Raw genomic sequence first — 144179 nt, 5'->3', positions numbered from 1 at the left:
AATTATTTGCCATTTACAGCAGAATAGGACATCTTCGGTATTATACCAGAGAGTCAGCAGATTACAAAAGGTTGCAGAAAACTGCTGCTAGCAATTAGCACAGCAGCACGCAAGTCCATCCTACAGGAGTGGATTCTGCCTCACCCACCCTCCTTAAAATTATTTAAATGGAAAATCCACCACATTTTTCAGATGGATTGGTTGGAAACAACCTTAAATAAAGACAGATTGGTTTCTAAGTTTTTTGACTCATGGGAGAGTTATGTCTCCATACTACCAATGGATTTCCATAGTCTTATTAAACATTCGAATGGTATGAAACCAGAATTCTATTGGGTGACCCTCCAATACTTCTAGAGAATTAACTCTTCTTTGATAGGATGTCTATTGATTTTGGGTTCTTCTTGGCTCTCCTCGTCTCTAGAGTGGCCCTGAGTGGAATATATCTCCAAGATATCAGCTGGGCTGTGGTGTTTGCGCCTATGTCTCTAAGAGTACTACCGTTTTGTTTGTATGTACCAATGTGTAATTTTGCATTTTTGTCATGTGGAGCTACGGACGCATATATATATATCCACTTATATATCCTTTATTGAATTGTATCACATTTGACTACTGTAAATTGTTGTGATGCTTGAATAAAAGTATGAAAAAAATGGAGACAGTCGCAAAGGTGGTCTTAAAGTTACAACAAAAGGGGCTTCAATGTATGACACACAAAATGTCTTTTAAACAGAGAATATCTTGTTTTTGATGTGGGCAAACTTCACATTATACGGTGCCAAAAATCATGAGATAACAGTATGTAAAGGTAATGGTAATGGTAGATGGCGTTACTTTGATGATGGAAATGCCCAGACCTGTATCAGTTGTAACCTGACATCTCATGAGACAGTTTGAACACCGGCTAGGCTGTTTATGGCAAGATGTCGTGAATTATCAGAGTTCGAACAGGGCATGATAGCGGGTGCCCGACGGAAGGGACATTCCATTTCCAGTTGTGTGGTCAACATTCCTTGATCTACGGTGTCACCCACCATGGACAGCGCAGTGGCTGACTACGGGTGCTAAATAATCGTGATCAGCGGCATCTGGCCAGGATTGTCTGTGGTAACAGACAAGCTTCCATGGGATATGGGAGCAGAAGACCCACCAGAGTCCCCCTGTTAACACTACGACACTGGACACAGTGCTTCACCTGGCCTCGTGACATCACTAATTGGGCCCTGAAGCACTGGCAACATGTGACATGGTCTGATCAGTCACGGTTCCAGTTGTTTTGGGCTGATGTTAGGGCTCAGGTGTGGCTCAGACCCCATGAAGCCAGGGATTCCAATTGTCAACAAGGCACCATGCAGGCTGTTGGTTCCATAATGGTGTGGGGTATGTTCATGTGGCATGGGTTGGGTTCACTGGTCCGCCTGAACACGTCATTGACCAGTAACTGCTACTTTGTATTGCTTGATGAACATTTGCAGCTCTTCATGGACTTCATGTACTCCCATAATGATGGAAATTCCAGCAGGATTCTGCCTTTGAACCGCTATATACCCCTGCCTATACCTTCTAAGATCCTACCTATAAACCTCTAAGCATGACGCTAATTTGCGTACACAGGCATACAGTAAATAAAGACTCCAGACCTAGAATCTGTGGTTCCAAAGCAGTAAGTATTATTCAAGTAAAAGTACAGCCGTTACATGCTATGATCCTCATATAATCTTAGCGCAAAGAGATTATACAGACCCAAGTACAATTATACATACGCAGCGCTCTCTGGTTCAGATGTTAGGAATCAGCAAGAAACCCCTCGTCAATCAGCATTCTGCACAAAGACTAGGAACCCAGGGTCAGACCACACATATTACAATAGAGAAGTTTGTTGCTAATACCATTGGTCCTAAAGGAGAGGGCATATGTTACAAGGCATTTAACAGGTTGATTCAAATAGACACAACCCAGCCTCTAACAACTGGGGGTCTCTGGTTTCCTGCTTCATGCAACATCCTAACAGTTGTTCATATAATGTACATTTTGTTGCTTGAAGTCTCTGCGGTCCATAAGTTGAGAATGCATGATGCGATCTCCACACCGATGGTACCGGAATACTGTTGAAAGAGTACGCATCTGTACAATACCAATCACGGCTTACTTATCATGTATAAAACCTTAGTTACCAAATAATCTTTATTTCACAGCATTTATGCTAAATGAACAAACTTAAATCTTATACTTTAAAGCTTATTAAACCTTTTATGTGAATATGTAATGTGTAAGTATGCGGGGTGTGATGTAAAGACGCTAGTAAACTTGGGGCAGATGCATGCGCATGAAGCTAATAAACAGCGTTTTCATACAGGATCTTATGCATTCGCTAATATGCGACTAGTTAACAGCGCAATTGTGCGTATTAATGTGTTTATGAGAAATGGTGCACTTAAATCTCACTTAAACTAAGTGAACACCTAGCAGTGTGGAATGCTGAGCCTTATAGTTCCGTGACTTGCTCATGCTCCAGCAGCCCCCACCCTTTTCAGGTTCCAAAATACTGGTCTTTGTTCTCCCAGGGCCTGTGTGGATGCAAATTAGCACAGCTACAGGACCCAAACCTCAGATAACACACTTGGCTTTGAAGGTATTTTATTGTAGGAAGCCTGCTAATGTAAGGTGCTACAAACGACCCTCTTGCTGTATTCGAGTAGGGCCACCTGGAGTGAGAGCAGACAGGTGCCTTCTTGAAGAAACGCGTTGGAGAGCCCCAGACACCTACCCATATTGAACCCACCTGCAACTACATCCGCCCCAATCTGTGCACTTGAACGGCAGCAGCGGCGCTTAACCGGACGCTGGTCCCCACTCACACCAGCCCCAGCCTCTGCCAAACGACAGCGCTGCACACGCTCATCACACCACCGTACGCAGCACAGGTTTCACCTGCACTGCATCCACAGACGTGAGCCACTGAAACAGTGTACGTCCCCCACCGCGGCATCATACTAGACTTTGAGAAGAACTGATCCCACACACCAACGGACCTGGGCACCTACTGGTAGGTCAGCACCCATTCTCCTCACCAGTGCGGGATGCCGCAAAGTGTGAGCACCCCTGATCACCTCCAACAGGGCATCCCAGTTCAGAAGTCTGTCGACCATAGGTCCAGCAGGGAAGCATGCAGTAGTCAGGACCGCATGTCAAGGAGCCCCCAGAAAGGGTTGACCCTACTCCCCACACTGTGGATACGCCCTGTCACCCCAAATCACCAACTGGGCAGTGTGTGCTGCCACAAACCATCTAAGAGATATTTATCCTCCAGGAGCACTGTGCCTCCTACTGAGCAACTACCACCCCCTATGTGCACACACAGACACAAATAAACGTATTTGTTTCTTCCACCACTCATCCAGCCTCCAGTATTTCTGTTCTACAACAACACATCCACCACAACACACAGCCATCTGCTCCCCCCAACCTCCCCCCATTTTTTTCCCTCCTCCCTCTCCCCACCAATCCACACACACAACCAAGGAGCGCACGTACCCTCCAATCTTACCATATCTATCCAATAGTAGGATCAGGTACCCCTACTGTACGGTGCAGCACCATCCACACCTGGACCCCCCCTCTCTCTCTCCCCCCTCCCTCCCTTTTTTTGTCCTCACACCTTCCCCCCTCCATCATCCAACCCCCGATATCCCACAACACCACCACCACCCCGAAGCGCATCCCAAACCCAGTATTACCTACTATTATACGCACACCATGGATCTTGGAAGATCATGTGAAAGGTGTGGGGATACGCCAGTCCTATAAAGGCAGTCTTGAAGGGGAATTGAGACTTTACATTATCTGAGGTGTTTTTAAAAATAACATTTCAATAATACATTCTATGCATGTCTAAATATAATACATTAAATGATGGTATTTCCTAGTTCAGGGTTGTAATGCAGTTCTGCATTTACCTCGGTATTCATACTGACCACCATCATAATTTCGTTCTTTCGTTTTACTCTATTTTTACATTTTCCACACTTCAACACAATAGGAACACATCGGACACATATGCCAATTATTATGATGATAATCAGTATAAGGATTAAGAATTTGCCTATACTGGCGATCATTTCCCGGACCCATTCCCCTAGACCTGAGAACCATTTCACTGGGTTCAGCCATGAAACCCATCCTTCTATCTTCTCCCCTACTTCAGCCACTGAAGCGTTATGGTTCTTATGAAACTCCCATTTTAGCTTCAGAATTTCATCCATCTTCCGGTCTATCACCTCCTTGAGGTCGCTGGTATCATTGGTGACATAGGTGCAACATTTTACTCCAAATTGCGTGGCCAACATTATGCAATACCCTTCAGTAACAGCAGTTAAATAATTTAACACTAGCCTGCGTGGCACCAGTTCTTTCTTGTACGCTTGCAATTCTCTCCCTGTATACCTGAATGTGTTATCGCACATCTCGGTGATATTATCTATCAATTTAGCAAGTTCCTGAATATATCTAAAATTTAATGTACCCCGAGCGATCCTGGTGGGATCCAATGCAACTAAAACTTGAAAGCCAGTTATCTCACTGATTAACTGAGTGGCTTTATGTACGTCACCAGGTATCATATTTCTTTTGCCTCTGTGTTCATATTGTGTGTGCAGATATGGTGACGGTGTGTTTTTATGTATACCCAGCATTTCAACATGTGTGAGGGTCATGACTTCTGGGACTACTCTTCGCAGGTAACACAAACCTTCAGAACTTGGGGAGAGCCATTTATACGCTTTTCCTGAATATATCTAAAGTTTAATGTACCCCGAGCGATCCTGGTGGGATCCAATGTGACTAAAACTTGAAAGCCAGTTGTCTCACCAATTAACTGACTGGCTTTGTGCACGTCATCAGGTATCATATTTCATTTGCCTCTGTGTTCATATTGTGTGTGAAGATATGGTGACGGTGTGTTTTTATGTATACCAAGCATTTCAACATGTGTGAGGGTCATAACTTCTGGGACTACTCTTCCCAGGTAACACAAACCTTCGGAACTCGGGGAGAGCCACTTATACGCTTTTCTTCCACATATAAAATATACATTATCAGGGAGAACATAAGGAATGGTATGCATCATTATCATTAAGCACATTTCCCTTGCAAACAATCCTATTTCTGGGTCTTCCATCTGGTACATGCAAGTTTTTGGCTGTATTATTTTAGCACAATAACCATCTGGCACCTTACCAATAATTTCTTTGGTGGAACTCAATGTATACCGATAACTAAAATGTTTCCCACTAGATTTAATTGAGCGTAACAGATCATGGTTTATGGACTCATTATCAGCTCTTTGTGAGAAGTCATCATCTGATTATTCCCTGTCACTTCCCTACTCCCGGGTTTATTGGGGTTGGTTATGTTTAAACACAAAAGTGATCTATCTACTTGGAATTGATATAGTTTGAAATGAGGTGGTTTGGATGAGAGGAATTTTCCATCCAATGTTTTCCCTTTCTGTAATTCTAAAATTTCCGTGATATTCAGCGTAAATGGCACCAACCCTACATTATGCTGTCCCTGTGGCACATGTGAACACACCCAGCAATCAGTTTGATTTAACACTTTGCCTACCATGCTATGATAATCCTCTAAAGGATACCCAACCCAGTACGGGTTATATTTAGGCTGGCACCGTTGGATACAGTTCTCATCAACTAGGGACCCACAAAGCTCACAAATACAGGAATCTTCAGACGATAAACCTCCACACCATCCCCGAGTATCCGGAATGACAGCTCTCTTAACAATAACAGTACTAAGATTGGTCAGACACTCCCCTGATTGGCATTGCACTCCTCCTGACTCCACTCCATCAGCACTGCTATCAGCTCCCATTTCCTCAATCGGTCTCCCATTACAGAAACTGGATATTCCCAAACCGACCAGGATGGTGAACACTCTAAAAAAGAATATGAAAATTAACACAGCAGGCCCGTCCATTGTCACAACAAGACCTGCAAATTTCTCTTAGTTCAGGTATCTCACTACGACCTTTTCAATCCTCCCTGAACAAGCTTGCAAGTGACAGGTCCACGCTATCAGCCTTGTCTCCGACTTGTTTCTCCACCGGTTGATTGACCTTTTTGCAGTGAGTGGAATGGACCCAGGTATCTCTCTCAGCCACCTTCAAAGATGTAGTACTTGTCAGCAGCACCTGGTACGCACCTTCCCACCTATCAGTCAAACAACCTGAACGCAAGAAATTTCTGATCATAACATATTCTCCTGGTTCAACATCATGACAGTTAGTTTCAGGCATATCATGGGACAACAATTTCAGTTTCTGCTGCTGTTGCTTTAACTGCTTACTCATTGATATAAGATACTTTACAGTTACCTCGTTGTTACCCTTCAAGTCTTCCTGTGGACTTATAATCAAATGAGGTTGTCTACCGAACAGTATTTCAAATGGGGACAGATTTAGAGTGGTTCTTATGCTATGTAGGACCAAAGGTAACACTTCTGGCCATCCTAGTCCAGTCTCTACCATGATTTTACTTAACTTATTTTTAATAGTCCCATTCATCCTCTCTACCTTGGCACTGGCTTGCGGTCGGTAGGGGGTGTGAAGTCGGCTATTAATACCCATCAGCTTACACATATTTTGAAAAACATCACCTGTGAAATGAGTACCCCTGTCACTCTCAATGATTTTAGGGATACCGTACCCGCATACAAATTCCTGAACTATTTTCTTGGCAGTAAACGCAGCAGTATTAGTGGCCGCTGGGTAGGCCTCAACCCAACTAGAAAATACATCAGTGCACACTAATACATACTTAAGATTCCTGCAGGGTGGTAATTGAATTAAATCAATTTGTATCACCAGGAAAGGTCCATCAGTCGGTGGAATGTGGGACGGTTCGGTAGGGATCGCTTTCCCTATGTTCTTCCTCAAGCAGGTCAGACAGGACATTGCTATCTTTTCTGCTTGTGAAGAAAAATGTGGTGCACACCAGTATGCTCTCACCAACTTGCACATACCTTGTTTTCCCAGATGAGTAGGACCGTGTGCTGCCTCAGCCAGGCTGGGGTAATATGCCTTGGGGGCTACTGGTTTACCTTGTCTGTCCCTCCAGAGCCCGGAGGACTCTTGCCCACATCCCTTGGACTTCCAAATTGACTTTTCCTGAATTGAACACAAATTTTGCATCTCAATTAATATCAGCATATCAATTGTTTGGGAAGACATAATTTTTTCAGTGGGAGAAAACATTTTTAACCCTGCTGCCCATTCTGCAGCTTCATCGGCTCTGTTGTTGCCCAGTGACACCGGATCATCCTCACATGTATGGGCTTTACATTTAATTACTGCCACCGCTTTGGGCAGTTGGATTGCTTCTAAAAGATGTTTTATGTGTCGGGAATGTGCAACTGGTGTGCCTGCTGCTGTCATAAAATTTCTCAGACGCCATAGAGCCCCAAAATCGTGCACCACCCCGAACGCGTACCTCGAATCAGTGTAAATGTTAGCAGATTTGCCTGCTGCCAGTTCACACGCTCTAGTTAGTGCAACTAACTCTGCCACCTGGGCTGAGTGAGGAGGACCAAGAGGTTTAGCTTCTATGATGTCTGTCATTTACAACAGCATAACCTGTACATAATTCACCTGTGTCTGTTTGTCTATGACAACTCCCATCCATATAAAAAGTCACATCCACATTCTCTAAAGGTGTGTCGTGTATGTCAGGTCAAGCAGTAAAGGTCTGATTCAGATATTCTGTGACGATCCAGTGCAAGAATTCCTCTGTGGAGGACGGTGAGCCGAGGGGTTCGGGTGACTAGGGGAGTGACTAGACTAGGTCTCCTAGTTGCGGCCAAACCCAGGATTGGCTAGACCTGCCCAGAGGCGCGGAGTCTAACCCACTTGGTGGTTTTCTCCAGTGACCCCTCCAATTGGGATTTGGTTTTCAGCTGCACCAAGTGAGCAGGTCGCGGCCCTCTGGACAGGTACCTGGGAATGGCAGAAGACCAGAAACTATAATGAATGCAATATGATGAATGCAATAGCACTGGAGGTGAATGGAATGAATGAACTCTGGAAATGTAACAGAATGCTATAACACAGGCATGGGGTACTATAAATGTAGGTGCTGGTTGCACAGACAAGACGCAAAGAGAAGTCAGGCATACACTAGGAGAGTGCTAAATGCAAGTGCAGATTTGCACTGACAAGACACAGGGCAGATTGACACAGACATGTGCTGGGAGTCCAGCTGTGAGCTAATTAATACCAGCAGGTAATCTGACACCTCAGTGACACAAGGAAGCTGCAATACTAGCAGCACATATACAAAGACACACAGACATAGAAAACAAAACAGTCTGGATACTGGGAGAGAACTACTCTCAGACTATGAATAGCTTGGAAGCTAATACTGGAAACTGGAGAACTGTGAACAGGCTGAAGTAACTCTCTGAAAGATTAGCACAGAGCAACACTGGTATCACTGGAACAGAGAAGAAGAAGTTGAACAGCCACTTCCTGGAGTTCTGGAGGCGGATTTATACCCAGGGGTAGCAATTACTGGAGCACAGCATCAGCTGACTGAAATCATGCTACCATAGGTTAGGAGTACTGTCACATGAGAGGAACTGTCACGGCGGTGCCCATGATGGGAACTCCAATCCCCAGCACACACAGCCGACCATGGAAGCTCGCAAAAAGCACCTAAGGCAGAATACTCAGCCCCACATCCATCACTGCACCAGACGTCTGACCGCAAGGAAGTCAGGGGAAGCCGGCAAGGAGGTGAGAGAGGCCGATCCTAGGCTGAACCCTGACAGTACCCCCTCCTTTTAGGGTGGGCACCGAACACCCATAAAGGCTCAACTGGAACTCCTCAGAAAGACACAAAAAATATATTTGAAAAACAGGAAACTCGAAAATCTTGATTGAAGATACAATAAGAACTTGAAAATTTAGAAGAACAAGGTTCCCAATACCAGATGGATTCTGAGACTAATAATTGGAAGAAATAGTCAACTTGGTCCAAGAAAGGTTGGTCACCAGGAGGCCGTCGATTCTTCTTCTTTTTCCGAGACTTTTTCGAACCACTTGAAGAAGAAGACTTAAGTTGCAAAGTGTCTTTCATGGGAACTACCGAAATTGTTTTTTCATCGTACTCAGGATCATAGTCAGAATCTGTATTATAATTCATCATCCTTATGCCTCCTTGAGTCTTATCCTTCTGGACAGGTTGTTTTTGTACTGGATCTTTTTGAGAAGGACTCAAAGAAATGCATCTGAGCTTAATAGCAGAGGGTGGTACCCCAGAACTTGAGACTTTGTTGAGATGAGTATCCTCGAGAGAACTGTAAGGATAAGTTGGACCAAATTCTTTAATGACTGCCGCAGTAAAGGCTACTAAATCTGACAGCATCGGATCCTTTGAATCATAAATAGGCTCAACCCAGTCCCAAGCTTTACCTCGGAAAGATGAAATTATAAATTTTACTACATTAGTAGGCTTGATTTCAGACCATGGAGAGGATTTCATAATAGCGATGAAATGATCCACCAAAGCATAATACTGTGTTATATCTCCATAAAAAAAAATGGACATAGAAACATCAGATGGATCCTGAGGTATACCTTTAAATGTAGTGGTAGCATCATCTTGTGAACCTCTTAACGGATTGGGCACTAAAACATTTGACTTTGACACAACACTAGAAGATTCTTCCTTGAGTAAATAACCGGAGATCTTTCCTTGGGATACAGATTTTGAAATCCCTTTTTGAGATGTAAAACTTGAGACTTTCCCCTGGACTATGAGACTGATACCCCCTGCCGGGGTACATAACTAGAAACCTCCTCTGGAGGTATAATGCTTGAACCCCCATCTTGGGGAGTAACACTTGGAAACCCTTGTTCTTGGGGTACAAGACTTGAGACCCCCTCCTGGGGTAAGACACTTGAACTCTTCTTCGGAAATGTAATACTCGAAATCCCCCCTTGGGGCATGGCACTAGGAATCCCATCCTGGGGTGAGACACTTGAAGTCCCCTCCAGGGGAATAACACCACACACCCCATCTTGGGATGAGGCACTTGAAATCCCCTCCTGGGGTATCACACTGGAAACACCATCCTGGGGTGGAATACTTGAAATCCCTTTCTGGGGAAGAATATTTAAGGCTCCCTCCTGGGGTGTAACACTAGGAACCCCCTCTTGGAGTATAGCATTAGAGGCCCCTCCTTGGGGTACAACACTTGAAACCCTCTCCTGGGGTATAGAGTCAGGAAACCCCTGTTGAGGTACTTGACTTGATGCCCCTTCCTGGGAAACAAGATTTGAAACCTTCTTTTGGGGTGAGAGACTCAAGGCCCCTCCAGGAGTACAGAACTTGACACTCCCTGTTGGAGTATGGGACCTAAAACCCCCTTCTGGGGAAGCTGACTTGGCTTTTCCTTTCGGGGTATGCAATATGAAACCCCCTTTTGGGATGCAAGAACACAGACTTCCTCCTGGGGTGAGTGGCTCAGAACCCCCTTTTGAGGTATGGAACTTGAGACCCTTTCTTGGGGAGTAACACTTGAAATTACGGCCCGCTCATGGGGCATAACACTCGAAACGAAGGCCTCCCCTTGAGGCATGAAACTCGAAACGAAGGCCCTCTCCTGGGGCGTGAAACTCAAAATGATGGTCTCCTCTTTAGGCGTGTAACTCAAAACGAAGGCCCCCTCCTGGGGCATGAAACTCGAAACGAAGACCCCTCCCTGGGGTGTGAAACTTGAAATGAAAGCCCCCTCCTGGGGTACAACACTTGTAACCCCCTTCTGGGGTGAGAGATTTGAAACCCCCTTCTGGGGCATGAAACTTGAAACGAAAGCCCCCTTCTGGGGCGCAGAACTTGAGACCTCCTCTTGGGGTGCAAGACTTGAGACCCCCTCCTGGGGTGCGAGACTTGGGACCCCCTCCTGGGGTGCGAGACTTGGGACCCCCTCCTGGGGTGCGAGACTTGGGACCCCCTGCTGGGGTGCGAGACTTGGGATAAGGAAGTTGAGACACCTCCTGGGGCTACTGACTGGAGTCCCGTATTGGGAAAAACAGAGGGCCTGATTCAGACCCACTCGCGAGCGGCTGTCCGCTCGCAAGTGGGTCGATGTTATGGACTGAGCATGCGCACGACGGAGGGAGCTCCGTCGTGCGCATGCGCCAGACGCGACGAGCGAAGGAAAGTCCTTCGCTCGTTGTGTCCGATCAAAGGGGGCGTGCTGTCAATGGTGATTGACAGCATGCCCCCTTTGGTGGGCGTGCCGGGGGCGTGCCTCCCTGACGGGGGCGTTCCCACGGGAACGCCTCCCATCAGAAGCCGGCCCACTGACATCACTAGTGATGTCAGTGGGAGTGATTTTGGCTCTGATAGAGCCAAAATCACTCCGGAGCTTGCGGTTGAAAACCTCAACCGCAGGCTCCGGCTCGCAAATTCGATGGTCGCGATGGTCTCGACCATCGCGACCATCACAATGCACGCTCGTATAGCCTGTGGGTGGTGACCCACAGCTATACGAGCGTCCAGGAGGACGCTCCATGAAAATGGAGCCCGGCCCTCATTCAGAGCGTGCGCTCTGCTCAGAGCGTACGGCTCTGAATGAGGGCCAGAATCCGGACTGGGACCGATGGAAATGGAATCCGGGCCGTGACCAGTAGAAATGGAATGAGTAGTGTCCCTGACTTTAGAAGGTTGAAATATCCTCCCAATATTTCTTAGACAAGGGTTGAAGCATCTTGTAGCAGGGCCCCAATCAAAAACTTGAACTTTCTTTTGCTCAGTGAACATCACCTCCTTATCTGTAACTGAAGAAACGGGAATCACTGATGGATGATGGGGAGAACTGAAAGTGCAGATATTGGGAGTCACACACTTGTCACCACTTCTCAGTGGGCGCAGAGTACAGTCCTTAAGAAAGTGATTGTCATAACCACAATATAAACAGAGATGCAGTTCCCGGCGTCGCTGACATTCAACCTCAGTAAGTTTAGGGCGCAGGAAACTTTGATGCTTTACTTTAGTTTGTTTGGAAAAGCTGTTAGTCAAGTCAGGAGTAGCACTAGAAAGCTTGGGAATAACTTGAAAAATTTTAGGACGGAGATTTTGTAGTTGTTCTAGAAGCCAGTAGAAACTCTTGAAAGGTTCAGGGTCACGCATATCAGAAAATTGGGGAACCAGAGGACACTTGAGAGGTTCACTAGCTTGCACAGAAAATGTTTCATCTGTAGGTGTAATTGAAACTTCAGAACAAAACTGTGGAGAATTCACTGGCGGAACTTGTGGTGTGTCTGGGGACAAAGCAGCTAGAACTGAATGAATAACCATCATTTGACTAGAGAGTTCTTGCAGCTGCTGTCTGACGGATTGCAAAGCTGTCTCCTGTGCAGTCACACGAAAGAGTAAATCCTGAAACCCTGCATCACCCTGGAACCCGGCGGCTTGCATATTGGGCTGTTCAAACTGTCACAATCCAGTGCAAGAATTCCTCTGTGGAGGACGGTGAGCCGAGGGGTTCGGGTGACTAGGGGAGTGACTAGACTAGGTCTCCTAGTTGCGGCCAAACCCAGGATTGGCTAGACCTGCCCAGAGGCGCGGAGTCTAACCCACTTGGTGGTTTTCTCCAGTGACCCCTCCAATTGGGATTTGGTTTTCAGCTGCACCAAGTGAGCAGGTCGCGGCCCTCTGGACAGGTACCTGGGAATGGCAGAAGACCGGAAACTATAATGAATGCAATATGATGAATGCAATAGCACTGGAGGTGAATGGAATGAATGAACTCTGGAAATGGAACAGAATGCTATAACACAGGCATGGACTGGAAACAGTTAAATATGCAGAAAAACACAGACATATACTGGGGATTGCAAAGGCAAGAGCAGAGTGGACTCAGGGGATATATGGGAATGCTAGAAATGATTGGAGCCGATTACCAGAGACAAGACACTGGGCAAAGAACACAGACATATACTAAAGATTGCACAGACAAGAGCAGAGTGGACTCAGGGAATATATGGGAATGCTGGAAATGATTGGCAGAGACAAGACACTGAGCAAAGAACACAGACATATATTGGGGTACTATAAATGTAGGTGCTGGCTGCACAGACAAGACGCAAAGAGAAGTCAGGCATACACTAGGAGAGTGCTAAATGCAAGTGCAGATTTGCACTGACAAGACACAGGGCAGATTGACACAGACATGTGCTGGGAGTCCAGCTGTGAGCTAATTAATACCAGCAGGTAATCTGACACCTCAGTGACACAAGGAAGCTGCAATACTAGCAGCACATATACAAAGACACACAGACATAGAAAACAAAACAGTCTGGATACTGGGAGAGAACTACTCTCAGACTATGAATAGCTTGGAAGCTAATACTGGAAACTGGAGAACTGTGAACAGGCTGAAGTAACTCTCTGAAAGATTATCACAGAGCAACACTGGTATCACTGGAACCGAGAAGAAGAAGTTGAACAGCCACTTCCTGGAGTTCTGGAGGTGGATTTATACCCAGGGGTAGCAGATTACTGGAGCACAGCATCAGCTGACTGAAATCATGCTACCATAGGTTAGGAGTACTGTCACATGAGAGGAACTGTCATGGCGGCACCCATGATGGGAACTCCGATCCCCAGCACACACAGCCGACAATGGAAGCTCGCAAAAAGCACCTAAGGCAGAATACTCAGCCCCACATCCATCACTGCACCAGACGTCTGACCGCAAGGAAGTCAGGGGAAACCGGCAAGGAGGTGAGAGAGGCCGATCCTAGGCTGAACCCTGACATATTCCATACAATCGTGCGTATCATGTCCGCTGAACTCACCTCCCGCCAGCAACTCGCCTCCTTCCACCCTTTGTACATCATGTTGTACATATGGTAAATACGTTGCTGGATTCAGCGTGCTGCAATGTTTAACAGTGATGTTTGCGGGTGCGACTAGAGCTAGTTCCCATTTGGTAAACCTAGCCGAAGAGACGTGTCTGGTTTGAGCTGAGTTCAACAGAGCAGATACAGCATGGGGACTGTAGACAATCATATCATGACCCAATACTACGTCCTCACTTTTACTCACCAATAAAGCGGCAGCTGCTACACTTCTCAAACAAGTGGGGAGTGATCTTGCCACAGTGTCCAATTGGGCACTGTAGTATGCTACGGGTCTACTGGCATCACCATGTTTTTGTGTAAGGACACCTGCAGCACAACCATCGGCTTCCATAAAATACAAATCAAAAGGTTTTTCATAATCAGGTATTTCCAATGCAGGAGCTTTTGTCAGACTATCCTTAAGATTAAGAAAAGCCTGCTCTGTTTCCTCTGTGTGTATGACACGATCGGGCTTTGATGAAGAGACTAATTCCTGTAAAGGCAAGGCCAAAATAGAAAAACCTGGGATCCACATTCTACAGTATCCACACATTCCCAAGAAGGTACAAATTTGCTGTTGACTCTGCAGCAGTGTCATGTTCTGTATGGCCTGGATTCTATCATTTGTAAGATGTCGTAACCCCTGGGTTAGGCAGTGTCCCAAATATTTTACTCTGGATTGGCACAGCTGTAGTTTGTCCTTAGCCACCTTGTGTCCTGTATGCGAGAGATGAAGCAACAAAAGTTTAGTATCATTCACGAGTCAGCACATAGCAATAAATCGTCCACATATTGAATTAGAACAGATCCATTGGCAGATTGAAAAGATTGTAAACAGTCGTGCAATGCCTGGGAGAAGATACTGGGGCTGTCTATGAAACCTTGGGGTAACCATGTCCATGTATATTGTACACCTCTGTATGTATATGCAAATAGATACTGACAGGGTGGAGAGGCACAGAGAAGAAAGCAGAACAGAGGTCAATGACAGTGAAATGGGTTGCATTTGGTGGGATCTGCATCAGGATGACAGCTGGATTTGGCACTACAGGGAATTGGCTCTCTACTACCTTATTAACACCTCTAAGGTCTTGTACCAGCCTACAACCCCTCCCACCACTCTTCTTCACCGGGAAGATGGGACTGTTGGCTACACTAGCTGTACGAACTAAAATTCCCTGTTGCAGTAATCGCTCAATTATTGTAAAAACCCTAATTCTGCCTCCTGTTTTCGTGGGTACTGGGGAATTTTTGGAGCTTGCCTACCGCTTTTTAAATTTACCATTACAGGGCTTACGTTTGCCATTAATCCAGTGTCCTGTCCATCCTTAGTCCAAAGAGAATCTGGAATTTGGGACAACATTTCATCTACCTGAGATGGATTTTCATTTAAACTTGTAGAGTGATACATTATCCTTTGGGGAGTGTCCAACATATCCCGCACCTTGTGTGCAACTCTCTCTGGGATATCTAAAAATACACCATCAGGGGTGCAATATATAACACATCCCATCTTACATAGCAAGTCTCTACCCAGCAGGTTAGTAGGAGTCGCAGCAGCCAGAAGGAAAGAATGCCTGGTATGCAATGGCCCAATAGTAACCTCTGTGGACTTTGTTAAAGGATAATGTTCCACTTTACCTGTTACACCCATTGTTGGTACTGTCTCGTTGGTCACCTGTAAATTAATGGGAGATTTTATCACTGACCTGGTCACCCCTGTGTCTACAAGAAAAGGATATTCAGTACCAGCTACATCAACCATCATGACCGGTTCTTCCCTAGTACTTCCCGTTAACCTGACTATCTGTAGACTACAGGTATGACCTGAACCCTAGCGTTGGCTACCATTCTCCAATAAAGCATTTACGGCCACAATTGAAGCTGGTGCCTGCTGGACATTTGCTGGTCTCTGTGCATATCCCTCATGGGGATGTCCAGGTCTTCCCTGATTTGGGGTTCCTACTCTTTTTACTGTACAGTTTCTACTTAAGTGTTCTGTTGGATCAGGTGAAGACACGTGTTGTTGTGAGGTTTGGGCAGTGGGTAAAGGTGGTGGATATGGGTAAGGATAGAGAGGGTAAGGGTATTGTGGGGGATATGAGGTTTGTGAGTAGTATGGGACCTGTGGTTGTATAGGGTTTGTGGAATAGAGCTGTGTTTGTTGTTGCATGGGGTTAGTGAGGGCATATAACTGTTCAGGTGTAAGTGTGTGTGCAGATGCGAGTGTGTCTGTTGGCTGTGATGTTACCGTCATTCCCTCCAGAGCTTGTATACTGACAGCCATTAGTTTTTCGCTCTGGGTCTCTCTCTTCTTTGAGATGTTTTTATCGTGTTCTATGGCAGATTCTATGAGGGTATCTATTGTGACTCCCCTCCAGCCAGGTTGTGAGGTCTGAACCCGAGTCTTTAAATTCTCTTTCAGACCGTCCATGAGTACCGTGACTATCATTCCCCTGTGGTGACTGCTATCTTTAATATCTTCTAACCCAGTGTACTGGATGATAGCCTGCAGAGTCCGGTCACAATAATCTTCTGCAGATTCACTCTCCTTTTGCTTAATGGTGAAAATTTTGTTCCAGTTAACTACTACCGGAAAATATATACCCAAATGAGTTACAATGCGGGAAATGTTACTTTGGTCTGTTAAGGGAACGTCACCATCCAATACACAATCCGTGATAAATTTTGTCGCGTCAGTATTGCATGGTAGACAGGCCCTTAACACCACACGCCAATCTTTATTAGTTGGCTCATGAGAACTACCCAAATTTCTCAAAAATCTTTGACATTTGGCTAGTTCCTTTTTGGGATCGGGGAAATCATTTATGATGGAATTTAGTTCTGCTCTTGTCCAGGGACAATGCATTACTACTTCCCTCGTGGGCATTACACCGTTCGCATCTGCATTTCCATTCGGAACGGTTATTGTCCGAATGGGATGCAGACCGGCAGCGCTGCTACCTTTGACCTTGTTACCTGGCTGGGGGTTTAATCTGCTGCTGCTATGTATGGTATTAACAACTTCCTCTATGGGTGCAGAGGGCGTTAGCACTTCCCTTGTTGTTACTGATGGAGATGGTGGCACCACTCGTGATTGTGGTGATGCAGCATCTATCATTTGCACAGCATGGGAAATGGCAGACATTACAATAGGCTCATCATCCACATCATAAACATTTTCTTTATGGTTGCTTAAGAGAGGGTACAAATTGCTTGTTACATTTTTATGGGTATTTTTGGTAACTGTACTTGCACCTCCATCCACATACGGTGGATTTGGTGAGCGTGAACTGCTGACAATACTCTCCACAACGCTACCTTGCTGCACATGAGCGCCCGTATTGCAATTTAGCGCCGCGGATGTATTGTCTGGCAATGCGCTTGCAACACTAGTTTGCGTTGCTTACACATTTTTAAGCCACGCATTCCCTTCATGCTGCCACAACTTTAAACATTCATAATATTTTACCTTTTTGTCTCGGGAGCGCATCAGACTGATGTGGTCCCAGACATTATCTAATACATCTTTATCAAAACTACCAATTCTGGGAAACGGTCTAACACTCTTCATCATCATTTTAAACCATACATCACAATACCTTGTCGCATAAGTACCGTACTTAGTATGCATAATACGATGGGCCGATCCAAATGGCGCTTCCATTAGCAGCACATCATTGTCTAACACCTATGGAAGTTTAAGTCGGCTACTTCCACGCATCTCTCTACAACAAAGACAACATGTACACCTGCTACTGTGTATAGAACGGTAAGCTGCTTACCGAGCGACTAGCACTTAGCCCTTAAAGGTCATACGGTACCTCTAACTGTAGGGAAAAAGTTACCCCTACCAACAAATACTCACTATTACACACTTTTTCCTGCGCAGAAAAATACACGTTAACCCAGATATTGATAACAATTGAAAAATGTAAACCTCAACGGCTTTATTTAAACACATGGCAGCACAACCGGAAGTACGTATATGCTATTGTGCGACCAGTCACATACACAATAATGCGACTACCACACAACCGTATGACAACTTTTTAGCTGCGTATGCAAAAGTGCATCTTTACTGTGCACAAAACTGCGACTCAGCCGCGTGCTCAATACTGTGGCACCCCTTTAAACGTTAGGTTCTATCAACAAAGGAAAACAAACTTTTTCCTCTCTTGTCCCTGGATTCTAGTCAGCTTCCTTGGCTCACACAAAAATGGGTAGCGATCTCTCAGCACCGAGCGGTTCCAGGTAAACCCTACATGTGGGCACTCCACCCTTTGGTGAGAAATCGATAACCGTAAGTGCCAGGTGAGCGGGTAAGTGACTTCATGATGAGCCCCCAACTAAGGATTCTGCCTTTGAACCTCTATATACCCCTGCCTATACCTTCTAATATCCTACCTATAAACCTCTAAGGATGACGCTAATTTGCGTACGCAGTCATACAGTAAATAAAGACTCCAGATCTAGAATCTGTGGCATCAGCAAGAAACCCCTCATCAATCAGCATTCAGCACAAAGACTAGGAACCCAGGGTCAGAGCACACATATTTATACACCCCAGAAATAAACAACACAATAGAGAAGTTTGTTGCTAATACCATTGGTCCTAAAGGAGAGAGCATATGTTACAAGGAATTTAACAGGTTGATTCAAATAGACACAACCCAGCCTCTAACAACTGGGGGTCTCTGGTTTCCTGCCTCATGCAACATCCTAACAGTTGTTCATATAATGTACATTTTGTTGCTTGAAGTCTCTGCGGTCCATAAGTTGAGAATGCATGATGCGATCTCCACACCGATGGTACCGGAATACTGTTGAAAGAGTATGCATCAGTACAATATCAATCACGGCTTACTTATCATGTATAAAACCTTAGTTACCAAATAATCTTTATTTCACAGCATTTATGCTAAATGAACAAACTTAAATCTTATACTTTAAAGCTTATTAAACCTTTTATGTGAATATGTAATGTGTAAGTATGCGGGGTGTAATGTAAAGACGCTAGTAAACTTGGGGCAGATGCATGCGCATGAAGTTAATAAACAGCGTTTTCATACAGGATCTTATGCATTCGCTAATATGCGACTAGTTAACAGCGCAATTGTGCATATTAATGTGTGTATGAGAAATGGTGCACTTAACTCTCACTTAAACTAAGTGAACACCTAGCAGTGTGGAATGCTGAGCCTTATAGTTCCGTGACTTGCTCATGCCCCAGCAGACCCAACCCTTTTCAGGCTCCAAAATACTGGTCTTTGTTCTCCCAGGGCCTGTGTGGATGCAAATTAGCACAGCTACAAGACCCAAACCTCAGATTACACTCTTGGCTTTGAAGGTATTTTATTGTAGGAAGCCTGCTAATGTAAGGTGCTACAAACGACCCTTTTGCTGTATTCGAGCAGGGCCACCTGGAGCGAGAGCAGACGTTATGTCCATGAAGCTTGTCTTCACAAGCTAGTTGTCACGTGACCATTTGCCCTGTTTAGCTAATGCAATCCAATTTTGACATACTGTACAGCCATTTCTGAAATATATCCTTTAGGGGAATTATAATAATATACACACTTTGTCCAGAGCACCCAAACTACGTAAAGTCATGAAATGGGCTTTTGATGAATCGCCGTAACTTATGGTGACGGTCACAGATGCAATCGCATGATGCTAATAGTAATATCGCCACATGTACTAAAGTGTGAGTTTATCTAAAATGGCGCTTAGGCGGCCATTCGCAAAATGGCATCTTGCGGTCTCATTTTAAACTGATCTTGTCTCAGCCAATTATCCAGCATCGACAATAAGGCACTGTGTCATTGGTCCCAAGTTATTCAGTATCGGTTCAAAGAGCATTCTGGACAGTTCTGATGAATGGAGTGTTCACCATGTTAGCCTGAAATGACCCCAATCGAGCATTATTAGGACATGGTGGAGAGGTCCATTCGCACCAAAGATCCTGCAACTACAAATATCAGGGAGCTGTGGGAAACTATCTAGGTGGCATGGGCCAACATCTCTCCAGAGGGCTTCCATCCACTTGTGGAATCGATGCCATGTCGAGTTGCTGCACTTCGCCACATTAGCTGGAGTCTTACATGATATTAGGAGGTACATTTACTAAAGTGAGAGTTTTTAGAAGTGGAGATGTTGCCCATAGCAACCATTCAGATTCTACATAACATTTAACTAGCACCTTCTAGAAGACTATAGCTAGAATCTGATTGGTTGCAATGGACAACATCTTCAATTCTAAAAACTCTCACTTTAGAAAATTTACCCCTAGGCATCTATACATTGAGTTTGACACTTCAGTGTACAAGTGACTGTTAGGTTAAAGATAAAGAATGCAGGAAATTAATAGGATATAATATATTCATATGCAGGTCAGGAAGAATATACAACAAAATAACTAACAGAATATTAATTGTGAATGATACTGTATAAACCTTTATAGGTTGGCAAGGCAACTGAAAATTAAAATACTGTATAAACCTTTATAGGTTGGCAAGGCAACTGAAAATTAAACCAAGTTTAGAATTACTTCTGCATCAAGTTGACCACATGGACATATTTGTCCTCTAGAATTCATTGTGCTCTCAGTGACTGCGAGCTGACTGGCACTACACCCATGATAATCCATTATACTCTTGTTGCTATATATTATTATAGGTAAGTGGTTAATTAGTTGGAACATAATGTTTTATTTTGTTCAAACAAAAGTTGAATCATTCTTTCTGAAAAGCCCCACTATTATCTCATACCCACAAGACATTCTTACATTCTAGATTAAACAGATGGTATTTATGAGATAAGTGGTAATGCTCTCTTTTGAGAGCAGTGATTAGCTACTTGGTATCCTCCAATGCACACCCCTCTTGTCAAAAGTTTGTCTTATGGAGTACTCCTTATATATCATGACCACACAAGCGTGTAGGGCACCAAAAGTATATGTATTAGCGGAGTAGAGTATAGAATTAATACAATGCTGGGGGTCTGGGCACTGGACGCATAACCTGTTAGCAGAGTAGTGTTGCAATGTAATGCATAGCAGAGTGTGCAACAATAGTGGATAATTGTTTATCCCAAATACTGTAGCTTGGTAAACCATGGTGGTGATACACTTGGCCAGAGTATATGTGATGGTTATATGTTGTACAGTAGTTTGGTGCTGGTGGCGGTTACTCCACACATGATATAGATTAATCAGTTCTTAGGTTTATTGAACATGTAAACACCAGATTGCAAAAAACATGGGGATATAACAGGTACAGTTACAATAAAGTATAAGCAGCCTGGAGACCTTTGGGGTATTGCTGGACATTGTAGTGCGCCAGTCGTCTGGGTGTAATGGATGCTGGTGGATAGTAGTGTTAATGCCCCCTAATACAGCAGTGTAATATAGTGTACTTGTGGCAGCCTAGAATACCGATACTGCTAGTAACTGCAGTAGAGTCTCAAGGTACCATCCACTCGGGATGGAGGCCAGGGAGAAAGATGCGTTAGAGCTTGTGCTTGCTGGCTGCTTTTCGACAGGTTCTAGAGACCACCAGATCATCCTGTCTGTTTGCCTATGGATTCAGGCAGTGCCAGAGTGCAACTCATCCAACAAGATTGACAATGGAGTGACAGATCTTTGCATCAGTGCCGTCACCCTAATGGAACATGCTAGAGAGGCTAGGAGTGAGCCCACATGCCCCCCTGCATGTTAGGGTCTGTACTACATTTCTATATTGATTGTGGTTGCTGCGTACTGCTTACCAAAATGATTAAGGATGGGCCAGCCCAGGAGTACTTATCAAAACGTACATTATACAAAGCAAACAAGGCTTGTATTACACTAATAGACCCATTGCTGGTGGGATTTGCAGACCACCAAAAATATATAAAAAATAAAATAGGGTTAAACAGACTTCCGTTTGAACCAGCTGCTTGGTGAGTCAGCTGGTGACTCATTTATATTTCCTTCTGAGTATGCAGTTGTTGGGCAACCACTATCTATCTGTCTGTCTGTTAGAATAGTGGTGGTCTCCAATAGACTTGCAACCATTGCACGACAATGGCCATCAGATTCCTGCTCAAAGCTCTGCAATTCCTTCAGCTGAGCTACTGTTTTATTTTATTTTTTTCGCTTTTTATGTTTTAGATTTATAATAACATGTGAATGATTACGGTGGTTGTAGATCAGTCTTGTACAGTATATACAAAGCATATATTTGTTATAATTACTGGGGAAGGCCGAAAATAGTTTTATGAGTCCTATTTATCTCTCCATTCCTTTGGTGTAACTCTGCCAAATGGAGATAAGTTCCAGCAAATACCTGTCTGCGTTATCACATAACTCTAGACAGAGGCACAGAACACTGTGCCAGATACCAAAATTATATTTCCATACTTGTCACGAAAGTCTGGTCCGGCTTTGTGATGGGCCTTGAGACAGGTCTCTGAAGGCCACGAGAGGCCGCAGAGAATGCGATTCTCGCCAGAGGGAACATCGCTGCTGCCTTCTCGTATTACCCTTGAAACAAAATCAGAAAACTTTTTCACTAACACTGGGCCTGATTCAGCATGGATTGCAATTGCAACCGCGTAAGCAGATCGGATGATTGTTGCATACTGGGCATGCTTATGCACCACAGGTGATCGCACTGCACGTGCACGACAGACAGGAATCCATCACAGGGTGAGTTACAGGCAGTGAGCATTTGGGGGTTGTGGTTGCAGATATGCAGGCATGCCTATCTGTTTGGACGCCGTAGCAGCTTGAGTACTCACTGTGTGCGATGAAACTTGCAATTTCTGCGACGGGTCAGACCTGCTGTCAATTTGCGCGACGGGCCGATGTGCTTCGATGTTACTGATGTATACTGAGAACTGTAAGGTATTAAGGATGTGAGAAAGCAGTAGTGGGCGTCTCTATGCTGGCTGAATGGTGGCAGACATTAGCATATTTCTGCAGCTGCATTATGTGCAATTACGCAGCTGCGATCCGTGCTGAATCAGGCCCACTGCTCGTTGTTTAGGAAGTAGAATACTTCCTGTTTAACCTGGTCACAGTTGCAGCAGATTTAACCAAAATGAGGTTGGTTATCTAGACCTGAATCCACAGGTTTAAATTATACTTACCTATTTTGTTGGCTAGTTTGGGGGCGGGCCAGGCTGGTGACATAATTAGGCCCTGCCCCTTTCCCCTGGAAAAAATCTGTGATACGCGGGTCCGTGAAGAGGGGGCGGGGCTAAATGACGCAAATCTCCCCATTTAGCCCCACCCCCTCATAGCGGACCCGCAAGTTCCCCATTAAATCTCCCCATCCTGCCCTAGGAAATGGGCAGGATGCGGAAGAACTACCTACACTTCCGGGGGTGCGGGGAGCAACCCAAAAAAACGGGAGCCTCCCACTACTTCCGGGAGTGTAGGCAAGTATGGTTTAAATACCAGTGCTTTTCCCACAACTGTGCCAGTGTAAGTGTAGCATAACTTGATTTATATGTATTGTAGATTACTCATTGTTTCCTGTCATATCCAGACTTCTCCTATTCTGATCTTGGCCTGTTGCTGGAATACATATTGGTTTGCCACCAGCCTTGACCCAGTCTGTCTAATCATATCTGACTGTCTACTGCCAGCCCTGACCCAGTCTGTCTAATTGTATCTGCCTGTCTGCCTCCAACCCTGACCCAGCCTGTCTAATATTGTCTGCATGTTCACAACCAAAATAGAATGATATCTATGGTGTTTAATTTACAAATAAGGTGCAGCTGCCAGCAGGAAAGTGTGAACTCCACAATCTAATATAGGAAAAAAGCAGAGGGGCAACTGGCTCTGCAACGTAAAGGTAAAATTGTCTCCAATGGCTTAAAAATACAGTTTATACAGTTTATTTTTAAGGGGCTGATTAACTACCGTACTCAACTGCATATGCAATAGCGATTACGCACGCAGTTCATCTGCGATAGTATGCCAATTCACTGAGATCGCTATTCCCTCGCAGCACTACACAAGGATGCCCACTTTACTTACCACACATGCGTAATGTTTAGCAAGCCTGCGAAACCTTCGGTACAATCGCGTACCATCGCAGCCTCACGTACACTTGCACAAGCCCTGACCTTACTCAGAAATTGCTAACAACTACACAGGCCTCAGGCTGCGTAGGGTATCGCAGTGAATAATTTATGCATGGCCCTGCAACGGCGATGAAACGCACTGGCACGCCTGTGTTCACCCAACCACCTCCCCCGTCACCACCCACAAACGGCACTTCCTGTCAATCACTCTACGATAGGTCTGCATAGTCACTGCGATTGCAGTCCTGATCGCAATAGCTAGTACGCGCACTGCGATACATACGTAGAACGCAACAATCGTCTGAGTGCGTGCGTATTAGCAACTGCGTTCCTTGCTGAATTAGGCCCTAAGTAGATAGCTAAAAACATAATGGCATTAAATAAACACTCACTGGGGTTGATTCTGAGGTGAAGGCAGACTTTACACTAATGCCACTGCAAAGCCCTTTCCCTGTGTACATCTGAGCGTATGAATGAGCCAGGACTGAGATGCACCTCACAGCATCTTAAGACGCTGCATTACCTTCTGGTGCAACTTTAGAAGCACCATCAAAACTTACAACAACCCTATGGCAGGTGCGGTGTTTACATCTGAGGATGGCCTCCTTCCTATTTGAGCAGCTGTGTGATTTGTATGCAGCCGCTTCACTAATACCCGTGTAAACCTCCTATAAGATGCTACCTCTGTGTGCACTGGATATGCCATCCCCATTACCTCCTAGTCATTGCCCAGGAACTATCCATACACTATACATACAATTATTTGTGCATTTGCTGGAATCTATTCTGCGTCTCTGTGCACAGACAATCGGGAAAACATGCCGGGTGTGACTCAAATGCATGCGCAGTGGAAAAAATATTGTCCATTTAAAGGCATATTGCAGTTGCGTCCACTTCTGAATCATACTTACCTACTCTCCCGATTTGGTCGGGAGCCTCCCGAAAATCGGGTGCTGCTCTCGGCCCCCCAGAGAAGTATCTAAACCTCCCGGCCGCCCACAGACCTCCCTGGTCCCCCCCTGTGAATCACAGACAAACCACCACAGCATGGGGGTCAGATAACGCGATTTGTGCTGATTCGCGTCATCATGACCCTGTTCCCTGCTTGGCAATGACAAAAATCTCGGCATTGTGTAGCGGGGCCAAAATGAAGCGATTCCATGGTCACGCTCCCGCTCCGCCCCTATTGCCATGTAGTATCCCCAGCCATGCCCCCTCTACCACACCACGCCCCTCTGCTTGTCCAACCTGGCTGCCCCCTCCCAATGGAGGCAATGTCGGCACGTATGCCCAATCTATCAGCACAGTCAGATAATGATAATTATAATATTAGTAACAACCTTCCATCTAAACACACATTTAATACTATTCGTACAAGTTATATCAGCAAATGGTCACTGGGAGTGCATAAATACAGAGCAATGTAAAACATTTATCTTTTAGTAGAAGTGCTTTCAAGTAAAAGATCTTGGACAATAAACTCAGGCAGGGAACTACTGTCCCTAATAGGTTTATGAAACTGTCTGCTGTAAATGGGAGCCTCAATTAAGTTTTGTATTACACATCATGATATTAGAAATCACAATGGCTCAAGTTTGAGAGATGTAAGCAAAATAGCCTGTGTTATGATTAAGGATGTGCGCCGCCCCCCGTGTTTTGGATCTGGATCTCCCCTGGTTTTGGCTCTGGATTGGTTTTGCCAAAACCTCACCTGTGTGTTTTGGTTCTGGATTTTTTTCTTAAAAAAATCATAAAAACCACTAAAATCACAAAAAATGGCCTGGTTTTTGTTCCTACAGTATTATTAACCTCAATAACATTTATTTCCACTCGTTTCCAGTCAATTTTGACCACCTCACAGCTCACTATATTGTTTTCATCCAGTTTAGGCCCAAAATTTGATCCAAGCTAGCTGGCTGACTAAGTTAAGCGGCAGCAGTGGGCGGCACAAACACGTGGCAGTTCAACTTCCAACATGGCACATCAGAAAACAAATGTTTTTATTATTCTAGAGAGGCCTGAGGGAGTTGGAGTATGTATGTAGTTGAAGGCAGGGCAGGGACAGGAAGGGTTGATAGGTAGTAAATTTAGTTACATTTTTTAGATTCCGAAGAAAATTTATGAGGGAGAAGGGGAGGGGAGGAGGCATTTACAAAAAAATATTTGACACATTCACATCAGTCCTTGCCCCAGAAGAATCCTTGAGGGCCATGTCTGCTGCTGCTGGGAGTGGATTTTCTCATAACAGAAGGGGACCAGGAAAACTTCTAGTAGTGCTTTCCACATGAAAAAGCATTTCCCAACCTGTACAGGGACATAAAAAAAACATAGTTAGTTAGTGGCCTCAAAGTGCCACTTGACCAGCACAGATATGTGGACAAGCGTAAGATCTATGATTTAAGGCAGGGGTAGCCAACCCTGGTCTTTGAGAGCTACCAACAGTGATGTTTTCCAGGTCTCCTCACAGAATCACAAGTGTAATAAATAATTAACTTCACCTGTGGATCTTTCCAAATGTTTTGGTGAGTAATGAATACACCTGTGCACCAGCTGGGTGGTCTGGAAAACGTGAACGTGTTAGTAGCTCTCGAGGACCAAGGTTGGCTACCCCTGATATAAGGCCTTACGTTGTGTCTTTCTTGAGAATCCTGCGCCTGCTTCTGCAGCTAGGAGTGGATTTTCATCCCAGAGTGGACCAGGAAGAGTGCTTTCCAAAAACAATTGACTGTTAAATAATCCTTTGCAAACCTTCCGAAAAAGCATTTCCCAACCTGTACAGGGACATTAAAAAAAACATAGTTAGTGGTCTTCAGTTCAAGCTGCTTTTGTACCCACTGTCCACTTAACCAGAGCAGATATTGTGGACAAGCGGAACAGAGCAGCAAATGCAACATTTAAGATTTAAGTATTACGTTGTGTCTTGAGCGCCATGCCTGCTGCTGGGAGTGGATTTTCATCCCAGAAGGGATGAAGACATTGTTTTTTTTTCCCAACTGACACAGATCTGCAGAGATATAAGTAACTACTGCCAAGAAAAAGAGGCAATTTGGAGGCCCTTACACAAAACTGCCTTTGCTTTACTTGAGCTGCCCACCTTCCAGTGTGTACTCAGAAAGAGTTTTCAGCACAGCCGGGAACCTTGTCATCGATCGGCCTGAGACTACTTCCCCAAAATTAACTACAAATTTTACGAGAAAGACCTTTACCGTCAATTCCGTTCAAAAATTACAGAGGCACCTGTAATGGTGGATTCCAGCGGGGACAAATTACTATTGTGTGAAGAAGATGAAGTTTACATTAACCCAGATTATACCATCACCTAAGCCTATATCATCATCCCATCCTATGTTGTGTATAAATTTTAATTATTGTTAGATTGGGGATTCATTGTCCACTTTAGTGGATGTGAGTTCCATTTTAGTCCATATCACCACACCCCCTAAACATCATCTGACCTTGGCTACAGGAGGAGCAGCTGAACTCTGGAATATGTTGCATGGAGTTGCCCCTCTGCCTCGCTGAAATTCAGGTAGAGGGTCCATGGGTAGGGAGTAGGGACACTATAATCAGAGAATGCAGTTTTAGCTGCTTTATTCTATTTTTTAAACCATATCCTCTATTTTGACCTTTGAAAATGTTTATGCAAATCTCAGCAGAGGCATTTGTGATGCCATGGCTAATGCGCACACACACACAGAAAATAAAAAGATTGATTGAATTAATTTTTGGGGGCACTTGGAAGGGAGAGCACCCGAGCGAGGTAGCAGCCTCTTGATAAGCGACATAGACAGCACCCCTGCGCAGCTATGTTGCTGATAAATGTGGTTAACACGCACACACACAAAAAAGATTGATTGATTGAATACATTTTTTGGGGGCACTTGGGAGGGAGAACGCCCAAATGAGGCAGCAGCCTCTTGATAAACTACACAGGCAGCACAGCACCCCTGCGCACCTACGTTGTTGATAAGTGTGGCTAACACGCACACACAAAAAAATGGTTTTATTTTTACACATGGGAGGTGTGGCTAACACGCACCCACACAATAACTTGGTGGGTTTTTTTTCACTGGTGGTGTAGCTATTACGCACACACAATTTTTTTTTTTTTTTTTCAGAACAGGGATTTTAGGAAATGGCTGTGTCAATGCTTCTTTGGTTTATTTGTCAATGATGTTATCTTGGACCGCCTGTATAAGTAATAAATCTAACTCCTTTTGGAATCTATTGGTGGGGTCCTCTTGTAATACTTCATAGACCGAGGTATCATTAAGCTGCCTGTACACTTCCGTCTTATAAGCTGTCAAATCCTGCACTACTACTCCACCACCTTTGTCCGCTGGGCGAATGACAATGTCCTGATATGACCCCAGATCTTTAAGGGCCTGCTTCTCTGCATAGGACAAATTGGATCTATAGGACCGGTCTGGTTTAAAGTTCATGATTGTATTCTCCATGAAGTTAGTAAAACATTTGATATTTGCGTTGGATGAATTGGGAATAAAAGAGTTGCTCCATTCTCCCTTCATTTAAAAGAGGGAGAAACATTCGGGACACTGTAGTACACAATGACATTAGTCAGTTTTCAGTCCAGCAGCCGAGTCATTTTCTGACCCGCAAGCCAGGCAACTATAAATGTATGGGCTGCACGACGTGTAGTTTCTTGGAGACAGGAGATACATTTATCCATCCTAGATCAGGAAAGAAATTCCCAATTAAATACGCCTTAACATGTTCCAGTAAATTTGTAGTGTATTACATCAAATGCACATGTGGTTTACTTCACATTGGGAAAACTACACGACAATTAAAGGAACGTATGGCGTTACATCGCTCCAATATTAGGATAGCACTTGAGGGCAAAAGTTGTGACCAGCCGGTCGCACACCATTTTTTGCAGCATCGTCACAATTTATCCAGCATTAGATACAAAATGATCGACTGGGTGCCCCCCAGTACTAGAGGTGGTGATAGGGGTCGCATTTTGCTTCAAAAGGAAGCCAAATGGATCCACACTCTGCAGACGGTACACACCTTTGGTTTAAATGAGAATCTTTCCTTTTCATGTTTTTTATAAAGTAGGTTCCATTTTAGGTTTATTAGAATAGGGTCCCCCTTCATATAGAGCAGCGCGTTTACACACACAGGTGTGTTCCATACATGCATTATTGTTTTGTAATGTTGTGACCCTCTTTATGGTGTATTTATTTCTACATATATGCCAGTTATTTTGTGCATTAGTATAATGTGCTGCCGCTGCTCTGCTAAACTGTGCCCTTGAGCTGATATCCTGTGTTTGTTAGGTAGTCATGGTGATGGCACTGGGTGTTCTGACCACGCCCCCCATGCCTACACGCGCATTGGTGTTCCCCGATGGTGACGTCATCAGCAGGAGCCGTGGCTGGGGAGATCGTGGAGGTGATTGACACTTGGGTGAGTGATCTGCTATATATTACACTGTATTCTTGTTTTTATTCATATCTTGATAAAAGCACTAATCTGCTGAAACGTTGGCATACATCCTAGCTCTGCCTGGTTAATTGATTAAAGTTGTTCAGGTTTCTTAAGTCCTGCTGAGTGCCCTTCAGTGTTTTCCCCTTCATATATATATATATATATATATATATATATATATATATATATATATATATATATAGATCCAAAAGTCGGTGTCCTGACAATGAATAACATAGAAATGTAAGTTCAAATGACATTTATTTTTCGACATAGTCTCCATTTACTTCAATACATTTCTCCCATCGATGCTCCAAACTCTTCGGGTGATTGGCCCTCAAACCAGTCCTGTACAGCAGTTATGAAATCGTCATCAGATGCAAAAGTCTTCCCACGAATGTGTTCCTTGAGCTTTGGAAAGAGGAAGATGTCACTAGGGGCCAGGTCTGGTGATGGTCATCCAATTGGAACCCTGCAGCGCCAATTTCAGTATTCTCCATTTTTCAACTTTTACTGATGTGATAAAAGAAGAATTGTACTTTAATTTTCCACAGTGTTCAACTAAGACCTCTAGTAGTATACATACAGAGAAACAATACGGGGCAACATCTGCTATAGGTACTACGTCAGTACACAGACTTTTGGATCACCGTTGTGTATATATTTATATATATATATATATATATACATATATACACACACACACACACACACACACACACACACACACACACACACACACACACACACACACACACACACACAGTCAGGTGCATAAATATTGGGACATTGACAGAATTGTCATATTTTGGCCTCTAACCACCACCACAATGGCATTGAAATGAAACAAACAAGATGTGCTTTAACTGCAGACTTTCAGATTTAATTTGAGGGTAATTACATCCAAATCAGGTGAACGGTGTAGGAATTACAACGGTTTCTATATGTGCTCCCACTTTTAAGGGGCCAAAAGTAATGGGACAAACTAAACAATCCTAAATCTAACTTTCACTTTTTCATACTTTCTTGCAAATCCTTTGCAGGCAATTACAGCCTGAAGTCTGGAACACATAGACATCACCAGATGCTGGGTTTCATCCCTGGTGATGCTCTGCCAGGCCTCTACTGCAAATGTCTTCAGTTCCTGCTTGTTCTTGGGGCATTTTCCCTTCAGTTTTGTCTTCATCAAGTGAAATGCATGCTCAGTCGGATTCAGGTCAGGGGGTTGACTTGGCCATTGCATAACATTCCACTTTTTAGCCTTACAAAAACTCTCTGGTTGCTTTTGCAGTATGCTTCGGGTCATTGTCCATCTGCACTCTGAAGCGCCGTCCAATGGGTTCTGAAGCATTTGACTGAATATGAGCATATAATATTGCCCGAAACGCTTCAGAATTAATTCTGCTGCTTTTGTCAACAGTCACATCATCAATAGATACAAGGTAACCAGTTCCATTGGCAGCCATACATGCCCACGCCATGACACTACCACCACCATGCTTCACTGATGAGGTGGTATGTTTTGGATCATGAGCAGTTCCTTTCCTTCTCCATACTCTTCTCTTCCCATCACTCTGGTACAAGTTGATCTTTGTCTCATCTGTCCATAAGATGTTGTTCCAGAACTGTAATGGCTTTTTTAGATGTTGTTTGGCAAACTCTAATCTGGTCTTCCTGTTTTTGTGGCTCACCAATGGTTTACATCTTGTGGTGAACCCTCTATATTCACTCTTGTGAAGTCTTCTCTTGATTGTTGACTTTGACACATATACACATACCTGCTGGAGCGTGTTCTTGATTTGGCCAACTGTTGTGAAGGGGTTTTTCTTCACCAGGGAAATAATTCTTCTGTCATCCACCACAGTTGTTTTCCGTGGTCTTCCAGGTCTTTTGGTGTTGCTGAGCTCTCCGGTGCGTTCTTTCTTTTTAAGAATGTTCCAAACAGTTGATTTGGCCACACCTAATGTTTTTGCTATCTCTCTGATGGGTTTGTTTTGATTTTTCAGACTAATGATGGCTTGCTTCACTGATAGTGACAGCTCTTTGGATCTCATATTGAGAGTCGACAGCAACTGATTTCAAATGCAAATGTCACACCTAGAATCAACTCGAGACCTTTTACCTGCTTAATTGATAATAAAATAACGAGGGAATAGCCCACATCTGTCCATGAAATAGCTTTTGAGTTGTTACTTTTGGCCCCTTAAAAAGTGGGAGGCACATATAGGGCCAAATGTAATAGGGTGAGAGTTTTGAAAAGTGAGAGTTTCTGACACTTTTTAAACTTTGGCAATGTAATAGAGTCCAAAAACAAAGTAACAGAGCAAACTTTCATGTTTTTTTAGACTTAAAAAACTCTCAAGATTTAAAATCTCATTCAGATGTTTTCCCATTTTGAAGATAAAACTCAACCAATGTGAGAGTTTACTGCTAAACTCTCACATTTTCTAAACTCACACCCTATTACATTTGGCCCATAGAAACCGTTGTAATTCCTACACCGTTCACCTGATTTGGATGTAATTACCCTCAAATGAAATCTGAAAGTCTGCAGTTAAAGCACATCTTGTTTGTTTAATTTCAAAGCCATTGTTGTGGTGAATAGAGGCCAAAATATAAAAATTCTGTCAATGTCCCAATATTTATGCACCTGACTGTATGTATATGTGTGTGTATATAACTATATATATATATATATATATATATATATATCAATCACGTTCTATATATTAAACATATATTTAATCCAGATTGTAATGTTAAAATACAGTATATAAATAATATACCTCTAGAGATAATTCACAACATTGACAGTAGTATCTTTATACTGATTAAAATATAATACCCTATTACTATGGAACTCGGCTCCTTTAAAGTGCTATTAATAATAAACTGATGAAACTACAATAAAGTCCAGCATTAGTCTAACATGTCAAATAAAATTTAACCTAAACAGACAAAAACAATGTGTCTAATCGAAATTTTAGGAAAATTAACTAAAATCAATTTTTTTTTTATTGAATACCACTAAAAAATACTCTGATTTGCCAAAAAAACAGAAGCAGGATTATTTGCTGAGGTCTTTATAACAAAATCTGAACTTTTGTTATAATGATGATGCATTTATTTTGCTAATTACACCACCTCGATTTAAGCACTTACAATATGTAGGAATAATATGATTTCCCCAGCAAGGCTTGCCATCTTTAAACTAGAAAACCTACTGCATTAAATGAGGGGACCCTTTTTTATATGACACAAGATGGGGTGGATCTGGACTCCCACTGTGCACACCATGCACATTAGATGCATCTGTGCACCACAGCAATGGACAGGGTCGGACTGGCCTTTCTGGCAAATGCCAGAAGGGCCGATGGCCTGATAAGCCGGTCTAGTCTTAAAACCTGGCCAAGCAACTCCGGCCCGCCAACGCTCTGCTCGGTTGGGATACTTAAAGACAGAGGTGTGCCTCGAGGCCAGGCTCCCGTGACTTGCGGCACGCCTGTGAAATTTCACCATGCCCTTTTGAGAGTGTGCGTACACCGCAAGGGGACTGCCAAGGCTGATCTGGGGCCCCAGTCCATCCCTGGAAATGAGGAGTAAGTATAATCGGAGAAAGCAGGGTAGGGAGGGGCAAACATGCAGATGCTGTGTCTATTTATTTTTCTAGTAACTACTAAGGGGTTACATAATTTGAAAGCAGGAATTCCTCTCTATCAAACAATGGTGCCCCCACATGTTCACACCAATATCGCGAAGATAAAGCACATGTGCCCTCCCCTCTTCTGTGAAATACATAATGTTCCCGTTGGGCAAAGTGATATCATCAGACAAGCTGCTAAGGTGCCACATCATTTGAAAGACGGGACTGCCCACTTTAAAACATCGTCTTAAGGTATATGCAGAGCACAAACCCTACTCAACCTCCCCAGTGAAAAGGTTAAAGACTCAAGTCAGTGAATTGAGATGTGATTTAGACTCGCATACAAATTTGTCAGCTTGAAGAGAGCAGCAGATGATGCCTAAAAGGTTATTTATAAAAATGATAGAAAACAGCTAGGGCCAAATGTAATAGGGCTAGAGTTTAGAAAATGTGAGAGAAAACTCTCACACTTTATAAACTCGGCCAATGTAATAGGGTCCGAGAACAGGCAAACTCGCGTGTTTTTCAGACTCAAGAAACTCACGATACAAACTCTCATCCATATGTTTCCCCATTTTGAAAATACAACACGATCAATGTAACTGTGCGAGAGTTTACTGCTAAACTCTCACATTTCCTAAACTCTCACCCTATTACATTATGCCCCTACTGTTTATTGTTGGCTGGACACACTTTATAACTGTGACTCTCAGTACAAAGGTATATGCGCAGGACAAGCCCCACTCATCCTTGGCAGTGAAAGGTTGAATGAGTCACGTTGGTGAATTAAAATGTGATTTGGACATCCCAAAAATGTGTCAGCATTATGAGAGCAGCATTTGATGCCCTAAAATTATCTTTATAGAAAGCATAGAAAACTCCTAGCTATTGTTGGTTGGATACACTTTATCACACCTCTTTTCCACCAAAAACTTGGGTCCGACCTGGGTTTTTGGACATGGTTCCAACCCAGGTCAGACGCCATTTACACTGCACCTTCGATCTGGGCTACTCCCAGGTCAGCCCTGTTCACACTGAACTCAGGTCTGCCCTGCTAAACCTGTGAGGTCATAAAAAGTGGGAGGTGAATGCTCCACAACCACCAATCAGCTCTTTTTAGGCATGACCCAGGTCGGATAACCCGGGTTGCACCGTTTACACTGCACCATTACCCGGGTCCATCCTGGGTCAAACCATTCAAATACTGGTAGCTACCTGGGTTGGATTGCTGGGTCACTTGACCCGGGTTATTTTTCAGGGACCCTTTTACACTGAGCTGTGACCCGGGCATACCAAGCAAATACCCAGGTTTTTGCTCTGGTGTAAAAGGGGTATAAGAGTAATTCTAACATACTGTTTTAATTCTCATTTTACAACTGGTTACTACAGAAAACCATTGCATCTGCCAGGGATAAGAATATGGGACTGAGGGTCTGATTCAGCAAGGAACGCACGGATGCAGACGCACGCAATCAGTCGATTATTTTGCATTGCGTATTCATCGCAGTGTGCGTGTGTGAACCAGCTATTGTGATGGGAACTGCATTTGCAAAGGCTACGCAGCCCCAGGGACAAGTGATTGACAGGAAGTGCCGTTTGTGGGTAGTGGCCAGGCAAACGCAGGTGTGCCTGTGCGTTTGAACGGCATTTCAGGTGCATGCATAATTAAGCCCTTGCAGTGGCGGATGCAGCCTGAGGTCTAGTTGCACACAGGAAGTCTCGCTATGTCTGCGGGTGGGTCAGGTCAACCACTATTGTCCGTATGGGTCGGATGGTTCTCGATGTTACCGATGTTTTCGCTGTCTTGCCAGGTATAGAGGACACAAGTAAAGTGAAGTGGGTGTTATTATGTAGTGCTGGGCGTCTGCTTATTCTGCTGTGATTACCGTGCGCATGCATTCATTGGCATATTCTCGCAGCGGCCTATTGCGTGCGTCCGCATGCGTACGTTCCTTGCTGAATCAGGCCCTGAGCCACTAGCAATATATATCTATTGTGTATTGTTACGTAAACAATGAGGCTGGGTATGGGTTCCACATATACATTCATTTTAAAACCATCTTTTTAACGGATATGGAAAGAGAGTGGTTCAGATTCACTCTGACAGAGAGCGTATCTAGCCAATGGGGATTGTCACGGAGGTGACAGCTACTGTATTTAAATGATTCTAAGGACTCACTAACTTTAAAGTAGCCAACTGTGGCAGTACGTCTGGGAGACTCTTGAAATCATATCGACAAGCCGCCGGACGGACCCGGAACGTTGGCACTGGGAGATCGACAGCAAGTGTAAAATGCTCCTTAACGAGGCAAAACTTCATCTTTGACGGATATCTCAGCACAGATGTCCGTGAAAGATGACGTTTGCCTGTTTCTGAGATGCAAAGTTGTCAGGAAGATCCAAGCCAAACCCGAACCGCTCATTTCTAATATAAAGTTGTTCTATCTATAAAAGTTTGAATGAAGACTAGAATCAATAAACATCACACTTGTTTGTAATTTTGATACTAATAAAATAAAATTTTGTTTTAGTACAATGCAAAACAAACTACATAAAGAAGAATAGAACATTAAGAGGGGAATTCAATTAGAGGCGAAAAGCCATATTCGCCTGTCTTTTGCAAAAAGTTTGCCTAAAAAAAATTCGCCAAATTCAATTCCAGGACAATTTCGCCTAAGCGGAAGCAATTCTCCAAAAAAGATTCTCCAATCAATAGCTGGTGAAACGAAATGCAAAATCTATATTTTGGGGTGCAAACGTGGGGAAACAACTCAGACCCCAAAGGACAAATCTGCAAAAAAAGACAGAAACAAAAACCTAAGAACACCCCAAAAAAGACATGTCATTTTTGGGGTGAAAATTGAAAAAGTGGGGGGATAAACATAAAAAGTAGCGAAATAGACTTCTTGGGGGTCCCCAAGTATGGGTCAGGTGTTTTTGGGATTGCAGGTGCATGCAGCAGGTGGATTTTTCAAGTTTTTTAAAAGTTCACTTTAGAGACATAAACATATGCTAGCACCCATTTTAAAGTACCCCAAATTTGACAGGACTACTTATTTTCACCAAAATATAATGCTTTATGCCATTCTTCACCACTTTTACAAAGACGCTAATAGCAAGCAATTTACACAACTTAAGTACGCAAAATAGTCTTATTAGGGCTATTAGTACACATCTATATTGATTCCCTATGTTAATATATCTTTTTCTGGAGTACAGACTCTGGGCCTGATTCAGACCCGCTCGCGAGCGCTATGCGCTCGCAAGCGGGTCGATGGTGGCCCAGTGCGCATGTGCATGACGGAGCCGGCTCCGTCTTGCGCATGCGCGAGACCCGGATAGCGACGGGCAAACCGTCGCTCCGGGTCTCGTACCAAAGGGGGCGTGCAGTCGATGTTGAGTGAAAGCACGCCCCCTTTGGTGGGCGGGCCGGGGGCGTGGCTGCCCAGACGGAGGCGTTCCCATGGGAACGCCTACCGTCTGGGGCCAGCCCCACTGACATCACAAGTGATGTCAGTGGGAGTGCTTTCGGCTCTGGTAGAGCCGAAAGCACTCTAGGGCTTGTGGCAACGAGACCCTACCACAAGGGTCTCGTCGCAAGCCCGATGGTCGTGGGAAGCAATCGGGAAGCATGCGGCCGGCGGTATATCATACCCATTCCATGGTTGTGATGGTCTTGACCATCGCGACCATCTTCCTGGCTGCTCGCTATAGCTGTGGGTGGTCACACACAGCTATGCGAGCGGCCAGGAGGCCGCTCTAAAATAATAGAAGGCCGGCCCTGATTCAGAGCGAGCGCTCTGTCAGAGCATCCGGCTCTGAATCAGGCCCTGATTTCCCCAATTCTTTCAATACTTTACGCCTGTTCCGCATTCGCCTATTTCCGTTTTTGCCTGTTTTGCAATTGAAGAGGCGAAAAGCAGGGATGAGCACGGAATAAATTCGCCTCTGAAACAGGCAAATAAAGCGAAAGGTCGGACAGGCGAAAACTTTGCCTCTAATTGAATATGGCCCTAACTGTCAAAAGAAACATGCTGCAAATTTCCAGGACTTTGTTGTGAATTCAGCAGGGGAAAACAAACTTTACTAGTTGTATCCACCATCTACTCAAATTGCAAACAAAGGGCCCGATTCAGCAAGGATAGCAACTGTAATCGCGGCTGCAATTACGCAGTCAAACTCACTGCGATGATATGCCAATCCATTGCGATCGCTATGCTGTCACAGCACTACATAAGGACGCCCACCTTACCTTACACACATCCGTAATACTTAGCAAGACTGCGAAACCATCGGTAACAACGTGTACCATCGCAGCCTCACGCACACCTGCACAAGCTCCGACCTTACTCAGGAATTGCTAATCTTATCGCACGCAGTGAAAGGCCAAGCTGCGTATGGCATCGCAGTGGATAATTTATGCACGCCCCTGCAATGGCATTCACAGTTCCGATCACATTTGCTGGTTCGCGCACTGTGATGCATACGCAGAACGCAACAATCGGCCGATTACGTGCTTTATTGCAGTTGCGATCCTTGCTGAATCAGCCCAAAGTCCCTCTCTAATTGTAGCTTTCATGCAAATTAGCTAATACTGTACATACATTTAAGCACAATGTGGCCATTGCTTTATTAAAGTCAGGCTTGCCGACATTTAACTCCCTCCTTCTGGGAGGGAGCTGTCGGGCTTACAGGCCTGGGAGCGTGACACGGCCAAAGGGGGCGGGACCCGGCACCTGAAGCGGCATTGGGGGCGGAGCATGGGGCGTGACAGCGCGATCGCGGCTCCGCCCCCGGCTGCACAATGCCGTGATTAATGGCGTTGTGCAGCCGGGGGTGGAGCCACGATGATACGATTCAGAGCGAATCGCGTCACCGCCCCCCCTGCTGCCGGGGTTTTTACTTAAAAGCGCGGGGGGGTGCGGACACATCACCGGGGCCGGGAGGATTGCCTGCCTTCCCGGGAGGTCGGGAGCGGCACCCGGTTTTCGGGAGGCTCCTGACCAAATCTGGAGGGTAGGCAAGTATGATTAAAGTACTTACAATTAACCACATTATATTTTTAAATGAAAGTGCACTGTCTGATTACACAATTGTTCTTTATTCGTGCTTTACTTTGAATGTTACTGAAAGTTATGGAGCAACATTACAATAAAAAACTTAATTTCAGCCTAAATCTGGACTCACTGGAAGTCATTTATAATCGCAAGTGACTAATTTTTGCATAAACTGATGAGCATGTCAGGGTCGGATCAATCTGAAATTATATGCCAGTGCCAGTTAACTCATACTTGCCTACTCTCTTGAAATGTCTGGCAGATTCCCGAATTTCAAGTAGCTCTCCTGGACTCCAAGAAGAGTAGACCAACCTCCTGGATCTGCCTAAATCCTCAGAGGAGTGGACTTTCCTGGGGCGTGATCACGATTTGTGGTGAAATGTGTCATTACCTCCTGATGCACAATGCCGCAAATTGAGCATTTTACTGGGGGGGGGGGGATAAAAATAATGCAATTGACGTCGCCATGTCCCCATTACCTCCCGCCTGGGACTTACCCTGGAATTTCCCAGGGGCCTGGGTAAAAAGTTTTAAAGTTTAGGTTAACTGAATTTACAGTATTCTAATTTCGTTAATATGGCTTTAATCAAAATGACTTTTTAGTGTATATATTTTGCACGCAGATGCTTATTGCTATACCGATATTCCCGCAAATTGTCATTGTTTTTCAACTGTGCATACACCTAACTAGTTTAAAAGCTGCACAGTACATACATCTCATGGTGTATACGTACAGAATCGCAACATGAATGTATTGGCCATTTCTGGGCGGTGACTGGGAGATGGCAAACTCAGACGCTTAATCACTTACATTGGAGGGAATACTCTAATAGGGATCTGCACCTAGCCTGGCATGCCTCCCAATCCCGCTTTTCAAGGACTGTATCGCAATCCTACCCGCTGGGTGCAGTGTCCTGTGGGCGGGGAGAAGTGGTGCGGTATAGTGGGGGGTGTGGTGGGGGGCATGATACAGGATTGGTGGTGGAGCGGGGCATGTCCTCATCATTGTGGCCCCATCCCTGCTACACATTGCCAAGATTACCGCATTGTAAAGCGAGGCCACGATGATGTGATTCAGCTCAGTCATTCCCCACCCCGCACCCAATTACACATTATGCCTCCCGCCACGCCCCCCATATGCCGCACTACTCTCCTCGCTATGAGCCTGGCCCGGGAGCGCCACCAGATTTTCATGAGCCTCCCGGCCGTTCTGGGAGAGTAGGTATGGAGTTGGGGGGAGCAGAGCGGGTAAATAGATGCAGTACATCTACACAGTGTAGGGAAGAGCCTGAGGGAAGCCTGGGCACGCCCCAGAGTGATGAAAATGGGGCAAGCTGTGACATCATGCCCCCTTCACACTAGGCCACGTCGTCAATTCGTGTGCAGGCAAAAGGCGCGCTCAATGAGTTCCTAGTTTACAATTCCATATGTTTGGAGATATGACATAGGGCAGGTGTAAGTGTCGATGGTGCGCACGATAGTAGCATCTAAAGATGCGCTATGCAGGACTGATGCATCTACAGATGCAAAATGTGGGCGTCTCCGTCCTTGCACAGTCAGATGCACACTTGTACACCAGGGGAAGGGCTTTTACTAGCATTAGCAGAAAATAGCAAACACGACTATGGCAAACAGGGCTGCCATCAGAAATTGTGGGGCCCGGGACTGCCTATTTTGTCAGTCCCGGCCCCCTCCCCCCCCTACCTTATCAATAAAAAGAAAACAAAAAATTGTCAAATGTTTTGGGCAAAAATTATTAAGCTCTTTCCCCACTTCACTCCCCCCCACACTGTTTATTATATCCAATATGTGCGATGATCTGCCCCGCTATCCCCCTCCCGTGTATTAAGTCCGGTCTCCCCGTTTGTTAAATCCAGTCTGTGCCCTGCCCAGTTCCTTTTACTGAACCACTACCCCCCCTTCCTGTTTATTATCATTAAATCATTAAATCCCCGTTCAGCCAGGGTCCGGGCCCGGGACTCCAGTCCCGGCAGACACCCCCTGATGGCGGCCCTGATGGCAAAAACCACTAAAGCAGGAGCTGCAGCGTGCAACTCTGAATCAGCACCATTATGTGTAGATGAATATAACTGTGATACTATCAGTGGCAGTTCTAGGGGGCAAGCAGGGCGGTGGCCCAGGGCGCTGCAGCCTGAGGGCCTGTCCAAAGTCACCCCACCGACACGTCTAATCTGATGGCCCACCTTCCACTCTTTCCCGCCACCGGGAAATGGGAGTCCCTGCCCACCCACTTGGAGGCCCAGTCTCCCAGCAACTTTCCCAGAATGCCGGTGCGGGGCATGATACATCACACCGTGTGACGTTATTGCGCATGGCATTCTGGGAGCGGCTGCAGAAGACGGAGCAGCAACAAGAAGGTGGGACCCGCCTGTGTTCACAAGGTAAGACCTGCTCCCCCCCTGTGGCCCCGCAAATACTATTTTCTTTATTTCATTTATTTTTGCCAGCCATGGCCATGCCCCCATCAGGCCACGCCCCGTGAGCTCAGGGCACCGAAGGAAGCACTCGCCCTGAGAACCTGATTCAGACCAATTCGCAAGGCTGCGTTCGCATCCAAAGTATGCCAAAAACTTTTAGCACCCACTATGTTTTGCCATGCGATCGCGGTATGTATTTAGACGCCCAGCAGCCTGCAACAAGACATCCACTTTCCCTTAGTAATATACGTCATCTCCAGGAAGTGTATTAAACAATCAGTAACATTGGTTGTCATCGGACCCATACGCCGCACTTGTGGTTGACCATACCCTACTGCAAGCACTGCGAGTGCTGCTGTGTTTAATTCAACCATGTGACGTGCATGCTGACAATTCATCTTAATTATGCGCGCCCCTGAAACGGCGTTCAGATGCACAGACACGCCTGCGTTCGCATCACCACACCCCCGTTACCACTGACCACCCCCTGTCACCACCCACAAACGGCACGTCCAGTCACTCATGCTTGCGGAGCGTCTATGTACTGCCTGCGAACGCTTCCCGATCGCAGCTACTGGTTTGCGCACGTGCACTGCGCCTTGTACGCATGCGCAGATTGCAAACATCGGCAGGCTGCGTGCGAACGCAGCCTTGCGACCGGGTCTGAATCAGGCCCTGAGCTCCACTAACTCTAGAACCGGCCCTGGATACTATGCTTGCTTTAAATTACAAAGCAAATAAATTTGACCAAAGCATTTCTTTCAAGCATCACAATGACATAAAGGAGCATAAATATTCAAAGTACACCTATATCATTTTAAGAATGACAAAACAGTATTTTTGCAGTACATCTGTATGAAAGCCTAAAGCCCCGTACACACTAGACGATTTTTTGAACGATTTGGCCAATTCCAACGCATCAGAACGACAAATCATTAAACGTGTACGCACTATGTCGCTGGTGATGTGTGCTCCTGCATGTCGTCATCGTACCTGTCCTAAACGCTGGTCCGGCGTAGGATGTCATTAGCAAGGGCCACGCTACGTAATGCAGCATGGCCCCCACCGTTCGCTGCCCGAATCGGCAAGTGTGTATGTATTTGCCAGTGCCAGCTCCCCCTTCCGGGTCCCGTCCTTGCAGATGTCGGGCTGAGTACACATTGTCTAGTGTGTACCCACCACAACAAACACATAATCACTGCAAGCTCTGTATGTTTATATGAGGGCTTTCAAAGAACTACTGAGCACTGCCTGGTGCAGTTTGCTTGAGGTTTTGTGCTGTGTTTCATTTAAGGCACAGCCAGGACTGTTTGCAGATGACTCAGTTTTGGGAGTTCTGTCATATTAAGCAACTAACTGATTCTTGCCAGGCATATTCATAAGATCCCACTGACGACTACAATTACAATGAAGCAATCATATTAAGTTAGAATCAAGTGATGTGCCGACAATGGCTTGCCTTCTATAGGGTAATTATATATGAAGAATTTTCTTAAATAGATGACTCATCAAATAAAATCTGCAATAACACATTATGAGGTCTATTTACCATTATGCAGTGATACAAAAGATTTAATAAAAAATCAGCTCCTTGGTGATATTGGGTTACTAGCAGTAAGAAGACTTGTATCACTCCAGCAGCCAGTCTTCGGGACTTCAGTGTCTGTACATACCGACTTGCCAGCTAACGTGCACAGTGAAAGTGGTAGCCTTGTCTTTGGCTTAGAGCGTCGTATTGGTGGAAATTAAATAAATAAGTGGAAAAAAATTATAAAAGCAGAGTAAAAAATGTATTACAAAAGTAGAATGCTGATTTAAATCATACAACAATCAAAGTGCTTATATAATTTATTGTTGTGTATAAAATTTATATATATATATATATATATATATATATGTCATTTTTATCTTAAACTGTGCACAGCAGTAACCCTGTAAACTAATGTATGAACCTTTTACAGTATGTTGAAGCACAATCATAAAAAAAAAAAAAATGAAATCTGCATTATACATTATACCTGTCAATCTCATTCATTGCCACAACACTGTACTCCTGATTCCCCACTTGTTTTCCCAGTAGCAAAAACTGTGACAGTCTGAAAAGAAGAATCACTTATTCCTGTGTAATAATTATGATTCTAAATATTTTTCCTCTGGGAGGTCTGCTAGATTACATCACTCTCAGACACTGGCATGGAATAGCCTATAATACACCTTATTAGGAAAAAGGTGACTCCTTTGCTGCACAACTTTGTTTATGTCCCAATTGAGGCACCTTAATCACACAATGGATAATCAGATCACTATTACTCTATGTATTATGTAAATACTAGTATAAATTGGTCATGAATAATTGCACTAGTATATTCTATACATGATGACCTATTGGATAAGTACTTGTTTAAATGTTTGCAGACTTTTTTACTATTTGCGTGCCGGATTCCAGTTAAACTGCTGATATATATATATCTATAGATATATATATATCTATAGATATATATATATCTATAGATATATCTATAGATATATATCTATAGATATATATATATCTGTATATATATATAAATATATCTATATATCTAGATATATCTATATATATCTATATATATATATATATATATATATATATATATATATATATATATATATATGTTCACAGCCGCGACGAGCATGATAGTGGGAGCATTAATGCTCAGTGTAAGTGAGCCAGACACCTTCCTTAGCCGGCACTTCCGTGTTGCCCACCTGTGTGTCAGGTAAGGGCGTTGGGCAGGTGAGGCAGCGCTGCGCATGCGTCCTGGTGACCTCGCCTTGGCTACGTTGCAGACCCGTCTCACCTGCAGCTGGGTCCAGCAAGGCGGAAGTGGGAGCAGCAGCAGCAGCAGCCACCTCTCCAGAGCTGTCATCATCATCACCTCCTGCCCCCCTGCCCAGCGTCCCGGGAGGGGTCCCTGCAGCGGCGGCCAGACACCAGGACGCGGCCAGGACGGAGGAGGAGCCCTCTCTCAGCCTCCTCATCCTTGTAAGTAGGAAACTTCCTAAACTCTCTCTCCCTAATGAATGTATCAGTCCCAGCCGGGCAGATGAGCAGCACACTAGGTAATGTATATTGCATGGTGATCACGCAGTAACAGTGCCTTTAGGGAAGTGTTTGTGGGGATGTGACAATGGAGATGTGACAGCTTAGTACTGAGCAGGACACATCGGGGAGGCTCTCACTGTATGACACAACAGCTTCACACACTTGTACAAGATATATTAACGCTTACTGTTTCACACTCTGACCTTATATTACATATAGCACATTGGGGGAGATGTACTAAGCATTGAAAAGTGGAGAGTGATAAAGTAGCAACTAATCAGCTCCTGTCACTTTACAGGCTGTGTTTAAAAAATGACAGGAGCTGATTGGTTGGTACTTTATCACTGTCCACTTTATTACTTGTTAAGGCTTAGTACATCTCCCCCTTTTGTCTTATTTTGCAATGACAGATAAAGAAGTCAACAATTAAAAGTGAAAACTTTTGAGCCACACATTTTATTAGCTAGTAATACATTCCTGTAAGTGGCCAACATGTTGAAGCCAAAGACTCACATTTTAACTTTAGCAATAAAGAGAGATAAATATGGCTTTGTTTTGGGGGGTTACTTTTGCACACTTTTATAATACACCACATGTTAATGGTCAGTTAATGTATTTGTCATTTACCTCCTGATGGTGAATTTAGATGCTTTATCATGAATGTTGGCTTCTAAATTTTGGGCAGGTTTTAATATTCGTCATTATGGTGTTGCAGAGATTTGGCAATTGATAATTTTTGTTGTAGAATCATTTGGGATGTTGGGATGTGTCCCTGATGGAGAATACAGCTATTGTTATCTATCCATTCAGTGTACTCCAGTGATCTCTTCACAATGAAAATATAGACATGCTGTTAACAATAAAGCTGCACACACACACAACGATTTTTTGAATGATAATCGTTTGAGTCAAACGATGAACGATTATCGTTCATGCGCGTTCACGTTTGTAGTTCAGTCGGACTTGTCAACTGAACGATTTTCATTAAGGGAATATGCAAAAATCGTTTGTAGTTCAAAAAAATCGTTCATTACACTTTCAAAAATCTGACAGATAATCTGACAGCTAATTGTTCATAAAATCATTGGTAACAAAATTGTTGTGTGTGTATGCAGCTTTAAGGCTCCTCTGGTCTATTAGTGGTTTTCCATAATGGAGCACCATAGTAGATCTTTTAGTTGAATCAGTTTTTGTAGGATTATTTATATACAGTATTCCAGTGATTCCCAAAGTTTATTGAATTACGGCATCCTAGAATATTAGCATTTTTTTCACTGCACCCCTAGGTCAAACGTGTCTTATTGAGAAATTCAGAAGAGATTATTAATTTAAATAAATAGTGCTTACCTGTCATCCTTATGCTGGGCATACACTATACAATTTTCTGTCAGATATCTGTCCAATCTGGTTGGTTGGAATGAAAACCTGGTAATGTATGGGAGCAAATGATAATCATCCATTTGCTCACAAACACTGGAAAATAGCCAAAATGGTTGTTCAGACAAATTGGTTAAAACACACAAATTTAACCGATTTGAAAAAAGGACAAAAAAATTGTTCAGTGTTTAAAACCATATGATCGACTGTCATTTGCTCCCATACATTACCAGGTTTTCATTCCAACCAGCCAGATTGGACAGAAAATTGTACAGTGGATGCCCAGCTTTAAGGTCAGTTATGTGGTGTTGGTGGTACAGGGTTGTGCTTCTCTTTGTCCACATATTTTATGATGGGTAAAACCAGTGCTGGTGGCTGACAATCACTTTCACCATAAATCATATTTTATTTGTTCCTGGATCCTCAAACCGTGGCACCCCATGTATGTGCAACCACTGCAGCAGTATTATATTAATTGATCATTCAATTTTTAAAAGTCATTAAAATCTACCCTTTTTATCTGTGCAGGATGATAGATTTTCACACCCAAGGACATTGGGATCTATTCAGCAACAATGCTGATGTTGGCATGAATATTTCGGACAACATCAACACAATATATATATTTTTTTTTTTCGTCGATTCTCTGCCTTTAATACACACTGCTCCTTCCCCTACATGCTCCTCCATCTTCCAAGTGTAGTGTTTGAGGTGGAGCAGTATGAAGAAGCACTGGGAATGGCTATATTTTAAACATGTGTATGCCGTGTACCTGGCGTAATGGTCGGGCCGACCTTGATTTTTACAAAACACTGGCAGTGTAGTTACCGAGTCGGGCGGAGAGTTGGTGGAGTTTCAGCCGGCTGCAGGGATTGATTGGACGAGATCTTGTCTCTGCAGTTATTGGCTGAATTAAGGATTTTTCTTCACATAAAGCCATTCTGAGGTGGTGTTATATAAAGAAAGCTTTTGCATATTTTTTCGTGTTTTCATGCTTGCTGATTAGCAGAAAACATCAAAGTGCTGTATAGAGCGATGGCTTGCTCTCTAAAATGTAATACAGGTTGAGTCTCCCATATCCAAATATTCCGAAATACGGAATTTTTTTGGGCATGACTGAGATAATGAAACCTTCGATTTTTGATGGTTCAATGTGCACAAACTTTGTCTAAGGCACAAATTATTAAAAATATTGTATAAAATTACCTTCAGGCTGTGTGTATAAGGTGTATATGGAACATAAATTAATTTAATTTCTGTACACAAACTTTGTTTGAGTACATAATTATTGAATAAATATTCCTGCAGGCTATGTGTATAAGGGGTATTTAAATGCATTCTGTGTGTATATTTGGGTCCTATTCCCAAGATATTTAATTATGGTATGCAATTATTCCAAAATACAGAATATTCCATTATCCAAAATACCCCTGGTCCCAAGCATTTTGGATATTGGAGACTCAACCTATACTGTGTGAGCTGGGTATTACCGGAGAAGATAATTGCATTATCTGCTCCGTTAACCCTTTGCTAAATGGCGGGAATTCTTAAAAAATGCAGAATCGCTCGTTTCCCCATTATTGAAGTAGAAATTTGATTGCTGAATTGAGCCCATTGTCACACCAAGTATAACTTGCAAAACTACACTCCAAATTCTTTTGGCTCATTAGTGTGTTACTGTAGTGTTGTGGAACAGGAATGGTAAACTTTAAATTACGCATTCATACTATGCAAATTGTAGGCAGCCATGTTGTAGACTGAATTCACTGCCTCATGGTTATTTATTTTTTTTTTGCCTTAAAGTGTCTCATTGATGTTATTGTGTTTCTAATGTGATGGTGAATTTTAGTTCAGCCCATAACATGTCTGCCTCTGCTGTGTGTGGGTGTGTGCGCTATTAATTTTTCTGTTAATAAACTGTATATATATATATTTTAGTAAAGCTTAAATGCAACATTTTTGAGTCATGAGTCATGATCTCTATTGGCCATTGCCCTGGGGAGTTCAGACAAGTTTTACAGCATTGGAATCAATTAGCCCTGTTCTAGTAGCAGTTGCTGGAGTTAAGCGTACCACGCACTAGCATCAGATGGGAGAACAAGCTTTAATAGAGGAGTTTCTGAGAAATAATGTTAAAATATGATACAGCATTCCTTAGTATTGGTAATACAGGTTGAGCTCCCATATCCAAATATTCCGAAATACGGAATAATTTTGGCATGATTGAGATAATGAAACCTTTGATTTTTGATGGTTCAATGTACACAAACTTTGTCTAAGGCACAAAATTATTACAAATATTGCATACAATTGCCTTCAGGCTTTGTGTATAAGGTGTATATGAAACATAAATGAATTTCATTTCTGTACACAAACTTTGCTTGAGCCACAAAATTATTGAAAATATTGTATAAAATCACCTGCAGGCTGTGTGTATAAGGTGTATATAACACATAAATGCATTCTGTGTGTACATTTGGGTCCCATTTCCAAGATATCTCATTATGATATGCAAATGTTCCAAAATACGGAATATTCCGTTATCCAAAATACTCCCGGAACCAAGCATTTTGGATATGGGAGACTCAACCTGTATCTTTATATTGTGGTACATTTAATGAATAGTTCTTGTTCTTAAAAAGCGATATAACTGTTTATTAAAGAGCTTGTTAGATACCATTTATATACTGTACCATGGCATGTTTGTGAGCATGTGGTAGGGAATATAGATTGTAAGCTCCACAGGGGAAGGGACAAATGTGATTGGTAAGTTATTCTCTGTAAAGCGCTGCGGAATATGTGTGCGCTATATAAATAACTGATAATAAATAAATAGATTTGTTTTAGTGATTGCTAATTTATCATCTACTAATATAATAAGACTACTGTGTCTGTCTGTCTGTTCCAAGTTGGCGCAAATACTACTGAACCATTTTTATAAAAACTGCATCATTTTGTAGTGGAATCTCCTAGAAATAACCTGCTCTTTGTTTCATTTCCAGCCGTCAAGTTAAAGCTGAGCAATAACAAAACCAAAATGTATTGACCTCATCAATGCAAGTTGTATGTGTGGCACTATGCACACAGTAAGGGGGGAGAGGTGCTTTGGGCCCACGTTCACTTGAATAGGAGAGGCTACATAGCAGTCTGTGCACAGGGCACACAGTGACTGGTGTGAGAGGTGGGTGAATAGGATAGGCTACATAGCAGTCTGTGCACAGGGCACACAGTTACTAGTGTGAGAGGTGGGTGAATAGGATAGGCTACATAGCAGTCTGCACAGTGTACACAGTGACATTGGTGTGAGTGGTGGGTGAATAGGATAGGCTACATAGCAGTCTGTGCACAGGGCACACAGTGACATTGGTATGAGTGGTGGGTGAATAGGATAGGCTACATAGCAGTCTGTGCACAGGGCACACAGTGACATTGGTGTGATTGGTGGGTGAATAGGAGAGGCTACATAGCAGTCTGTGCACAGGGCACACAGTGACATTGGTGTGAGTGGTTGGTGAATAGGAGAGGCTACATAGCAGTCTGTGCACAGGGCACACAGTGACATTGGTGTGAGTGGTTGGTGAATAGGATAGGCTACATAGCAGTCTGTGCACAGGGTACACAGTGACATTGGTGTGAGTGGTGAGTGAGGGCACCTGTCTGTATAGTGCTGCTGGTCACATGGGCCACTCCCGTGACAGGACCCCTATGCAAAGCAAATATTTTTTTGCAGAAATGATTTCATCATGGGCGAAGCTGCGAGCAACAGCTAGTTAAAGCATAAAATTCATAGTGATGCTCAAGCTTATGAAATGCTATCTTCTGTTAGAAATAACTGGATATTGATCAAGTTATGTAATATATACTGGTGTCTTCTCTTTTGTGAATTCAGCATTTGTGTTTACAAATATCAGCCGGAGAAATGATGCATGATACAGCTAGCACAGAATGCCTAGCATCATAATGCATCATCTGTGTCTCACGGTTTGTATATCAAGCTTTGTAGCAAGTTGCATGTGACTATATAAAAGATGTTACTGGAAAACTCTAGTCTACTAATCAGAATGTAATACAGCTAATTATTTTAATTTCCACAACCTTTTTCAATCCTGTTTGGTATACTTGTATCAAAATCAGAGATGCATTTGCACTATTTTATCATAGTGAGTTGTGAACTTTTCTTAATGTCTCAATTATTATTATTTATTACCAGTTATGTATATAGGGCCTGATTCAGAGATGTATGCTAACCCGATGATTAGCGCACATCTCCGATGTTTGGAGGATTGTGCAATTATTCATGGTCCATGTGATACATAAAACCACTGGTGGTGACTGTCAAATATAAAATGTGTACAAACAGAAGTGCAAACTTGTCCATCACCACATGAGTGAACCATATGTGCCTACTCTCCCGCAATGGCCTGGAGTCTCCCGAAAATCGGGTGGTATTCCCGGACACCCAGAAAAGAGGGAAAATCCCCCTGCCAGCCACTTTGCAACCCCCTGGTGCCGCCCGCTTACAGTGCACAAGTGGTCGGTCCCAAGGGGCGGTGAAGCGCCGAATCAAATTATTGTAGCCCTACTATACAATTGCTGTGATCTCATCACTGTATATCGCAAGCGGGCCATGATGTCATAATCACATTGCCACTCCCCCACCCCTTTCCCACACACACAGCCCACCTCCGTGGCCACCACGCCCCCTCTAGGCCGACCTGAAGTGAACCTAAGGATGACAAGTAAACACAGTTCGCTTAATTTAATAATTTTTGCTGAATTTCTCAATAAGAAACTTTTGGCTTAGGGGTGTCATGAAAACATTGCTGATACTCTATGACTGGGATTGAAGAAAGTTTGGGAATGACTGCTATAGATCAGAATCACCTACTGTACTGGTGATCTGCAGAAATTCTCATTCAGCTCCCTGAAATATTTCCTTTCTTTGTTGGGTTCTACACAATGCCGAAACATTTTCGCCTACATCGCGTCTTTGGACTGCGGAAAGTTATTGTGCACGTCCCCACTATTTGCCGTATTCAATTCCATAAGACGTGAAAACGGCGACACGCGAAGTCAGAACAGGCAGACAGTGGTGACAGAATCGGGGAAATCAGCCTGAACCCGAAAGATGCAGAAACATTGGGGATCAATGTAGTAGTGCCCGATTAGGCCTAATTAAACTGTTTGGGGCACTTAAGTTGGTACAATTGCCTCTAATTAGCGTCTTTGCACAAGTGGTGAAGAATGGCTTATAGCAGTAGTTTTTGGAGAAAATAAGTAGTCCTGGCTAATTTGGGGTACCTGAAAATGGGTGCAAGCATCTTTTATTGTCTCTAAAGTGCAGTTTTAATTAAAAGTGAAATTCCTCCGTCCTAAAAGCACCTGCAATCCCCAAAACACTTGGCCCCTTCTTAGAGCACCCTCAGAACCTTATTTCGCTAGTTTTTTAATTTGTCCCCCCACTTTGTGCTTTTTCGCCTCCAAAATTAAAGTACTTTTTTGGGTTTGTTTTTTCCAGGAATTTTGTGGCACTTCTTTTCTCCTGCTATTCAGAGGGAAATCTTATTCGGCGATACGTTTTCATGGATCTCTGCTTTTCGTTTCTAAATGAATACGGCCCATGGTTAGAATGTGAGAATGTCGACACTGACATCATGTAGTTAATGCCAGAAAGTTGATAGCATGTCGACAATGCGATTTCCAATCCATTTTTCATCTAACCCTAAACCTAATGTAATCCTAATATTGTGTCAACATTCTGTACATGGCAACATTTTGTCCGCATACAACTGAAACCTTTCCTGTCACTTATAAGGGGTATTCAATATGGGTGCGATAACATAGTTTTTTGCGTTAATATCGCACTTTTTAACGTTTTTGCGTTAATATCACTTGTTTTAGTTTTACACCGTATTCAATTTCAAAGACTTATCGCAGTTTTGAAAAGTCTTTGATAAAAAACGGTGATAACTTTTCACCATTGAATAGGTGTCGAAAAAAAGTGCAGAATTGGGGTTTAGGGGTGCAGGCTTAAAAAAAATAGCCTACACCCCTGAGATTGACATTTAAAAAAGAACTGTGTCAAAAAAAGTTTAAAAAAAAAATAGGGACACCCCAAAAAATTCATTTAAAAATTGGGGTGCAAAAAAAAAAATTGGGAAAAAATTGTTAAACAATAGGGAAATAGGTTCAGGGCTATTCTGCAAGTATGCGGCAGATGTTTTCTAGAATAGAATTATAGCGGCAGGTGCACAAATGCAGAATTTTAAAAAAATTACTTTAGGGACACCAAAATATGCTAGTACCCATTTTCATGTACCCCAAATTTGATGGGACCACTTAAAAAAACGAAAAAAAATAACCTAAGTGCTCTTCTGCATCACTTCTTCAATGACGGAAAAAAAACACCTGCGGCTATTTAAATCCCCGACTTTCAATTAAAGGCTAAAACGGGGGTACCCATAGTGTTCCCCCATGTTTTTACAACTTTAGGGGGGTCTTACAATTAATTTAAGGAAAAATTTGTAACTTTACGCAAATCCAACTTCGGAGTTTCCCGTTTTCGTTAATTTTATTTTGAAAACGGGGATAAGCGGGAGCGCGCACCATACCTTTACGCAGAAAAAAAACTCTGATATGAAACGTTAACTTCGCCAGGGAAGTTAACCTTTTCATATTGAATACCCCTCTTAAAATAGGACTTCTGCCTTCAATTTACTGGAAACTAAGCAAAACTCTGCTTCTGCCATTTGACATACTCGTATATGGCTAAATAACAGCAGCAGTGTGTTTTTGAGTTTTTAGTAAGTGATTTCAGGTGCTTGAGTATTAAGAGTTATTTTAATAGGATTAGTACCCAACATAATAATTGTAATCAGAAAGCTGACCTTCCTTTCTAAAGTGATTTAATTGAATCATGTAGCATGGGCCCCCATTAGCAGCATTCCCTAGAAGCTGGTCATGTATAGTGTTCTAAATAATGCCTCCATCTCAACCCCCACTAGCACGCTATAGAATACCCATACATTTACATATGCTTTTCCATGGCATGTCTGTGACAACTGGTTTGAAGCCTTTAGACACATATTGATGATGGCCTTGGCGATTGTTAATACACAGTGATCAGTTACATGCAAGTAATAGTTTTACTACAAGCCCATTGAGTGTTTCTTCTTGCAAGATTACTGTATATGTTAAAATGTGAAACCATTTGGTTATTTGTGGCAGGAAGAAGGATATTACATGTGATAAGTGGAGCGCTACAGTTTGTAATTATTGCATTACTTCCTTTTTAACTGTAGAAGAAATTGTGTTCTGTTACAGTGTGCTAATAATTTGCCTTTGTCACTGCAGAAAAAATAAGTTGTTTGAATAGTGCTATGTAGACTCGAATGACCTTTAAGCATCCCGTCAAGAGAGGCTTCCAAAATGAAGAGCGAAAAAAAACAGAGCAGTGCTCCCAGTTTTGCTTGTTAGCCCCTGGCCAAGTGGCATAATTTAAATATTGAGAACCCATAACCAAGGGCATAGCTACAATAGGTGCAGGAGGCGCAGCTGCTCCGTGGCCCAGCCATCCTGCACACAGTTACGCTGCCAGCGACCAGGCGCTCACCTCCTTATGATATAGTCTCCCTAATCCCAATGTGTATGAAATAACGTGGCCATAACACAAGGCCTGTGACAGCAGATGTGTTGCCCCGCTCTGAGTAGTGGGGGTCCTGTGGATATTTTTCCTACAGACCTCCTATAGGTCTTGCTACACCCTTACCCACAACTAAGCTTGACTGCAGACCTTTTTAAAATTAGATGGCTTTTGCTAAGTAATTTCGTCCTGGCAATGGCATACATAATCTTAAAAAACTTTAAAATAATAAAAGGAAAGTCAATACTAATACAACAGTTATCACTCAACAGTAAACATGCAAATGCTTAGTTTTCAGTGGTGATTGTATTATTACTGACGCCTATCCATTTCTTAATTTGATTTGGTTAGTGTGACCACACTTGCTTTAATTGGTCTTAATTCTTTATATGTTTGTATTACACTTCCAAGATATTGCCACCTTAGTATTCAATTGAATGGGACATGACTATGGTGTAATATTATTACATTTCTTGTTTTATTCTACTTAATTTCCAATTATACAGATTTGCTATCATTCAATAATTGACCATATATGTTGTATACATGGATGATTTAATTCAGTTGCAGATGGTAAATGAAAGCAGCAGGTACAAGATTATTACTCTTAAAAGACTGAAGTTGCCATTCATGTTTTAATCTCTCATTTGTATTTAATATAAAACTAATTTGCGGTAATGCAGACCAAACATAGACTAGAATGCTGGTTTCATCTACTAGATTCATAAGGAGCAGTCTTTAAGGAATCGTTGTGTACCCATTGTTATGGCAACTTCCACCCCTAGGGATGAATGTTACGTTTTAAGGATCTTGCCATAATATGGGTACATCTTATGCAGCTGAATAATAACAAATTATTATTGGAGCAAAATGCTTCACATTTTTGGAGCTGGAATCTTAATGTTAAGTAGAGGGACAGCAGCAAGAATTTTTTTTACAGAATTCGGAAACATTGAAAAGAAAGTACAGCATTAACCCCAGCATTTTTCCTCTAATTCATAATCTGGAAAATGTCCACAATTTGGTAGATATGCCAGATTGTCTACAAATATTCCCACCCTTCCCCCTTCTATTGGACCTGGGAACAAATATATCGATTCGTGTTTTAAAGTGACTGGAGTTTCATAGCCATATGGCATAGTGCACAGGTTCTCAAACTCGGTTCTCAGGACCCCAAACAGTGCATGTTTTCCAGGTCTCCTCACAGAATCACAATTGAAATAATTAGCTCCACTTGTGGATCTTTTAAAATTAGTCAGTGAGTAGTGAACACACCCGTGGCCCTGCTAGGTGACCTTGAAAATGTGAACTGTGTGGGTTCCTGAGGGCCGAGTTTGGGAACCACTGGCTAAAGGCCCCAATACATCTGATTGAGGATCTCATGATCCTGCGATCAGTTTGGAAACGGCAATCCACCGGTCGGAAATGCCAACGGTAACTCACCGGTCGGAAATGCAGACGGTAACCATCGATGTTCAGCGATCCTTCGCAGGATCACTGAGATTTTAAATATTGAATTTCACCGATTTGACAATCGCGATCATTTTTGATCGTGATTGTCATATCTGTGAAATCCAACATGTTGGATTTCTGCGATCCTACGTTGCCGGGTTACAGCATTGCAGGATCTCGGCAATCCATCGCTTATGGAAGGGGGCCTTTAGAGCATAGCTCAACGTCTAAATTATTAATTGAAAAACCAAATGGTACTTTATATTATTAGATGAAAAAAAAAAAATTTTTGTTTTTTTTCTATTTTAAGATCACAATACTTGATGGAAAGCTGATTTGACAGTAATAGTTGTTATTTCCCCAATGGTCATATTTTAGCTCTCTTTAAAATAATGAGTATTTGGGATTTTAACTGAAAAAAAAGAAAGTTTATTAGTTATTGGATGTTATAATTTGATTAAATCTACTTCACTTGTTTTTTTTTAAAGAACATTCTAGTTTCAAAGTTTTTTTTATGGAAGCTCTTCACATTTAAGTCTGTTGATCAATTAATTGCTTTTTTTTTTTTTAAACTTGCATCCCCGAGTAAAGGTCCCCATACATCTGCGACTGATCGCCGCAATGCAGCGGTCCTGCAACCCGGGATCGCAGGGTCGGTGAAATTCAACATATTGGATTTCACAGATATGCCGATCACGATCAAAAAATTATCGGGATTGGTACATTGGTGAAATTTTACATGTTAAATTTCACCAATCATGCGCCGCTTCGCGGAACATAGATGGCTGCCGGTCTGCATTTCCAACCGACAGATCGGCGTTTCCGATCGCAACATTGCAGCGATCCGTCGCAGATGTATGGGGACCTTTTACTTTCTGAATGTCACAGTTTAATTATAACACATTTGTAGAGTATTAAGAGAATTTCATGTTTCTGCAAGCAGAGTTTGTTGTCAGCACATAATATGGGCGTTACAACAGTCTGACAGCATTGAACTAATGAACTGTCACTGTGATGGGTATTAATTCAACAGGGATTTAAATACAAAGGTAGCCAGTTAATGCTGATAGGGTCAGCCTAGTTAAGGCACACACACGCCTTTATAGTATGATGACTGGCATCTTTCTTCAATGGTACATATTCTAATTTTCTCTGACTACTTACAGTAAGTTCATGTTCCTGATGAAAACCTGCACTGCCAGCCTTCTGAGACATTTGCAATGCATGCTTGTTCCTGATACCACAGGGCAGTATAGAGTGACAGCAGTGGGGAATGTGAGACAAGAAAAACACACAGACACTCACGAAACAGCGTTTATTGTAGTGCACTGAATGGTTTTTCAACTCACTTAATTGCCCAATTGACTAATGTAATAGTGTTTATTCTAGCACCCTGCAGCTGTCATAACCCGTACCGTTCCTCTTTCCTGTCTGGGGGATCGCTCTCTGATATGGTGCTTATAGCACACTCAGTTGATGCAACAAACTGCTGAGATACATACTAGGGTGTGCTAGAAGCACCAGAGCTTAGAAAGAGGAACTGCTCGGGTTGTGACAGGTGCAGGGTGCTAGAATGAACACTAGGTAACTCCTCACCAGATGGCCTAAATGTACTTAACAAATTTTGCTCTATTTGTTTATTTGTGGAATATATGCGGTTTTGTTGAACTTGTGAAGAAGTGTGAGTAGCGTTATATGGCTCTCGCTGTTGTATGACTTTTGATTGGGTGTTGTGCTTTATCCTGGATAGATTGCTTGTGTTTTCTCATGTGTGACATTTATATCTATTGGACCTATGTGCTTTGTTCTTAGAAAATCTGATTACATAACAGACACTAATTGGCCAACTTTGCATGGAATGGATGTGCATGCAGTCATAAGAATGTGCTTTAGTGCAATTTAAGCAAAGACTGTTCCTTCATATTTCAGTACATTTATAGATGAAATACCTCACGGCAGATTTCCAGTGATTTAACTAATGCTTTGATTATGAATGTATGTTTCTGTATAACCTTCAAATGGGAAAACCTAAGGTCGTCATTTGAGTTTCTTCAATTAAAGGGCATTGTCTTTTAAAAAAATATATTGTCTGTCCACTTCACATGAATGTTAGGGATACCTCCTCTGGGACACCCTTCCTATGTGCTGGGTTACCAGTAATACAATTGGACATCCATGAAAGAGATGCACACATACTGGCAAATGTCATATGTCCTCTAATACCTGCTATTTTGAGTAGATACATTGCGTGCTTGTTCTATGTGTAATTGACACTTATGCCACTATATATTTTACTTTTGGTGTCTATGTATCAATAATCGCGGTACTGCTGCAATTATTATTGGTCCAACTCGCAGGGGATATTTTCACTTTTAATGAAAATATCCCCGCTTTGTACAAAGGGGAATTCGCAGGAACAGCGGTTGCGGTAACGTGCACAGTATCAGCTCCCGGAACCGCCCCAGGGGGGTAGCATGGGATAGATCAAAAGATCTCTCTCCTGCCCCTGGAGCCCCCATAGGCTTATAGCAGTTTATACCATCTGAAGATGGTGTAAACTACCAGGGCTAAACACAGAAAAGCTATGCTTTTTGGAGTTTAGTACATAGTGGTCAGATCATAGTCCCCCATTGATGATAATAAGGACTGCGATCTGCAGCGCTAATTAACACTTTGACGGAGATTTCTGTGAAATCTCCTGCATTGTGCTTTTAGTACACAGTTTCTGCATAATTGTATGTATCAAACAGCTTGATACATAGGCCCCATAGTCACTAAACTTTAGTGCTTTGCAATGTTTATTAAAGGGTTTGACAAAAGTAAATATAGATTATTTCATTCCAGCAAACACAAGTGCAGTTGGTTATTAAATAAAAGTTGGGAATACAGTATGAACTTCTTTACATATAAGATGCTTATACAACCACAATTTTCCTTTATCACTTTCACAGGAGCCTCACATCCCTTCTCTGTGCTTCTGTTAAAAGTTTATATGCTTGTACGGATTGGCCAAAGTCGTGCAACTTTTCTGCATGTGAATAGAAAATCTGTGCTGAAATACTCTAGGCTGCTGTTACCATTGTTCTGTCCCACCCATCTATTACTAGTCTGTATGCAACCAGTTTTGACAAATGAATGCAGTAGGTGCTCTAAACCCAGTCATATACACCTAATGTTGATGGTGTATTATTGAGCACTTTGACAAGATTGCAATGATAAGCTAGCGACACATCTTCTGACTAAAGGTCAAATTTATTTGATTTTGAGTGATTTAAAATCGTCAAAAATCAATTTATATCGATCAAAATCAATATTGTATTTCTGGGGCTAAGGGGTCTATGTACTAATAATCGCAGAACTGCCGCGATTAATATCTGTCCATATAGCAGGGGATATTTTCATCTTGAATTAAAATATCCCCACTGTGTATGAAGGAGAACTCGCAGGGGCTGCGGTAATCACTGTCCCTACGGGTTATATCCCCGGCATTTAGTTGAAAGCTCTCACTCCTGCTCCTGGCTTCTCCATAGGCTTAAAACCGTTTACACCATCTGAAGATGGTGTATACTATCGGGCCCAAGCTCCGAAAAGCTTTGCTTTTTTGAGTTTGGTACATAGGGGTCAGATCGTAGTCCCCATTTTTCTGTGAAATATCCTGTATTGTGCCATTAGTACAAAGGAACAATGCATAATTTTATGTAACAAACAGCTTGATACATAGGCCCCTAAATCACACTTTATTTATTTATTTATTTTTTTAAGTATTTGTAAATGTGTGATTTTAGCTTTAGCCCCAGAAGTACATGGATTTTTAAATCGATCAAAATTAAGATTAAGATCGACCTTTAGTAAATATACCCCAAATACTGGGCGTCCACCATACAATTTACTGTCAGATATCTGTCCAATCTGGCTGGTTGGAATGAAAAACTGGTAATGTATGGGAGCAAATTACAGTCGATCATACGATTTTAAAAACTGAAAAAAGATTTAAAAAAATTGTTCAAATTGGTTAAATTTGTGTGTTTTAACCAATTTTTCTGAACAACCATTTTTGGCTATTTTCCAGTGTTTGTGAGCAAATGGACGATTGTCATTTGCTCCCATACATTACCAGGCTTTCATTCCAACCAGCCAGATTGGACAGATATCTGACAGTAAATTGTATAGTGGATGTCCTACTTTAGTCTTGTTACTTTGCTACATTCTCTTTAAGCAAGCCATTTGTGGTTTGAGAAATATACTAAAGTATATTAGTCTTTGCTTTTAAGAGCTCTATAACAGTGTAGCCAACAGCGGTTCTAAAAGTGTGTATAACTAAGTTATCCTTTTTCAAAGCATTATCTGGAAGCCATGTTTAGACTCATTCTAAAATAGTATTTAGACACTGAATTATTAACTTACATGGCTCCTTATTAAAATGAAAGGTGCATACAAATCCAGCAATTGCGCAAAGTAATCTAGACTACTTTAACCATTCAACATGATAGTTCTTGTAAAACATCTTTGATGGTCACACCTGTTTAACCAACATGCACTTAATGGACTTTACAGCATCTGTGACACAGGTAACATTGACTTGGTTAAAAACTAAAATGAGTCATGTTTTTTTCAAGTGAATCTATTAAAACATCAGAAGGTAAATTACTTAAGAATGTTGATTCATACAGCGATGTCTGACTTCAGTCATTCAATTAAAGTGTAGCTGTGTCTGTTTAATTATACCAGCTGTTTACACACACATTTAAATCCAATTGCATATCCTACTGAAGAACTAATACTAGAAATATTTTAAACTGTTTAACTTTTCTTGGTATTCAGAATAGACATGTTTTACACAAACATTTCATAAGTTAATCACTACAAGCAGCATTATTGCTGCAAAAGTTGGAATATAGTCGTCATGTCGAGAGTCAAAAGTTTGGTGCCATACTGTTGTCATGGTTAAAATATCAACACATGAAATGTCAACACAGTCAAAATAGCAACAATAGTAATTTTGGGGGTTAGGGTTAAAATTGGGCGTCAACATTATGTTAGTGGGAACATCGTCATCGTCATTTGTACCTGTTGACCTTATGGTGTCTGTATAATGACTGTCAACATTGTGATTGTCGACAAAACATACCAAACAAGCAAGTCTGCCCCATATTATGTCAGTTACTTTGTTTTGTAAAAAGTAATAGGCCTATATAATTGTCTTCCTTTTACTTATTGTGTGTAACTTTTCAGAACAACTCATTATCATTGTGCTCAGTGCATATAATGCTGTACCACTCATGAGCGAGAGATTATGGGCCCCAGTAACTAAACGATGCATATCCTCTTTAGTGCTCGCTAAAGGGGTTATGTCATCCTTTCTGTATTCAACAACAGTATTCTAAGATTACCGCTGTTTGTCACAGCATCGTTCTCTCAGTCTTTAGCTTCAGCGAAGCTTTCCAGGCCCTGCCGGGTCCCTGTGTCATGCACATGCGCAGACCGTCGCGCATGAGTATTATACAGGGACCCGTCGCTGGCAGAGGAGGAGGACTTCACTGGACCTCCCCTGTTGTGCAGATAGGTTAAAAAAAAAAATATATATAAAAATATACTTACCTGATTCCACGCTGCTCCTGTCCGCGATGCCGCTCCCGCCCGCCAGTCCGCCCGGGCTGGCGCGCTCAGCATTATGGGACAGACGTCATGACGTCAGTCCCATTACCCACTGCAGGAGCCGGACGGAAGTCTGCTGGCGGCGATGCGTGTGTTATGCACAGCCTGAGCCCGCCTCCTAGCGCTATTGGGCAAGCGCTCAGGGGGAGGGAACGGGCTCAGGCGTGCAGCACAGGACCGGCGCTGGAAGCCTAGCGCCGGTCCTGTGCAAATGTGTAGCGCAGACCGCACTCATTGCGGTCGGCGCTACACCGGCTAACTAGGGCGGGCGGGCCGGTACCGTGGCCGGCGGCGCCCCCCCGCGCCGCCGGTCCAACGGCGCCCAGGGCACGAACCCCGCTCGCCCTGCCCTAGTTACGACACTGCATTTCAGATTTTTAATGGCACACCAAACATTTTTTTAGTTTTTACAGTTTGTCCCCCAATTGACTATGTGACTACTAGTCCGGGCACTCACAGGCCCCTCCCTTGCTTATGTTTTATGTAGACGTTGGCAGGTAGCCCAGAGTCCTGTTGCTTTTAAAATGAAGACGTGCTGCATGCTGGAAAGCCATTAAACCTTTGTGCTGCAGGGAAACTGACAACTTTAACTGTTTTTCAGGACCAATCACATACTGGATTTGAAATTGATGCTTTTACTTAGTGTGGTGTTGACACCACTAAAATAATGCAAACTGGTATGGGAATGGAAGCTACAGGGCACAATTACCCCTGAAAAAAAATAATTATGTTTTCAGATAACCTTATTAACAATTATCCATTAGTTTTTAAAAATGTATATCCCAAACCTACTAATGAAAATTTGTATACTTGAATATCAAATAAAACACAATGTAAGATATACAGTCAGGTGCATAAATATTGGGACATTGACAGAATTTTCATATTTTGGCCTCTATTCACCACCACAATTGCTTTGACATGAAACAAACAAGATGTGCTTTAACTGCAGACTTTCAGATTTAATTTGAGGGTAATTACATCCAAATCAGGTGAACGGTGTAGGAATTACAACGGTTTCTATATGTGCCTCCCACTTTTTAAGGGGCCAAAAGTAATGGGACAAACTAAACAATCCTAAATCTAACTTTCACTTTTTAATACTTTGTTGCAAATGTCTTCAGTTCCTGCTTGTTCTTGGGGCATTTTCCCTTCAGTTTTGTCTTCATCAAGTGAAATGCATGCTCAATCAGATTCAGGTCAGGGGATTGACTTGGCCATTGCATAACATTCCACTTTTTAGCTTTAAAAAACTCTTTGGTTGCTTTTGCAGTATGCTTCGGGTCATTGTCCATCTGCACTGTGAAGCGCCGTCCAATGAGTTCTGAAGCATTTGACTGAATATGAGCATATAATATTGCCCGAAACACTTCAGAATTCATTCTGCTGCTTTTGTCAGCAGTCACATCATCAATAGATACAAGGGAACCAGTTCCATTGGCAGCCATACATGCCCACGCCATGACACTACCACCACCATGCTTCACTGATGAGGTGGTATGTTTTGGATCATGAGCAGTTCCTTTCCTTCTCCATACTCTTCTCTTCCCATCACTCTGGTACAAGTTGATCTTTGTCTCATCTGTCCATAGGATGTTGTTCCAGAACTGTAATGGCTTTTTTAGATGTTGTTTGGCAAACTCTAATCTGGTCTTCCTGTTTTTGAGGTTCACCAGTGGTTTACATCTTGTGGTGAACCCTCTATATTCACTCTCTTGTGAAGTCTTCTCTTGATTGTTGACTTTGACACGTATACACCTACCTACTGGAGAGTGTTCTTGATTTGGCCAACTGTTGTGAAGGGGTTTTTCTTCACCAGGGAAATAATTCTTCTGTCATTGACCACAGTTGTTTTCCGTGGTCTTCCGGGTCTTTTGGTGGTGCTGAGCTCTCCGGTGCGTTCTTTCTTTTTAAGAATGTTCCAAAAAGTTGATTTGGCCACACCTAATGTTTTTGCTATCTCTCTGATGGGTTTGTTTTGATTTTTCAGCCTAATGATGGCTTTCTTCACTGATAGTGACAGCTCTTTGGATCTCATATTTAGAGTCGACAGCAACTGATTCCAGATGCAAATGTCACACCTAGAATCAACTCCAGACCTTTTACCTGCTTAATTGATAATGAAATAAAGAGGGAATAGCCCACACCTGTCCATGAAATAGCTTTTGAGTTGATAGTCCCATTACTTTTGGCCCCTTAAAAAGTGGGAGGCACATATAGAAACCGTTGTAATTCCTACACCGTTCACCTGATTTGGATGTAATTAGCCTGAAATGAAATCTGAAAGTCTGCAGTTAAAGCACATCTTGTTTGTTTCATTTCAAAGCCATTGTGGTGGTGAATAGAGGCCAAAATATGAAAATTCTGTCAATGTCCCAATATTTATGCACCTGACTGTATATTCATATATTATGCATCTGGGGTTAAACTTCCTACTTGATACATTTAAATCAGTGTTCTCATTCTAATTTACTTTGTTTTACAGATTTTGGACGATGCGGCACTGACAATGGACTTTATGCCATAGGTAGAGGTTTTGTTTGGCTGCGAAGCTTCTAAACCAACATGACAAACTTTAAAAGGCTGGTCTTAGGCCAGCGATTCATACACTGGAAACTTGGGGCAGCGACTCTTATTTTTATGGGTTTTGTGTTTTTAATACAAAAAGAAGTAGTGGACAGAGAGATGGACGAGCTCGCGGCACAGGGAGGTTCGTACGTGAAGAAGAAGAAGAAAATGTTGGACATTGTGATGGAGGCTGTAAATAATATTAAAGACTCTGTGCCAAAAATGCAGATCAATGCACCGGAAAGACAGCTTGGTGATAAAGACGAGAGACGGTGTTTGCCAGGATATTATACTGCAGCTGAACTAAAGCCTTATCTTGACCGACCACTGCTGGACCCTAATGCACCAGGAGCATCTGGGAAATCATTTAAAGTGGACAAATTGTCACCTGAGGAGGAGAAAGAGAGAGAGGAAGGAGAAAAGAAACATTGTTTTAATGCTTTTGCTAGCGATAGAATTTCATTACACCGAGATCTTGGACCAGATACAAGGCCCCCAGAGTACGTATTTATCTTGTCTTGTTACACAGTTGTATGCAATAATGTTCCATTGTCAGAGCAAAGGCTAAACATGACAAAGTAAGGGAAGAGCTAACAAGTCTACTAATTGTACTACTAATTCCTAAACAAAAGACAGATTTAATATTTAAATAAACGTATAATCGCCTGTAAAAAAAAATAAAAAATTGCAAGACTTTTGTCTATTCCCATTATGTAATATTCTAATAGTTTCTCTCTGTAATCGGGCTTCTGCCCATAAATTTTACTGATTAAAAAAAATAGACCCCCACACTGACACAGGGAATATCTGTTTTTTCCTTTTAGTAGTTCATAGTGAAGAGACCTGAAACAATAGTGTTTTCAATGCATCTCAAAATGAACTAGTATATATTATCTCTTTATATACAGTAGATATAAGGTTTTTAGAAAATTTGTAGTGCAGCTATATGGGATGACTGTATAGAAACTTTCTGTGTATGTATTATTTTATGACTTTACCTAGTTTTATTGTTAGTGTTAGCACACCTGCTTGCCAAAACCGTTCAGTTTTGCACATTCTGTTCCTTATATTCCCATTTTCTTCTAACAGAGCTCTCCTGTCACTCTAACTGTGATGACATCACAACACAATAGCTTGGAGGAATGGCTTAATGATTAAATATGTATAACATAGTTGGTTGGACATAATGTCACTTGGGGTGTGGTTATGTGACACCAAGGTCATGTGACATCAGGCAAAACTGTGGACACCCATCTTTTATTTTATTCTCAAAAGCTATGGGGTCTTGGATGGAGCTAGAGTGGATGGAGATAAAGTACCAGCCAACCAGCTCCTAACTGTCATTTTTCAAACACAGCCGTGACATGGCAGTTACGAGCTGATTGGCTGGTACTTTCTCTGTTCACTTTAGCTCCATCCAAGGATTAGTAAATAGACCCCTATGTATAGCATTATGTATTCCCTTGTGCTAGGGTCAATAAAGCACAGAAGAATGGTCAGCTAGTGTCCCTTTAGCCAGAAGTTGCTCATACATTCGAAAGTCTGTCTCTGACACATAGTGGTCAATTCAATCACCCACAAGCTGTTAAATATTGCATTTACAGTACCTCCAGACTTGCAGATTATTGGTCCACAAGGGGGGCCAGTTGAGGCGTCATTAGTGGTATTTCCATGCCATTACAATGGCGACTCTCCCCTCTCGCGGCTAATTGAATTAACCCGATAATGTGATTACAACACCTGCTATTACTATGAGTCACCCGAGTGTTGTGTAAGGCAGTTGTAGATATACAATGGATATGGTCACATTGCCACCTAAAAACAGAAATTCCCTAGTACAGTGTTTCCCAGTCTCATTCAGGCAGCACTAACAGTGCATGTTTTCCAAGTCTCCTCACAGAATCATAAGTGAAATAATTAGCTCCACCTGTGGATCTTTTAAAATGTGCCAGCTAGTAATGACTACACCTGTGCACCAACTACGAAATATGGAAACCATGTTAGTGCTTCCTGAGGAGGAATGAGTTTGGGAAACACTGCCCTAGTAGTATTAAGGGCTCCATACAGCTAACGAAAGATTGCCTGATCCTCCGATTGGATCTGAAATGTGACTGGCGACTATCGATGTTGGAGGATAGGTGAAATTCTGCGTGTTAAAAGTCACCGATTTGCAAATCATGATCATATTTTGATCGTGATCGGCAAATCAGTCAAATCCAACATGCTGAATTTCACCGGTCCTCCTACCTCGGCATCTGGGGATTGCTGAATTGAGACAATCAGTCTCTAGTGTATGAGGTCTTTACCCAAATGGCATTTTATATATCGTTTATTTAACAATTTCAGTTTTTTTTTTTTCTGGTTAATTATTTTTAATTTATGCTCATTTATTTTTTCCAGGTGCATTGAACAAAAGTTTAAGAGATGTCCGCCTCTGCCCACAACAAGCATCATTACTGTGTTCCACAATGAAGCCTGGTCCACACTGCTCCGCACTGTATACAGTGTCATGTACACATCTCCTTCCATCCTCCTAAAGGAGATTATTATGGTGGACGATGCCAGTACTGATGGTAAACTGGGGGATAGAAGGGGTTCAGTTTTACAAATATCCATTATTCTGTAAGTAAAATAAAAAAGGGTATTGAAAAGTAGGGCCGTAGCTAGGGTAGTGCGGCCGGTGCCATCGCACAGGGCACCACAGGTCAGGGGGCGCTGTTTGGGCTTGTCAAATTTCTGTTTATTATCATTCTTGCTTGTAGCTTTCTCTTATTTCATCCCCAGCATCTCCTGGCCTCTCCTATTCTTCCCTGGCCCTTCCCCATGAAGCCATGGCCCTTTTTTGGGTGCATTATGTCCCTTTGAAAAATGAGTGCTCTTTCTGGCACAGGGCACCAAAAAGTCCAGTTACGGCTCTGTTGAAAGGGTTAATGCGATTACATTTTGCTGTCAATGGAAAGGCTTTATGTGAGCAGGCCTTCAAAGGTGAACAGTAGCTGCATTTGCAGGGATGCTTTTTATGCAGCAATAAAAGCTGAACTTGTTCCAAGCATATGTACTGGCTACTTACACTGATTCTTCCCTTTTGTACCCAGCTGAATGCTCTGGTGTCTTTTATATGGAAATCATTCTATCTAACAATGATCTACTTTACTAGCAGAATGGTAAAAGTCTTGGTACTTGTTACTGAGTGCTGTACCTGACACGGAAGATGAGCTGTGCAGGAATCCCGCCTTGTCTACTTTACGGCTTACCATATTTCCTCCCCAACCTATTTTTATTTTATTTTTTTTTACCCGCTCCCCCTCACCCTGCATGTTGCTCATCAAATAACTTAATCCTTAGAATGACAGGTGGGCAGAGTTTATGTCCTAGTGGCTTCCCCAATTCAATTGGCACCCTTATAATTAACAAGTTCCAAAGTCCTTCAGCATTTGGTACATGCCCTTCCGCCCATTCCCCACGCAGCTTGAAACATTGTCAAGTCCACTTGCACAGTACAAAATCACTTGGCTTGATACAATGATCATGTTTCTTATATGATTGCAGTACAGTAGTCAGTAAGTACAATGTCACTGAAGGTTTACATGAGACATCTGGTTCTATATCTGCAGAATATTTGAAGGATAAACTAGATGACTACGTGAAGCAGTTTGCAATCGTGAAAGTGGTCAGACAGAAAGAAAGAAAAGGACTTATTGCCGCTCGCTTAGCCGGGGCCTCTGTAGCCACAGGAGACACACTGACTTTTTTAGATGCTCACTGTAAGTACAAAGTCACAGCTATGCTTATTGGCCTAAATAGGATTCTCACATTGATTAACCAATTCCATTGTCTGTGTATAAAACTTTCTATTTATTAAAAGGGAAGTGTCTGCTATTTGTACTTGTGTGGCTAGGTTGAAACCGAGTAACTCTTGGCCACTTGTATCTCTTACCAGATATTACAGTCATTCATTGGCTTATAGATAGATTTTGTTTTTTTTGTTCCAATTTTTTTAATTTTGCTTAAAGTACAACTGTTTATTATTATTATTATTATTATTATTATTATTATTATTTTTTTACATATATTGCAGAGAACATGTAATACAAGGCTCATCACTTTTAAACCTCATAAAAGCAAAATTTGAATATGTGACACTAATTATAGGTGTATAATAATCCTAGTGATCACAAATTAACTGAAATTTCACCTGGCATACTCTTTCATTTATATGTAACCTGTACTAATTCTCCTGGTTATAGGCGAGTGTTACTATGGTTGGTTGGAGCCCTTACTGGCGAGAATTGCTGAGAATCACACAGCGGTAGTGAGCCCAGACATCGTCACCATTGACCTCAACTCTTTTGAGTTTAGCAACCCTTCTCCATACGGCAATAACCGTAACCGTGGGAACTTTGACTGGGGTTTATCATTTGGATGGGAGACTGTTCCTGTTTTAGAAAACAAGAAAAGGAAAGATGAAACTTATCCAATAAAGTAAGAAAAGAATATTACTTATAGCAATATTGGGAAATTGTAAGATTGAAATCAATAAAATGAATAAAGCCTATTATACAGGATGATTTATGCATCCAGGATATCTGATACCAACCTTTTATAGTCTGCAAAAATATACTGACATTGTAATTCTCTGTGTAGGCGTGACAGAATTTTTATTTGTGAAAACTTGCAGTTCCCTACACTGTTCAGAAATTACTGACTTCACTGATGAGGGAAGGTTACTGGGTACTAGAGGTTCCTAGGCTCTGTTTTAGTTGTGGTAGAGGAAAATGACTGGGCTTTGCTTATGTTATACATTATAAATGCAGCAGTGCCTGCTTTTTCATTACATACTAATCTATTAAGGTTTTTTTTTTTTCTTTCTTGAATGTTGTGTGCATGTTATCTACTATTTGCAAACTACGTCATACTACTTCCCTTGTTTAATAAACTCACTGTAATTATTAACAGGACTTATTTACTGACAAAATACAAACATTATCCTTTCTTCTTCTGAATGGATTGACTCACATACATTCTCTCTTCTCTTAAACGATTCGGTCTATTCATTTCACTCTTTATGGCCCTAGCCCTCATCTGCTACATGTATGGTTAATGGCACTTCCCAATCTGTATTTTAGATGAACAGTAATAACACATTTATGCTTTGCAAGTTAAAGATAAAACACACTATAACATAAAATGGTTTAACCAATTTGTCCTAACGCCTGTTTTTGTCTGATTTCCAGTGTTTGGGAACAAATGGTAGATTGTCATTTGCTCCCATACATTACCAGATATTCGTTCCAAACAGCCAGATTGGACCTATAATCTTATAGTGTGTACTTAATTTAAAAGTAATTGAAAGGGAATATATCAGGGGCCATATCCAATTTCCCCGAAAACGGGGATTTTTCGCCAATATTTTTTTTATCCCTATCCTATTATTTTGGGTGAAATAATAGGATAGTCCTCCCGTTAACACATAGGAACCACTAAGCTCGCGGACCTATGTGTTCTCGCCCTTTTTTGGGCAAAAAAAACGTCACTTATCGTAGTTTGTTTTTCGGGACACATCAGGTCTCGAAAAAAAAACCTGGTAAGTGCCATTGTCATGCCGACTTCGGGGCTAATTGGATAGCCCCAGGCGAGCTTATTAGCCGCGGTAATTTTACAGCCGCTAATCGGATATGGCCCCAGATCAAATACAACTGCTGTAAATAGTTGCCAACATTTTAAAACTGATCACACTATTTACGGGATGTAGTCAGCATAATGCGGAGGGTAAGGGTTATAATACTCGCAGAAATCTGTCGGTATTCTGACAGTCTGCTTCCGGACCGTCTGGATCCTGTACCCAACCCCTATTTACAGAAGACCCAACATTTAAACACATCAGATGTGGAATGCTTTCTGACCATTACTTTGTCTATGATGTTAGGTTTATTGAATTGGGTTATTATTATTACATTTTATTTCTAGGGCGCCACAAGTGGTCCGCAGCGCCGTACATACAGTAAAGGGTACACAGAACATTACATTACACTACAGTAACCAAAATATAAACCGAACACAAGTAACAATTAGCAACACAATTCTCCATACACCGTACAGCTCTGAAGGTGAAGGCTGTCATACTGTAGAAGTGCTAGAGAAGAAGGCTGTGAGACAGTGGGGAGGAGGCCCTGCTCCTAGGAGCTTACAATCTAATCTTATTGAATTGGGTTATATATTTAGCATTTTCTATCCTAATTTATAAAATGCATTAATAAGATGAAATGGTAGGAATCCCATCTAACATACCTTTTTATAACCTGTGTGAGGCTGATCAGTGAATTGCAGCTCCCTACACAGAAATGGATAACTTCATCGATTGGGGAGGGTACTGAGGCATCGTTAAAAATAAATAAAATAAACAAATTTGTGGTACTGAAATTTTATAGGAATAATTCTTTATACCCCCGTTCCTCTTAGTGAAAATCCTGAATTTTCCCTTGCTTTGTGCAAAAAAATGTAGTACTCACTAACCTAAAAACCTCTAGAAGTATTATGCGCACTACTACTCTGATGTATTCCGGTTCTGGCACTGTGTCTTTCTTTATACTAGACAGAGCAGTTTGTGCTGGTATATGATACAAAGGTGCTTTCTGGATATGTTTCCAATGCGGACAACAGAAGGCTAAATAATCAAACAAATCTGCCAGATTTTATTTCTGATACATCTATGCAAATAACATTGAAACAAATATTAAGCAGTGTATTTAGTAAAAGTTGCAGGAGATCATATATGCACCAAGAATTAAGGGCCTCTGCATACTTCCCGTTATTAGGAATCACAAAATTGAGCTGTAAGAATCATGGCTGTGACTTGATGGGGGATCGACTGCATCATAGTGTGTGTGGCCAGACCTGTAGGTACTATATGTGCTTGCTTAGTATAAGAGCCGTAACTAGATTTTATGATGCCCTGTGCCAGAGAGAGTATTGGCGCACTCCCCCATTTTTTAAATAGGGCCATAAGATAGTGCATCTGAAAAGGGCCATGGCCTCATGGGGAAGAGATAGGGGAGACCAGGAGATGCTGGGGATAAAAGAAGAGGAAGCTACAAGTGAGATTGATAATAAACAGGAAAATTAACAGGAAACAGTGCCCCCTGCAGTGCCCTGGCACTGGTCGCACTACCCTAGTTACGGCCCTGCTTAGTATTTCTGAAGTGCTAAGCTGCTGCTTCCCTGTTTTATTTCCAAATTCACTGGAGGCACCTTGTGACAGGGGAATAAGCTTGCAACAAACATCCCCAATGTGGGACAGTCTACTCTTCTCGGGACTGTCCAGATGAATTCAGAATAGTGGGGAGTTTTGTATCTGCATACTTTCCAACTTGTGAAGTACTTAAATTGGGAAATACCTGTAGTGTCCTTATATGGAACTGTGATTGGAAGGCTGCTTTGCCATGACACAATAGGGACATAAATTTCCCTAAAAACTTACATCCATTGCCTGCCACTGGTGTATGTTGTACCAGTTTACCGTGTGAGTAGGGGCACTTAATTTTCAACAGTAAGAAAAGTGTGATAGACTGCTGAATAAGTATCTGAAGCTGGAGAACCACTTTAAACCTTTTATGTCATTTATTATACATTTAAATTGCACCTTGAAAATATCATTACAACTAGTAACAATGCATTCTTTGTCCTTGCACAGGACACCAACGTTTGCAGGAGGCCTGTTCTCAATTTCTAAGAAATACTTTGAGTACATTGGAACTTATGATGAAGAAATGGAGATATGGGGTGGCGAGAATGTTGAAATGTCCTTTAGAGTAAGTATATTCATGTCATTTTCTTGGTGTATTTCATGGCCGTTAACAACTTGGCTATAGACCACACTTGTCTACTATGTGTACTGCCCCTCTGGGAAATCCGAGAGGGTAGGTCCAAGTGGCAAGTACTGCACGGGTGGTGTGTTGCGATGATTCGATCCACTATGTATCGCAGCACAAAGTCTCTGCCCCCACCCCATATCACTGGGGAAGTGGGAGCGATGCGGGAGAGCAGCCTATTTGCCCAGGAGACACTCTGACATTCAGGAGTTTCCCAGACATTCTGGGGGGTTTGGGCAAGTGTGCTGTAGAAACATCTCTATATTCTCATTAAACTGCTGCGTTTTTATATGTTTTGTTGATGTTTTATCATCTTAATCCATGAAGTCTAACCAGAATGTACTGAGGCATTTATGGAGTTCTTTGTAATGAGTAACCATGGCAATGTAATGAGAGCATTGCTAGCAGCCATCACTATCCTATTTGAGCAATGGTTAAGTCAATAATATCTCAAGCTAATGACTAGTCAGGCCACACCTGTCCCTCATTTCATAATTACAAGATTAATTGCAACTATGTGGAGACATGTCAGGATATGTAAGTAGAAAAATACAGCAAAAAATGTAAAAAAATGTCGTTGAGAGATATTTTGTACTTACTGGAAAAGTAGAAAAACATCTAATGATACAAAACACATAACGGGGCGAATCCACTGAAGAGAAATTTAAAACACAAAAATGGATGGTTATGTGGAAAAGTACTTTCCAATCAGTATCAAAAAAAAGTAGTTGTTCAGCATTAGTAATATAGCAATATTTAATCACATTTAAAAATGATATATATATATATATATATATATACTGTATGTAAGTTGGCTTTGATAAGAGATCCTACATAAACTAAACTCCTGACAACATGCAGCAAATGAAAAAAAACAATTACAGACATATGTCAGCTAAACCCAACATGAATGGCGCACCCACATCTTATATAGAGGTCACTGGGTGGCTTTGGACTCTCAGATGGTGCATCAAGAAATGTGACATTAACTTTATATTCTGTGCCACAAAATACTTTCTGAATATCATACAATACAGTCATTGCGCTTTAGCACGATTAATGCGCCAGATGTTAGCAGGTAAAGTCAAGCAGATGGTGTGAATAGACCACAGGATTGCTGTTACTCATATGGATCTAAAACAATAATTATAGGATCTCAGCCATATCTGCGGAGATGCTGTAACTGCTGTTTGGATCCATATGACTAACCGTGATGTAAACGCCAGCGAAGCGGCCAATAGAAGGAAACTGGCATTGTACTGCCTGAATCCACGCAAGTATGTAACATTTTTTGTTCCTTGGCTTCTGCCCAGGTGCCTTTTTTTTCTACAACCGACTAAATAAATGAAAGCAATGAAAAAATTAAATCAAATGGTACCAGTTTGAAGCTTAATTGGTTTGGGATCTAAATAGTCAGAGAGCTTTTAGTAAATGAAAGGTCTTTACATGTTGTTTCTTCATGAACGTGCCAGTGCCCAATATTTGTGAATTTATGTATTAACCAAAAAGTGAATAGACATTTAATTTGCAACTTGGTTGAATAAATATTTTCTTCTGTATTTTTAACCAGGTGTGGCAGTGTGGTGGGCAGCTAGAGATCCTGCCATGTGCTGTTGTTGGCCATGTGTTCCGCAGCAAGAGTCCTCACACCTTTCCTAAAGGTACGCAAGTGATCATCCGGAACCAGGTCCGTCTGGCTGAAGTGTGGATGGATGATTACAAAGAAATATTTTATCGGAGGAATCGTGAAGCAGCAAACATTGTGCAACAGGTAGGTGCACCAATTTTTTTTTCTTGTTATGTGTGCAATTAGAAGTGTACATGTACTGTACGATATTCTGTTAATATTTCAATTGAATATATTGGTTATAAAATGATGTTTAACATATGGGATGACACTCAAGTGTCCCAGTGTTGTCTTCCTCGCTGCTCTTGCCTCTTTCCCATTACATTCTGTTCTCTCCTGTTGTAGTACAATCCCTCTATCCACACCATCAACCTGTTAGTAAATGGTATAGAGTCTGTTTAGTGGTGGAATTACTGCTTGTACAGATGTTGACTCCTTTACTGGGCTCAGTAATGCCAGGTCCACCCACCTCTTCTGTTCTTCTCAGAGCAGGACGGATGCATGGGAATCTGAAGCTGTATCGCTCAGCCCTTTACCAAATTGTACGATGGGTTCCTGTGATGCAGCCGACCCTTATTCCTTTTTGGTCACGTAAAAAAATAACATTTTACTGCAGTTATATACAAGTGTGTGTTTTTTTTGTTTCATATTTATCTACTAGATTTTGACAACTAGAGATAATTTTCAACACTTAATTATTGGGATAATTCGAAAGTAATATCCGTTATGTTTACTTTGTGGGATACATACAGACATCTCTTCTTTAAGATAGATCACAGGTTCTCAAACTCTGTCCTCAGGACCCCAAATAGTGCATGTTTTCCAGGTCTCTCAGAATCACAAGTGAAATAATTGTCTCCACCTATGGATCTTTTAAAATGTGTCAGTGAGTAATGAATACACCTGTGCACCTGCTGGGTGACCTGGAAAATATGAATTGTGTGGGGTCCAGAGGACCGAGTTTGAGAACCACTGCGATAGATGATACAAATCCAGCACTACTTCTAGATCAGTTGCATTGACTTCATGCTGAGAAGTTTGGAGTGTTTACTCTGCAGATGGAACCCTGGAAAAAGTACAAGTAATTCTCATTAATGAGTTTCCGTTTACCAGTGCCCAGGGAAAGCTGTAAATGAATCAAATAACTTCTTGTATGTACAGATGTGTCTTCACAATCTAGCCTGAATATGCCACACAGCACGACTTGCCCGGGCGTGAGTGAGCCGCAAGATCCCATGCTACTCTGTTGGCGTCTTTTTTTTTTTTTGCCGAAAATGCGTATGTCGCAAGGTCGCACCAGCAAATTATTTTGATATGCGACACTTGTTTATCTGTGTGCACCTGAGTCTGTATATGAAGCACAACGGAATTTGGAATAAAAAAAGCTGCTGCCGCTATCTTGTAGCACTTTTTGTATTTGTATTCAGAGACTCAGTCACACACAGATATACAAGTGTCACATATCAAATTAATCAGCACAGTCTGCCGATGCATCGTTTGGGGCATCTGGAAAAACTCTTGTCCAGAGAAGGAAAGGTGAGCGCTACCATCAGTCCTATGTCATGCCAACAGTAAAGCATCCTGAGACCACTCACGTGTGGGGTTGCTTTCAGCCAAGGGAGTGGGATCACTCACAATTTTGCCTAAGAACACAGCCTTGAATAAATAATCATACCATAACATCTTCCAAGAGCAACTTCTCCCAACCCTACATGAACAGTTTGGTGACATACAATGCCTTTTCCAGCATGACTGAGCACCTTGCCATAAGGCAAAAGTGATTACTAAATGGCTCAGGGAATAAATCATCAAAATTTTGGGTCCACGGCCAGGAAACTTCCAAGACCTTAATCCCATTGAGAACTTATGGTCAATCCTCAAGAGGCGGGTGGACAAACAAAACCCACAAATTCTGACAAACTCCAAGCATTGATTAGGCAAGAAAGGGCGGCCATCAGTCAGTATGTGGCCCAGAAGTTGATTGACAGCATGCCAGGGCGAATTGCAGAGGTCTTGAAAAAGAAGGGTCAACACTGCAAATATTGACTCTCTGCATAAACTTTATGTAATTGTCAATAATTGACACTTCTGAAATGCTTGTAATTTTACTTCATTATACCATAGTAACATCTGACAAAAAGATCTAAAAACACTGAAGCAGCAAACTTTGTGAAAACCAATACTTGTGTCATTCTCAAAACTTTTGGCCATGGCTGTATGTATGTATGTATGTATGTGTGTGTGTGTGTGTATGTGTGTGTGTGTGTATATATATATATATATATATATATATATATATATATATCATGTAGTTCCGCACTCACGTCTTATCCACAAATCAACCACTGGGGCGCTCCTCTTGGACATAAATCCAAATATTAATCGAAAATCCGAACTACACATAGAAAAGCGCGGTTACAAGTGCACTCACCAGACTTGAAAAAGTGAATTTTCTCATTTATTTGTCAGTCCAACATAATAGAGGCTACATGGGCATACCAAGATGTAGATAACAGAGTCCATCAAACAATGTAGACGATATCTCAATCTGATTTCTTTTCCTGTATGAGGATGCGGAAAAGAGGTGCCCTGCAATAGACTCCGACAAGTTATACAATGTCTACAGCTAATACACCCTGGTTTTTGTTGTAATAACCAATCAGTACCCTTTGGACGGTCCAGGTTAAGTAATGGTCTCGAGCATTTGTTTAAGGCTGGAATTCCTTTTGAATGCCACCATAGGTGCTGGTGTCGCTTTCATTTTCGAATCTCCATATGTAGTTAACAATGGCCACCTGTTGTTTAATGCCTTCCTAGTTGTTTTTGAGTGGTCATTATATTTTGTTGAGAACAATAAAATATGTGGGACCTGGCAGGCTACATTTGCTGTAGGTTGTGATGAGAGGAGGCTATGACTCTGTGTCAGCCCATACTGCATTAGGATGAAAATGGATTGTAAACCTTGATAATGGTCTTTGTCTAGACCGAAACATTGGTATTTATTTACTTGCAACCTGGATTGAACTTTCTTACTGTAGATGAAAAATAAATGAGAAAATTTACTTTTTCAAGTCTGGTGAGTGCACTTGTAACTGTGCTTTTCTATGTGTAGTTCGGATTTTCTATGAATATTTGGATTTATGTCCAAGAGGAAGCACCCCAGTGGTTGATTTCTGGATAAGACGTGAGTGCGGAACTACATGACTATATACGTTAGTGGTTTTATCATGGCTCAAAGTAGAGAGACATGTAGAAATGAATTGTTCGATTTCTGCCTTTGTCTTTTTAAGTTCAGTGCCCACCTCCTCGATCACTAACAGCAAAAGATCTAATGAGCACTTATTCAATACCCCACACCATTGGCTGCAGAATACAGGATTACTGCGTCCGATGGTGGGGATATTGCGTATTCCAAAACCTCGTGATATCTCCTTTCTCCTAAAGTACTCAGAAAGGGATTGTCTATGAAGGTTCAAATCAACTTCACGCTTTTTAAAGCGTAACAGACGATGATATAGATCAACCGCTCTTTCTGCCGGTAGCGCTTGATATTCCAATTCATCAAATAAAATATCCGCATCATCATCCATTAGGATCAGGGTGGTTTTCTCCACCTGAGACAGTAATGCATCATCTGGTAAAGGTATCCCTCCATGCGCCATTTATGGATCAATTATAAGTATCTCCAATATATCTAAAAAAAACAGTATTATATCAAAAAAATATATGATGTCACTGGTACAGTTGCTGAATGAAGGTTGCGTATAGCCATAAACAATGGACGGGTGTCAGAACCAATAGAATCCTACACAAGATACTATTGAATTTATATAGTCATGTAGTTCCGCACTCACGTCTTATCCAGAAATCAACCACTGGGGTGCTCCTCTTGGACATAAATCCAAATATTCATAGAAAATACGAACTACACATAGAAAAGCACAGTTACAAGTGCACTCACCAGACTTGAAAAAGTGAATTTTCTCATTTATTTTTCATCTACAGTAAGAAAGTTCAATCCAGGTTGCAAGTAAATAAATACCAACGTTTCGGTCTAAACAAAGACCATTATCAAGGTTTACAATCCATTTTCATCCTAATGCAGTATGGGCTGCCACAGAGTCACAGCCTCCTCTCATCACAACCTACAGCAAATGTAGCCTGCCAGGTCCCACATATTCTATTGTTCTCAACAAAATATAATGACCACTCAAAAGCGACTAGGAAGGCATTAAACAACAGGTGGCCATTGTTAACTACAGATGGAGCGTTGAAAATGAAAGCGACACCACCACCTATGGTGGCATTCAAAAGGAATTCCAGCCTTAAACAAATGCTCTTGAGACCATTACTTAACCTGGACCCTCCAAAGGGTACTGATTGGTTATTACAACAAAAAACAGGGTGTATTAGCTGTAGACATTGTATAACTTGTCGGAGTCTATTGCAGGGCACCTCTTTTCCGCATTCTCATACAGTAAAAGAAATCAGATTGAGACATCGTCTAGATTGTTTGATGGACTTTGTTATCTACATCTTGGTATGCCCATGTAGCCTCTATTATGTTGGAATGACAACACGTACATTTAGAGAGAGAATGGCAAACCATAGGGCCTCCATACGGGCAGCTTTACAAACACGGATGTCCGATAAACCTGTAGCTCGGCATTTCCTTGAAAAAAAACATCAGATATAGTGTCTTAAATGTAGAATTATAGATTGGGTGCCACCATTGACACGTGGAGGAGATCATGTGAAGAAATTGCATCAAACAGAGTAGATGGATTAGCTGTCTAGATACTGTTTCACCTAGGGGTCTTAATGAACTGAACCCTCTCTCCGTTTTCTTACCATGATTATATCTCTTCATGTTTTCTATATATCTCTTCATGTTTGTTATAGAAGGGCCTAGGAAGTTGAATGGTCTTTCAACTGTTGTTAATGCTCTATTATTATTATATATCCTTTTCTGTGGTGATACGTCTGGTTATGGGATAGTATAAAATTCTCTTGATGATAATAAGGTAGATATACTGATTTCTTTTGTGATGTGTTATGGATATGAGGATATATTATGGTGCCTTTTAGTACCTTTATACTTGTAAGAGCAGTATCCACTTTTGATTGGTAAGTGGGGATTGTATTGTGACTATCCTAGTGTTCACTATACTCATTTTAGGTATATTATGATTCACTATTGTCTTTGATATAAGACAAAAAAAACTTTAAAAGATTGAAAAAAATTACTATCTAGTATTTGTAATGTATGTATTTGTTAGTATTATGTGTTTTATCATTAATTATTGTAGGTTATGTATGGGTATTGTTATATATATATATATATATATGTATGTATGTCACATGAGCTGGGTCCCGGTATTTAATTACCACTCACACCTATTGACTTATTGTTTATTGCCTGTAATGTTTTTTACAACATGTGTTCACACATAGACCAGTGCCTAGTGTTCCCTGTCTATGGTGTCCCATTCAGCTCTCTTGTTTGTTGATACAGCTCTGGTCAGGGAGCGCATGCGCTGTGGCCTGCGTTCCACGTGGGGTGCATGGCAACTGCGCATATGTGGTGACCGCAAGTCACGTGGCATATATGCTGGCATAACGCGCCGGAGCCTTGTGTTCCAGGAGTGGGGCACCGGGGTCTGACGCTGTCTGCGCCTTGAGTGACGTACTTCCGATATGGAGGGAGCTGATGCACGCTGTGGGAACGATGGAAATGGATGGGAGATCGGCACCTGTTACTGGCGTCTGGTGTGAGTACACGTTTGTTCGTTATATGCAGCATGGAATATTTTTCCGGTTTTTCAGTGTACTGGTATTTGGGATTGTGGGATAGGTATAAATATGTGGGACCTGTCAGGCTACATTTGCTGTATGTTGTGATGAGAGGAGGCTGTGACTCTGTGGCAGCCCATACTGCATTAGGATGAAAATGGATTGCAAACCTTGATAATGGTCTTTGTTTAGACCGAAACATTGGTATTTATTTACTTGCAACATGGATTAAGCTTTCTTACTGTAGATGAAAAATAAATTAGAAAATTCACTTTTTCAAGTCTGGTGAGTGCACTTGTAACTGCGCTTTTCTATGTGTAGTTCGGATTTTTTATGAATATTTGGATTTATGTCCAAGAGGAGCACCCCAGTGGTTGATTTCTGGATAAGACGTGAGTGCGGTACTACATGATAGATATATATATATATATATGTATATATATGTGTGTGTTAGTTTACACCCCAGTGCCATGGTGCAGCCGAACAAAGGGCCTGATTCAGACCCACTCGCGAGCGGCTGTCCGCTCGCAAGTGGGTCGATGGTGTGCACTGAGCATGCGCACGACGGAGGGAGCTCCGTCGTGCGCATGCTCCAGACGCGACGAGCGAAGGACTTTCCTTCGCTCGTTGTGTCTGATCAAAGGGGGCGTGCTGTCGATGTTGATTGACAGCACGCCCCCTTTGGTGGGCGTGCTGGGGGCGTGCCTCCCAGACGGGGGCGTTCCCAAGGGAACGCCTACCGTCAGAAGCCGGCCCACTGACATCACTAGTGATGTCAGTGGGAGTGATTTTGGCTCTGATAGAGCCAAAATCACTCCGGGCCTTGCGGTTGAGAAACTCAACCGCAGGCTCCGGCTCGCAGTGGCGATGGTTGCGATGGTCAAGACCATCGCGACCATCAACCTGCACGCTCGTATAGGCTGTGGGTGGTGACCCACAGCTATACGAGCGTCCAGGAGGACGCTCCATTTTTATGGAGGACGGCCCTCATTCAGAGCGTGCGCTCTGCTCAGAGTGTCCGGCTCTGAATGAGGGCCAAAATCCCTCGGAGGAAAGGGGGTGGGGTCAACTCACAAACACTGGATACTCACAAGATGTTCTCTTGCCACTTTGGTGAACAAATGTTCATGATCTCTGTACCTGAAAATGAATACATGAAAGCAGCCCACCCACACTGCTGTACTATACTGACCTTTTTATGCTAGTGCATACCTCCAAAAACAACTTGACTACCCATACATATGTCTGGGACCAAGCTCTAGCTGACCATATTAGCCACAACAATACAGGCTGTGTGTAGTGCACTTCCTCACACACCACTTCTATATTCCCTGGCAATGCAGTTACATCAGCAATACAATTATTATTATTTATTTATATGGCGCCACAAGTGTTCCACAGTGCCTTACAAACTACATAAATAAGTAACCATCGACTTACAATACAAAGCAGGAGATGGACATGGATAATAAACATAGCTATATTAGCGACCTTTACACCCACATAAGCAGCCGATTGTTAGTTGCCCTAGTGGGGAGTAAGAGATAAATCAAAAGTAGGGAGAAGCACAAGAGGGTAGAGGGTCCTGCTCAAAAGAGCTTACATTCTAAAATACAATAATTACAACACCATGCAACAGTACAGCATACAATAGCTTTCACAGGGCAGTTTCTCGTACACTCTCACTAGGGACCAACAGAGGGCATAAGTAGCACCTACTCAGGCCTACTGCCCATCTAGCCCATGGCTAATAACATGCCCATGGGGCCTATCGCCCATAGCACCTCAACGTAGTGATACGGGAACAATAGGGGTTATCCATCTATCTAGGGTGTACAGCCCTCTATAGGTCGGGCCTATTACCCGGCCACCGGGTCCAAGACCATCCTTACTGGGGTCCTACCTGCTTCTGTGTCTTCAGCTGAACTAGTCATGGTTCAACAAGGTCTTCACCTGATGTGGGCTAATTTTCACCACCTCAAGACTTTGTGGAATCTTCACCTGAGGCAGACCAATATTCACCACCTCAGGTACTCCTGGAGTTTTTACCTGAGATAGGCCAATTCCTACCACCTATGGGCTTCCGGTATATTCACCGACCCCTCTTCCATCGGGAGTTGGCTCTTGATCTTCACCTGTGTTGAGGCAGACACAAAAAAACAAATCACAGATGCACAACTCCAGTCTTGGACCCCTTTCCCATATACTCCAGTGTAGAGGCAGCCTGCTTAAGCTCTTTTTGCAATGCCTGCCATTAACCCCGGTCTACTGGATCCCTGTAGAAAAATTTTGTATAAACAAAAAAACTAAATACAGTAAGTGCGCTGCTACCATGCTGTGTATATTTAAGCAATGGATTTGTTTTTATTATAATAGTAAACCCCAATAAATCAATAGATTATTATATATAAAATATTATAAACATGAGAAAAGCCAGCTATTAAACCCCAATCATAAAATAAATTGTAATTAAAACCTGTGACCACAGAATCTTATATTATCAGCATGCTTATAGAACCTATTGAGTTCAGAATAAGGTTTTGTGGGCAAAGTAAAAAAAGAAGAATTTGCATATAAATTAGTGGCACTTCTTTTCAGCAGCAAGTCAGAATGCCGTTTTTGTTAGTATTTGAAAGCAGTCACAATTAAAGTAGTTTTACATAAGCACCAGCAGTAGTAGCGTGCATCGGATCAGCAGTGTGGTTAATGGCATTAGTGAGCAGGCATTAGTGAGCAGTCATTAGTTGAAAGCATAGTCATATACTGTCATCATATAATGCGTTTCTGATATCCTCAATTTCCAGGGTATAGGTGATGGTTACTGACACCTGTCACTGGAATGAATAACCTGAATGTCATATATAAAAATAGCAATGCTCCTGGCTTAGTTTACACAGTATATGTGTCCAATCCAGATCAAGAACACTTAACACTGATAGCAACTGCAGTATCACTTGCCTTTCCACCTCTGTGACTGCGATCGGGCTGCTTTTAATCCACACACGCTGCTCATACCGGATGGTGCGGTACACCGCAGTGTACTATGGACCCACACACTGCTGACTCCAGTGGTGCAGTGCACCATGGTGCGCTGTGGTCCCCACATTCCGCTGGCTTCGGTAGTGCAGTTCACTGTTGATCAATTTTTCTTCTGTAATTAATCACCAGCCCAAGTTCATTAGTGTATGTCAGACCCTTGCATTACTGAGATCTCAGGAGAGGCAAATCAAGACACATCCATCAGTCGGGTGTTCAAAGATTGCTCTAACTATATTTGTGTGTAGACAATAATATAAAGCACAGTGTTCTTGTAATTGCAACATATCAGAATATTCACATTACATTATTATCTTATACATGAGGGAGTGAACTGTTGGGATAAGGGAGGTGAGCACACATACATGGGAGTATAGAATACACATTCTATTCATGCTTATCTTCGAAGTAGAACACATTTGCTGAAGTCAAGGTTCTTCAGCTCAAAGCTCTACAGAAATCATTCTTTGTAATATTACACATTTAAAGCTATGAATATTTAAAGGTACACACCATCTTGTGACAAGATGGAGTCATATGTGGATAGCTTAATAACAGATTTATCACCTTTGTTTGTTGTGTGAGAGCTCCGCTGACTGCACGCTACTGATTGGCTGCTCCGCCCAACGTGTATTGGGCGGCATTTCTTTCAGAGAGTGGGTCACTAGGGAATGGGTTTCTCTACCCCTTTGCCGGCGGTTTCGTCAGAGGACCCAGCAACATGGTCACCAAATAGTGGTCAGAAAGGGCTTCTCTTGTCTGTGTGTTTTCGGGTCTTCTTCCAGCCTCAGATGCAGTAGAAGAGCTGGAGTCCTGTGATGTGGCTTCTTTCAGACACTGATTGGCTGGGAGCGTGCCACACAATGATGATGTCACCATGGAGTGCCCAGCCTATCAGTGACTGAGAGCAACTGCATCATGGGACTTCATCTATTCTACGGGTAGCTGGGAGATCCTGCGAGTATGGCATTATGCGTTCGAGAAGGTAAATCTTATCCCACTGCCCCATGCGCAATTCCCAGTGTTTTGTATCTTGTAATAACCATGATTTAATGATTATAATCCTGGGTATTTTTGGGACTCTGGGCTTAGCTTCCCTAGTAGTCATAATGTCAACATTCATAATGTCCACACCACAATGCTGACATTGGTGAAATTCTCACATCGAACATGGTGGCATATGCAGGTTGTCGACATTCAACATGGACTGGATGGTTAAGGTTAGGATGCAGCAGCTAAAGATTAGGCTATGGAAGGGGCAGGCTATGCAAGGGGAGGTTAGCCACTAGGGGAGGATTAGTGATACTCCCTGCTGGATGCGCCACAGGTTTCCGACGGATGTTTTTCTGAACGTCACCTGGTAAATCACCAGTAGACCACCAAGGATGTCTTGTTGACATTTTAAATCATGTTGACCTGATGAATTACGAAGTGGCCAAACATGTCATCATTATTATGACCATGTTGACAGTCTCATGTTGACATTTTGAATATCGACAAAATATACCACACCCCTGCATTATATTATACTGTATACTGAAATTAAGCTTAGCAAGCAGTTACTTTCTTCTCCCAATCCAATACTTACTATGCAAGATGATGACCTTTATTTCAAGACATGTACTTCCTGATGCATTTAATAATTTCTTCTCCAAAAGTGACAGAATGAGAGAAAAAAATATATAATGCACATGGTGTGCAAAGTACTTAATTAAAACAGATCGTTGATTGTATGATGGGATAAAGAGGTGAATTACCAAGCGTCAGGTTGGCCGGTGCTTTGAGGCTGATGGGTATCACCGGCAGTTTGGTGGGCAAAAACACAGTATTTGACTGTGCATTGGATTTTGATGCTGCTTTGTAAACCGTAGTTGATATTTTAAGGATCTGGGCAATACCAGACTTTGTTATTCTATAAGGGGCACACACGATTATTTGATCCTGCTGAAAATTCAATATACAGGACCAATAATCCTATAATGGTAACTTTACCGTTAGTTTTTTTTTTTTTCAAATATCTTTGAACTTAAAACTTATGGGCTGCTAACAATACTAACATTGTGTGATATTGGGATATTAACTGTGTGTGTGTAAATTGCTACATATTTACTGTTGCATAGGAAAATTACGTTTTATTGATACTTTTTATATTCTTGTTTTGGTAATTCTATGCATTGTGGTTTATTTTATGTTGTTAAATCTACAGTTGCAAGTTAAAGCCTCCTGTACTGTAATAAGCACCAGACTGTATAGTAAAGAAAGCTTAATATCTCTAAGCTTGATAATTCGGACCTTTTTTGAACAAACACTGCGCACAAACCCTAAAACTGAGGTGGCGTCTTTTCTTTATCGGGGTTTGCTTTCTAATCAAAGCCTCTATGATGTAATGTTTTTTGCATTTTTTTTTTTAGTTACATTCAAAAATCATTACATTATTGTTCACTTTTATTTACATTTGGAAAATGTTACTGTTTTTTTTGGCAGAAATCTTACGGAGATTTATCTAAGAGATACAGTTTGCGTCAAAACCTTCAGTGCAAGAATTTTGAATGGTATCTGAAAAATGTCTACCCTGAAATATATGTACCAGACCTTCACCCACTCATCTATGGTGATGTAAGTTCTAAGACCCTTATAAATCAATACAATGAAACCACAATTGTCACTTTTACTCAGAGTTATAATAACAATGTAAGAAATCACCAGCCCGTGTAGCATGCATTTGTTTGTTTACTAGTCTTGCAGTATTCCTTGATAATAAAATTTATTTACGTAATAATTAAGGAACACGGTAGGTGTCTGCGCTGATGTCAATACATAAACACATGCATAGATAAATATATCATAAAAATTTATTGTACATATATTAGGAATATATAAATGAACTGCAGTTCAATATTACAATTAGATATACACACATAAAAACGCATATAAAAAGGAAAAAAACAAAAAATGTATCGGAATACTGTCAATGTGCAATATAGAGCCAAATGACTAAATATATTATTGCCTCCAAATCGACATACCAATATGGCACTGTACCAGTATATAGGACATCTGATTAAATGTAGCTGGAAATGTGGCAATTATATATATATTCTCAGTATCCGTTAACACCTGTAAGGCATAATGAGTGATTCTGATGATAGATGAAAAACGTGTCCAAAAGCAGAACCTGCTAGCACATTAAAGGGATGTGTTAAACGGATAAATAAATCCTCTGATGATTTCAAATTAGTAAGGTTGCAGATTCTGGAGCCAGAGATGTTCCTAACAACCTCAAATTGTATCCTTAATCCCACTGGTGTGTAGGCTGGAAAGAGCTCCCCAATTCTTACCCTGGGAGGGTTCCCGAAATTGTAGTGCAGCCGATGTGTGTGGCTTGGTCGCGCCGCTACGGCAGCTCCCGACCGGACTTGGAGACAGGGTGGTGCCGCTCCGGCGGCTCCCGACTGACCTGAGAAGCTGGGTCGCGCCACTCCGGTGGCTCCCAACCAGACTATGGGCTAAGTCGCACTGCTCCGGTGGCTCACGACCGGACTATGAGACCAGGGATAATGAACCAACATGCGGAGAGTTCACCTCAGCAAGCAGACTCTGGAAAGATGAAACATAGTGACAGCTGCTGACTCCACGTGTGTGGCCGCAGATGTATCCGGGCACAAATGCTGGTGCATATTGCGGCAACTGCCACCAGTAATAGATGTGTGTAAATCCAGAAATACCACACAATGGATATTTGAAGACAGTCTTGCAGTCGGGAAACCGGCTGCCATAATACCGACAGCCGGCTTACCGGCTGCTTTATCCCAGCGTGGGATATATGACCGGCGTCTATATCTAGACATCTGTCATTTACCTGACGCCGGGCGCCACGAGCGGACAGCGACGGGGGGGGGGGGGAAGGGTTAGGTTTAGGGCACTCAGGTGGGACTTAGGGTTAGGCACCCCCCCCGGGATGGTTAGGCTAGGGGAAGGGGGGGTTTAGGGTTAGGCACCCCCTGAGGGAGGTTAGGGTTAGGCACTTAGAGGGGGGATTAGGGTTAGGCACTTGGGGGGGAGGTTAGGGTTAGGCACCCCTAAGGAGGGTTAGGGGGTTAGGTTAGTTTATACTTACCTTTAGGGACGATCGGGATTTACAGCGCTGTCGGGCTTCTGCTGCCGGGCTCTGCTGATCTGTCGGGCTGCCGCTGCCGGGAATCGATCTGCCGGCCATACGGCAGCCGGGATTCCATACCGATTCCCCTTTTAATACCTTCTAAATATTGTTTAACTACACAGCCTACCTGAGAATTGTTGCTTGCCATCTGCATCCCTTATGGCCACGCTCTACCCATCTTCCTAATGGCTGCTTCCAGCACGATCACACCACTTGTGACAAAATACTAGTCTTCTCAAGCTGATTCCACAAATATGCCAGTGAGTTCAGTGTATTCAATTGACCTTCACAGTCACCAGATCTTCTTTCAATGGATCACCTTTGGGATATGGTGGAACAGGAAATTCACAAAATGAATGTGTAGGTGACAAATCTGCAGCAACAGTGTGATGCTATCATGCAATATAGACCAGAAACTATAAGAAATGTCTCCATCACCTTGTTGAATCCATACCAATTCAGGCCGTTCTGTGCAAAAGTATTAGAAAGGTGTAGCTACTGCACTTGGCTCTGAGTGTACGTGTGTATGTTCGATTCCAGGGGAATCTGATCCAGGTCTCCACGACACTTATCATTTCACTTCTAGCTTGTTTATTACCTAGGGTGATGTTTTTATATATTACCACCATATAACATTGTAGTGCCAATATTGACCCACACTGCTGTGAATAATAAAATGACAGACACAGACTCGTGCATTATCTCCTTTCTCTCCTCCTCGCAGATACAAAATATAGGCAAAGGATGGTGTTTGGATGCTGGAGCAGATAATAGTCAGGGGGACAAACCTCCAATCTTGTACAGTTGTCATGGACTTGGGGGTAATCAGGTAAAATATCTACTGTATCTACTCTTTGTGTGCTTCATTTTCATGTGCAAAATGTAATTTCAGATAATTTATTTTGTCTTTTTTTATTATATTTTAAACCAAAAATTAAGCGGGAGCAGAAAAAAAGATAAGGAGGAAACAGAATACAGGGCAGAGTTACACAGATGCCACTCAGTCCATGGCATGTAGATTATACAGTATTTAGTCTGTTACAGTATGTATCAAGAATTTTGCACCTGTTAACTCCCATGTGTTGGACATGTGTGACGGACGGGTAGGTGGCTGGCACTGTCAGTACACGCTTACCTTAACTCCTGCTTGTACTTGAGTTGGTTTTTCTGAGCAACTAAACCAAATGGATCAGTTGATATGATATGTTGGTTTCTTTAAAAAAAAAAAAAAAAAAAAGATTATTTATTAAAGTCCTGCTTTATTTATAAACTGGCAAAATGAGCTCGGGATATGCTCGTCACCTCAGCCCATCCCACTTATCCAAGCCATGACTGCCCCCCCCCCCCCCCCTCTTCGACCCTTCTTCCTTCCCATACCGAAGCGGGAGTCGTTAATGGGAAGGAGATAAGCACCATTCTTCTTATATGGATATGGCCATGGATATATTAGTCATGGAACATACTTCTTTAGGAACAAGGGCATAACTACCAAACAATAATTAGATCCATCACGTAATACTTAATTGAGGATTTAATAGCCCGTGGCATGATAGAATAATCCCCCCCCTTCCCTCATTTGTTGAATTTTTGCAAATTAAACTTAATAGGGGGTATGGGTGAAGGAGGGAAAGGGTAGGTAATGGAGTGCAGTCAATTTTGATCCACATTCCAGCTTACAGAAGTAAATAGAATCAGGCACCATATTCACAACAATAGTCACCTTATCAAAACAGAAAATGCACCCAAGTGTATCAGCCAAGACAAGCAACATATAGAGGAGAGCGATTCTCCCAGGTGTTCTTCCAAACTGTAGGTCAATTTGGCCAAGAGGTCAACACTCTCTATTAAAGAGAAGCTGATGGGTGGTCTAAACATTACTTGGGTCTATGAGTAAGTGGACAGACTGGTTATTATCATGGTGAGGATTAATTACTTCTCTACTGCTTGTGTTGAATCTTGCTGGCTATCATGGAGACTGGCTACTACTGAAGGGTGTTGGGGAACATGATTTTTTTGAACAGTTATATAAATGTATGTTTTAAGTACTGTGGGAAATGTGCAATAAAGGTGGGAAATGCTAATGTATAATACGAATACACTTACTGTATTTTGATTCTTACGTTTCCATCAGATTGGGGAACTGCTGCCAACATTGTAATTTATTGGTGTAGGGGGTTTTATTGTAAATTAATTGTAGAGTGAATCATAACAATACAATGACCAAAACTTGTCTGAAATTATCTTTTTCAAAATGTATTAACTGTCTTTAATTTCTACATGCATCGTTTGTATTTGCAGTGCCTTATTAGCTTGAATCTGTGACTGCAGATATTTTGAGGATAAGCTCCCTTAAGAACCTATTGTCACTTTTCTTATTCCTCTTTTCATTTCACTATAACTTGGCCTCTCCCATTCCCCCTCTCCTATTTTCCATGTGGCCTATTTTCTCTACCATTCTCCTGCTCCTCCCTCCCCTATAAAATACCTTCTCTCCCATTCTCCCTTTCTTACTTCCCTGACATAACACCAGCTGTCCCATTCACTTTCTCCACTTTCATGAAGAACACACCTGCTGCCCAATGTATACAGGGCCCCCAGTCTACTGTCAACCTGTGACTTGCAGATCTCCAGTTCTATGCTAGCCATTATCTAGCAGGCCACCAATCATATGCTGGCCAGTGGTATAGCAGTTCTCCAGGCCTCTGCTTGTCAGTGGTATAGCAGGCTGGCCAGTGCCTTTACAATTCTATTGGCCAGTGGTATAGCAGGTATCCAGTCCTTTGATGACCCATGGTATAGCAGGTGTCCAGTCTTCTGCTGAACCAAGGTGTGGTAGGCCTCCAATCCTCAGCTGACTAGTGGTATAGCAGGCCTCCAGTCCTCTGCTGACCCATGGAATGGCAGGCCTCCAATCCTCAGCTGACCAGTGGTATATAGCTTGCCTCCAGTCCTCTGCTGGCCCATGGTATAGCATACCTCTAGTCTTTTGATGACCCGTGGTATAGCAGGTCTCCAGTCCTCAGCTGACCCGTGGTATAGCCGGTCTCCAGTCTTCTACTGAACCATGGTATGGCAGACCTCCAGTTTTCAGCTGACCAGTGGTATAGCAGGTCTCCAGTCTTCTACTGAACCATGGTATGGCAGGCCTCCAGTCCTCAGCTGATCAGTGGTATAGCAGGCCTGCAGTTGTCTGCTGATCCATGATATAACAGGTCTCTAGTCCTCTTTTAACCCCTTTATAGCAGGCCTCTAGTCCTCTGCTAACTCATGGTATAGCTGGCCTCTAGTCCTCTGCTGACCCACGGTATAATACGCCTCTAGTCCTCTGCTGACCCATGGTATAGCAGGACTCTAGTCCTCTGCTGACTCATGGTATAGCAGGACTCTAGTCCTGTGCTGACCCATGGTATAGCAGGACTCTAGTCCTCTGCTGACCCATGGTATAGCAGGTCTCCAGTCTTCTACTGAACCATTGTATGGCAGGCCTCCAGTCCTCAGCTGACCAGTGGTATAGCCGGTCTCCAGTCTTCTACTGAACCATGGTATGGCAGACCTCCAGTTTTCAGCTGACCAGTGGTATAGCAGGTCTCCAGTCTTCTACTGAACCATGGTATGGCAGGCCTCCAGTCCTCAGCTGATCAGTGGTATAGCAGGCCTGCAGTTGTCTGCTGATCCATGATATAACAGGTCTCTAGTCCTCTTTTAACCCCTTTATAGCAGGCCTCTAGTCCTCTGCTAACTCATGGTATAGCAGGCCTCTAGTCCTCTGCTGACCCATGGTATAGCAGGCCTCTAGTCCTCTGCTGACCCATGGTATAGCAGACCTCTAGTCCTCTGCTCACCCATGGTATAGCAGGCCTCTAGTCCTCTGCTGACCCATGGTATAGCAGACCTCTAGTCCTCTGCTGACCCATGGTATAGCAGGCCTCTAGTCCTCTGCTGACCCATGGTATAGCAGACCTCTAGTCCTCTGCTCACCCATGGTATAGCAGGCCTCTAGTCCTCTGCTCACCCATGGTATAGCAGGCCTCCAGTTGTCTGCTGATCCATGATATAACAGGTCTCTAGTCCTCTTTTAACCCCTTTATAGCAGGACTCTAGTCCCATGGTATAGCAGGCCTCTAGTCCTCTGCTGACCCATGGTATAGCAGGCCTCTAGTCCTCTGCTGACCCATGGTATAGCAGGCCTCTAGTCCTCTGCTGACCCATGGTATAGCAGGCCTCTAGTCCTCTGCTGACCCATGGTATAGCAGACCTCTAGTCCTCTGCTCACCCATGGTATAGCAGACCTCTAGTCCTCTGCTCACCCATGGTATAGCAGGACTCTAGTCCTTTGCCGACCTGTGGTATAGCAGGACCCCAGGCTTCAGTTGGAAGCTGTAGCCCCCCCCATGCTACATTGTTGTCATTTATATGAAATATTATGTTTTAAATTTGAATAATGATACATTAAGTTGGTGTTTTTATTTCTATTTGTGTTTCTGCAGTATTTTGAATATACATCAAGTCATGAAATTCGACATAATATCCAAAAGGAGCTATGTCTTCGGGCTAGTAAAGGACCAGTGGTGCTCAAAAAATGTAACTCCAAAGGCAAAGGCACATTTGTTCTACCAGAGGAAAAGTGGGAGTTTCAAAAGGTCTGTGTGTTAATTGTTTGGCCTCTACAAATCATGATGGGTTTGTTTGTCACTTAGATAAACATGCGGCTACATACTGTTAAGAGCTTCTGTTAATAAGGCAGGCAAGTATGAAATGTGCAGTACAACAGCTAAGCTAATTGTATTGCACAAAGATTCCAGCCTAGTCCGTATGAGCATAAGGGTTGATTCAGAGTTGCAATCAGGTCCATTTTGCGGACAGATGTTGTGATTGTTTGCACTGTGCAATGCTCTGCAGCTGATCATACTCAACGTTGAGCAATTTCTAGTCATTCTGAGTTGAATGCATCTCTGCTGCATCTCCACTTGCAGCTGAGAGGGTGTAACTGTGCAGCAACTGGGTATTCGCACATTGCAGAAGTGTTCCAAAGGTGGGACGTGGTGGATGTGGTGAGAATATGGAGAGATCCATCTGATTTCAGATGGATCACTTCCACTAGATACAGTATAGGGCTGATGGAAATGTGTACCCATTGTGATGACGGGTACTTGCACAAGCAACTGGCTAGGGGTGTTGTGTCTGCATAGATCAGGGACGGGGAACCTCAGGCCCGGGGGCCGTATAAAGCCCCCGGAATTATTTGGTCTGGCCCTCAAACTTTTTTCTGCTAACCTCATCTGGAGAGCAAAGTGCCTATAATGGCACCCTGCAGCCAGAATCTATGCAGCAGTGCCGCCTGGAGTGTCCTTAGGATGCTTCAGATGGTCACACCGCTGCCCTAACCGCTCCCCAGAGCATCCTCAGTATGCTCCAGGCATTGCTGTAACCACTGGCGATTGTGGCCCCATCCATGTGTGACATCACATGGAGTGGGCATGGCCTGCACCGTGCTCGCGAATGATGTTATATATATCAAAATGGACCTCGGCAGAAAAAAGGTTCCCCACCCCTGGCATAGATGAATCTCGGTGAATATCCGCATGTAATTACGAGCATGAAATGCAGCTGACTTGCGTGCAACTCTAAATCAACCCCATAGTGCGAATGTCCACTTCTAAAAACTCTCACTTTACTAAATATACCCCTTAGAACGGCTACAGAGGAGGCACCAAGTAAATTGTGGTTTTGCCTTAAAGTGGCAATCCCCTTTAATAAACAAACAGTTATACTAACCATATGATTTTATAGAACCTAACCAATATTTCCATTGTGCTTATGCTGAAATGTATAAATGTATCTATATAAAACAAACAACTTTGTAGTTCCCGCAATGGTACTGTACATGTGAAAAGCAAACTTCTACAACTAGAAGAATATGGCAGAGTAAATACAGTAGTATATGATTTTCCTTTGGTTTTTTTCCAGGATGAAGTTCTCTTCAATGCTGCATATAATATGTGTCTGACGGGAAATGGCGAGAATCCAAGCCTTGTACCTTGCAACCCGTCTGATCCTTTCCAACAATGGGTTTTCCGACAAAGCACATAAGGATACAAATTAATTTCTCTCTGAACACTGTGATCTTAAAAGAAAAAAAAATAACAAAGCACTAACATTTTATGCAATTGTTAATACTGAAAACTTTAACAAAATAAGAAACTAAATCTGTTGTGTTACAATAGATAGAACGCTCTGAACAACTGCAATTGCCAAAGAATGTTTTAAATCTGTTTTTTTTCTGTGTGTGTTTTACATGTTCGGTCAGTTTGAGGTGCATAGGGCTTACAGTGACAAAAAGTGTACCCTGAGGCAAAGTACTGTGGGGAGAATTCCTCTCCACTTATGAAAAAGAAACAAGGCTATGTAATTAAGCTTGGGAGCTTGTATATGTACAAAGTTTGGTAACAACAGAAATTGAAGGATTTTTTTCCCTTCGAATGAAATGAACTAGAAAATGTGCTGACATTTTTGAATAATTGATAATGTACTCCCGAAAGTACAATTTTATTTGTATTTTAATTTTCCATTTTACTACTGGCATCAACATCAATGTGATTTGAATAGGAGGCAGATATTTTATTATCCTATAATTATTTATCGCGCAAAGAAATATTTTTTTTTTTTCGCTGTTTCGTCCATGTGTGCATGTGGAACGTGTGCTTCCATGTGTGTAAGTGCATACATTTATCCAGGATATTTGTGTCCAATCCTTGCCCTTCAGGTATAAACTCGCTTATTGCTTTATAACAATATATTTATCTACACTTTACCCTCATGGAAGCAAGCCTCCTAATGTACTATACTGCTTGTTTTACACTCATGTTATTAGACAACTCTAGGTAACATAAGGGCTGTACTTCATTCTGTTATTGCTACCTTTCTATTACATTGTTTTTTTTTGTTTTGTTTTTTACTCCCAATGCTTTAGCACCTAAATAGAGAAGTTTGTCCCTGAGCCTTTCAGAAAGTAATTAATACGCAGCCATTTGCGCACTCAAAATTCTCTGCTATCCCTCCCAATATAGGTGGCCTTTTGGTGTGCAAAGCAAGCACACTGGCCTTGCAAATACTCATCTTTTGCATTATAGATCCCCCCATTGTATGCTACATAAGGAAATTACATTTTCAAAAAGTGTGTATATCTAAAACAAAAATCAAATATATATTTTTTTCTATGAATAAAAGTCAGATCTTAACTTTTTTTAATAAAAAGTTTTATTTAAAATGGAAGCTGTGAAAGTGGCAATAAAGTAATTTAAAATGTTAAATACAGTAGGATGTATAGTGTTACAGTAGTCATTACACTGTGTTTAAAATGTATTTTAGTTTAAATTTGTCATTTCAGCCTCATATAAAAGTGGAAGTTCTTAGGAGAATTATCTTTCATGTCATTTTACTTGGGTGTTCCTGTTACCAGGCTTAAAAAAAATATTTCTCTTATTGAGACTTGATTTATCTGGTTTCTAACGTGTTTTTCTTTTTGTAATAGTTATTGGTTCTGCGCTCATTAGGAAATTGTGTATTAAGAGATCGTAAGCAGTTGTGCAGAGAAGTGGTCCAATCTGCTAGTAATGGGTTATGTACATTGATTGTATTTGTAAGTATAACTTTTTTTTTTTAGATATATTCATTTGTTTTGTGCTGGTACTTTCAAGCTCTGGAAAGCTTACATGGGCCTAGGGTGTCAAAATAGCAAGGAAGCTATTTTTTTTTTTTTTTACCATCTTACAATATTTGTGGTCTTAAGTCCGTGATGATGGGCTGAGGCTCATCATCTTTTATTTATTTTATATTTAAAATTGTAGCGTCACTTCTGCTGAGGGCTGAAGTGTTCGGTGCCTAACTGAGTGTAATTCATACTGGCCTACACTCCCGGAAGTCGCAGGAGGCTCCTGATTTTTCGGGTAGCCCCCCAAAGTGTAGGCAGATCTCCCACATCCCGCCCACTTCCTAGTGAAGTGGATAGGATGGTGAGATTTTCCTAGGAATTCACGGATCTGTCGGGAGGGGCTAAAATGATGCAAATCTTGTAATTTAGCCCCACCCCTAACTCACGGACCTGCGAATAGTGGCCTTTTCCTGTTGTGGGGCAGGGCCTAATGACATCTGCAGTCTGGCCCCGCCCCCGAAGATGTTTGCAGAATCTCCTATCGAGCTGCTCCCGGGGAGGAGTTCTGCAAAGTCGGTAGGTATGGTGTAATTACCTCAATGGTTGAAGAGCTGAAGTTTCGGAAAGTTTGCTACAAGGAGGATGGGATTACAGCATAAGTGTCATTGGGGTTGGGAGGTAAAAAAGTAGCTTTTGCAGCTACTACAAATCAAATGTTTCAAACAGAGGAAGTTTGGTTATTTTATGGACAATAGTATAAATTAAGACTTAGAGCAATAGTATACAAATCCTCTTACCTCGTGTATATAATATACATTCATTTAGGAGACCTAGAAATTTCTGGTATGTGTTAATACCTCTGTGACACAAATGTGGACCTGTCATTAAATAGTGTACCAAAAATTAAGGCTGGACTAATGTGAGCGTTCGATATGGGCCCCTGTTCTTGAGGTGTCATTGACTGGTACGTTTATAAATGACTAAAGGATCTGCAGTGTTTAGTAACACAACAGGGCCTCACTTAAGTTACTATTTCCTAGGGAACTGATAGACTACATTCTCATTAGTAATGACCACTTCTATACACTCCTTTAAAAACTTAAAGGAGATCCACATAGCTCAGGTTTAGATCACAACAGTCACATCTCCATTTGCAGGTGAAGGAGTGTAAATGAGTAGTAACAGGGCATTCGCACGTAGGCACATTTTATCAAGAGTTTGTGAAATTGGGGACTATGCAGAGTGGTGCGGATATGCCAGTATTCAGATGGGTCTTTTTTACTTAGAGCTGGTGCTCACCGGGGCTTGGCTGGACATCTGGCACTTCTGGCAAATGCCAGAAGGGCTGATGGGCTGGTCCGGTGTTAAACCCTGGCCGAGCAGATCCCATCGCTCTGCTTGGCCGGGTTACTGAAAGATGGGTGCGTGCCAAGAAGCCAAGCCCTTGTGACTCGCGGCACCTCCCCCGTGAGACCTAACCACGTCACTTTTGAGAGTGCGCAGGGGGACTGCCAGGGCTGATCTGGTGCCCCAGTCCATTCCTGGTACGCACTGATTGCTATGAACCAAAGTGTATGCAGCCGTACAACTGTGCATACGGGTGAATATCCGTGTATGGAGTGCCGGTATAATTACAGCCAAATTGCTTGCAACTCAGCCCGTAACTATTTAGGGAGTGTACAGAAGAGGTAATTTCAATAATCCATTACAACAATTCATTTCTTAAATACACTGCTGGGTAGATATGTTCTTATACATATTAATTGTTTGTTATCCAGTGAAATGGTTGACAGTAACCATGTGGACATCCACTAGTCAACATGTTGACAAGCACAAAGTCGTCATCCTCAGAATGGCATCATGTTCACAATGTCAACATCTGAAATATCACCATGTGAACATGTCGCCATTCTCAGAATGCTGATGTTTAGCTGCCGTCAGGAGGCTTACGTGGGGAAAGGGGGTGAGTTAGGCTTACAGATTAAGGATAGGTGGAAAATACTCACCAGAACGCCACCGGCTTACCAGTCTGCGAAGGAACTGCTGCTTACATGACCGCCGGGACCTGGAAGAAGACGATGGAGCCGCTGCAGCAGCTGGGACCAGGTAAGTGGCCCGGGGGCTCCAGGGACATTAGGTTGACATTCTATCATGTCAACATGATATCTATGTAGACATGATGAATGTTGACATGGTCACTGACATGCTAAGCATGTCGACCTGTTGCAAGTCGACCTAACCTTCCACACCATCTTGTTTTACAGCCAGCAGGGCTGGATTAAGGGACACTTGGGACTGGGGCTGACGATAAACAAGCACCTACTGGTGAGAAGTGGATGGGCTGTGACTAGTGGGAGATGTATCAAGCCTTGGAGAGAGATAAAGTGGAGAATTTGCCCAAAGCAACCAATCCGCTTCTAACTATCACGTATCTAGCACGTATTTAAACTGACAGATAAAAGCCGATTGGTTGCTTTAGGCCACTATTTGACATTATAGCTCTCCAAGGTTTGATGCATCTACCTGCTGTACTGTATGGATGTGGCCTATGCCGTGTGTGCGTGTACACCCCTACACTATCAGACCCAAAGTCTTGCTAAATACGAAGAAAGTAGAATACGGCATCATTTTGTGTGTAAATACAAAACCCACTATTAGTAATTATGGCTGTCCGGTCACTATCATGCTGATGGGTCTATTTCTGTGTGTAGGTACAGAGATGTAGTCCCATTCGCCCCATTGTTAATCTGACTGTAAAGACACCAATATAGTTTAGCGGGTTGGGTACGTGATGCTAGCGTTTGGAATCCTAGCGGTCAGAATCCTGACGCTGGTATCCCAACAGATTTAGGACACCGACACCTGTCGGTCAGTATCCTAACCCCAACCGCTCTCCCTACCCTTAGCCCTCCCTGCCTGCTGCCTAAACCTACAATAACCTCCCCCGGCACCCTAAACCTAGCCCACCCCCAAGTGCCTAACCCCAAACACTCACACTTAAGACCACTTCTTACCATCGGGATTCTGGCATTCTAAGCACCGCCATCCCTCACGGCGGGAATAGGACCGCATCCCAGTTTAACGTGTATTTATGGATTTGTCAGCCAGGAGAGAAACGCAGAATTAAACAATGTAATTTAGTACCCCAGGGGGTATGAAGGTTTTTTTCTTTCTTTTGTTCAATAAAAGCATTTGATAAAAGGGATTTCCCATCTTTGAAATGCTCAAAATGAGCCTTATGTGCTTTGCAGTCTTTCCGAAATACATTGCTTTATCTTTTTTTGATTTCCCCTTGATGGAAATAATAAAAAAAAGGGCTATTACTGTGGTACATGGATTTCATATGTTGTATAATGAAAGAATCACGAAGTCTGTTTTCTATAGGGTATTGTTCTGTATCTGATTTTATATTTATAATGTGCTATATCTATTCTATACTGCTGTATAATTGCTTTCTTAAATTATACATGACTAAGGGACTTTACACATTTTCTACTGCATCTACTAATGAAAATGTTACATGACAAGTGTCTTTGCATAACTGAATGTTGAAACAAAACGGCAATGGGGTTTTTCTATGAATTTTACTAAAAATGTATGGTTTTGAAGGATATTTTAATGGTCATATTGGCCCAGAAAGCTTGTATTCTGTTGTTTCTCTTTGTAAGATACTAGGTGTGAATTTACTACGTTTTTCATAGATGAGATTTTTGGCGGCTTTGTCTAATATTTTTTACACCGCAACAGGAAACCATGCTAAATCAGACTTGTTTAGCATTGATTCCAGCTGGTATTTTAGAGCTATTGGTCAAAGCCACCAGTGGTTGGCACTTTGAAAAATCGACATTTAATAAATCTATCCCTGACTTTCTAGGATTAACATATACTGTATTGTGTTTTTTTTTTAGCAGTGTATATTAAATTGGTGGGCTATAACCTAAATAAATGTACAGATTTACAATATTGTATTGTCTTATTTGTATCTTTATTACGCTGTAATGTAAGTAAGTGCAGTGCATGAAAATGTAAAGCAGTCTTTTTTTTTTTCCAATTTAGTATGTTAAAGCCTCTCAGTCGACCCATTCCACTTCATAGCATTTTGTCACTGAATACTTCAGCAGGGGAACCTCTTGGTACTAAAGGCTGGAAATATTTTGGAGATATTTCTATTTAAGCCAGTGGAAACCTTGTGTGGTTGACATTTTCAATGTGAACAGCATCTTTGTATACCCATAAGAAATTAGAGGGAGTGATTCTCTCCACCAATAATTATCCAAAAACAGCCAAAACTGTATAATTGTAGATTAGGCCAGCAATATACTGATACTTACAAAGAAAAATATACTGATTCTGAGTTGGGAGAAAAGCAATAAACAACAAGTTGCTTTGTACCCGGACAAACCATTTTGCAGTGCAAGGGGTGCAAATACTGAATATATATATTTTTTTTAGCTTTATATTTGTACCATAATCTAGATTTGAGTTTGGATACACCCTTCCCAAATCTAAAGCTGGGTACACACTACACGATAGTGTACCCAGCCAACGGGACAATGTGATGGAGTGATACATTGGGCCTTCCGTATATACTGCACAATGCAGTGGATGACAGCGTGATGTGTCGTTCCATGCTGCATTCGGAATGGCGTTGATAATCGCATTGTCCAATCTGCTGTGCAGCACAGTAGATGGGATGATGATGCAATGAACAATCCGAGGGCATGCGTGATCGGGCATACACACTATACAATTAGCACAATATATTGTTCCTGTGCTACAGCTCGACGATCTGGAAAACATGCATTGTTATGCCAGGTACACATCAGAATGACATGTATCCCAGCCAACCTGATGCCCAATGGAAGGATATAGCGTCCAGCCGAAAGCACTGCACGATCCGGTGTATGGCTGTGCGTTAAATCCTTCCATCCTACATTCACCTGCATGTGGTCGTCAGTGAGGTTGTCTCATCTAATGTGCAGTACATGATATGCATGGGCGGAACCATGTGTTTGAAGGCCCCATAGCAAAAGTTTCTAAGGGCCCCTATGTACACCGCAAATGGTGAAAAATATAAATAGCAGATGTAACTTTGATGAGGAAGATGGGCCCCCCTCAGCTCTGGGCCCCATAGCAGCTGCACCCCTTTCACCTATAGTAGTTACGCCCGTGATCACAATGTAGCCGACGATGCACGTGAACGTGCAATTGAGGGTACACATTGAGTGATTTGGACAATACATTGTTCAGATCCACTTCAGAACAATATATCATCCAATATATTGCCTGATGTGTATCCAGCCTTAGGGTTGCATGAGGACCAGGTTTGAGAAGCACTGGTATAGGCTATGACTATTTTATCATTTGCACTGTAGAACTGTTTGACCGGGCTTAGTGACATTATATCCACTGTAATTGTTAGCACTAAGCCTGCCTAAATGGATTGAGATGACACTTGCCAATGTTTTGCATTGCATTGCCTTTCCCCATAGAGGAACTAAACACAGAACAGATCAGCACTAACCAGTGGTGTAGCTAGGGTATTTGGAGCCAGGGCAAATTAAGAAACTGAGCACCCCCCCCCCCCCCCCCAAGCAGGTGTGCACGCCAATGCCGCATGGTGAAAAGTGGATGTGGTCACATGCAACAAGGGGTGTGGCCACTGGAAAATGGGGGCATGGTAACATGACACACCACAGTGCCCCCAGTAGTGGTCCCCCTAAACAGTGCCCCTTATAGAATGCCCCTAGTAGTTAGTCCCCCCTATGCAATGCCCCCAGTAGTGGTCCCCCTATGCAGTGCCCCTTATATAATGCCCCCAGTTTAAGTTGTCTCCCTATGCAGTGCCCGCAGTAGTAGTCCCGCCTGTACAGTGCCCCATGTAGTAGTGCACCCTTATGCAGTAGTCCCCACTATGCAGTGCCCCCAGTAGTGGTCCCCCCTATGCGGTGCCTCTTATATAATGCCCCCAGTAGTAGTTCCCCCATGCAGTGAGCCTTATATAATGCCCCCAGTAGATGTCCCCCCTGTGCAGTGGCGCTTATATAGTGCCCCCAGTAGTAGTCCCCCCCCCCATTCAGTGCCCCCAGTAGTAGTGCCCCTTATGTAATGCCCCCAGGAGTAGTCCCCCCCCCCCCCATGCAGAGCTCCTTATATAATGCCCCCAGTTGTAGTTCCCCTTATGCAGTGCCCCTCCCTGCAGTGCCAGACAAAGACACACAAAAACAAAAAACACCTGAATCCCCGCTCCTGCGCCCGCCGCTGTCTGCTCCTTCGTACTCCTGGGCTGGCTTGCTCTGCACTATGGGTGAGACGTCATGCCGTCTCTCCCATCACCCACTGCAGGAGTTGGAAGATGGAGTTAATGAGTGAGCTCCAAGTCGGCGTCGGCGGTGGGCGGAGCAGTCATTGAGAGTCTGTCTGGCTCACTGGCTGCCAATACAAACACACTGCCTCTAGGTAGTACGAGTGTACTAGCCGGCGGCGGTGTTTGTTATTCCACTGCCTTTACCAATAATTGCTCCCTGCAAGTCTTTACTTTCTGTTACAAGTCATTGTATGTAATGCATGCGATTCATGAACGTACAGCACTGTTCAATATGTTGATTCTTTAGAAATAAATGATCATAGTGAGCTGAACTATATTAAACTTAAAAACTAAAGTTAAAGAGGAAAATGGAAGACAAAAGAAATTTGTTCCATGGACTCGCATTCTCCCTAATACAATGGACAGTTTAGATAGTTCCCCTCATTTAAAATGGATACACACAGGGTTGGACTGGCCCACAGGGGTATAGGTGAAATCCCTGGTGGGCCCCACTGCCTGAGGGTCCCTCCCCTAAGGTCAGGTTCCAGCCTGTTTATAAGTTACGTTATACTGAATTCCCAGGATTATGGTGCATTCACTACAATGGATTGTTATTATCTGGTACATTATCACAAATTAGTATTTACTATTTTAAAAACTATATATTTATAAAGGGGCCCACACCATGCACTCTCTAATGTTTAGCCAAGGCCCTGTGGTGACTGGTTACACCACTTTAGCATGGGCCCCTACCATTGCATTCACCCGGTGGGCCCTATATGCCCCAGTCCGACAATGGATACACATGAAAGTTAATTTCTTCCTTAAACTCCTAACAAATCATGGAGGAGGTTTTGGATTGTGGTTTGTCTGTGCATCTTCCAGCTCCATCCTTAATTGTGGAAGGATGTGCTCCTGCGCATTACAGGAGAAACCCTGCCATGTTACCAATGTTCGCTATACCATGTACGCCACTGTACGTCCTAGACACTGAGGAATGTTGTGCGATGGTGGCTTCAGATTCCAAGCAGTCCATGGAGCTGTGACATAGGAGACTGGGTCACTTAAGGTATGACAATGTACATATACTTATTTATTACTATATGAGAACATCAGCATAGTCCAATTCAATTTTACCATTTGAACCTTTAGTCACATGTATTAAACTATGTGACAGCCCTACCTGCATAATCCAACATGGACAGATACATTTATACACCATCCCTTCCACACTTTCTGTGTTCACTTACATTCCCCTTTTTCATGCACCTCATTGTCCGATTTAAACTACAGGGATTTATCAGAAATACTCTACCTCTGTGTTTTAGAGACAACTACTCTATACTCTATTATATATTATACTTTATCTTATGAAAAAGACACCATATATGTCTCAATTACGCATAGCAAGTATGCTTCTTGCATGAATACACCAACTCAGCAAAGCTATTATGCCCATGACTGACAAGACTCCCATCCAGTCAGAGGACACTGGTAGCAACCACCAATCACAGCACACATGGAAGAACCACTCATTTGAGAGGCATGGATACGTCCTGCTACTTACAGCCTCCCCACACAGAACAAACCTATTGCTACACTGCCTAGAAGTAGACCCCAAGAGGGTCGAAACGCATTGCAGCCTACATCTCTTAAAAAAAAAAAAAAAAACTCAAGCATCATACCAGGACTTATCATCATCCACCCGCAACACGGCTATTTCACAGCTACGGACGTATCACAGGACCTGGAAGTACCCACCAGAAGGAAAGAGGACTTCAAACAACATCAGCCGGCAAGAGCAGGACTCTGTTGTGTCGCAGGGAGGGAAGTCTCGTTCCGGAGATGGAGTATGGTCTTTGGTTCCATCGAGCCATAACTGTCACTTCTCCTCCACAGGCAAGTGCAGTCCGCCCTCACGTGTGCTGAAGGTGCTTGTCGGTTCACTTGGATGGGCGCCGCTCTGCACACCGGGTGCTGGACAGCACAGCTGTGATACTCTGTCCCTGAATCCTCCGGCTCCCCTAATCCTTGCCCCAGGAAGATCCACTCTTGGGCATCCGTATCCACAACTATTTTCCTGCAGCAGCCAGACACTGACTAGCGGGATGCTGCAGTCAGTGTAACTTTCTCCCTCCACACTACAGCACGCTCCCTAGTACCTGGAACAATACCTCAAAGTAGTATTACCTTCTTACAGGTAACCAACAAAATCGCATTGCAGTGTGCTCTCTCACACACACACACTGTATAGGAATGTACACCAGGTTACTAAAGAACTTTAGATATGTGCATCCTTTTAATTTCCTATTTTTTATGTGGGGAGATTGTCCTCATCCCCAATACTGCTTATGTTTCACTAATATGTTTTTGCCATATTAATTCTGCAATTAATACTATGATTTAGACATTTGAGATTATTCATTTATTTATGTGTACATTTTAATGTTTACATTTCCTGTGAGAAAGTCACAAGTAAAATCTTTTCATTTGCTGCTCCATCCATTTTGATTATTCTTTCTTCTGACCCATCACACACAGTACCAAGGGGGTCTCAGAGCGCAATTACTATCTATATTTAATTGAAAATTGCTAGGACAGACGCCCTTCCTTGTAAATGCATCCTCCCACGCTCAATAGGACACAGTCCAGTGCGCAATTAAATCCATTCCTTTTGAGAAACATAGATGGCATGGAAACAGGGATGTCTGTGAACAACCCAAAAAGACCAGAGTGTGAAAGTTGCATGAAGGGTAAGCAAACACGTTGCCCCTTTCCAAAGTTAGCGGCCAGAGTTTAAGCACCAATGGAACCAGTGCACACAGACTTGTGTGGACAGATGGAAGTGGAGTCAATGGGCCTAATTCAGAGTAGTATGCAAAGCTGATGGTTTGCATGCTGCCCCGATGTTAGAAGATCGGCATATGCTCATGATCACTACTGCACATGCCCCAGTCTTCTACTGCGAAATCTCTCCCAGGGCCTGATTCGCTACCATAAGCAAATGTGAATACGCGCGTAGTTGGCCAATTGATGCGTACAGCGCATGTGAGAACTATACACAAACCCCTCGCGGAGTAATTGACAGGAAGTGCCATTTGTGAGTGGTAATGGGGGGGGGGGGGTCCGGAGAACACAGATGAGCCAGTGTGTTTCAACACCGTTGCAGGGGCGTGCATAAATTATCAACTGCGTTGGCCTACGCAGCCCGAGACCTGATAGTGTGCACCGAAGTTAGCAATTTCTGAGTAAGGTCAGACCTTGTGCAAGTGTGTATGAGGCTGCGATGGTACTCGATTTTACCAATGGTTTTGCAGTCTTGCTAAACATTACGGATGTGTGTAAGATAAGGTGAGCGAGCATTCTTATGTAGTGCTGCATATGCCATAGCAATGAATAAGCATAATATCCAGGGCCGGATTAAGGTCTGTGGGGGCCCCTGGGCAACAAACTTGTGGGGGCCCCTATATACCACCGTTTCTGATCAGCCTAGGATTTTTTTTCTTTCTAATCACCTTAATGCCCCTCTTGGAATGCCCACTGTAGAAGTGCCCCTTATGCAATGTCCCCAGTAATGGTCCCTCCTATGCAGTGCTCCCTATGCAGTGCCCCCTGTAGTAGTGCTCCTTATGCAGTGCCCCTTATATAATGCCCACAGTAGTGCTCCCCCCTATACAGTGCCCCCAGTAGTAATCTCCCCTATGCAGTGTCCTTTATATAGTGCCCCCAGTAGTATTCCTCCGAAAGATTGCCCCCAGTAGTAGTGGTCCCCTATACAGTGCCCCCAGTAGTAGCCCCCCCCTCCCTATGCATTGCCCCTAGCAGCACCCCCCCCTATACAGTGCCCTCATGAAGTGGCCTCCCTATACAGGGACGCCTGTAGCGCTCCCCCCTATGCAGCGACAGTGCTGCCTCACACGCACACAAAAAAAACCAACTTACCTGAATACCCGCTCCTGACTTGAGTCCCGGCTCTTCTGTTGCACAGCGTCTCTCCCATCATCACCAGCTGCGGGGGGGGGGGGTGCTGGAAGGCGGAGCTCATGAGTGAGCTCCAGCTGGCTCCCTCAGCTGACGAAGCAGCCATTGAGAGTCTGTCTGTCTGTCTCATCGGCTGCTGTAACATACACACAGCTGCCACCGGCGGCTATGTGTATGCCACTGTGTAGTGTGGCCGCGCGGTCTACACTACACTAGCGGAGGAGACACTAGCAGCAGGCGCAGACAGTGCACCACTGCTAGTGGGGGCCCAGGGACAACCACACTTGTCGCCCCCCCCTTAATCAGGCCATGATAATATCACAGTTTAGCACAATCACTATTGAATTAGCAGTTGCGTTCCATAGTGAATCAGGACCCCCGTTCCTTAAAGCAGCAGTCTGAATGACGGGCTGTGGCCATTTGGGGTGGGGAGTGGGCACTGCCACACATCGTTCCCATAAATGGGAGCATGTCACCCTCGTTTTCTAGGAGTGCTGAGGCCAGGGTTTGCCAATGCAAATTTCCTAGCCTCCGCTACGGATGTGAGATGGCCATCTGAGTAACCAGAGGGATACTCGGATGGCTGATAGTCAAGTGTTCTGATGGCTTTGTCCTTGGATGCAGCTGTCAATCACACAAGCATTCAGGAGGTGTCTATTTACACCAGACACCAAATCCATCTCCTGTATTCTACTTGGATATTGTCAAGAGAGCAAAGGATGCAGATTGTGGGACATTGAGATGTAGTCTTTCACGAGACAGAGATTGAGACCACAAATACCAGTGGTCAGGAGCTCTGTGAGGGGCAACAAAGGCAAACTGCCTAAAAGCTATAGCAAAGAAATTGCTAACTTTGTTTGCCGGGAACTTCAAACTAAACAAGAAGCAACTGGGAAGAGTGGAAATCAGCCATACATAAAATGCTCACAGCTTTACACAAGAAGCAACTGGGAAGAGTGGAAATCAGCCATACATAAAATGCTCACAGCTTTGAACGGCCATGACATCTAGTCCATTGTAGACAGGCCAAGTAATTGCAAAAGAGCAAACAAACAAGTGGGTCTTCTGCAAGAAATTATTATGGGGAGATCTTGCCTGTTGCAAGGTACAGTACATTGTGTATGGTCATTGCTATATCTACTGTGTATGATTTGCTGCTGTACCAACTGGATTTTGATTCAGCCTTCTTAAGATGAACAAGTAGAAGAAATTAACAGAGTCACTGGAACAACCCTCTGTTTTAGGTGACAGGAGAAACATGCAAAAATGTGGAATATTTTTTATTATTATGCAACCAGAGAGAGCCTTAAACAAGAGGAGTCTTTTCTGAGCCATCAGGACCCCATACTGTTGGAGTCACGTCACAGTGCGACTTTTACCTGGCCAGTCAAGATGTGCTACTGTGCATGCGTGGCTTCTCCGCATGTATTCTAGCTCCTCTTCCATTGTGGAAGGACGTGCCCCTGAGTGTCTCTTGCTGCAAAGACTGTGTACATTACAGGAGATACCCTGCCAAGCTCCACTGTGTCACCACCGCTAGCTATAGCAGGTATTTCACTGTCACCATTGTGTATATGTACAGGTGTGTGCTTCACTATACAGCACTCCACCTGCACTTTATTCCTGAGTTGTGAACCTACTGCCTTAACCCTGTGTTAACCTGCACCCTGTGTTCAAGCTGGTTATTAAACCACAACCTGGTTGTTAACCTCCATCACACACCGCTGCAATCTATATTAACGCCTATAGGTTCTGCTTATAACATGGAAGGGCACATGACTTAGTGCTTGAATGGACAGGTAAATGAAACCACTGCTGAGTCTCCATAGCATAGTTGAAAATTACCTCAACCAGCAGCCTCTGCTGTCAGGTAAAAGGAGGAGTGAGAAGTGATGCACCTGGAAGCGGTGTTAAAGTGAAAAGCCCTCCAGCATTGGGGGTGGTTTGTGCTGATCTCCTTATGAGTGGTTTGTATTAGCAGTGTATTGTGCAGGGAATGACACTGGGGTCTGTAACCTATTAGATTGAGGCTGCTGGACCACGTTTTTCAACTATTGTCCAACATTATTTGTTCTTTCACGTATGGCATTTTGCTCTGGTGTAAAGGCAATAGTTAACTGATGCTGTATGTTCTCTAAGATAATTGGCTAGATCTTTGTTGTTGTATTTTCCGCCATTGTTAGGTCTTAGTATCTTTAGTTCCAGACCTGTTTTCTATGAGGTACTTGTACATTTTAAATTTACATGTTACTTTGTTTTTGTTCTTTAGGAAGAAAAACGTGTCATCCTTGTAGCAACATCAATAAGTGTCATGAAGTAACATTTCCTACTCATGGATTCTACCTCCATTGGTCCACACACATCAGTGTGCACTAATTCCAGTTGCACTTATGCTCTGGATGCAAGCTTACAAAACGTATTTACTTGTCCATCACACAGCTCTCACATGATGGTCTTACAGGATTGTCCTATGACTTCCCAGTAACCATACCACTTTGAAGTTTAGGTAATTTGTCATAGCATAGGTGTCCTAGCTTCCTGTGCCACAGTTACATTGAATGGTTGGATTTAGCAGCTACCATTGCACAGCATTTCACTGTGTCTAGGGTATGGAGATGTTTGTAGCTGCAGCAATTACAGTCCCTCTTTGTACACAATGCACCAACCCTTTGCAATTAGAATAGTGGCTAGGTCAGGTACAAATAATACATCTTCAAGATCTGTAACAATTGCTTTGTGTTTAATTTTCAAGTATAAAGTAATTCTCACAACTTTTGTGGAATTTAGGACCTTGCATCTGATCCCTCTGACTTTTATTGACTCACAAAGTTTTTAATGCTTTCAACCAACTTTTATTACAACTGAAATGCCTTGTGGTTTCTATCTGCTACATTTAAGGTTGACTCATTCCTGCTATCACGTTTAAGTGATGCTGTGCAACTTGATGCATTTCATCTGCAGCCTGAGGCCAATTTGTGAAGTTTAAAATATCTATGCTTAGACATTCAGTGCTTTGAACTTTTAGGGGGAATGCAATTATTTGTTTGGCCGCCAATAAGTAATGGAGCTATTCAGTTATTCAGCTGATGGACGCTTCTGCCCATTTCTCAATAAGATTGTCGCGCCCAAATGTACCTGGTGTAGAAGCGTAAAGCATCTAAAGTCCTGGTTAGAGAGCCCAAGGGCTCTATTTATAATCATTATTTTTACTAAAATAAAGTAAAAAGGGTGTTTTCACACCCTTTTCACATTATTTTAATTCACTTAAATTTACTAAAGGGCAATTGGAGTAGAATTCGTAAAATTCTACTCCAAGCCCTAATTATCACATATTTTTAGTAATCAGACCGCATTTCCCATGATTGTAATGGTAAATGCGATCTGTCTGCAAGTTACTAAAAATAAATTGTGAAAAAATACTGGTGGAAGCCCTGTGATAATAACGCCACCTGGAGGTGGCGTTATCCAGGGTCTCCTCCGGTTACCAGACTCCTGCTCTGCTCTAACAGCCAGAGCAGAGCCCGGAGCCGACGCCAGTGATCAGTTGTTTGGTCTAAACAGACCACATGCTGATCACTGCCAAAAAAAAAAAAATTACTTACCTGAGTCCATGGACCAGAGATCGGGGCTCCGGTGATGTCCTCCCTCCGGTCAGCTGGTCTCCCATCCTGCACTGGGACCCAGTCATCAGCTGACCAGGTCACAGTGCAGGATGGGAGATCAGCTGACCAGAGCCACGGAGGATATCACCAGAGCCTGATCACCGGAGGTAAGTGTAATTAAGGGACGGGGGGGTTGCGATCGTGGGGGGATGAGGCTTAGCGGCGGCCAGTCAGCGCATGCGTGGGAACTTGTCACAGTATTTTTTGCAAAAAATACTGTGATAAGGCTGCGGAAAGGATTCGCAGGGACAGAGTTTTATCGCAAGCTCTGTCCCTGCAAGGGATTTTTAGCAAATCCCTGTGATATTGCCTGAATTCACAATGCGAATTCAGTCGGTAATATCACACTACAATCTGCATTTAAATGTGGATTGTAGTAAATAGAGCCCCAGAAGACCGACTTTTCATAGATTGCTGCTTGCCACCTCGGGATGTTGTGAGCAGAAATCTTGGCACAAGCAACACTTGCGCCCAATCAGAGCAACAAAAGAACACCTTTGTTGGGCACCCATTATTAACAGGTACCAAAACAACAATTGAATTCCCCCTTAGGTAGCAGAACAGAATTTTCAGCATTTGTTTCTGTAGATATGCACTCTTGAAAGTGCAATAATTTAGCAGGTACAGTCTCTGTGGTTCATTTTGTAGTGCTAGACGCTAATGCTACAACCTGGCTGTCGTATTCTTGCATAAGATTTTGCAGCATCACCATTGCAAACGCCTTGTCTTCTATTATGACGCCAACTGAAGTCAATTGCTGAGAGATGGATAACATTCTGTCTATGTACTTGTACTGGGTTCAAATCCCACTTGCGCTGGTTGGTGACTGGAGCAATGTTTAAGCCATGTCTGTAGAGCTGCCTGAGCCCATAACCTATTAACAGAGTATTGGGCAGGGTAGGACACTTTGGTCCATAACCTATTAGCTTAAAGCTGCTGAAACATGTCCACAGTCCATAACCTATTAGCTTAAAGCTGCTGAAACATGTCCACAGTCCATAACCTATTAGCAGAATATGCCTGTGAAGGACATTGTGTGTTAAATGTATTTTTCTTCTTCAGGTTCAATAGGGTCCACAGGAATTACCTTGGGATATATAGTTGGACGATGTCCACTGCACAAAACAGCAAAGCTTTGGAGCTCCCAGCATGCACTGGTCCTCCTCCCTATATCACCCGCCCCCAGCCACAGGCATTCCGTTTTTTAGTTTGGTGTGTGGCAAGGCGCAACTGCTATACAGTGGGACTGCTAGGCAGTACTAAGCTTTTTTTTATGTTTTCTCACCTTAAAGTTATGAGACTTCATGAGTTTAGCGGTAACGACACCAGGTTAGATGCTATACTGCAACTCCATCTACCTCCGCCGACAGCCGATATACCAGTTTGCTGTATTGCCCCGAGTGTTTTCTTTCAGCCTCAGCATGGATTAACTGGCGGCCGGACGACGCTGAGGTCTGGGACTGCGGTCGGGCAAACAGAGATGTCAGATAAGGATTCCCTTCGGGGAATCATGTGCGAGCAGTCCCCAGCCTCTGGTGTTGAGACGCATCAGAGGCCGCTGCGTGTGAGAGTTGTACTCGTAACACAGATTATTCCTCACCACGGTGGTCGGGGCCTTATTGACTGTTGCCGGGGATGGGTGGCAGGATGCACTAGTGTGCACTGGTCGGCATCTTGCCACTTTGTAGTGCAGCGTACCCGGCCATCAATAGACGCAGCTTAGGGGAGATTGGCACTCCCCTGGCCACTCCTCCCCACAGATGCTAACTTTCGGCAAGGGATTCCAGCGTCCGGTATAAATGACCTCCACGTGCATGGAAAGCGCGCAGTTTAGTGTTTGCTCAGTGGCTGCAGCAGAGTTGTCAGAGGTTTGGGTCAATCTCTCTGTATACCTCTCCCTTGGGTTTGGTATATAGCATACTCTATATCCTACCTTCCCCCGCCGGGGGTTGGTTTAGTTGATTGAGTACACATTGAGGATGCAGTTGCGCATCTTTATGCATTGAATGTGACTGTGTGCCAGCTGCTGTATGTACACTGCCTGTATTTCACAAACTGTCAGATATTACTATTCCTGAGTGTCCCCTTGTCCTTTTGAAGGTAGGGTGCATCGCTGATAGTAAGAAGTCACATTACGAAGGATTGCATTGTTCTTTCAATTATGTCAGTTGATAAAGAACTAAGGGCCTCATTCAGAGGCGGTCGTAGGATGTAAGCGGTTGCTCAGAAACAGGGCGGCCGCTTGCATCCTGAACAGCCGCCTACATGTCGGTCATTAGGCTGTGGGTTAACACCCACGGCTCTAACGAGCGCTAAGGGAGATGGTTGCGATGGTCAAGACCATCGCGACCATCGGGGCTTACGACGAGACCCTAGGGTAGGGTCTCGTCAACCTTAAGCCCCAGGGAGCTTCCTGCTCTGTTTGAGCAGGAAGCTCCCCACTGACATCACTGATGATGTCAGTGGGGACGCCCACAAAACGGCAAGCGTTCTGAAAGGAACGCCTCTGTTTGGCCGGGCACGCCCCCTGCCCGCCCAGCAAAAGAAACGAGCTGTCAATTAACATCGACAGCTCGCTCCGTCTGCTTCGAGCCCGCTAACGACGGGTGATCCGTCGTTAGCGGGCTCGAAGCAGACGGAGCGAGCTGTCGATGTTGATTGACAGCCCGTTTCTTTTGCTGGGCGGGCAGGGGGCGTGCCCGGCCAAAACTGCTCCGTCGTGCGCATGCCCTGTGGACCAACATCGAGTCGGTTGCGAGCGCTCAGCGCTCGCGACCGACTCTGAATAAGGTCCTAAGTGCTTCAGTGCTGGTGTTTTGTAAGTCCTGTGCTACAGGCCTATCAGAACAGGATGTGAATCCAGAAGGGTTCTGTAAAAATTGCAGTGCTACTGCGAATCCTATAGCAGCTACGGAACCTTCGCGGGTAGCTGTCACTCCAGAGGTACTGTCGTTCTTAATAAACAAGGTCGCAGAGGGGCGGACTTCAGCTATGGAGTTACCTCAGGCTATGGGATTCCCACAACGGGATCTCCCTATGGGGGTACCCCCTATGAATGTTGGTTGGTCCAGAGTGGGCGGCCCCAGTCAAGGGGTTTGGTCCTCAACTCAAGGGCCTAGGAGAAGAGGGTATAAGAGTCGTCATATGTCTCCTCCAGAATCAGATTCAGTTGATTCATAAGAAGAGGAGTCTCAGGTTTCTGAGACAGGCTCGTTGGATGATAATTACCAATCCCTGGTGGTTGTTCCTGCCTTGGTGAGGGCAGTGAGGTCTGTCTTCAATATAGAGGAGGAGGTCCTACCAACATCTAAAGAGGTGGTCTTTAGATGTCAGACTTTGGCAAAAGATTATTTTCTACACTCAGGACAGCTAACAAATCTTTTTTCTGAGGCATGGGAGACCCCTTTGAAGTCATATTACTAGAGTGGTTGGGAGCGCTACATTGCCTTTCCCTATGGCATCTTCCCTAAAGGACGGTGTGGATAGGAGGTTGGATAATTATCTGAAGACAATTTTTTCCCTGTCAGGGGCAATTACCAGACCAGCCACAGCAATAGCCTGGGTGGCTAAAGCAATGGAAGATTGGACCAAATCTTTGGCTGAAATGATTGTAGACCCAACAAGAGAACAGAGGTTTTTGCTGGGTCAGATACAGGAGGCTTCTGTATGCTTGGGGGAAGCAGGCATCGATGCGGGTATAATGGCATCGAGAGTGTCGGCTAACTCAGTGGCAGCCCGCAGGACCATATGGTTGAAACCCTGGAGAGCGGATCTGGGGTCCAAGAAAGAGTTAGAATCCTTGCCATTCACGGGTAAGGTGCTTTTTGGTCCAGATGAGATTGACATCTCTGGCTACACCAAGGACGGCAGAATTACCGACTACCTCTACGAACAAAAGAAAGTGGCCACCTCAGTCCTTTCGGGCACAAGACAAAGAAACAGTCCACAGCTAAGAGACAGCAGTCTCGGAGAAAGGGACCGCCCAGGAAGTCCTGGGCAAACAAGCGTCCAACAGCTAAACCAGACGTTAAGCCTGCTGGCTGATGGGGCGGGCCTCCCCCTGGAGGATGTCAGGGTTGGAGGCAGACTGCTACAGTTCTCCTGGGCCTGGCATCAGACGACCACGGATGCCTGGGTACAGGAGTTGGTAGTTAGCGGCTATGCCATTTCTTTCAGAAGCCGCCCCCCTAAGAGGTTCATGGTTACGGATTTGCCAGGGGACCCAGTCAGAGTTCGGGCCTACCAGGATTCAGTGGAGACCCTTCTAAAAGCAGGGGTGGTCATCCCAGTCCCTGTGACGGGACAGGGAAGGGGTTACTACTCAACCTTATTTTTAATCCAAAAGTCCAATGGATCGTACAAACCCATTCTAAATCTGAAAACTTTCAACAAGTTTGTCAGGATGCCAAAATTTTGCATGGAGACTTTACGGTCAATCATGTTGGCAATGGAACCAGGTGAGTTCATGGTTTCACTCGATATTCAGATTACATACCTGCATATCCCAATCACAAAATCCCAGCAGAGATTTCTCAGGTTTGCAGTAAACCAAACAACATTTTCAGTTCCAGGCTCTACCTTTCGGGCTGGCCACAGCTCCAAGGGTGTTTACGAAGGTAATGGTGGTTATGATGGCCTGTCTCAGGCGTCAGGGAATCAGAATCCTGCCATACCTGGATGACCTTCTCATACTTGCTCAGTCGCAGGAGACATTACTGTGTCATCTACGTATAATGGTAGCTTGCCTACCGGAGCACAGGTGGGTGATCAACTGGAAGAAATCCTCTCTCTCACCAACCCAGCGGATGATACACCTGGGGGCGGTACTAGACTCCCAGTAATAGAGGATTTTTCTGCCAGAGGGCAAAATTGGGATGGTCCAGACATGAGTACTCAATCTATTGAGCAATCAGGTAGTGTTGGTCTACTTGGCCATGCAGTTGCTGGGCTCTATAGTAGCCACATTCCACATGGTGGCTTATTTGCAGTTCCACTCCAGAGTCCTACAATGGTGGATCTTGGTGCAGTGGAATGGTCAGCATCATCAGATAAAATGACAGATAATTCTGATCATGCCAGAGGTTCATCTCTCCTTAGTCTGGTGGCTGGAGGTGACTCATCTAAACAGGGGTTGTCCGTTGTGGATCCCGGAATGGGTACTCCTCACCAAAGATGCAAGTCTCAGAGGGTGGGGAGCATATCTTAGGTCAGCACACTTTCCAGGGAAGGTGGACAAACCTGGAAAGTTATCTGCCAATAAATGTGTTAGAGCTCCAGCCAGTGCACAGGGTGCTCCTTCAAGCACAGGACCTTCTTCAGGGCAGACACATCCAAATTCAGTCCGACAATGCGACGACAGTAGCCTATATAAACCATCAGGGAGGAACACGAAGCCCAGCGGTGATGAGAGCAGGCAGGGATTCTGCGGTGGGCAGAAATCCATCTTCTGGGGATAATAGCTTTGTTCATCCCAGGAGTGCTCAATTGGGAAGCAGACTTCCTAAGTCACCAGGATATACACGCCGGAGAATGGGCTCTGCATCTGGAGGTGTTTCAAACCCTGGTGGACAAATGGGGTCTACCAGAAGTAGACCTGATGGCATCACGTAACAATTACAAGGTCCCAAGGTACGGGTCCAGGACAAGAGAACCCTCAGCAGCCTTCGTGGACGCTCTATTGGTAAGATGGCATACCTGTTTCCTCCAATCTCCCTCCTCGCAAGGGTGGTCAGGAAGTTCAAACGGGAAGGTGGCAGGGTGGTGCTAATAACTCCTGCCTGGCCCAGGAGGCATTGGTTTACGGACCTGAAGCGTATGTCAGTAGACAGTCCATTTCCACTGCCTCTGGGACAAGACTTGCTAATCCAGGGTCCATGTCATTACCAGGATTTACCCCAACTGGCTTTGACGGCTTGGCTCTTGAGTCTTCTGTGTTAAAAGCCAGGGGGTTTTCTTCATCTGTGATACAAACAACGCTCCGCATGGAAGCCGGCCTCTGCACGCATATATCATAGGGTTTGGTGGTAATTTTTTTATGTGGTGTCATAACAGGAAATATGACCCTAAAATATTTAAGGTGGCTAGAGTAATGGGGTTTCTCCAGGCCGAATTGGACTTGGGTCTCCGTCTGGCCATCTTGAGAGTTCAGGTGTCAGGCTTGACGGTATGGTTCCAGTGTAAAATTGCTTCTCTGCCAGATGTCAGAACATTCATGCAGGGGGTACTGCGACTGCAGCCTCCTTTTCTCCCACCAGTAGCACCGTGGGACTTGGCTCTGGCTCTCAGGGCACTTCAAACACATCACTTTGAACCTTTGGATAAAGTAGAGTTGAGGTGGCTGATGGCGAAAACACCGTTTCTCCTGGCCATCTCATCCGCTCATAGGGTGTCTGATCTGGCAGCTATGTCATGTCGCTCCACATACTTGGTGTTTCAACCGAATAGAGCTGTCCTCCGGACCAAGGCGGGTTATCTCCCGAAGGTAGTTTCCCATTTTCATATTAATGATGAAATTGTGGTTTCGGCCTTCCAGACTTCAGGCCTGTCTACAGGTGAAGCTTTGTTGTCAGAGCTCTCAAGGTCTATGTGGACCGAACAAAGGGGGTCATTCAGACCCGCTCACGAGCGAAGGTCGCTCGCTAGCGGGTTGATGGTGGGCGAATGCGCATGTGCACGACGGAGGGAGCTCCGTCGTGCGCATGCGCGAGACCCGGCGAGCGACGAGAAATACGTTGCTCGGGGTCTCGCACCAAAGGGGGTGTGCTGTCGATGGTGACTGACAGCACGCCCCCTTTGGTGGGCGTTCCGGGGGCGTGGCTGCCAGACGGAGGCGTTCCAATGGGAACGCCTACCGTCTAAGTCCGGCCCCACTGACATCACTAGTGATGTCAGTGGGAGTGATTTTGGCTCTGATAGAACCAAAATCACTCCTGGGCTTGCGGCAGCGAGACCCTACCGCAAGGGTCTCGTCGCAAGCCCGATGGTCGCGATGGTCTTGACCATCGCGACTATCATCATGGACGCTCGCTTAAGCTGTGGGTGGTAACCCACAGCTATGCGAGCGTCCATAAGGCCGCTCCACATTTAAATAGGACAGCCCTGATTCAGAGTGAGCGTTCTGCTCAGAGCGTTCAGCTCTGAATCAGGGCCAAAGGCCGTCAGGAGAACAGTCTCATTGTTAGTGTTATATGGATTCCACAAGAGAGGCTGGCCAGCCAACAAGCAGACATTGTCTCGCTGGCTTCGTATAACCATCTCGCAGGTCTATACGCAGACGGGTTTGCCTGTACCTAACAGGATGATAGCCCATTCTACTCGGTCTATAGGACCGTCATGGGCAGTAAGACAGGGCGCCTCTGCTGAACAACTGTGCAAGGCGGCTACCTGGTCTTCTGTGGGTACGTTTATAAAGTACTACACTTTTGATACGTATGCCTCCCTGGATGCTTCCTTTGGGTGGTGGATTCTCCTAACTTCTCATCCCCACCCCTAAGGACTACTTTAGGACATCCCAAGGTAATTCCTGTGGACCCTATGGAACCTGAAGAAATACAGATTTATGGTATGAACATACCTGTTGATAATTATTTTTCTTCGAGGTCCATAGGGTCCACAGGGCACCCTCCCTGACGCACCTGGCCTCAGAGGGACCCTATTCATAAGACTATGGGCCTGATTCAGAGTCGCTCGTAAGCGGCCACTCGTTCGCTCCGAGCTATGTTTGCCCAACTGCGCATGCGTACGGATCGTAATACGCATGCGCGAACCAGTCAGTGCGGCCGAAAATCGTTTGTTCGCTAAATAGCGAATGCCTGCTATTTTGAGTGACAGAATGAGGCATATGTGGGTGGTAACAGGGGAAGGTGCTTGAAAACGGGGAGTGGAGATCCGAACGCAGGCGTGCTTAAAGGTCAAAATGGGTGTTTTAAGGGTGTGCATAATTAATACAGCAGCGTCATTGACCACGTCACTGGGTTATTTTATAGCCAGAACTGCTCGCAAGATTGTGGTAGCAAAAACCAACCACAAGAATAGCGAGCAGTTCATAAGCTGGTCGATGTACTCAATTAATCTAATAAATAGCGGACATGACGTAGGATGCGAGCGGCCAGGGGGCGTATTTTTTCAAAAAACTACCGCAAGTTTGGTTCGCTCGTTCAGACATAGAGGCGTGAACAGACCGCAAAGAGCGAACGGTTCATTTGAATAGCCACCCCTATTTTCTGGACGAACGACCGCAAATAGCGTCCGGCTCTGAATTAGGCCCTATATATCATAAGACTCCCTCTTCGTATGTGAAATGTTTTTTCCTTCTCCATTATCTCTCTCCTTGCCATGAGGTTTAGTCACAAACTGAATGCTTGTGGCTGGGGGCGGGGGATATAGGGAGGAGGACCAGTGCATGCTGGGAGCTCCAAAGCCTTGCTGTTTGGTGCAATGGACGTCGTCCAACTATATATCTCAAAGTAATTCCTGTGAACCCTACGGACCCCGAAGAAAAAGAATTATCAACAGGTATGTTCGTACCATAATTCTGTATATCCAGCAGTAAGACAATACCCTTGGCCACTTATTCATATACATTAATCACTACCACATTCCACAGAAGGTGATTTGTGAAACACTGAATATAAAAGCTTTACTGTGCACTGCCGAGTGATTGTCAATGCTTTTGCAAACTGAATATGCTGTGCATTTATTCCAAGTCATTTATTCTCACTGATGTTATAAGAATGGTATGGTGGTCTAATTATTTAATATGTTACACAAAGTCTTTGAGGACTTTTTATATTACTATATATGTTGAATACAATGTATTTATGTGCCAACCCACATCCAAAGTCTAGCTGATAGTTCTCTTTCAGTTTACTTCAATGTAAGTAGGGTCTCCAGTCCTCCCCTGTACACGTCCATTACATCATCCCCCTTCCTTATTTGTTCCATCCTCTATCAGTGTATCTGCTCCCAATCTGTGTTGGCTTACATTGTTGTATTACTCTCTCTGTATCCAACCAGTATGTGTCAGTCTCCCTAGGTATGCCTCCCATTGGTTCCCCCTCCTTCTTCTACTATCTGCTCCAACAATTCACTGTCCACTTACCGCACACCTTCTCCCACCTCTACATTCACTAATTAAAACAAAAATAGTTATCTGCTTTTAAGTGGCGTATCATGATTCTCAGGTGGTAGATGTGTTAAAAAATTTTTTATCTAAATTAACTTCACTGTCAAAATCCCTAAAGCTTCTGGGGGCTAGGCAGCCCTGTCCCTTGCCTTTCACTTAAAATTTTCATTCCACAACACTGTGTATGTGCATGTGATATTCATTGCAGCCTTATTGATGGTGTTCCTTGTTCTTGCTCCTGTCTAATTTGGGTTACGTGCATGTGTGTGTGTGTGTGTGTGTGTGTGTGTGTGTGTGTGTGTGTGTACTAGGGGTGAGCGGGTTCGGATTTCTGAAATCCGAGCCCCCCCGATCCGAGTCAGGCTCGACTTCTCCCGCCTGACTCGGATCTGAAATCGAGGCAAAACGTCATCATCCCGCCTTCCGAGTCTCGCGGGTTTTGGATCCTATATAAGGTACCCGCGTCGGCGCCATTTTCTCATTCGGCTGTGGACAGTGAAGAGGGAGGGTGGGAGTTAGGGCTGGCTGGGCTGTGTAGTGTAGTGTAGTGTAGTGCTGCTGTTGTCCACTACTTCAAAGTCCATAGGGGCTGGCTGTGTTGTGCTGTGCTGCTGTTGTTAATAGGGGCTGTGTCCACTACTTCAAAGTCCATAGGGGCTGGCTGGACTGTGTTGTGCAGTCAGTTCTCCATAGGGGCTGTGTCCACTCCAAAGTCCTGTGCAGTGTCCCAGTCCTAAAGGGGTGCTGTAGTGTTGTTCAAGGGGGTGCTCTGTCCATCAGGGGTGCTCCCCCCAAGTGCTAAAAAAAAAATTATTTTCTGTGTTTGTGAATTGTGTGCGCAGTAGCCGCACGTGCATCAACAAAGTAGTGCCAAGCGTGCGCCTGTGTCATAAGTAAAGGGCCGGCTGGCTTGACCGTTAAAGGGTGCTGTAACCCCCAAAGTACACTCCAGTCCAAACAAAAAAAAAAAATATTTTCTGTGTTTGTGAATTGTGTGCGCAGTAGCCGCACGTGCATCAACAAAGTAGTGCCAAGCGTGCGCCTGTGTCATAAGTAAAGGGCCTGCCGGCTTGACCGTTAAAGGGTGCTGTAACCCCCAAAGTACACTCCAGTCCAAACCAAAAAAATATATATTTTCTGTGTTTGTGAATTGTGTGCGCAGTAGCCGCACGTGCATCAACAAAGTAGTGCCAAGCGTGCGCCTGTGTCATAAGTAAAGGGCCGGCTGGCTTGACCGTTAAAGGGTGCTGTAACCCCCAAAGTACACTCCAGTCCAAACCAAAAAAATATATATTTTCTGTGTTTGTGAATTGTGTGCGCAGTAGCCGCGCGTGCATCAACAAAGTAGTGCCAAGCGTGCGCCTGTGTCATAAGTAAAGGGCCGGCTGGCTTGACCATTAAAGGGTGCTGTAACCCCCAAAGTACACTCCAGTCCAAACCAAAAAAATATATATTTTCTGTGTTTGTGAATTGTGTGCGCAGTAGCCACACGTGCATCAACAAAGGAGCAGCGCCAAGCGTACGCCTGTGTCCCATAAGTAAAGAGCCGGCTGGCTCATTTCTTAAAGGCTGGTGTAACCCACAAAGTGCACTACTCTCCAGCAAAAATAAAAAAATATTTTCTGTGTTTAGCCGCACGTATATATCAAATCGATATAACATAAATGGAGGACCAAACTTTCTCCGATAAAAATAAAATAGAGAAAGATCAAGAACCACTTCCTCCTAGTGCTGAAGCTGCTGCCACTAGTCATAACATAGATGATAACATGCCATCAATGTCGTCTGCCAAGGCCGATGCCCAATGTCATAATAGAGGGCACATACAATCCCAAATGACAAAGTTCAGGAAAATGACCTTGAAAAAAACATTTAAATCAGCTGAAGAGAAACGTAAACTTGCCAATATGCCATTTACGACACGGAGTGGCAAGGAACGGCTAAGGTCGATCCCTAGTATGTTCATGACTAGTGGTTCAGCTTCACATGACGATGGAAGCCCTCCTCCCACTAAAAAAATCAAAAGAGTTAAGCTGGCAAAAGCACAGCGAAGAACTGTGCTTTCTAAGAAGATATCACAAATCCCCAAGGAGAGTCCAAGTGTGGTGGTGGTTGCGATGCCTGACCTTCCCAGCACTGGACGGGAAGAGGTGGCTCTTTCCACCATTTGCACGCCCCCTGCAAGTGCTGAAAGGAGCACCCACAGTCCACTTGCTGATATGCAAATTGAAGATGTCACTGTTGAAGTACAACAGGATGAGGATACTGGTGTAGCTGGCGCTGAGGAGGAAGTTGGCAAGGAGGATTCTGATGGTGATGTGGTTTGTTTAAATCAGGCTCCGGGGGAGACAGTTGTTGTCCGTGGGATGAAAAAGCCCATCACGGTCATGCCTGGGCAGAAGACCAAACATTCCACCTCTTTGGTCTGGCAATATTTCTATCCAAATCCGGACAACAACTGTCTTGCCATATGTACCTTATGTAAAGGTGGAATAAGTAGGGGTAGGGACGTTAACCACCTAGGAACATCCTCCCTTATACGGCACCTGCAGCGCGTTCGTAATAAGTTACTGTCAAGTTCAGAAACTTTGGCTAAGACCGTAAGCAGTCCAGGGACACCTAAATCCCGTTGTCCTGTTGTATCCAAGCGCCTGCAAACCACACCGTCAACTCCCTCCTCGTCAATTTCCTCCTTAGTCAGGATCGGAAGTAGTCCTGCAGGCCATGTCACTGGCATGACTGACTCTCCTATCCGGGATTCCTCCGGAGGATCCTGCATTGCTACGCCTCCTGCTGCCGCTGCTGCTGTTGCTGCTGCTGGGAGTCGTTCATCATCCCAGAGAGGAAGTAGGAACACCACTACTTTTACTAAACAATTGACCCTCCAACAGTCCTTAGCGAGGAGGATGAAGTACGACAGCAGTCATCCTGAAGCAAAACGTATAACTGAGGCCTTGACTGCTATGTTGGTGTTAGACGTGCGTCCGGTATCTGCCATTAGTGCAGTGGGATTTAGACAATTGATGGAGGTAGTGTGTCCCCGGTTCCAAATCCCGTCTAGATTCCACTTCACTAGGCAGGCGATACCGAGACTGTACAGAAACGTCAGAAAAAGTGTCCTCAGTGTCCTGAAAAATGCCGTTGTACCCAATGTCCACTTAACCACGGACATGTGGACAAGTGGAACAGGGCAGACTAAGGACTATATGACTGTGACAGCCCACTGGGTAGATGTATCACCTTACGCAGCAACAGCAGCAGCATCACCAGTCGCAGCATCTCAGAAACGCCAGCTCGTTCCAAGGCAGGCTACGCTGTGTATCACCGGTTTCAGTAAGAGGCACACCGCCGACAACCTCTTAGAGAAACTGAGGGAAATCATCGCCCAGTGGCTTACCCCACTTAGACTCTCCTGGGGATTTGTGATATCTGACAACGCCACCAATATTGTGCGGGCATTACATCTGGGCAAATTCCAGCACGTCCCATGTTTTGCTCACACAATAAACTTGGTGGTGCAGAATTTTCTGAAAAGCGACAGGGGCCACTTTAGCCATTCAGCGACTGCGTGCCGAAGACTGGAGCACCAGCAAACACTCTTGAACCTGCCCCGCCATCACCTGAAGCAAGAGGTTGTGACGCGGTGGAACTCAACCCTCTATATGCTTCAGAGGATGGAGGAGCAGCAAAAGGCCATTCAAGCCTATACATCCACCTATGACATAGGCAAAGGAGGGGGTATGCACCTGACTCAAGCGCAGTGGAGAATGAATTCCGTGTTGTGCAAGGTTCTCCAGCCCTTCGAACTTGCCACACGTGAAGTCAGTTCAGACACTGCCAGCTTGAGTCAGGTCATTCCCCTCATCAGGCTTTTGCAGAAGCAGCTGGAGAAAGTGAAGGAGGAGCTAAGACAGAGCGATTCCGCTCGGCATGTGGGACTTGTGGATGAAGCCCTTCATTTGCTTTGCCAGGATTCCAGGGTGGTCAATCTGTTGAAATCAGACCACTACATTTTGGCCACCGTGCTCGATCCTAGGTTTAAAGCCTATGTGGTGTCTCTCTTTCCGGCCGACACAAGCCTGCAGAGGTGCAAAGACCTGCTGGTGAACACACTGTCAGCTGAAGCGGAACGTGACACGTCAACAGCTCCTTCTTAATTTTCTCCCGCAACTGGGGCTGCCAGGAAAAAACTTAGGTATCCTAAGCAACCCGCTGGCGGTGATGCAGGGCAGGCAGGACCAAGTTTGGACATCAGGTCTGGACTGAAGGACCTGGCAACAATTTCTGACATGTCTACTGTCACTGCATATGATACTGTCACCATTGACAGAATGGTGGAGGATTACATCGGTGACAGCATCCAAGTAGGCATGTCAGACAGTCCATACTTGTACTGGCAGGAAAAAGAGGCAATTTGGAGGCCCCTGTACAAACTGGCTCTATTTTACCTGAGTTGCCCCCCCTCCAGTGTGTACTCCGAAAGAGTGTTTAGTGCAGCCGGGAACCTTGTCAGCGAAAGGCGTAGGAGGTTGCTTCCACAGAATGTGGAGAAGATGATGTTCATCAAAATGAATTATCAGCTCTTCCAGGGAGACCAGCCTCCATAACGTACAGAGGGACCTGTGGTGGTGGATTCAAGTGGGGACGAGTTAATACTTTGTGAGGATGAGGATGTACACACTGAAGAGGGTGAGGAATCGGTGGATGAGGATGACATCTTGCCTCCGTAGAGCCAGTTTGTGCAGGGACACATTAATTGCCAGCTTGTTTTGTGGGGGCCCAAACGAACCAATCATTTCAGCCACAGTTGTGTGGCAGACCCTGGCGCTGAAATGATTGGTTTGTTAAAGTGTGCATGTCCTGTTTATACAACATAAGGGTGGGTTGGAGGGCCCAAGGACAATTCCATCTTACACCTCTTTTTTTTCTTTGCATTATGTACAGTTTGGGGCCTAGTTTTTCAAACTGCCATCCTGTCTGTCACTGCAGTATCACGCCTAGATGGGTCACGTGTTTGTGCCGCCCACTCGTGTCGCTTAGCATAGTCATCCAGCTACCTCGGTGCAACCTTTTGGACATAAAAACACTATTGTGAGGTGTTCAGAATAGACTGGAAATGAGTGGAAATTAAGGTTATTGAGGTTAATAATAGCATAGGAGCAGAAAAACCTACAAATTCTGTGATTTTAGCTGTTTTTATGCTTTTTTTCAAAAAAATACAGATCCAAAACACAAAACCCAGAACCCAAAACACGGAAGGGTGGTTTTGGCAAAACCAATCCAGATCCAAAACACGAAGAAAGATCCAGATCCAAAACCAATACACAAAACACGAAAAGTGGCCGGTGCACACCCCTAGTCTGTACCAATATAAGAATTTTAATAACAAGTTTTAAGGGGCACCATTATTTTTAATTGCCTTGGGCGCCATCAACCCTGATTACATCTTTCTTCTAATGACCTATGTACTACACATATATCATTCTAGTAACATATCAACAAAAGAGAGAGCACCAGATTCTTTATACAGTGCATAGAGCTGATCTCAATATAATACATAGAGCATTTAATAAACATCCATACCGAGAGCACTCACATGACCACTTCTTAAAGAACACTGCAGGCTACAGGGACTGGCTGGCAAATTTTAGCCTGGGCATAAGCACTGGCCCAAGAGCAGCAGCCCATCTGTAACAGGTGGTTTTAGCTTTTGAGCCCAGGCTGATTTATCAAAGAGTGAAAACTACTTTGCTGGAGAAAATTAGTATTACCTAATGGGGTTACTGCTCACGGTAATCCTACTTATTAAGCATCAAGGTGGCACTCACTGTTAGGGCTACACGTGCATAAAGGCTGTGCCACTTATGTAAAGTAAATTGCAGTGCCAGTCTATAATGTGCAGTCCTGCAGATGCAGGTGGCCAGCCCAAAAGCACTGTAAATGGGACTGGCTTGGGGTGTATTTGCCACCATGCCCCTCATCCCAGCCCACCTCTGGCAGGCTAGTGGTTACAAGATTGGTATATGGCCAGCATCATCCACAATCAGCGTAATAAGAATCAACTACTGCATATGCAGCAGACCCAGTAAGTATGTGAATGCAGAGTTCATGGCTGAGGATTGCGGCCAGTCAATGTTCCCATGTGTTACAATTATGAATCATGTTTATTATACACAAGAGAAACAAGCATCTTCTGCCTGCACCATGGTCACGTGCGCACATAAACTGGATGGTAGCAGGTAGGCAGACCGAAAAATTATACTATCCCAAGAGATGATGTCCCCCATGCCAGCCAACCAGGGCCGGATCTTGGGGTGTTCGACCAGTGAGGAATGGAGGGTGCACCCCTTCCAACATCCTGATTTCAGTGGCACAGCACTGTCCCGATTTCAGCGGGACGGCATTGTCCCGCTGTTCCACCCGTGGGCCGGAGTGTCCCGCGGGTGGTCTGGTCGGGAGGTTGGGCACCCCCGGCCCCACCGCAGCTGTGCGGTGGTGCCGGACCCCGAGTAGCTGAATGGATGTGACTGGCATACGAGCGACATCCATTCAGTGCCGGGAGAGGGCTGGGGGAAGCCCAGCTAGTGATGGAGTGCTGGGCTAGCTCCCAGGCTGACGTTACACAGGAGGCGTGCCATGCGGGCACGCCCTCAAGTAATGTCACTTGGGGGCTTGGTCTATGGTAATTAGGCCACACCCCATTTTCAGTCGAACGTGACTATAGGGCACTTTATACTCATCCGGCACAGGGCGTGGCTACCCCTGGAGCCAGCCCTGCAGCCAACCCCTGAGTATAACCTAATAACAGTGGTCTTATCATTGTGGGTATGCTATGGCATGCCTGGTGGTTCTGAAAATCTGACAAATATATGCTAATGCCGAGCACAGGGACTCCCACTGCTGCCTTCTCATATCCATCCAATGATGTACAACAGGGAGACCATATTAACCTTGACAAAGATGGTGCAGCCACGCAGCATGTAAGTCAAGTCTGACCTGCATCAAACACGGCAGCTCTCATGACACGCAGAGAGCTCTCATGCTGCGAAGGAGATCGCAATGGCTAATTTATGTACGTCCATGAAACGGAGCTTAAATGGTCCCGACACGCCTGCGTTTACCTAGCCACCTTCCATTGCCTCCCCCAAACGCTGACTACCTGTCACTCACTTTGCTAGTGAATCCTCTGTGCAAGCGTGATCACAATACAATCGCTGCGCATGCACAGTGCAGATTACGCACATCCGCAATGGCAAACAATCGCTCTATCTACATAAATATCGACATTACATACTGTACATCTCAGAATCCGGCCCGTAGCTCACAACCTACACTAAAAGAACAGTCATATGTCTGGAAAAAGCATGCTGCTAATCTAGGTACACTTAAGCAGAAAAGAACGTATTTAAGGCTGGGGTGTTCTTATATTAAAGCAGAACCTCCTCTAAACAACTTAAAGATTATATTAGACATAACGAAGTATGTTGTTTCGAGTGGAGTTCTTATTTTCTTCATGAAAGCTAACAAAAATGAAAGAAAATAAAGTTAATACTGTATAGAAATCGTAACTTGGGTGCTAAGTGTGTGACCAGAAGCACTGCACTACATTACAAGCACTGTCTCCCCCAGTTAGTGAAATGTTTTATGTTGTTGTTTTTTTTGTAATAAAATTACACCCTGTGGGAACATTACTCAACCTACTGTGAATATTTTTAACTTCGGCCAAAATTAAAAAACCTCAAGCGGTGGTTAATGATAGATCTATTCCGTCCGGCTATGTTTGTAGTCTACTCCTTTCTCACAGTAACCAGACAGATTTGGCAACTGTCTTGTGGCTTTCTCCCACTTTTGTAGCTGGCCACTTCCTCAAGCCCTAAACTAGAAGCTATTACTCCTTTACTCCAAAACATTTGTAACTCTGAAAATAAAACAAATGTGGAACAGAGTTAAATTAGAAGTTGGAGATGTTGAAATGTTATGTTTTTGATTTCCTACCACAAAAATAAATTGTCAGCTTGTGTCTGCTCACTTAAACCCTTTTCATTCCAACATTTTTCTTTTAACCTTAACATAATAAATATTTCTGGGAAATATTGACTAAGTTCATGCTCTTAACCTGTATTAAATGATTGTTTTATGTATATCCATCCCATACTGACCCTAAAAGGATTATGTTTAAAACCAGGTAAAATGCAGGCTCGAAGTCAGCCAGCCATAAAACCTGTGTAATTCACGAGTGTCCCGGTTTAAAATAATAGTTTGTACAGTATGTATATGTGTGTGTGTGTGTATGTATGTATGTATGTATGTATGTATGTATATATATATATATATATATATATATATATATATATATATATATATATATTCCCCAAATCCACCAGGGGTCCTTGAGAAAATAGAGCAGCACTCCAATATGCAAAAAACATTTCAATATCACATTTATTTGACTGCAGCAATCAGTCATCTAAAGAGCCAGGGGGCAAAAGAAACTTTGTTCCAGCATGAGGTCATGTTCAGCAGTAGGGTACACATGAATTAATTACTATCAATCCTGAAGCATTTAGAAATTGAATACTCATCATGCCCAAGTGTAAACAGCATAATCCATAGCGAGTACATGTGTATCAGCCTCAATCCTGGGAGACGTGTATAATATCCCTGTGTTACCGATGTTCATTTTCTAGATCAGTTTTAGGGATAGTGACATTAGTCTTTAATGTCTTGCCCTTTATGTGATTTCTATGTGGGGGTTTTATAAGTGTCAATTCATCTATATATCTGACATGTTTTATTAGGTGTTTAAGTCTGGACGCTGCGCGTTGCCGGGGCGATGGAGATCCAGGCTGTGGGCGCTCCACTATCCTAGGACTGACGCGGTGATGGCGCCGGTGTGAGGGAGAGGTGAGATGACGTGATCAGCGTGTGACCCGGCCCCGGACACTGCACAGCGCGTACTTCACGTGGGGATATATGAGTATAAATGTTTTGTTATTTGTATGTATAAATGTTTTACCTTGATGAAGGGGCAATAATAAACGCTCCGAAATGTCGGTGATTTCTTTCACATTGCCTGTGCTGCATTATTGGAGACAGAGTGCTGCCCGTGTGGATTCTATATTTTGGGTCAAAAGCTGTTGGTCCTACTTGGAGGGCACCTGTACGTGGCATATTCCGTTATGGGAGTGCCACCCTTGGGGACTGACTCTCTCTCTCTCTCTCTCTCTCTCTCTATCTATCTATATATATATATATATATGTGTGTGTGTGTGTGTGCTGGTACTCGTGCAATATTATTGGCATAAATATTTCCTTCAATGAACATTTCTGGGGGCCCCCCACACTCGACCCCAGCACATCCCTCACCTGTGTGTGCCAATTGATGTGTCACCAAATAGCATAATTAACCTACACAAGACAGGGTACCGGAGCATAAATTATATAATCTAAACAGGGTATCCGAGCACAAATACCATAAACAATGGTAGACCAAAGCAAAAGTACTATTCCAAACATTAATATTACACCACAGACTGGGTAGAAGGACCAATATCTCTATGGAAGTACTAAAACATATTTATATGGAGCTGACTGGGATACCCAGTGTAGGCCGGGTTGAAGACTGGACCCTGAAGTACACCGCTACTCCTCCTGCAACAAGTCACGCACACAAGGTGGGCCAGTCCAGTCAGGGCCGTCGAGGGGCTCCAAGATGTTGATTTGGTGCCGGCCTGTCAGCTGATTACAGCTGGCGCACTGGCAGGCAATTATGGAGAGACAGCGCCGCTGGTCACAAAATAATCAGCTCGCGGATCAGCAGCCAATCAGCAGTGGTGGCTCCTGATTGGCTGCCAGATTAAAATTGTGCTGCTGCTGTCTGTCCATGTCTGCTACTGCCTGCTCGTGTCTATCTGTTAATCCACACCCCAACCACAAATCTCTATTTAATATGAACTTGCATGAGTCATCAAGTTTGCGTAGACTGAGGTTTAAAAGGATCCTTTTGTAGCATTCTCACAGGTTTTTGGCATACTGCCAATTTCCACTGGAACCAGCCCTAGAATCTGTGTAATTTAAGAGTGTCCCCATTTTTAGACTTGTGTGACAGTGTGTGGACCTGACAAAGTTCAAACCTAGGCAAAAACCTAATCCTGGTCAAACTACACCACCATGCCAAATTTTCTGGAGCTAGGTCCAAAACTCTGGCCATGCATAAAGGACAAAAAGATAGACAGACAGAAAAGCTTTCTCACTTATTATATAGATAATATCTCATATAAATATCCAATGCAAAGTTATCCATCAATATTGTGTACACTTTGCATGTGCAATGAAATTTGCAGTAATGATCATAAATGGAAACAGCTCAAGATCTTGTCATACTTGTATAATTTTTTTGTCTCCTTCAGGTGACCTTGACAATGTGTAGGAGGGAAATCAAAGGATATAGGAAATTAGAGTCATTATCACTAACGATGGCTTACAATAAAGTAAAAATACAGTGCCACACTTATCACGCCACGCATGTTTTGGTGCAGGTAGCTGCTAGTCAGTGTCACACCCAGTGCAGCGGCTGCTTCATTGGTGGGACTGGGGAGGGTGTCTGTAGAGCACAGACAAATTGTGCCCGGTGAGCGCCGGTTCCAATCACCAGACTGCCTAGTCCAACTTCCTGCTCCTCTTAGGTGGCTGCGGCGCAGGGCATGGACAGAGCAACCAGGAAGTGCCCGCGAGGGCGCAACGTCATACATACTGACTTTACAATGTCATTCATGCTATGCTCATCTGGACCAGGTGATGGGGGGAACTGAGGGGCGGGGGCATGGCTTTCATTTTTTTTTTGCCTACTTGCACCTTTTGTGATTTATACACAGCGCAGTCAGTTTATAAATCACAATTAGGCACCACAGCCCAGCTTTGTCCCCTTCTGCACCTTGGGGCCCCTCTGAACCTCGGGGCCTGGGAGAGGTGTACCTTTTGTACCCCCCTGATGCAGGACCCGTCAATGAATATCTTCCTCACTCTTTACTGTATGTGTCAGATTTCCCTTCTGCTATAGATGGTAAACTTTTTCTTTATGATGTACCCCCTTATTGTAAACATTTGCCCCTAATGAGTTGAGAGTTAAGTTGGGCACATTATATAATAATCGGGCTGATAATTGGTTGATCGGCCCGACACATGGATAGTGTGCGCACAGGAGCGTTAGCTGATAAACTGTTTTGAACGCTCCTATGGTCTCAATGGGATATCGGGATCTGGTGTGCTGCACACGCTATCTCATTCCCGACCCTACTATCCCGTTAAGGAGAGCTGTAGAAAGTACAGACTGAGCTAGAAATTGCTCAGTGTGTATAGGTACACACCAATCCAATATTGCTCTGTCGGATCAGAGCGTTTCTCAGATCAGCAGAACTTATCACCTAGTGTGCTTTATACAAAATATCAATGTGTGACTTATTTTACACCCTCCAACCAGCTCTATGTCTCTGATTATGTTTAGTATAATAATCAGTTTTAGTCGTTTTGTATATACAGTCAGGTGCATAAATATTGGGACATTGACAGAATTTTCATATTTTAGCCTCTATTCACCACCACAATGGCTTTCAAATGAAACAAACAATATGTGCTTTAACTGCAGACTTTCAAATTTAATTTGAGGGTAATTACATCCAAATCAGGTGAACGGTGTAGGAATTACAACAGTTTCTATATGTGCCTCCCACTTTTTAAGGGACCAAAAGTAATGGGACTATCAACTCAAAAGCTATTTCATGGACAGGTGTGGGCTATTCCCTCATTATTTCTAGGGATGTGCGCCGGACCATTTTTGCCGGATTTGGATTTGGTTCTAATTCGTCGTCCGGCTTTGGATTTGGATTTGCCAAACTGCGGTGACTGGCTTTGGATTTGGATTTGGATTTGGATTTTTTTACAAAAATTGACAAAAAAAGCTAAAATCACATAAATTGGTCTTTTTTTTCTTCCTAGAGTATTATCAACCTCAATAACATTAATTTCCAGTCAATTTAGACCATATCACAGCTTATAATATTGTTTTCAACATTATTGGCCAAAGGTTGCAGTGAGCTGACTGGTTACTAAGCGACAAAGCAGCGGCACAACGACACAGACACCACAGTATAAAGCACATCTATGACACATTGCCACACAGCAGTGGCAGAAATTAAAAGTAGTGCACCCACCCAGTGGGGTACGGCCAGCAGAGTCACAGTACTTGTTTACAAAGTGGGCTACGGCCCTAGGAGTCACAGTGCACAATCTTATTCGCATTACACCGCACATAGGGCCTGATTCACATTACACCATAAAGTAGTGTCTCTTATTTATGTTACGACACACAGTAGTGCCCCTTTTACACAATGCCCACAGTAGTGACCCTTTTACACAATGCCCACAGTAGCGGTGTCCCTTACACAATGTCCCCCAGCAGTGGTGCCCCCTATGCAATCCCCTTAGTAGTAGGGTCCACTATGCAGTGCCCCCAGTAGAATGCCCCCCAGTAGTATGCCCCCCATTAGCATGCCACCCAGTAGTATGCCCCCCATTAGCAGGCCCCCCCAGTAGTATGCCCCCCAGTAGTATGCCCCCCATTAGCATGCCACCCAGTAGTATGCCCCCCCAGTAGTATGGCCCCCCCAGTAGTAGGCTGCCCCAGTAGCAGGTCCCCCCCAGTAGTAGGCTGCCCCAGTAGTAGCCCCCCCGTAGTATGGGCCCCCCCTGTAGTATGGGCCCCCCTGTAGTAGGGTGCCCCAGTAGCAGGCCCCCCCCAGTAGTAGTAAACCCCCCCAGTAGTGTGGCCCCCACCAGTAGCAGGCCCCTCAGTAGTATGGCCCCCCCAGTAGCAGACCCCCCCAGTAGTATAGCCCCCCCCAGTAGCAGGCCCCTCTGTTTTATGGCCCCCCCAGTAGTATAGCCCCCCCCAGTAGTATGGCCCCCCCAGTAGCGCCCCTGGCCCTTGCACAAATAAAAAAATTAAAAATAAAAACTTACCTGTATCCCCGCTCCCGCGCCGTCTGCTCTGTCACACGCTGAGGAGGGAGCCGGAAGACGGAGCTCATGTGTGAGCTCCAGCCGGCTCCCTCCGTGCAGCAGCCAATGAGAGTCTGTGTGACTCTCATTGGCTGCTGTAACAAACACACAGCTGCCGCTGGCGGCTGTGTGTCTGTGTCTGTGTAGGGCAGAGCGCTATCACTGCGCTCTGCCCTAGCGCTCTGCCCTACACGCGAGGAGACCTGATGTCGGATTCTCTAGTGAGAATCCGACATCAGGCGGCCGCCGTTCGGCCCCGAACGGGGATCCGAGTCAGGCGGGGAACACCCGAACCCTGTTCGGGTGGACTCGGATCCCCAATGTTCGGAGCGGTTCGGATTCCACAGAATCCGAACCGCTCATCTCTAGTTATTTCATTATCAATTAAGCAGGTAAAAGGTCTGGAGTTGATTCTACGTGTGACATTTGCATTTGGAATCAGTTGCTGTCGACTCTCAATATGAGATCCAAAGAGCTGTCACTATCAGTGAAGCAAGCCATTATTAGGCTGAAAAATCAAAACCAACCCATCAGAGAGATAGCAAAAACATTAGGTGTGGTCAAATCAACTGTTTGGAACATTCTTAAAAAGAAAGAGCGCACTGGAGAGCTCAGCAACACCAAAAGACCCGGAAGAGCACGGAAAACGACTGTGGTGGATGACAGAAGAATTATTTCCCTGGTGAAGAAAAACCCCTTCGCAACAGTTGGCCAAATCAAGAACACTCTCCAGGAGGTAGGTGTATATGTGTCAAAGTCAACAATCAAGAGAAGACTTCACAAGAGTGAATATAGAGGGTTCACAACAAGATGTAAACCATTGGTGAGCCTCAAAAACAGGAAGACCAGATTAGAGTTTGCCAAACAACATCTAAAAAAGCCATTACAGTTCTGGAATAGCATCCTATGGACAGATGAGACAAAGATCAACTTGTACCAGAGCGATGGGAAGAGAAGAGTATGGAGAAGGAAAGGAACTGCTCATGATCCAAAACATACCACCTCATCAGTGAAGCATGGTGGTGGTAGTGTCATGGCGTGGGCATGTATGGCTGCCAATGGAACTGGTTCCCTTGTATTTATTGATGATGTGACTGCTGACAAAAGCAGCAGAATTAATTCTGAAGTGTTTCGGGCAATATTATATGCTCATATTCATTCAAATGCTTCAGAACTCATTGGACAGCGCTTCACAGTGCAGATGGACAATGACCCGAAGCATACTGCAAAAGCAACCAAAGAGTTTTTTAAGGCTAAATAGTGGAATGTTATGCAATGACCAAGTCAATCCCCTGACCTGAATCCGATTGAGCATGCATTTCACTTGATGAAGGGAAAATGTCCCAAGAACAAGCAGGAACTGAAGACATTTGCGGTAGAGGCCTGGCAGAGCATCACCAGGGATGAAACCCAGCGTCTGGTGATGTCTATGCGTTCCAGACTTCAGGCTGTAATTGCCTGCAAAGGATTTGCAACAAAGTATTAAAAAGTGAAAGTTAGATTTAGGATTGTTTAGTTTGTCCCATTACTTTTGGCCCCTTAAAAAGTGGGAGGCACATATAGAAACCATTGTAATTCCTACACCGTTCACCTGGTTTGGATGTAATTACCCTCAAATTAAATCTGACAGTCTGCAGTTAAAGCACATCTTGTTTGTTTCATTTCAAAGCCATTGTGGTGGTGAATAGAGGCCAAAATATGAAAATTCTGTCAATGTCCCAATATTTATACACCTGACTGTAACTTAATTTTAGCCACTGCAGTAAACTGATGTTTGGAGTTTAATACCACAAATACCATATGTTAAGAAACCCTGCCTTAGGGTACAAGGGGACTTGACATGCGAGTATAAGTTGTTTTCAGGCCTGATAGCTAATTCCAGGATTTCCGATGTTAAGCTCCTTCCTGCTGTTGCTGGATTGTTGAGCAGTATTTGTCCTTTATTCTAATGCATTGAGTGGTTCTGTGTGGTTGAGAGAGTTACTGTAAGTGCTTTGGGCCGGTGTGTGCACTGCCTCTGTATACCGGTCACACTGAGACACTCCAAAGGTCAGTGCTTTTTCCCTCATTTGGGCAGCCCATTAATGGTGTATTGCAGCTGCTTACCACTCATTGTACACACACACGAGCATATATATATATATATATATATATATATATACATACACCACTTCTTCAGCTTTTGTGTATGGGAACACCCCTGAATTGCTTTTATTATGGCTTCCCAAAGAGGTGGATGCTCCTGTGCCACGCACCTGTTATATCTGTGTTAACATGCTTTCTCCCCAGGACCCAGACAACTATGGCAATTGTGTCCATTGTTTCGCAGATACACGCAGGGAGACTCCTTCAGCTGTAGTGTCAGGAACCAGCTTGGGCTTCAACATTAACACAGGTAATGTCTCGACATAGTTTATAAGCTTGCGGCGCCCAAGACACCTCCTGTGTTAGTATAGCTACAGGGGTGCTCACAGGTACCAGCATTTTGCCTACCCAGTCTGTTCAGCTGTCATGGGGGGCATCCACTAGACGATTTTATCCCTGTCCAACCTCTTAACGATTTTCCCTTGAAGTTTCCCTTGAAATATGATCTTCCACTCTGAACAATTTGCAAAAGATTTGCAAACGATTTGCAAAAGATCTAACAATAAACTATGTTGTTTTAATCTGTGATTGAGAGCTTTCAGCTATAGTGGGCAGATAGTGGTTCATCGTTTGATCATTCAGCGTAAACGATTTGTAAGCAATCAAGTGAAATTGACCTGCATGTTCAGTCGATGGAGGAGACGATCAAACGACCAGCGGGAGCGCGCATCGTACATCGTTAGAAACAATTACTGCACGATTTGCAAACGATGTTCAAACGATGTTTGAACGATTATCGAACGATTTTATCATTATCGTTCAATCGTTCAACTTTATCGTCTAGTGGATACCCCCCTTTATATAGAACCTCCCTGGATGCAGTGGCGTCACAAGGGGGGTGTGGGCCACACCTGGGTGTCACCCGCCGAGGGGTGACACCAAGGTGCAGACTGACAATCCCCCACAGTGACAAGAGCCGGGTGCTGCACTGTAGTATTAAGTGTAGTATTAAGTATTAAGCTGCTGAAACTGTGAGGGAGCCGGCACTGCAACACAAGGCAGTCCAGCAGATGCTACATAGGGATAGTTCATCCTAGCGCAAGCCTTCTAGTAGGGGAAGTTCTCCGTCCTTATCTGAATGCGATTCAGATTCTGAGTTGTCCTCGGAGCACAAGGCTAGTGCCTCGTCTTGGCACTCCTTCCTGATCTGGTTGTCTTGAGAACTCGCTTGGGTTACCTACCCAAGGTTGTATCTCGGTTCCACATTAACCAGGAGATTGTGGTACCAGCTTTCAGTGTTCCGGGATCTTCGCCGGAGGAGGCCTCTCTGGATGTAGTGAGCGCTGTCCGGATTTACGTGGATAGGACCAGAGATCTCTGCAGATCTGATTCTCTATCTGTCCTGTATGATTTTCACATGCAGGGCTGGCCAGCTTCTAATTAGACTTTAACCAGGTGGCTCAGCTTGATTATCCGTGGGGGGATATAAAGTGCGCAACGGGTGTAACCAAACCTGGCGACCCCCTGTTCAGAACCACTAGGACACTCTCCTTAATGACTAATTAGGCAAAAATTATTTTGATTTAGCTTAATTTGGCCAATAATGAAACGTCTTTTTTGGGGTGAAAAAGTAAAAAGTGCAGGGATATGGGTTAGTTGATGTGGTACAGGTATATGGGGGTGTTGCATGAATGGGACAGGTGTTCTTAAGATTGCAGGTGGGTGTTAGAGGCATATTTTTAAAAGTGTATTTAAATGAACAAATATATACTTAGGCATTTATATGCACCCATAATTTAAAAAGAATATTTATTTTGCCAAAAAACTATTGCTTTATATATTTATGGACTGTTTTAGAAAAATGCATATAACAGCCAATTAACCCCAAAAATGTTTATTAGGGCCACTAATGCTCTGCTCTATTGTTATTCTATGTCACTGTGCCTTTTTTTGGGGTACAGGCAGATTTTCCCATTCTCACCTATACTTGTCGCAGGTAAAACCAGACAGAATCTTTGCACTAATGCTGCCTTGCCACTTTTATAATTGAATAGCATGAAAAAGGGGTACGCACATAGACGCAGTAAGCAGAATTTGCATGCAAAGGGTGCAAAAACTTAGCGCGCTAAAAATTATCTCATTATCGTGGCTAATTGAATTTCCCCCAATAACTTATTAATCCCTGGGTATGCGACTATAATAAAGAGTATTACATCCAAAAAAGAAAATCGGAAAAATTATATCATAGAGTTGGCTGCTATTGAAAAATATGAACAAGTCTGTAATAACCTGATATTCACTCTGGAAAGTAGGGAAGCACAGTTGACAAGTATGACTTTGAGAATAAATGAATGCTATGAACTAAAATGCGGGCATATGCCGTAATCTCTAGCAGCAAACCACATGTTGATATTTAATAGTTTGACTACACCAGACAGATAATATCTGATTGGTTGTTGTGTGCTATAATACAACACTGCTTTTTGTGCCATGTCATTAAATTAGGCCCTTTATGTAATAGGTGCATCAAGCACAAGTGTTAGGAATATACACTTTAATACAAACAGTACATACGTTTCTAATTTTGATGTCTTTATATCAATATATGGCATCCTTATTAATGCAACCACAAGTAAATGTAATTGTTCACATTAAAACCTATATTCTATTACTACAAAAAAAGGCTATACTTGGCCACCAGAGGGACCTCTTTCTAAAGCTATTCAACTATTCTGGAGAAATTCTGCATTTAAAAAAAAAAAAAAGCTATTATTCACTTCTCAGTACATTATTCATTATTCATGGATTTTATCATTTCTCTATCTAAAAGTCCATGTTCATATAAATAATACATAGTAAATGAAATTTATAAGTAATATCTAAATTACACTATAGACCAGGCCTGGCCAACCTGTGGTTCTCCAGCTGTTGCGAAACTACAAGTCCCAGCATGCCTTGCCACAGTTTTGCTATTAGGAAATGCTAAAACTCTGGCAAGGCGTGCTGGGACTTGTAGTTTCACAACAGCTGGAGAGCCACGGATTGGCCAGGTCTGCTATAGGCCTTTAAATAAATTATTCTAATCTGTACTTTGAAATAATACCATATTTTGTTGGGTTACTGGATAAGTTCTTGATTTTCTGTATCACATCTGTACACATTTTTAGAGACACTGGTTATTTAATATTGTACAGTACTATTCTCTGCATTGCAGGTACAATTCTTTGTAACAAATTATTGTGTATATAGTTGTCGAAGCCAGATGATTGGCTGAGACCAGATCTCAAGTTAATATCGGGCGTCGCCATTTTATGTTGCCCCTGACTACGCCATCTTGCGTCGTCAGCATGAAACCATTGTGTGCGATGCTAATATGCTATTATTAGCATCGTGTGACTGCATCGCTACCGCATATTGTTAAAAGTCCTACCATACCCCATACGCACATTAAATCATACATATAATATACAAGACGCACAGAACACAGTTGTGCTGTTTATTAAAACACTCTGCACATAAAACGCACCACACATATTAGCAACTACACGCAATATCTTTACACTTACACATACCAAAACTTATAAAAAGGTTCCCTAAGCATTAAGGTTAATATTAGAGGTTTTTTACGTTATCAAGTCTATTGTGAAATACATATATTTGGTATCTAAGGTTTAGTACATGATAAGCAGACCATGTTTGGTGCCATTCTAAACCACTGTTTATTTGAAGACTTCTGGTTCCATCAGCAAGGAAATCGCAACATGCGTTTGCAAGTTATGGATTATAGAGAGATAGGCATTGAAATGTACTCTGTAATGTAATGTTTATTAGCCAGTTTAGACTTGTTCTTCGGCGGAAAAACACACACAAAGAGCTGTTGGGGAGGCTGAGCTATTACAATACAAACTGACCTATGAACTGTATCGTAACAGAAGAACCAGGAGGAAGAAACAATGGGAGTATGCTAACTCGTTCTATTGTATTGCCTATCTCTGCAAGGGTACATATGCAAGCACTCTAGATCTGGTAGTCATCTTTCTTTCTGTTGGCTGAGGTTTCATAGTTGATGCCGGGAAATCTGGATCCAGAGCGCATGCGTATGTATCGACTGTACCTTGTATTTTGTATAACCTTTGCGCTAACTGTGTTATAGATCAAGGCGTGTAACTATATGCTTTTATGTGAATAATATCTTTTTTGTGTTTTGGAATCACAATCAAAGTCTGGAAAGCAATTATTTCTTGTGCGTACGCAACGCTAAATAGCGACATTAGGGTATAAAGATTAATAGGAATTCATATAGTATAAAATAAGTTTTTCAGATGCAAGAAAATTGTATTAAGGTCATATTGTGTGCAAGATAGATGTTAGTGCCTGTTGTTCGTGCAGTCAGTACAATATAAGATGTACTACAGTATACATTGGAGCACTTTAAAAATACAATTTAAAAAAATTAAACTATATATTGAGAATAATGTACATGCTGTAAAAACAAATATACAGTATGTTAAGGTTCATAACATGTATAAAAGCACTTGGGTATAAATTCCTCCCTGTCTTTGTTATCATTGTGATAGTTTTCCAAACTACATATTTCCTGAATCCTTAAAAGTTGAACCACTAGTTTAGCTCTCCTTTAGTGAAATCTTCTTTCCTAATTTAAAGTATCATTCCATCCATAAAATGAATTTCTCCAGGAATGAGGCCTAAATCGCCTTACTGCAGGGGCATATTTATAATGGGTGCAAGGTGTGCGGGGCATTATAAATACGCTCCTGCACCACACACCCTGCACCCATAAAACTTACCTCTCTGGAGTCCCACGTTGGCTCCGGTGTCTGCGCCTGTAAAAACGGCTGGAAAATGGCCGCCATAGTCATTTTCCTGTCGTTTGCGCATGCGCAGTACAGGGAAAATGGCCGCTGCGGCCATTTTCCCGGTGACCTGTGTATGCACTATAGACTCTCTCTAGTGTCCAGAGTCTATAAGTGTGTTGCTGGCCGCGCACCGCTCAGTGCGCAGCTGGCCACCGGACGGAGAGGACGGGGCCCATGTCGGAGACTGCACAAGGGCCCCCTCCTCTCTAGAAATGCCCCTGCCTTACTGTCTACTTCTAGATGACTTTTTTCCTTTAACAAGTGTAGATATATCACTATTTCAGTACTAGTTCCAATCCCAGCCACAAACCACTGGAGCCTGATGTAGCTGCTACTGCAACTAAGGATATACTGTGTGTCTGTTCAGATGACTACAGTGGATAGCACAATGCTGCTGTAAGGCTGTCTGTACTGGCTGGCTGACTAGGAGTGGCCACCTAATTACATACTGTACATGTAACTATGGGCTCCATTAGGACAGTATACAGGTGGCTAATATTCTTTATATGTCTAGGATCAAATCTTCATACTTTAATATAATATTCTGCTGTGAATATTACTATACAAATACATTTTAAATGAATAACTTAACCGTAATGCACCTTGCGATATTCAGTACATACTATTTTCTCCCTCCATTCAATTTGAGTTCTTAACCTAATACTTGATAAGATCGCAATGCCTCCTTCTCCTAGCCAACTTTGTTTACCTCTTAGTGACATCATTTTATTACATTTTCTAGACGTCTAGGATAAAACGTGGCCCTTTTAAAGCTCAGAAAGGTAACAGAAGGAGTATTCTTGATGGTACAGTAGGACCACTGGTTTGCACTGCAGGCCATTACAATTGACAGTTCTACACAATGTACTGTATATTGTTAAATAAGGATAACTGGTGCTAAAGCTGTGTACTGCAACTCCAGTACCCTGCATTGTTACACTGTCCTCTTGGTTGAAAAAAAAATTGACATATTTTGCTTGGGTTCAACCCTTCATTGTCATTTATTCTGTAGATACATGTCAGCCACGAGTAAAGTCTCCACAGCAATTAAGCTCAAGTGTAAACAAATATGCCAAAATATTTTTTTAGGACACTTATAGCCATTGTGAACCCGCGATATGTCTGTGAACATCGTCGCTCACAGACATATCGCAATGGTTGTGCTGCACAGCCGATGGACAGATATGTCTGCAGACCGCCAGTACACACACTGCGGCAGCCACGGGAAGGGAAGTGGGACACGCCCCCGACTGCCGGGACCCGCGGCCAAACACAGATGATGGCTGGCCAGTGTGTATGAACGACCATCATCTGCAGATCACTCGATCTGCAGATATATCTGTATAGTGTGTACCCACCATTAGAAGACTTTTTACAGATTATTAACACTGTTGGTGTTTTTGTGTATTGGAAGAGTGTGACAGCAAACATGAGAAATATAAATGACGACAAATAACACAAAGAAAACAACTTTTACGTTGAGGGTTATTTTCAAAAAGGACATCATTTTATCTCAGTTGTTTATTACTGTCCATAATTCAGCACACAGCTGTATTAAATTACAATACCAGTCTCTAGAGAGGCGACCATCTTCTTTTGCTTCATTATATCCGAAAACAAAAGTTTTTAGTTTCCATTTGACAGTATAAAAGATGAGCAGATGCAGTATTTTTTTTAACAGCAAGGCAATTCTACATTTTCAAACCAACATATACATAACATATACTTCATATCGATATAAAGACAACAAAATACTGAAACAGATTAAGAGGTTTCATATTGCATTAAAAATGTATATACCCTTGGGAACCGTAGTACGCGGCCATTCGCTTATCATATTTAAAAACCACTTCTTTGAAGTTAGAAAAGGAATATGAGGTAAAGTAAAATGCATTAAGTGCACATTTAAAAATATAATTAAAATCCTACATATCGGCACATTTCAATTTGCATTTTTCCAATTGCTTTTTCACAGTTCTTTCACAGAGGGGAATATATGTGCAAGCAAGAATAAGGTATGCAGGGAGAAGGAAGGAGGGTCTGCAGAGTCTTTTTACAAATTAAACATAAAACTATAGAAGTGCTATTGCAGTGAAGTAATAATTTCAAGTAATAATACATGCTACTATTAAAAAAAACAAACAAACATGCATTTCAAAAGGGAAATGCTTGTTATTTAGTTGGTATATCCAAACAGTTTTAGCACTTGTTATACCACCACCCAGCTATTTTGTGACTGAGGGAGTTTTTGAATAGAATACAAAGAGCTCATTTAATAGGACAGTATTTCGCAAATTCAGTCCTCGTGGAACCCTAGCAGTTCATGTTTTCAGGGTATCTTTAGGAATATTTAGTACCACATATAGATATTTGGTGTTAGTCAATTAACACATCAATGCTCCAGCTAGATGAAATAGAAAACATGAACTTTTAGTGGCATATCCAACTGCAAATGAAATTTTTATAAAACCCGCAGCTGCAAGGAAATTCCTATTAAATTGCTGGGTAGAAAATCAGTTGTGGTAATTGCTATAGCAATTAACATGGCTATTTTCTTGTAGCCCTAGAGCAGGTCTAAAAAAATTAAAAATTCCTATTTTAAGCTAAGTATGTCAGTGACCTCTTCAGAACCCCTTGGACACCCCTTCTAGTGACTAATTAGGCAATTAATAGCTTTCGATTAGCCTAATTGCTAAAACTAATAATGGCCTCAAATTACCCAAAATTAATATTTGTACCCCAAGTTTTAAAATAATTTATTTAAACGAAAAGTAATTGCTTTATCTTTTTTTATTATTTCTTTTTTTATTACTTGACCTAAAATTACCCCCAAATCTCCTTTTTTTCCCTACTTTTTTTTTGAGGCATTTTATTAATTGGTAAAAAAACAAAAAAAATACCTTTTTAATTATAAAAAAATATGCACAAATCATCCATTTAATGCATTTTAAAAAAAAATATATATATTTTTTTGTGACAGTAGTAACCATTATTACTGTTGCCCAATATTTTTTTTTTTAAATTTTAGTATACAGTCTCTTCTCCTTTTTTTTTTTCTTATTTCCTAGGCGGTTTTACCTGAAAAAATTTTGCATTGGGAGTGTGTAATAGATAATTGTTCACGATGTCCGCATACATTTTTGTGTGGAAAACCCCACTTTCAATTGGATATGTCCCTTAGGGTTCCATGACGACTGGGTTTGAGGAACACTGCGCTAGGAGATACTGCCATTTGAGTATTGGTAATAAAATTCTCCAAACTGCTCTGTCTTTCACAGAACCATCCAATTTTACCATGGGGCACAAATAATTAAGGATGTGCAGGCTTGGATCAGTTCAGTTTTTCCCTGCAAGTTCGGATTTTTCCCACCAAATTTTGGGTCTCAGAAAGAGGTGAAATGTTATTTTTCATAGACAAATATCATCTTTCATGGACAAAAGATTATGTTTTGCTTCGTTCTGAGACCCGAAATTTGGTGGGCAAAACCCAAACTTGGCAGGAAAATCCGAACCGATCCGAGCCTGCACATCTTTACAAATAATGAATTTGGGTCTGTCGTCAAGGTCAACTGTGAATATGTTGTCTTGAATTAGTGGCAATTCCTAATGCGATATAAAGTTTAAATAAGGAATGTTGTAATTTGCTTTAATGACCTGAATGGTACCTAGCTCATTACCAGAAATAGTGGTACAGCCAACAAAATAGCTGTCTTCACAAATTAAATTATTGTTTGCTTTAGATTGCATTTATGTGAAGTGTTTTTTTAATGCCAACAATTACATCAATGTTTATATCAACTTTATCTTTAGTTACTATGGAGTGTATACTTGGCTGTGTTGTATTCCCAGAAATAAGGACACAGCATATTTATAACACTGAGGTCATGAGTTTGATTCCTGACCAGAGACTTACCTACTGTATGTAAATTTTGTATGTTCTCCCGGTGTATGTGTGGTTTCCTCTGGAAGTTGATTGGCTTCTGACTAGTGTGTGTGTGTGTCTGGATAAGGGCATTTAGACTGTAAGCCTCAAGGGGCAGTGACTGATGACTGCAAATGACAAATAATCTCTGCATAATTGGTGGCGCTATATATAAACAATAATAATTCTAGAATACTGTCACACATTTTTATCAAATACAAGTGCCAAAAGGGTAGTTTTTGTGCCAATCTAACCTGTAATTTGTCTACAAGCAAGTCTCGTGTACTACAGTTAAGTAACTTAGGCCCTCATTCAGAGCCACTCGCTATTTGCGGTCGTTCGTTCTAAAACTAGGGGTGGCTATTCAAATGAACCGTTCGCTGTTTGCGGTCTGTTCACGCCTCTATGTCTGAACGAGCGAACAAAACTTGCGTTCGTTTTTTGAAAAATACGCCCCCCGGCCGCTCGGATCCTACTTCATGTCCGCTATTTATTAGATTAATCGAGTACATCGACAAGGGTATGAACTGCTCGCTATTCTTGGGGTTGGTGTTTGCTACCACAATTTTGCGAGCAGTTCTGACTATAAAATAACCCAGTGACGTGGTCCATGACGCTGCTGTTTTAAATATGCACACCCATAAAACGCCCGTTTTGACCTTTAAGCACGCCTGCGTTCTGATTTCCACTCCCCATTTTCAAGCACCTTCCCCTGTTACCACCCACATACGCCTCTTTCTGTCACTCAAAATAGCAGGCATTCGCTATTTTGCGAGCACATGAATTTCGGCCGCACTGACTGGTTAGCGCATGCGTATAACGATCCGTACGCATGCGCAGTTGGGCTAACATCGCTCAGAACGAACGAGCGGCCGCTTACGAGCGGCTCTGAATCAGGCCCTTAATTTAAAAGTACCACTTGAAACATGCATAGTCATGGCACCAAATCTGTAATTTCTTTAAGGTTTTACCATGTTTTTTTTTTTTATTTCTGTCCATGTTTTAAACTTGTGTTTGCAAACATCTGTTACTTCAAACTTTTTAGGTTCACAGATAAATACCATAGATTGGTTTTATATAAGGCTGTGACTATAATGTCATTGAGTAGAACACCGGCAGGACTCTGCCAGTTACATTGGTTAGTTTGGTTGCCTGATGTGCCATGTCACACTTTGTTATTAATTAGTGGTACAGTGCCAAATGCAACATGTTCAGAGAGAAACCGTGTTTTTAATTGGTTGTTATAGGGAATTATCGGGTCAGTACATGCCCTGTAATTTATTCATTAGGTTTTAATTATTTTATAATGTTACATCATTTTATTTTCACTAAAGTTATCGATGGAGAAGCCAAGAGAGCATACTAAAAGTATACAGTTATGTACCTCCTATGTAGTCAAGCATGTCTGGCTTTCCTCTATATATATTATTTTATTCTTTATGTCAGCAGATCGTCATTAAGCATCTAAAATAGCCAACATTGTATTGCATTAAATGCATATTCTGCTCTTTGTAGTAAGGGCCTGATTAAGACCCGCTCGTGAGCGCATAGCGCTTGCAAGCAGGTCGATGGCCAGGCAGTGCGCACGCGCGGCGTGCACAAGCCTCGGAGCGAGTGAGAAATCACTCACTCCGGGGCTCGCTACAAGACGGGGCGGCTATCGATGTTGATCGACAGCTCGCCCCGTTTTGTAGGCGGGTCGGGGGGTGGCTGCACAAACGGAGGCATTCCCGAAGGAACACCTGCCTTTTGTGGGCAGCCCTACTGACATCACACGTAATGACATCACACGCGATGTCAGTAGTGAACTTCCTGCTCTAACTGAGCAGGAAGTTCACTGGGGCCTGCGGTGGACGAGACCCTACCACAAGGGTCTCGTTGCAACTCTGTTGGTCGTGATAATCGCAACCATCACCAGGCTGTCCGCTAAAGGTGTGATCACCCACAGCTTAGCGAGCGGTCTGGAGGCCAGGATAAAAAAAAAACTGGTCCACTCTGAATCAGAGCGAGTGCTCGCAAATAGAGAGCGCCTCTGAATCAGGGCCTATGTCAGAATCAAACATTACAGTGTGTAAAGTGCATAACAGCCAGAAGGTTACTCCATGCTAGAATCAAGATGGCTCAACTGAGTAGCGGAACCAGCTACTGACATCCTATATATTAAAGTTCCCTAAGTATATTATGGATATTAACTGCTTACATCCTGGACTCTTTCTAAAGTCTAAAATATTGTTGACGGTTTACAGTATCCACATAATCTTTCCAATAATAATTGATATTCCACTTCTATATGTACAGTATCTGTTCTTCCACAAAAATCTTAGATTGTTAGCTCTTTTGGGCAGGGTCGTCTCTACCTTCTGTTTCATGAAATTGTATGTAACATATGTGTGTTATGTGCAGTGGCGGCTCCAGAGGTGGGACTGCAGTGCAGTCCAAAATTCAAATAGGGGAGCCACACCAACTGCCAGTGAGTCCCAGTCAGCATTTGGGGTGGCAGTTGGTGTGGCTCTCCTATTTGAATTTTGGTCTGCGCTGCAGCCCCACCTCTGGAGCCGCCACTGGTCATGTATCATACAACGCTACATAATACTGTGTGTTGGTGTTTTAAAAAAGAATGAAAATCGTAAATTGTGGATTAGTGCAAAACAACAGAAAATCATGCATGCACAATTGTACAGTGTTTTGCTCTGACCCATGGATTACAATGCTGCTTGTGTGAGCAGGCATTAATATCAAGTTGCATCCTCCTGAAAGTCCTACATTTCATTAAATTGTCCCAATTTCCAAGAAGGCAAGTTTATCAGCGCCTTGTGGCTTCAGGTCTTTCACTAGCTTGAGAGTGACATTGGGTTTATGAGGGACGTGGCTGGCCAAATTGTGGTTGTGCCCTGGCCCTTGGGTGCAATGCAGATGATGGTGGTTTTAATTTGGGTTGCTTGACTGTGAGTAAAGTAGATATTCCTTTGAGTGTTACTAATGTGTGGGATGTACTGCTTAAGTGGAGTTAAAGGGATGCGTGTTCATCTCTAAAGGAAGGTCAGTTTGAAAATCAATTAAACAGGGTTAATCAATTCTGCACAATGTTGGGTTGCGATGTACAGATGCGCACATTATGTTAACACACCATCAATGGGGTGCATGGCAAAATCGGCGATGTCGGTGGTCATGCTGCGTCATTATGGAATGTTTATGATGCAGAACTAAATTGTCACCAAAAAGTCAGGTAACCTACATACAGTAAAGGCAGCCATTTTGTGGGTCAAAACACTATTCAGGAGCCTGCAACCCATCTATTTCCTAGTGACTGACTGCATGAGAGTGGATTAAACATCCATACCTCAGTGATGTCTCATAGCACAATGCCTTGTACCTCTGTGATGGCACTTGTTCATAGTCAGGACATCAGACTGCATGTTAATTAGTATTAGGTCAGCCACAAACAAATGACGGCTCCCACTATATGCAGGTACCCTATAATAAGCATCTGCATGTTTAAAAAAAGCGGTGGTCCTCACCCCCCAATTTCTCAGACCATATTGGTTCCTTAAATATAAAGTGCATTAGTATGTATGTGTAAGTTTCGAAAAGTGCTTTGCACATTTCAACCACTCAACGGTCTACAAAATGCAAATTTAATACGTAAAAAATAAAAACACCATTAACATTTTGAATGCTTTCAATGGTGTTCACCTAGCCCCTAAGTTACAGCTTTATAAATACAAAAAAAGTTCTGTGCGGTCAACGCAGTATTTATATGAAATCGAGCTGAAATGTAGGAGGCATTCAAACACCATTTGGATTTGGTCCTAGTATATACGTATGGCTTTATCACAGGAACTAAATAGCTGGAGACTCACAAGTGACAGGAAATGCCAGTCACCTGAAGTAGCCCACCAAAGCCAGCTTTCTCTAATGCTGACAAAAGCACACTCCAAACTGATCTGCCGATGTAAAAATCTGACTAACCTGGGTCAGGCAGAGTTTTGTTTGGTTTGATAACAACCACGTCAGTCGTCGGCCATCCACAATCTCTTTTCCCTCATGTCACCAGGCTTATTTGCAAGAAGTACCAGACATTGATGTGCACAATCTGGACCTGTATGGGTGTGTCTAATGTTCATTCTAGCACCCTGCAGAATAATCAGTGAGGGCATATTTTAATTCTGAAAAGCAAAATTTAGACGTGATGTATCGCTACAGCTACTTCAAAATTAAAATATGCCCTCACTGATTAGGTGCAGGGTGCTAGAATAACTATATTGGCTACAAATGTAGTTGCTAGGCATTTTAATTGATAGACTGATAGATTTGTCGGCTACAGGGTAAAAAAAAAGTCTGCTTTGAGGAATGACAAATGTATTTGTTATTTCAAAACATTCCAAATCATATCTCATTCTAAGCCATTTTAGTTTAAATTTACACTTGATATAGAGGTTACATAGTAAGTGGTTACATAAATTGCACATGGGTGAACCTTAAGTATGATCTATGTGGTACTGATAGCAAAACAATGCCTCTGACAGTGAAAATGTACCTATAAAATGTAAACTTTGCATGATATAATTATTATCAGATACTGTAAGGTAAGCATAGAGTTTTCTGTATTATCCAACTATAATCTGATATGCATACTCTTACATAAACCCTGCTACATTGTTTAAA

General features: G+C 43.1%; 1 protein-coding gene and 1 pseudogene across 2 annotated transcripts; one reads left to right on the top strand and one right to left on the bottom strand.

The window, feature by feature from the left end:
* Positions 1–22189: 22189 nt before the first annotated feature.
* LOC148521631 (cytochrome c oxidase subunit 7B, mitochondrial-like) lies at positions 22190–22425 on the bottom strand (annotated as a pseudogene).
* Positions 22426–43465: 21040 nt separating this feature from the next.
* On the top strand, positions 43466–96446 carry GALNT3 (polypeptide N-acetylgalactosaminyltransferase 3). 2 transcript variants are annotated; one of them, XM_088474834.1, is made up of 11 exons: positions 43466–43612; positions 62284–62866; positions 64767–64939; positions 65981–66130; positions 66614–66848; positions 70057–70174; positions 71805–72005; positions 83175–83306; positions 85574–85678; positions 89337–89489; positions 90817–96446. In XM_088474834.1, the coding sequence occupies exons 2-11, from the start codon at positions 62364–62366 to the stop codon at positions 90937–90939; spliced, it is 1893 nt and encodes a 630-aa protein (XP_088330960.1). In that variant the 5' UTR covers positions 43466–43612; positions 62284–62363; the 3' UTR covers positions 90940–96446. The 2 variants fall into 2 exon arrangements, with proteins under 2 accessions (XP_088330960.1, XP_088330961.1); XM_088474835.1 differs by lacking the exon at positions 43466–43612 and adding an exon at positions 43672–43689.
* The last annotated feature ends 47733 nt before the right edge of the window (positions 96447–144179 follow it).

Source organism: Taudactylus pleione, unplaced genomic scaffold (genome assembly GCF_031769625.1).
Source record: "Taudactylus pleione unplaced genomic scaffold, aTauple2 ptg000156l, whole genome shotgun sequence".
In the NCBI taxonomy this organism is placed as follows: Eukaryota; Metazoa; Chordata; class Amphibia; order Anura; family Myobatrachidae; genus Taudactylus; species Taudactylus pleione.
Note: the sequence above shows the minus strand (reverse complement) of the source record. Positions and strands in the feature narration are given on the sequence as shown.

What these genes read in the sequence shown, in the direction of transcription:
- GALNT3 (XM_088474834.1), top strand. Translation starts at nt 62,364, where the DNA reads ATGACAAACTTTAAAAGGCTGGTCTTAGGCCAGCGATTCATACACTGG. An exon ending in ATGTTGAAATGTCCTTTAGA is followed by an intron (nt 70,175 to 71,804) that starts GTAAGTATATTC and finishes ATTTTTAACCAG; the next exon opens with GTGTGGCAGTGTGGTGGGCA. An exon ending in AAAAGTGGGAGTTTCAAAAG is followed by an intron (nt 89,490 to 90,816) that starts GTCTGTGTGTTA and finishes GTTTTTTTCCAG; the next exon opens with GATGAAGTTCTCTTCAATGC.